The 144,179-nt window shown below is 36.5% G+C and overlaps 3 protein-coding genes and 1 long non-coding RNA gene across 6 annotated transcripts; 1 reads left to right on the top strand and 3 right to left on the bottom strand.

Moving 5' to 3' along the window:
- Positions 1-13,068: 13,068 nt before the first annotated feature.
- On the bottom strand, positions 13,069-37,437 carry YIPF7 (Yip1 domain family member 7). Of its 2 annotated transcripts, none has more exons than XR_011538206.1 (6): positions 37,296-37,437; positions 35,690-35,806; positions 27,394-27,578; positions 22,272-22,417; positions 16,617-16,798; positions 13,069-13,465 (listed from the first exon to the last, which is right to left on the bottom strand). XR_011538206.1 is itself a non-coding variant. In XM_070612921.1 (6 exons), exons 2-6 carry the CDS (start codon positions 35,803-35,805, stop codon positions 13,303-13,305), a joined length of 768 nt encoding a protein of 255 aa, XP_070469022.1. In that variant the 5' UTR covers position 35,806; positions 37,296-37,437; the 3' UTR covers positions 13,069-13,302. The 2 variants fall into 2 exon arrangements, 1 of the variants encoding a protein (XP_070469022.1); XM_070612921.1 differs by having other exon boundaries at positions 22,272-22,419; positions 27,420-27,578.
- Positions 37,438-40,633: 3,196 nt separating this feature from the next.
- Positions 40,634-60,370, bottom strand: LOC139082318 (uncharacterized). The gene is made up of 4 exons (XR_011538207.1): positions 60,183-60,370; positions 48,909-49,100; positions 46,038-46,227; positions 40,634-40,756 (listed from the first exon to the last, which is right to left on the bottom strand). It is a non-coding gene; the product is annotated as an uncharacterized lncRNA (long non-coding RNA).
- Positions 60,223-84,471, top strand: GUF1 (GTP binding elongation factor GUF1). The gene is made up of 17 exons (XM_008519510.2): positions 60,223-60,599; positions 62,854-62,965; positions 63,113-63,261; positions 63,540-63,620; positions 65,134-65,211; positions 66,244-66,327; positions 69,982-70,046; positions 70,559-70,762; positions 72,129-72,268; positions 73,421-73,544; positions 73,907-74,039; positions 74,854-74,997; positions 75,964-76,097; positions 78,993-79,094; positions 81,272-81,391; positions 82,871-82,907; positions 83,737-84,471. The coding sequence occupies exons 1-17, from the start codon at positions 60,414-60,416 to the stop codon at positions 83,872-83,874; spliced, it is 2,031 nt and encodes a 676-aa protein (XP_008517732.2). The 5' UTR covers positions 60,223-60,413; the 3' UTR covers positions 83,875-84,471.
- Positions 84,472-86,539: 2,068 nt separating this feature from the next.
- On the bottom strand, positions 86,540-115,466 carry GNPDA2 (glucosamine-6-phosphate deaminase 2). Of its 2 annotated transcripts, none has more exons than XM_008519511.2 (7): positions 115,061-115,466; positions 111,853-112,014; positions 108,266-108,367; positions 106,591-106,773; positions 100,229-100,413; positions 96,516-96,690; positions 86,540-87,528 (listed from the first exon to the last, which is right to left on the bottom strand). In XM_008519511.2, the coding sequence occupies exons 2-7, from the start codon at positions 111,974-111,976 to the stop codon at positions 87,467-87,469; spliced, it is 831 nt and encodes a 276-aa protein (XP_008517733.1). In that variant the 5' UTR covers positions 111,977-112,014; positions 115,061-115,466; the 3' UTR covers positions 86,540-87,466. The 2 variants fall into 2 exon arrangements, with proteins under 2 accessions (XP_008517733.1, XP_070469021.1); XM_070612920.1 differs by lacking the exon at positions 115,061-115,466 and adding an exon at positions 114,616-114,885.
- Between the last annotated feature and the right edge of the window lie 28,713 nt (positions 115,467-144,179).

Raw genomic sequence — 144,179 nt, 5'->3', positions numbered from 1 at the left:
AGATATTACCTCCTCTGTAAACACTTAACTACTGACTAGATTGGGTGACCTTCTTATGTTTCCCTGTAGCATCGTGTTATTACTTCTGAATTGTGATTATCTATCCATTTGTGTCTCAAGGATAAAACTCCTTGAGGGAGTAAACCAAGTCTTCGTTTTATAGTCTCAGGAATGGACACAGAGCCAGTGATAACTACACGGTACCCAACATATAATAAATATATTTAAATGACTGAGTGAATAAATGACTGAGAAAATGAATTATTAACCTTGAGCAGGAAATGTAAGATTTCTTCCTGGAAAGCAGAAGAAATACTAGGCATGTGTATCTGTAAGGGTTCTGTCAGAACAAAAGAAACAAGTCTGGTATTTGATGTAGGAAGGGATTTAACACAGGGTCTTAGAGGCCAGGGGAGCAAATATTGGGGGAGGGTGTCAGCAATCAGGTGTGATGTGGTCAATTAAGACAACAAATCACACTGAAAGTAACACTCAAGACTTTATTCACTTGCTGTGACAGTGCAAGAGAGGGACAAAAGGAGACAGTGACTTCCTGTGTTCCATTTTTCACCACGCAACAGCAACAGGCAGGGGTCAGGTGGATGTGGAGCAGATGGCAGGGACCCTATCACTACTGAGGAAGCCCAAACAAAAGGCCTCTTCCTCTTTATGGATCCATGAGCTGGAGGGATGGACTTGGGGAAGTGCTGGCAGCAGAACGGTCAAAGTCAAAGTGAGAAAAGTGCCTTAGACAAGGCGCTGGATAAGGTCTCAAAGGAGGAAGTACCTGGGGAGGGCAGAGATCCCCAAGGTCTGCTGATAAGGAGACCTCCAATATGCATATGAGCACAGCTGGCACAGAGGAGCCTGACTCCTTGACTGTCTTTCCCTCTGGAGAACTTCAATGCCCTAGCTGTGCAACAAGACTAGTGTAAGGAGGGCAGCGTCCCTCTAGGAGGCCTGCTTGGCAGAGCCTTGTAATTGCCCATGGTCCAGCCTGAAAGATCACATAGGATTTTGGTTTGGAGCTGGACTCCTCATAGGGAAGCCTCTAGCATTCAACGGTTCAATTTATATGGGAATTGTGGGAAAATGCCAATGATAATCTCAGCTGCCTATAGCATCAATTTGAGTGACAGGTAGGATACCCAGAAGGTGGGAAACCCCAGATTTGCCTTCTGCCGAAGCCCATGTTTGCCCACCATTGCTTAGGAGAAATGGTGGTTTCTGCTTCTTTTCAGCCTGCTACATCTCGCATGAAAGACTTATTGGAATCTTATGTGGAATTCTCTTGGTGGAATTTTGGTAAATTTAATTCCCAGGTTTCTAGCCCATGTGATACAAAGTAACACAAAAGGGGAAAAGTGATTCTGAGTTATCAATAAACAAACCAGCACAGTACACAAGTATGAGGTACACATACAAGTACACAGAGTATGAGGATGGAGAAGAAGGAATATTTTTTGCAGATACACTCAATATAGTCTAAAATATAGGAAGCAAAATTGTGAAGGTGTGGTTTTGGAATGTTTGACTACTGGAGATCAGTGAAAATTAAGAGTGACTGAGAGGAATGGGAGAGTGAGATGGCCAGGAATAGTCCAAATGATTACTTAAAAAATGTGAATAGGTAATTCTTAAAATAATAGATACCACTGAGAAATTTATAAAGCAAAAAGTTTAATCTTGCTGGTAACCAAAGAGATGAAATAGACACACAGGATTTTTGGTCACTTAAATTAACAAAGACGTTTAGATTATCAGTGCTGCTTTTATATACACCACTCAGTGTGCCATGTTGTTCTTACTTCCACTGTTGTTGGAATCTATTGTTCTCAATTTTCTCAAAGATGATTTGTCCCTGTGCATCCAGAACCTCAAAACTGTTATTTTCTTTAGTGCCCAGGTTCTATCTTTAGCGATTCATTCTAGAGAAAAATGTTTGAGTTGCTGGTCAGTAACAACCTAAAGATCCACCAGAAAGGGAAAGTTTAAAAAAAAATTACATGTCTAAAAGGTGAAATATTAAGAAATCATTAAAAATTAGACAATGACAATAAAATCCTTGACATGGACTAAGTGCATTTTATAATATTAAGTGGGATTTCGTAAAATAATATGCAAATTTTGTCTGTCATATACATAACAAGATTGTAAGGAGAAGTACCAAAATCTTAATGGCAGTTTTTCTGTGTTTTATATGGCGGATTTTTCTGCCAACACTTTGTTATTTTTGTTGGTTTTTATAAGTTCTATAATAAACATATTTTACTTTTATAAAAAATGAGTTGCTTTGGGAACTCATTTGATATTCTAGTTTATAAACTCGAAGTCAAACTAATGAATATAGTTGTGTGATTCTCCAGTTTTCCAGAAGTTCACATCAGACCAAGTAGGAAACCAGGAATTTGTATTAATTTAGGGTTGTGTGCAGTTTAGCAAAGCAAGTAAGTGGAAAGGCAAAGAGCTTAGGGGGGGTTGGGAGTGTGAGGCACTATGATATCTGACCTGGATGGAAATAAAAGTGAGAAGTCTTAGGATGGGAAAAAAAATACTGAAAAAAAAGAACTGAGTCACTGAGAACTCTAATGAAGTTTTATTTTGAGATGAAACAATTCCAGGAAACAGTGAAGTCCAGAGAGTCCTTATGGTAGTAGGATACTGAACAGGGGAGAAAAAAAGGCTGCTGCAGTTATCTCCATGGATACGCAGGTCCCTTGAGAAGAGAGCAGGATACAACAAGGATCTTACGTCCCCAGTGGATGCAAAGGCGTCCCCTGGAGGAGAGGGTGGCAAGAAAGAGGATGTAGGTGTGGCCTGAGAAGCATACAGGGAGTGACAGTGGGGTAAAGATGAGAATTTGAGAATTGTAGTACTGCTTCCAAGTTGGAAGTTTTCCGAATGTTTCTCTTTTTAACTAAAAAAAGAAAAAAAAAAAAAACCTTTGATTTTTAATTATCATCACTCCTTAAAAAAATTTGCTCAGATGTAACCAATTTTCCTGTGGTACCTTTTGTGATTACTTAGCTTCTGAAGGAGAAGAGGTTATAGTATCAGTTAATTTACTTCCCAGCTATCATTACAGTGATTAATGAATGGCCGTACAGAAAAGTGTGCTTTTAATTTTTTTTCCCATTAAAATTGTGCAAGGAATGTTGACAGTACCAATTGTACCTTAACAGGCATTTCAGGTTCAAGAATATTTGAGAACCATTCTGTGATGGTTGCTCCAGTGAATAGATTTCAAATCATATGAAATTGGTTTTACGTTAAAAGTGCGAAAGTTTGTCCTAAAAATACATTAATTTTATTAAATCATTTAGAGGCTTGGAGTTCCCTTTGGAGAGAACCAGCTAACTTCTTGGGTAGAGACAGAAGGCAAGGCTGCTCTTACTGCCTACTCTCTGTACTGGGCTAGCACAAAGCAGTTCTCTACGATTATGGTAATCTATCCACCCTCAAGGTGGTAAAACCGGGGCAGGGGCTTCAGTGAAGTCAAACGATCACAGAAGTAGTTGTGGCCGCAAAGGATGGGGATCAAGGGAGAGACAGTACTTCTAGTTAGAGTTCCCATCAACATATTCTCAGGATAGGAGCTATCTGTCAAGATGTCTTCCTCACTCAGTGCTCCTCCCTCTGGTGTCTTATTCTAGCAGAGGAGGCTGAACTTCTTACAAATGGTTCAAGGCTTCCAGAGCCGGGAACAAAAGCAGCCAGTCCTCTCAAAGGTTGGGCTCAGTATTGGCACAGTGCCATTTCTGACAGATTATATCGGTCACACCAGTCACAGCAGCCCAGATTCAAGAAGGGAAGTAGCACACATGTACGCAGAGGGAAGGAATTGTTGGCAGTGGCCATATTTCCTGATAGATCATACACAAGGGGGCAGAGGTGGAGGGTGCGGGGGGTGTCATAAGAGGTACAGAAAATAGTTGTTCTTAGCACATTGAGGAAGAGATTAGAAAATTACTTAGATGAACAGGTATAATAGAAATGAAGGTAAATGGAAACAAGCATTATCTTTGCAGTTAGTATATAAAAATGATTAGTCATGGAGAGTGTTATGGACTGAATTGTGCTCCCCTTCCCAAGTTATGTTGGGAAGTTCTAAACTCCCAACTGGGAGTTCTAAACTCCAGTACTTGAAAATATGACCGTATTTGTGGACCGGGCCTTTAAAGAGGTGATTAAGGTCAAACGAGGTCGTATGGATGGGCCTTAATTCTCTATAACTGGTGTCCTTGTAAGAAGGGGCGATTAGGACATAGAGAACACAGAGCAAGAAAGAACAAGTGAGGACCTGGGGAGAAGGCATCCTGCAAACCAGTGAGAGACATCTCAGAAGAAACCAAAATTGCTGACACTTGATCTTGGACTTGTAGATTCCAGAATTGTGAGAAAATAAATTTCTGTTAAGACACCCAATCTGTGATACTTTGTGATGGCAGCCCTAGCAAATGACTACAATCAGTATCACTTAACTCCACTGAAGTTGTAGACAAATAAATAAGCATTTCTATTATGCACAACAGAGGTAGACAGAGTATGCCATGGGAGCATATGAAAAGAGCATTGTAGTCTCTTAGTTTATATTTTTCATTAGATAATGTCTCATTGCTTTTTCTGATGGCAAAATGAGACATGCTTTGTAAAACACTAAAAGATAATAGATGCCCACTACGTAATAGTTCTTTAGATATTTCCCTCATGCCAGTTGTTTATATACATAATGTTTTTGCTCTTTCTACTCATGGAAGGAAAAAAAGAAAGCTAGGGTGGAAGAGTCTGAAAGAAATTCCACTGGCCTACACCTATTGGCTGCACACCCGGAGCTGGGGTGAGGCCTGGCGTTGGCAGCATTAGGTCACTTAGGAGAGAAGCCCTTCACGACCAAATGGCTGCTAGTTCTGAAGTCCTGTGAAGCTGTGCACGGGATCCAGGATGTTCTGATGATAATTTTGAAATATTATGGATTAGTTCATTCTGCTCAAGTTAAGAAGAATCTTCTCAAGTTTAGTTCAAACAATGATTGAGAGGAAAGATTAGTAAATAGAATTTCTCCTTACTTTTAAATAATAATCTACGAAAATATAATGTTTAAGCAAATACTAATGGCAATTTAAGGAGTCTATTTCATCAAAGTTTATAAATGATGAAGGTTTTATGGAAGAGTTTATGCTGAAGGGAATTTAATTTTGGAAATCTTCCTGGAAGTAGTATTTCTAATAAGATCAAGTAAGCATCAATGCATATCATTCATCAGGGAGGAGTTATTTATGTTTCTGATTTATTGTTTTAATTAAACCTTGTTTCTTAATAGCACTCATGACCCAGGGCAGATAAATAGAGATAGGTTATAGGTGTGCAAAGTATTATACCAGGCTCTATCATTCCTTTCAGAGGGACAAGCCCTGGGTAGTAATCCAAATAGAGATAAAATAAATGCTTTTGTAGTCACTGTTTACAAAAATATTGCTAAGAATAAAAATATCCTTGCATATCCTATATATTTTTTGGTCTCGCTCCAGAAATCTCTCCGAGCAAATGAAGAATATCAAACACAGAAACACTAAACAGCATTTTGGGGCCTCTGCAAACAATCGCATTCTGAAAGAGTTCAATAAATTTGAAAGGATTCTATAAAGGTTCCTCTAATACACTTTTGACACAGAACAACCTTGCTTGTACTTGAACCGGCTTCCCTCACTCCTGTCTGTTCAATAAATGACCCCTCTGAGGGAAGTTCAGAAAAGCAGTTTATCTACAAAGTCCACACTTTTTATTAAATGAGGATGAATTCCCCAGGTTCCACATTTGTAAAAGTAAGACAGATTGCAGTGCCTATTAAGGTGGTGACTTCACCGCAGCAACCGAGGTTGGGCACACTTTTCACCGGGTCAGTGGGAGGACCCCTGACTGCTCTCCCTCAGGCTGGTGTTCTTTGTCGCTCCTTCTGCCCCTGCCCTGGATTCCTCTCGGAAATATTTAACATGGTCCTCCTCACATGCTGCTTTTATTCTAGCATGGCTCGTCCCTCTATATCACACTATACACCATCAAATACAGTCTCAGAAGGTTTGCTGGTGGGACAGACAAAATCCATGGTCTTAATTCATCCCCAGATTCTGGGAATTATACTTTAGTTACCAAAATCCTCTCCCTAGATACAGCCAGTTTCGAGTGCCATTTTTTGTGTTGGTTTGTGTGATAATACCCCTACGCTGACAGTTTAGGTGCAAAGTGTTCTGCATGTGAGAGCTACCTACAGTACAATGGTTATGTCCTCTTGGACAAAGTATGCAGTACACTTATTTAAATCCTCTATAATATGATAACCTAATTTGCACACCAAAGGTCTGCTGATACCGAGATAAGGAAATGTTTACTAGTTTACTGATCCCTTGGGAGTACTTGATTGCAAAAAGCAGGCATTGACTCTGGTTAATATAAAAAGAAAATGGGATTTATAAGAAGGATATAGGATAGATCATAGAATCAACCTTAAAGCAAGAAGACCAAGATTGAGAAAGGGTATCCAAAAGAGACCATGCAGAGAATATAGCCCAGGTCTTGTCAGAAGGTCTGGTCTATCAGGTATAACCTCAACTACTTATGCAAGGCTGCTACTATTATGGGTTGAATCTGGTCTTCTGTTTCTGTGAGTATTTCTCAATGTCCGTCTGTCCTCGTATCACTTTATCAGGATTCCAGGTGCTAAACAAGAGGATCTAACTGGCTGATCCAAGTTCATATGCCACTAGCTGCTGGGGATCAGAGAGAGAGGGTAAAACTGTCTGCTTTAGGTTTTGCTTTGGGAGATGAAGAACACCTTCAATACAAGAGGGAGGTTCACATGCTTGGTAGCCAAATAACGAAACTTCAACAAAGACCCTTTTTCGAAATTCATAAAATTGTGTTAATATTTCTAGTAATACCTAAAAAAGTTAAGCTGGCCTCAACTTTATCCCTCTCACCAACTGCACTGCTGTGCCCAAACAGTTGTTTTCCACTAAATATTAGTAGCAGTTGAGGTCATCATACTTTACCCATAATTTTATTTATGATATAATGGAAAGGCAAATAGTATTTCTTATATTCTCATCCCAGAGGATCTATTACAGCTGTGGTAAGTTTCTATTTCTTGAGTAATTACTATATTCCAGGCACTAGGCTAGCTAATTTATAAGGCAGCATCGTGTTTAGTCCGCATAAGGAACTTGCAAACTCTGTATCATTCACTTCATTTTCTATGTGAAGAAAATGAGATTCAAAAAGTTACATAATGATCTCAAAGTCACCAAGCTGTTTACATGCAGAGCCAAGACTAAAATAGAGGATTTCCTTCCTTTCTTCTCTTTTCTTTCTTCTATATCAAAGTCTTTCTTATTAATATTTCCACCATTTTCCATGGCTAATCAGCAATGTAAAAGCCCATGAATCCTACCGTTATGAAAAAAAATCAATGTTTTTTCTGAAAATATATATTTGGTCACCATCATCATGCATTCTCTGTGCCAAAGCCTGGTTGGTTTTTTAAACTTAAAAAAAAAAAACTATGATATTGTGATTTATAATAAGAAATATATATATTTGGTCTTCCTCCCATTTCTGGCAAAGAGCTTCTAAAATCCTTGGAATTTTCCAAGTGATAAGAGCAATAAAAGTGTTTTTGTTATGTTAATGAGGAGTCTTTTGGAATTCATCTGAGGATGCGGGCTGGTTGCCAGGAGAAACAACTATGTGGTTAGAGGGTTGGAACTTTCAGTCCCACCCCACCATCCCTCATCTCTAGGGATGGGAGAGGAGTTGGATGTTGAATCAATTGCCAATGGCCAATGATTTAATCAATCCTGCCTATATAAAGAAGCCTCCATAAAACCCAAAAGGACTGGGTTCAGGGAGCTTCCGGATTGGTGAACACATGGAGATTTGCGGAGAGTGGTGCACCCAAAGAGAGCATGGAAGCTCTGTGCCCCTTCCCCATACCTTGTCCTACACATCTCTTCCATATGGATTCTCATCTGTATCCTTTATCATATCTGTTTATAACAAACCAGTAATCCAGGAAGTAAAATGTTTCTCTGAGGTCTGTGAGCAGCCCCTGCAAATTAATCGAACCCAAGGAGGGGGTCATGGGAACCTCTGATTTATAACCATCTGTCAGAAGTACAGGTGACAACCTGGACTTGCCACTGGCATCTGAAAGGAGTAGAGGGGCAGTCTTGTAGGACTGAACCCTTAACCTGTGCAAACTCATGCTATCTCTGGGTTGACAGTATCAGAATTGAGTTGAATTAAGTTGAATTTTTGTACCCTGCCTGTGTCCAAGAATTGTTTGTTAGTTGTGTGGGAAACGCCCCCTCCCTTCACACCCATTTAAAATCACTCCAGACTTCCACTCTGGAATGGAGTGAAAACTGACTTGAAAAGCTATATCTACAAGTGTTGTAAGAAAAAGAGGAGCAGGAGGTTGTCAGTGCGGTTTTACAGTTGGCGTTCTTCACTGGGAACCAGAGCAGACTAGAAAGCATCTGTCATCAAATGTTGCAAAGGCCACTGCCCTAGTTAAACTGTCGTGAACTGGGGCAGTTGAGTCTAAGTAATTCAGGACTTTTATTTTCAGCACATGTCCCCAATCATTCCTGTAGAAATGAAGGCCATCTCTTGACTCCAAGTGTGCCATTTACCCTTAGCACATAAACTGTAACTTTCTACTAGTAAAGACAGAAAAGTGGAAAAATGTTTCATTCTCAGATAAAAGAAGTTGAGGCATTTGAGGAAAAGGGAATGTGTAAAAATTTGCCAGGGTCTATTCAACAAAAAAGATATGACTTCTAGTTATGCACGCTAAATGGCCTTTCTTTCTCTTTATCGTTTGTTCTATAACACACCCTATTGACCATAAATAAATGTTTATTAAAAAAGGAAAATACCCATTCTGTACAAATTCATATAATACACAGTTTACTTGGAATGGGAGAAGAGGCCCATATTTTGTGAGATTTTTCTATCCAAATGCTAACTAGATCTGAATCTGCATATCTTACTTCAACTAGAGTTCAAAAATGGACCCAGAAATCATTCCGGTACCACTTTTGCCCTTTTAGATATTCTGGATTCTTCTTCTATATTATTATTGTATTATTTTTCCTTGGCAAGTAAAGCTCTTTAGCTCTGTCTAGTATTGTCAAAGGTCAAGGGGAAAGGATAAATCTGAGTCGAATAAATAAGTACACATGTTGATGGCCATGAAGATGCAATGAGGTTATTTGCTCAGTAACAGGTAGTGTTATGTTGTGGTTATGGACTCTGGAATCAAGCTTCCTGGATTCAAACGTAGGTAGGTGGCTGAATAACCTTGGGTGAGTGATCTAGCTTCTCTGTGACTCAGTAGTCTCATCTAAATTGGAGGTGATGGTAAGAGTACCTCACAGAGTTATTGTGAGGATTCAGTGAGTTAATAATGTAAAGCATCTAGGTCAACTCAGAGTAAGTCCTCAGTAAATACTGAAAATTATGAGAATTTAATACATGCATTTTCTCATATTATGGTTCTTCCAGAATATTTTCATATAGTTACCTGGCATTCAACCATAGAGATGAACAATAATTGATTTAACTCCCGGCCTATTGTAATAAATTTTTATATTGTTTCCAATTTTTCATGGTTACATATTTGCTTATTTTTTGATATTAACCTTAAAATCACTTTGCCAATGTGCAAGAAATATTTCCTGGAATTTTAATTGGAATTATATTAAACCCATAGATTTATTTTGGGGAGATTCTTTTACAAAGTCCACTGTTCTCATCGTGGGATATAGTATATCTGTCTACATTTACCAGTCTCCTTAAAAATTGCCTCTAGTATTTTGTAATTATTTTCATATAGAGTATATTTTCATATAGATTATCTCTATTTATTTTTACATTAATTCTTAGATATTTCATAATTCTGCCATTAGGAACTATTAAATAGAATTTATTCTTACTTCTTGCTGTTATGAAATATTTAGTATTTTGTTTACGTGGCTTTTTATACAGATGTTACAATTTTTCATAGTAAAAAATCAACCTTTTTTGTGTATGACTCTGTTTTTATGCATAGAAAAATGTCAACCTACATCCTGAGTTCAGAGAAATTTTTACCTATAACTGTTTTTAGTAAAAGCACTTTCTTAAATGTAAAAGTTTTAAGTTCATAATGTAAATGTACCTCTAAGAAATAGGATGATATTATAAATCACTACAATAAACAGCATTCTTGCCTCATCTCACGAAGAGTTAATAGGATCCTCTCAGTCCAAATAGAAAGAGTAAGAACTTAAGACAATTCGACGCTCCAGTAACAGGTTCATTAATGGGTGACAAAGTACAGAAGTCTAATATTTACTACTGTCCTACCTTCTTTTCCACACATTCCTACCTTAGCACTCTTCTCATACTTCTGTAATTGTCTTATTTATTGTTTACTTGTTTATTATCTATTTTTCCTCCACTCCCAAGGTAATTTCTATTAGGGCTGCTGCCTTGGTTGTCTTGTTTACTACAATGATTGATACCCAATCATAATCTCATTCATTCATTCTATAAACATGTATTGATCTCTTATTCTTTGTCAGGAGCTGTTGTATACAGACAAGGTCTCTGGTCTCAAAGTGTTTAGAGATAAAAAGCAAAGAGGAGAGATAGACAGCAAAGAAGTAAATAAATAACATAATTTCAGGTAATTCTAAGAGCTATTAGGGCGTAAGTTAATGGAATAGACTGAGCAAAGCGAGGAGGGATACTGTTTCAGAAAGAATAGCCAGTGAAGGCCTCTCTAAGGAGGTAAAATACCAACAGAGGTCTGACTAATATGAAAGATCTGGAGGAAGAATGTTGCAGGTAGACTCAATAATTATAAAGATCCTTTGGTGGATAACCTTCATGGTCCGAGAAGTAGCAATAAAACTAGTGAACAAGAGAGAGAATGGAAGGAGATGAGGTTGGAAGGCAAAACACAGGCAGATTGCGCAGGCAAAGCCTTCCTCTTTTGACTAGCAGTTTTCTGATTTTGTTGTGAATAGGAATCATCTTGTTAAAATGCAGACTCCGGTTCAGTTGCTCTGGGGCATGGGCTGAGATTCTGAATTTCTAACAAGTTTCCAGGGGTTGCCAATGCTGTTGTTCTGGGGATCGCTCTGTGAATAGCAAGCTTCTGAGCTGTGAAAAGGAGGTCGGATTTTATTGCAAATATGAAGGAAAGCCATAAAAGTGGCTTGGGCTTGGCATGACATAACTGATTTACACTTTAAAAGAATCTGAAGGCTACTGTATGTGTAGAAAATCCTATTGGGGAGAAAGTATGGAAGCAGGAAACCAGTTAGGAGACTGCTTCAGTTAGGCAACAAATGCTGGTGGCTTGGCATTGTGTTGGCAGTGAAGGACTCATGACACATGGTCAAATTTGGGACACATTTGGATTATAGAGTCAACAGGAGTTTCTGATGGATTAAATGTTGGGTGTGAAAGTAAAAGAATGATGAAGGTAGACTACTAGTAGTTAGACAGCAACTGGGCAATTTGTGGTTTCTGTTATAAAGATGAGGAAATTTGGAGGAGAAACAGTTAGGACAGGATGGAAGACAAGGATTTGGTTTCAGAAATGCTATTTTGGAGAATATCATAGGAGAAATCAAATGGCGGTATTAAGTATAAGTTGGAGATATATATATATGTGTAAAGAGCTCAGGGGAGAGTGTTAGTTGGGAGGTAGAAATTTAGGAGTCATTAGATTTTAAAATTGAGCAATTAAGTGAGCTCATCTACTAAATGAGTGTAGACAAGAGATTTGAAGATGAGAAGAGGAAGAGAGCCCAGCCAAGAAGACTGAGAAGGAGCTGTCAGTAAGGCAGGAAAAAAAAACAAGAGTGTATGATGCACCAGAAGCCCAGTGAAGAAGTGAGTATTCAGCACAGGGGCTGGAGAAAATTGGTAAGAAGGGCAACCAAATACCTCGGAGTGTTCAAATAAAATGAATGCCTGAGAAATGACCTTTGGATTTAGCAAAATGTGGAGGTTGTTGCTGATTTTACAGAGATGGTCTTGGTGAACAGGATGGTGAAGTCTTTACTGGATAGTAAGAAAGAAAATGGATGGTGATAAAGTGAAGGCAGAGACAGTAGACAACTCCTTCAATGATTTTTGTTACAAATAGGCCATAAAACTGTAGAGTAACGTTGAGTCAAAGGATTTTTATCTTAAGATAGGAGATATTGAAACAGGTTTATGTGCTGATATGAATGATAGGTCAAGAGAAAAACACTGGTTATGTAGGTGGTGGGGCTGGCTATGGAGAGAAGAGACAGTGACAAGAGGGAATGCAGAATGTGTGTGTGTGTGTGTGTGTACATACATCTACACACATATATATACAAAGATGCATGTAGGTTGGTAGATCTGGTGGTGGGAAGATGAAGCACTTTTTTCTGGATGTTTCTATTTTTCAATAAAATAAGAAGAAAAGTCATTAATAGTGAGAAATGAGGACAGACTATTGGAGATTTGAGCAGTGAAGAAATGGTGTAACAATCATCTCAGAAAGTATGAAAGCAAATTTTGTCATGTAGTAGGATTAAAAAGGCAGCACTGAGGAGCCATTTAAGATATAGTCATATAATTAAAGTGAGACAAGTGAGATTTCCTCTAGTCACATTCATCTATTTAGGGAGCAAATGGTAAGGTTCCTGAAGTATATGCAAAGGAGTGGCATCTAACCCAGTGAGAAGGAAGCATTCTTTTAAGGAAATAAAAGAAGAGTTATTAAAGTAGATGAATTGAAAGACAGGCAGATCTTTGAATCTCAGGAAAATAAAACACGATATAACCCTCCCCTGCAATTCTCCAGCGGTGCTGGACAGCGTGACTTAAACCACGTGCACACAGCTTGAGCCGTCATGGAGGTTTCCCAAAAGGCTCACTGTAGATTTCCTTTATACAGTCGGCATATGATTTTATTTACTTAGAATTTCTCAGAAATACATCTATTGAGAAAAACCAGGGGCCATCAGTACACAACTATATCCATTTTTGTTTTAAAGTATTTTAAAATGTTTTAATGCACCAAACCAAAAAAGCAACATCATTCAAGCCAACAGGCTATTAGAGCACCATCCTTAAGTGCTATTTTGTCTCTCTGCTTGTTATTCTCTCAACGGCAATAAAACAGAAATCGTATTACCAAATTTGAATGCTAATACATTTCCAGGATAATGTGAACAGCAAACAAATGGAATCTTGTAATGCTATCTCAAACACTCTTCAGAAAACTGTTAGGAGGGCAAAAAGTCCATAAAATAAGGCACAGGGGTAGGCAATGAGAAACTGTTGTCCTTCCATGTCCAAAGCTGAAATGAAGATTTTGGAAGCTGAGAGACTGCACCAGCCAATGATGACCAGTGCAGACACAATCCCAAAGGGGTCCCTATGGCAAAGACAAGAGAGACAATTATTTGACATCAGGAGAAAAAGAGATTTTTGAATCAGAGCTGCCTCTGAAATGTCCTTAGTACAATATCTATAACTACTTTCTCCATTTGTAAAATGAGAGTGAGGAACCACATGAACCCAAAGTCCTCAGCCAGTTAGAAAATTCACAATCAGAAGCTAAACATTTCATATGTTGATAAAATTCCAATTAATAGAAACAGAAGAATTCACCTGCAGTCACTCTCATGTCAACATTCAAATCCCAACTTCTGAAATTCTTTTATATAAACTATGTCTAGAGATTTTTTTATAGCTACAGAATCCCTCCCCCCCTCCCCCGCCCCCCACCCCCCACTGCTTTCCTCCTAAATTTACCCACAGAATGAGCAGAAAGATATCTGGACTTGCATTCCAGTAGGGTGCCTCATCCCCACTGTTCCCAGGTCCACTTCCCAGGTTTTTGTCTGAGATAGTAAAGGCTGACAGTTCGAGTAGGGAAGACATGGAACAAGAAGGCACATACATGTGTGGCCTGCCACTCCATCGCTGGAGATTCCTTTTATATGGGTATGTGTGGATTTTTTTTTTTTTTTAAGATTTTTTTTTAATTTTTTTCCTTTTTCTCCCCAAAGCCCCCCGGTACATAGTTGTGTATTCTTCGTTGTGGGTCCTTCTAGTTGTGGCATGTGGGACGCTGCCTCAGCGTGGTCTGATGAGCAGTGCCATGTCCACGCCCAGGACTCGAACTAACGAAACACTGGGCCGCCTGCAGCGGAGCGCGCGAACTTAACCACTCGGCCACGGGGCCAGCCCCTGTGTGGATTTTTTAGAGTACTGAAATGTATTTGTTCAAATTGGTATCTTCAAAAAGTAACCATAGAGGCAATTGATTCTTTAAGAAGAAATGGGCAAATAAGGTAGTTAAGTCTGCCACCTTGGGAATCGAAAAGGAAGAGTGGGTGGTAAAGAGTGAATTTCTTTCCCTATATGCAAAACTGGATGCATTATTTAGGAAAATAGGACATCAGACATAGGGGAGATCTCGGGATATATCTAGTCCCCACCTCTAAAGCAACGAAGTGACTTCACAAAAACAGCATAGTAAAATGGGCATTAGGTCAAAATCTCCTAACTCCTTGCACATTGTTCTTTTCACCATCAAACTTGGTCATGGTTGAATCTGAAGTTGAGAACTGTGTTTACTATTTGTGAGAATGACAGGAAGACCTACTTCTAATAATTTAACCAGAGGAAAACAAGTGGAAAACTGTACAACATAGCTTATAATGCCTTAGATAACAGGTAAATCAAAAATACTTAAAAAGTACTCAAGTAAATATTATATTCATTGGTTTAATTAATATCTATTAGGAATAATTTCTAGAGTGATTTAATTTACAGGTTTTTGTGAACAAAAATGTAAAATTATATATGATTAATTTGAATGAATTACTAATATGCCCAAAAGGACAACTTCAGTGTAATGGTCTTAGGGGTCAGGGAGTTTATTCTCCTTTAATATATTTAAAGGATTTCTAAATCATCCTTTATAATTTCAGAATAAAGAAAAAGTCCAGACTTGTGAGGATTCTCAAAATCCAAAAGTTCTAGTTTTTATTTTCTTCCCTTAATAATCTGGAGTCATTTAAGATGTCCCAAATCTCAGTTTGGCTGGAAATGTTTAAAACTTGGAATTTTTGAGTAGTGGATCATTATAGCATTCTTTGGGGAAAGCATCTGACAAAATAGAAGTTGTAGAACTGAACTCTGTATTAACTTGTCAGTGTTGGTACCAAACAATGCAGGAAACAGAATGGCTTGCTAAAGAACATAATGTACAAAAAGTGGAACTTTTCCATGGGTTCTTAATAAATATACCTATAACTCACATTGTATTTATACATTCAAGGTATCCATTTTCTGTTATAGTCCTCATTTTTAAATGTTGAGTACTCATGATAAAGAAAGGGTTTGCTCTAAATTTTTCTCAAGAATGTTACTTTAAAAATGAGACCCTATGGGGCCGGCACTGTGGCTTAATGGTTAAGTTCAGCATGCTCCACTTCAGCGGCCCAAGTTCACAGGTTTGGATCCAGGGTGCAGATCTACACCATTTGTCAGCTATGCTTTGGTGGCAGCCTACTTGCAAAATAGAGGAAGATTGGCAACAGATGTTAGCTCAGGGTGAATCTTCCTCAGCAAAAAAAAAGAAAAAAAGAAAAAAAAGAGACCATATTAAAATGAAAAAGCATTTCCAAGTAAGTCATTCTCAATACTGTTATGAAGAAAAATTATATGAGATTATTTCTAAATAAAAATATGAGAGGCTTTTCCAAAACGTCTGTCTTTGACATTTGTAAATCCATTATATAAAATTCTACCAATGTAGGGTTAATAACTTAAAATGTGGATCATCCAAGAAAAAAATGCAACTCATATCTCCTTTGGAAGTAGAAGAATGAGCACTAGTGGCAAATGTTTATTTCTAATTGGGTATAGAGTGTAGCAGGTGACAAAGGACTATGTAATCACCTGCTCTTCTTAACCAAAGTGGTCATGGTATGCATATGCCTGGGAAAGTGCCCTACAGAAACACATCTACTGGATCCTTATTAATAGTTTTGAATTGTAAATACTAACTGCCTAGGGAGTAAAAAAAAAATTATTGACTGAGCATATATGCTACAAAATTCTCTAGCATTAATATCCTCATCAGGGTTTCTGGGAATTCTGTGCTACAAGGAGCCCAGCTGAGAAAGAACAGTTGCTTCCTGCCTAGAAGGCAGAATGCCTGGGAGCTGAAGCAATTTGTCAGTGTTCACCAGGCACCTACTTTTCCAAAATCAAACAAGTGAATTTTCTGTAGTTGTTAGGTTACCCATGACAATAGTTTATATTAGAGAATGTGACAACTTAGAAAGTGCCAGTTTTAAAGATAACTTGGTTTATTTTTTAAATCATCAAAACAGGAACAGCACCTGAGCCAAAATTGACCTACTTTCCAGAATCTGTGTGTAGCTTTTAATAGCCATAGTTTGCTCAATTCCACTACCGAAATGATCAGAAAGAGGTTAACCTTTGCACTGGTGTTGCAAGCTTTGGCGATGATTGTGCATTGGGGTCAATTACTGCACAGAGACACTTACTGCAGTGAAAAGAAGACAGAGCAACTGGACAGGATGACCATGGGGAGCAGGCAGTAACCCAGTACACTGGCCACGCAGCCACAGGACACCCCTGAAGAGCTCATCAGGTTTAGTAAGGCATGAATCCCTAGGCAGCCAATGGCGCTCATGCCATACACGTAACCAAACTGAACTTTTCCTGCCTGAAACAATGGGAAGAAAACAGTTTGAACACACAACAAATGTTAGAGGAAATCAGAACGTCAATAAAGCAGAGAACATATTTGAATCAATAAGCTCAATGCTGTTCCACATCTCTGTAGTACAAGCATCAGGAGACTGGGAGTTCTGGAAAAAATACTGGCTATCAAATGAATTCAGGTCCTGAAAAAAAAACACATGCCCAACTATACTTGATATATCACAAGCATGCTACAGAAAAGATGAACTATTTCTAGGTTTAAATTTTTTTAATCATAGATTGCATATTAGGAGTACAAGGCGTAAGTAAGAATATATTTTCTCCCCATGTTCATTGAATAATTAAATGAATCAATAAATGAATGAAAAAAACTCCAATTTAGTCTAGGAGATTTACAAGGCATATTAGTAATATTAGCAAACATCTATAGGATTTACTATGTTAGGTCCTATTCTGAGCATTTTACATATATTAACTTATTTAATCCACACAAAAACCTTATGAGAGAGGTACTATTATTGCACCAGTTTAACAGATGAGGAAACTGAGGTGCAGAAAGTTTAAGTAACTTTCCCAAGGGGAAATCATGCTAAGTGGTGGAGCTCGGCTTTGAACCCAGGCAGCCTGGCTCTAAAATTTAGATCCTTAACATCTGTAGGAGTTCTCAGAAGTCCTAAAATAATGGGACTTATTTAACCTTATCTAAACCAGTATATCCCAAACTTATTTGGTGACAGAATTTTTTTGTTATTTCTTAAGGCCTATTACCAGTTTAACAAAATACACCTGATTAAAAGCTGATTTATATAAACCACCTAGTAATGAATCATGAAAGAGGTACTATTAAAGGAAGTCAGTAGTGCTCAGGATAGACCATGACTCAGAAAACAGCCATCGCCCACAAAGCACTCGGGACTAGGAGCTCAGGTAACCCCATTAAACTCATCCAGAGAAAGTCACAATCTACTATTGATGCAACTGGATTTTTTAATGTTTGCTACCCGAGGATGCCAAAGCTCCAGGAAAGAATGCATTTGGTTTTTATATTTACATTAAGCTGATTAGAAATTCTAGATAAAATTTGAATAGGCTGACTCTGATTTTTCATGGGAATTATACAAAAACAATAAAGGACCTGGTAAATTGATTCAGAGAGAACTTTTGAGCTGTCGTTTTTTCTTTTCTATGGCTGTTATCCATGAGGTCCTTATGTCTTATAGAATAAAGAAATATTTATTTTGCTATTAATTAAGGGTAACGAAGAATGTTATGACCATTTTGATGTTCAAAATTGTCCAACTATTTTGAATTCTTCTTCTTCTGAAGTTTGGGAGGTTGGTCACCACTAAGTCCTTTCACAAAATGTCCCCGGGCTATGCTGGCAGAATTCTATCCTGCATCAGCCATAATAAGTTCTCAGTGAGTATCTTTTGTATTCTTATGGCTATTTTGTGAAATAATGCTAATAATGCTAATGGATATGCTAAAAGAAACACATCAGTTATGCACGGTTCTATTGGGTGAGTTTGCTCCACTTAAAAATAATGACAATTTCAAATCACTTTCATGTATTAGAGAAACATTCTACTTAATATTTCAATTGGATGGGATAATTCTGAGGTAGGGATAGTTGAAATGGTGAGAGGCAACTTCCTACACCCAAAGGACACATATCTGGACCTTCCTGAGCCCAAGCAGTTTTGTGAATTAGGTGGGTTAAATAGAGGATGGATGAAACTAACACGGTAGTAAAATTGTCCCTTCCCATATTAGTTACTGACCTCTCTCTTCATTTCTTTCTCTTGTCAGTTTATTCAATTTAAGAAGTAATTTCATTTGGGAGGGGCCAGTGCCACTTTTTAAATTTGTTTCACATTCTAACAAAGGCTTGTAAATGAAATGGAAAAATAAATGTTTCTTTTTTTTTAAATTGAAGTATAATTGACATACAATATCCTATTAGTTTCACGTGTATATTATAGTGACTTGATGTTTATATACATTGCAAAATGATCACCATAATAAATATAGTTATCATGTCACCATACAAAGTTATTACAATATTATCAACTAGATTCCCTATGCTGTACATTACATCCTCATGACTTATTAATTTTATAACTGGAAGTTTTTACCTCTTAATCCCCTTCACCTGTTTCATCTGCCCCCCAACTCCTCCCCCATCTGTTAACCACCCCCATTTTTTTCCTTTACCTACCAGTCTGTTTCTCTTTTGTTTTGTTTGTTTGTTTTTTAGATTCCACATATAAGTGAAATCATATGGTATTTGTCTTTCTTTGTCTGCCTTATTTAACTTAGCATAATACCCTGTAGGTCCCTCCATGGTGTCACAAATGGCAAGAGTTCATTCTTTTTCATAGCTGAGTGATGTTCCATTGTATATATATACCAGGTCTTCTTTATTCATGCATCTATCAGTAGACACTTAGGTTGCTTCTGTATTTAGGCTATTGTAAATAATCCTGCAATGAACATAGGAGTGCATATATCTCCTCAAATTAGTGTTTTCATTGTTTTTGAATAAATACCCAGAAGTGGAATTGCTAGATCGTATGGTAGTTCTATTTTTAAGTTTGGAGGAGCCTCCATATTATTTTCCATAGGGGCTGCACCAATTTACATTCCCACCAACAGTGCATAAGGGTCCCCTTTTTTCCACATCCTCACCAATACTTGTTATTTTTGTCTTTTGATAATAACCATTCTGGCATGTGCAAGGTGACATCTCATTGTATTTTGATTTGCATTTCCCTGATAATTAGTGATGCAGTTCCATTTCTTTTTAAACTTAGAGTTTTTCAGGACCCTGTCTGTATCCCCCTCAGCACTACATCTTGATTCGAAGTAGGTATTATTCTTCTGATTATATCTTCATATTGACCATGCATGTTCCTTTTCAGATCACTCTCTAAGCCCTACCAGAAAAATTAAATAGAGCTGTTGCTTTAAACCACTTGTCTTCATTGTTTGGAGGTGAAAATAATTTTGAGAGAAAGAATTTAAAAACTAACTTTGTGTTAAATGTTTCAAGCTGTTCTTTTTGGTTTGCCACTTTCAACAGGAAGAAAGACCACTAAAAGGTGTTGTGCCCCATGTGACATGAACCATAAAAATAAGTACGTGACTATGAATCTTATATCTCTGGATATAGCAGATTTTGATATCGCTCCTGGATTTAGTTTTGTTTTCTCTAGTACAATGCATATACCAGCCCATGAAATCATCCTTTATATTTTAATTATAGATATTCACTGGAGGGTTAACTTAGCTTCAAATGATTCTGAGTGAATCTGACTTTATTGATATCCAGTTATGCTTTTTTCCTATCTTTATTGCTCTATATTTATCAGAATCAATTCTGAAGTAACCACAGCTCATGATAAAATGGAAGTGATAATTTTTGCTTAAAACTTTCAGAAAATATACATTTTCACATATTCCCCAAAATTTCAGAACTGAAAATAACCTTAAGGATCTCCTAACTAAACCCTTTCTTTCTTCAAAATGAGGCAATGGAGGCCTAGAAGTAGAAAGCAGAAGGTTCAGGCTCACAGCTGCAGGCGAGGCCAGGAGCAGATCCAAATTTCTCACTTCCAGTTGACTTCATTGCCTATATCGCTTTGTACTTAAAAGAGAGGATATTTAAATAACTCCAACCAACATTATACACCCCCAAAATATCTTAATGGGATTAATGCTTTCCTTTAAGGTATGGCAATAGTAATATTTTCTACAAAAAGCAAACAGCCATTATATTACAAATTACTTGAAAAAGAATGATGAGTTAATATATTAAATTGATTGTTTCTGACTTTTTGATTAATAGACCTAGTCTTATTTAGCAGCTTAATCTAAGATTATCAAATTACCATGACAAAGACAGAAAGGAGGTTAGAGACTAAATTAAAACTCTAGTTGATATCATGTTTAATTTACAGAGTATTTGCATTTGCTGTAGTTCAAAGGAAGAAATAAGATTCTGCCACTAAATACTACTGTGTTGGACAAATGTGATGTGCTCATTGACCACATTACTATGCAGACACTAGATTGGTATCAGTATTTTGATTGGTATTAAGCAACTAATAAATAAAAAGTGAAAAGTTTATTTAGTTGCAAATACATTTTATAGCTACTTTTGAAAATGGTAGCTACATTGGGGAATAAACGATTATGGGACACGGATAGCTGTAAAGGAAGGAAGTGGACTGAATAGTTATTTTAAGAGCTTTTTCCCAAATCTTTAATTTCCTGTATTATTTCTCCTGCCAAGTTTATCTCTTCACACCTTAATGAAACTATATATTTCAGACTGGCTTGACGATCTTTTTCACCCTCTGGGTTTTTTTTGGTTTTTTTTTTGAGGAAGATTAGCCCTGAGCTAACATCTGCTGCCAATCCTCCTCTTTTTGCTGAGGAAGACTGGCCCTGAACTAACATCCATGCCCATCTTCCTCTACTTTATACATGGGACGCCTACCACAGCATGGCTTGACAAGCGGTGCCACATCTGCACCTTGGATCCAAACCGGTGAGCCCCAGGCCACCAAAGTGGAACGTGCACACTTAACTGCTACGCCACCAGGCCAGCCCCTCAAACTCTGTTTTTAATGTATTGTCATTACCTCCTTGATATAAAATCATAGACCTTTTCTCATTTTTTCTTTTTCTTCCACTTTTTTTAATGAAACATGTTTCTAAACTCTGAGCTAGAATGCCTTCTAAACTTAACTTAGGTGGAAATATGCTTTTCTTTACTTTTTTTGATGACTCAATATAATTACTCTCAGATTTAAAGAATGAAATAGGTCCATCCACAAGACAAATGGCGAAGTCAGGGCAAAAATTGCCTTTATAAAAAGCAGAAAACTAAAATAGTAAGGGAAATTTATAGGCTGAATAAACAAATCATTATTTATCATTGCAAATTAATTTATCCATAGGAGCCTAACCAGAAACAGGGAGACCCATCTCACACCTCACAGAATATTTGAAATACTCTAGAGATACACCCCAGCAAAGAAAATGATGAGCAAAGAGAAGGGATTTGTCTCATGTCACAATAGAAATCTCACAGAAAGCAAGAAATAAAATTTAGGCCTAATTTTTCTTAAATCCATGTGTTCCTTTGTCTTTTTCAGATTGACAGTTTTTTTCTTAATAACAAGAACGACATAAATGATCTCCTGTTTCATTGAAAATTTGACTTAGTGATTTGATTTTTGACATTCTATTTAAATTTGTATTTTTTGTCTGCTGTAACACATGATGGAAATTTCTCTGTCACTATCGTTAGATTAAATATGTCTCCCCCACCAAAAAAAAAAATTTAGTTATGAATTAAACAATTTTCACTGTATAAAGTGACATACTTCCTTCTCTATTTACAGAGACCTCTTCAAAAATGATGTTGGAAAGGACATTAAAATCTTGTGTTTGCTGCGGTCTCTTACCAGAAGCAGGGTGGCTCCCAGAGCCACACAAAACAGGATGGGCCCGGTGAGGTCCATTTCATTCATAATGCTGCCATCTGCTGGCTTCAGAGGGTTTAACACCGTCAAGGTTTTTTGCCATATGTGATCAAAATTAATTCCAAGTTCTGCAAAAAGAAAAAAAAAAGAGATAATATAAATATAGAAAAATAAACATGAGTAATATTCTTTAATTAAAGTTATATCTGATTAATTTATTTAGCACTTTTAATCTGATTGTTATACCTTCATAATCTAAGGGTCTATGTAATATACAGTAAACTTAAAAAAACAAACAGAAAAAGAGTTTTTATTTCCAAAGAATGAGACAAAAGAAATAATTTACAGAAATAATTCAAGCTTGAAATCTAGTTGAATATTGGGTAATGGGCATTCTACGGTAAAAACAATAAAATAAAATGATAGCTAACAGACCAAAAGTCCCATTGTATTGCCCATTTAGGTATTTCCTTTTCTCGCATTTTCCATTGCTAACACTTTTGAAATCTTGTCATATCAAATATGGCACAATTTTTCAGTTGGCAGTATTATCTAAGCAAAGATATTTAGCCCAGGTCTGGGATTTTACTTCCACTCTGCCTATGCTAACTGCCTGAAACCACAGAAAAGAAAAGGGGATGGTTCTTTCAGCGAGTAAAAGTAATCATGATGTACACTCATAATTTAAAAAGGGCAATGCTCCACGTGTTGAGTCTGTGTATTTAAGGTTAAGTTCTTCGGACAGGTTTCTCTTTCCCTTTATGAGTTGTGGTGGAATAAAGTATCCAAAATCGGTGGGGCTCAGTGTCCATGAGTTCAAACTCATTTAGAAATTTCTGATTTTTTTTCTGCACTGCCTTGTTTTCCAAAGAATTTTGATTGCCTCCTCACAGATCCCTCTGCTAGATTCTTCTCCTCTTATATCTAAAATTAAAAAAAAAAAAACGTCGAACTCAAAGAAACAGAGTACAAAAGTTGTTTCCAGAGACTGGGGGTGGGGAAAATAGGAAGAGGTTGGTAAAAGGGTACATAACAACAACAACAAAAACCATGCTTTTAATCTTACAACTGTGGTGGAGACAATGTGCAGCTAATCTCATAATCACTTGTATTTTTTAATTGAGCCCAATTCTCCCATGCGAAGGATTGTCTCCCTAAATCATCTGTACAGGGCACTCAACCTCTCAGAATTTAGTGACCCTCTTTGGTCAGATACAGAGTAGAATTCAACTCCTTTTATAGTGGCACATACCACCTAAACATCTTGCAAAGCTGACATTCTATGCACGTTATACCAGACGGACCTTTAACAGTCACAATAACATAGAGGGGCCTTGCTTTAACAAGGACCTAGACATTTTCAAAAGGTCAGACAGACATTGGTCTGAATTAGAACTGAAATCGCATTCTTTCACGCATTTCACATTCAGGGTGACAATTACTATTCCAAGCTTGAAAAGAAAAAAATTGACTGGTTAAATTAATAGTGAGCAAATCTTTTGCATTTCAACTTCCATGTTACATCCCTTCTGTTTTCACAGTGTATTTATACGCTTCTTAATGAATATGCGCTTCGGAGAATATGAGCACTTCATCAAGCTTAAAATGTGCTGAGAAACTTGAACGCAATTTCTAAAATAGGAAGAGATTTTAAAAATTGAGAAATGCTGTAGTTAAAATTAATTTCACCTGAGGCTTATGTTGTTTTCAAATTTTATTTTCAATGTAGACATTTATGCTAACAATATATTTTCAGTATTTACCACAATAAAGTGGCCTTTAATTCAAAATACGTTTTTCCTTAAAAAGCATAATAATTATCCCTAAATAACCTCAGATGAAAAATGCTTTATGAGACATTTTACTGATTTCAACCATTTATTTGGCATAATCAACATCTGCACATGCTTCAACAATGAGTCACGAAACAGTGAATGAACATAAGACCTACTAAAGATTTTCATAAGAAAAAAGATTTTATACATTTTCTAGCAAAATACATCCGCATACTATTTTGTTTTCTAATTTATTACAAGGTATGGAAATGAGATTATAGGTATTTTCTAATTGTAGATACCCTAATCTAACACCATATTATACAAGATAAAAGAAGTTGAATCTGCTGTGAAATTTGAGGCAAAATTTATCGTTTTGCTGTCATCTAGTGGTAGTAGAGTATACAATATATATGCTATAAAAGTGAATTAATATCTTTGTTTTCTATGCAAATTGTGGCATTGGCCTTTCAAATATAAACTTCAAGCTATGCTACAAATATAAATACTAAATATCACAGTAATTTTTCTGGTCTGACAGACTTGAATTGACTATTAGTCATCAAGATGCATTTGTTAACTATTGATTGTACATTATCAAATAGCAAAAGTTATCTTCTTACATAAAACCAAACAAGTCTTTTAGACAACAAAGTATTTAAGGAATAAACAAGCACATTTTTAAATAACATGGTTTTGTTCAAGGGATGTTAGTTATTAACAGCTTTGTAATTTTATAGGCTGCTTTGGCATACATTCAATAAAAACCAGCAAATGTAATTTATCACCTTATCCCAGAAATCCTCCCTCCAGCATTTGCACATGTTTTAGGCAGACAAGGCTTGACGCTTTCACAAAGATACCCAGCCTAAAGAACATATTGGATCAGAGTCTAGAAATCTCATAGATTCAAAATGCAAAATTATATTAGGCGCTCTCTCTTCTAATATACTATATATTTGGTGGGGATAATCAGAAAGAAAAAAAAAAAAATCTAGGAATTGTCTCTGACCTGTATCAAGTGGAAAGGGAAATCTAGGATATTTCCTATTCAAATTTAAGGAGACACTGGGATTTCAGACAAGTAGAAAAGATAAAGATATTTTCAGTAAATGTTGCAAGAAAAATTGGTTAATCATTAAAGAAAAAATAAATTTAAATCCTACTTCACATACTAACCTAAAGCAATTTTCAATGAATCAAAAATGTAAGTGCAAAACAAAAAGATAATTTAAAAATTTAAGAATCTACAAGAGGATATAAGCAGTATCCAGAGCTGGAGAAATATATTCTAAACAGAAGAGCAACTGGAAAGAAAAGTTACCAGGAAAAATATTGTGGAGTGGAAAACATAAGTATTAAAATTTCTATCCACCCTAATGTCCCATAAACATTAGGTGGCAAACATAATCTAGGGAAAAAAATGTTTTAAAATACATATTTTAGGCAGTGATATCTTTACCATATAAATATCTCTACAAATAAACAAGAAAAGGAAAAATCTTAAGATTCCAATGGGAAATCTGACAAAGAACATGAAAAACAGGAATAAGTAAAAGCAGTCAATAAACATACGAAAAAATGTCTACCTTTTCTAGTAACCAAGAAATACAAAGTATTACTTTTTGCCTATCAAATTATCAAAGACATCTCGAACTCTACTATGAAGGTGTAGTGGATCATGCTTTTTCTAGATCAGTTTGGCAGTGTAGGTACCTTTTGACCCAGTAATCCCACTGTTATAGATCCATCCTAAGGACAGATGCTGTACAGGTCAAGGTTGTTTACTATGATGTTCACCAAAGCATTACTTCTTATAAGAAACAACCTTTAAGGTGAGTTGAAATTATGATACTTTTATATGATAAAATATTATGAAGCCATTATATATCATCTTTTCAAATAATATTTAAGACTTTAAAGAATGCATGTGTAGAAATGCTTATGATATAAAGTAACTTTAAAAAATACAAAACTTTATATCCATAGCATGATCAAACTTTCATTTTTAAGTATTCATAAACATATACATATTCAAAAATATAATATTTCATTTTTAAGTACATATATATACATATTCATAGAAAAAGAGAATAAAGGCTGGAAGAAAATACATCAAATCGTTAATGGTAGTCATATCTCATAGATAAAATTTTAGGTGATTTTCATATTTTTATTCATATGTTACTCTATTTTCCAAATTTCTACATTGAAGATAGATTATTTTTATAATTAGACAACTGACAGTTTTTTAAAGTAGAGATGTTGGTGGAGTCAAGGAAAATGTTTGATGAGAATAGATTTCAAGTGTTGTCTATTAATTGCAGACAAAATAGAATGAATTAATTAAACATAACTGCCCCCAAAACTTAACTGGCTTCTAAGGAGCCAACAAATCTATCATACAAATTTCTGTGCTTTCCTAAATGATTCAAATCTTTTACCTTTTTTAATTTTGAAAGCAAAGAAAGAAGAATGTTTTAATGCCAGGCGAGTGGCTGTGTTCATATGAGGAAACAATGATCTTTGACGTAAAATATTGGGAATTTTAATCTATTCCTTTTCACTTGACGACACATAAAGGAGTTAGAGTAGCTAACCTGTGACTACTTCTCCTTGGCTTTCAAATTTAAATCTACTTGAGTTTTATTTTACTAGCTCCTATGCTTCTAGCACCATGTTGACATTCTTTAAGAGAAAAAGCAGTAGATGTGGAGTGGCTGGATTAAAATAAAACATCAATGGATGGAACGTTCCTGAAATCCCTGGGGGACCTCCAACTGCAAGTGTTCCCAGGTTTCCTTGCCACCAGCAGCGCTATTTACTGGAATCATATTCCTCCCCCCTTAGCCATACCTGGCTGAGATGAGGAGGCTCACATGAGCCAACGAAGAACAAAAACTGACTGGTCTCCACAACAACAAAAAAACAATATGGAGAAACTACCCCCTTTGCTCCCAGCCAAACACAGCAGAACATAAAATATGCTGTTATGGAGTAGCTTCAATATTGGGAGTGGGAAGGGTGGTTACTTTGATACAACCACTCTGCCAAAAGATGTCTTCACTTTTGTCTAGACATGGCCAGAGAATCCACATTCTTGAAACAGTAAAGAAACATTTAATAACTGCAGGAATAGCACAGCAATAACACATCTCTTCTTCCAATTTTACCCACACACATGAGATAAACTTCCAATGGTTTAAGTATCTTGGTTTGGCAGACTCTTGTTTACATGTGGAACAATCACACATAAAACACTAGACACAGCATGCTGACAGCACACATTAAACGCTGATTATTGCCATTATTCTTCGAGCTGTACACACATTAATATCACCGCCTTAACTTATCTTCTAGCAAAGGAGGCTCTTCATCAAAGCTGTCAATGTAAGGAGATTGTGAATAAGAATCCGGGTTGAACGCTGGCTGAAAAAATTGTCCCTCGTAACCTGATGACGTGAGCATCTCCAGTGGGACAAAGTCAGGCTGAGGCTGCTCCCTGGCTTGTAGTCTAGAAAAAGGAAAATACTGCTGTTTATACACCTAAGAAAGAGATATCCTGACAAATCAAGGAAGGAAACTACAATTTTCCTTTTATCAATTATCTTTTTATGAGTATTTACCCATGAAAGAAATAACCTGCTTAAAGTTTACCTTAATAAAAAATAAAATGAAGTAGCTGGTCATGAGAAGGCTCTTAGGAAAAGGATCCATACCAATTAGAACGTAATGATTATGCACCATGTGCTGGGTACTTTCCCTCATGTAATTCAAACTCTGTAAGGTAAAAACTGTAGTTTTAAACCCATTCTACAGAAAAATGGAGACCGAGTGACTTGTCCGTTATCACACACTATTTTAGGTGCTGCCTCTGGACCGCAGTTGTCCGAGCTGCTCTCTTTTTCATTGATTTTCAGGGGCAATCACCAAACAGGGCATTCCCTACAAATCTGTAGAAGCAGCAAGTGAAAATCACAATTTTAATATGATAGTCAATTCATAGGAAAAACTAGATGCATAAATAAACCAGTGTCCATAAAGAAATAGACTTTCTAGCTCTAGCCATTCCCAGACAATTACTGCCAGTCAAATTATCCTTGAGTACCTAACTGAAAGTATTCTATGGCTGGCTTTAGTGTCCCTCTTTTGAAATATGTAATTTAGTTTTGTCAAAACATGTTTCAATTCTTCCTTGATCACACGCCTATTTGTTTTTTACTTCACCATTTGTATGAGAAAGTTGGAAAACAACAATCTTAGTAAACAATTTCTTGCTATAGCTAGAGAAAGGAAGGAGGGAAAAAGGAAGAGTAGGTAATGTTATTTGGTCATTTCACATTGTTTTTACCAGAAGGAAGGGGACGAAACATAAAGAGTTGTTCTTATTAACATGTATAAGTTTCTTTCATCCAAGCCCCTTAGGCTAAGCTAAAAATACAGTCCAGGATGCTGAACTTTGTAGCTCCATAAGATCTCCGTATTAAAATATTTACAAAATGGCTCTTCATACTTTCTTTCCGACACTAATCTTAATATGAAATCTAAGAATAACATATTCAACCTCCCTTGTATGAATAACCCTGACAGAGAAAATAACCTCTTCTGGAAAATAAAGCTGCCGAGATGGAAAGAGATATGTACATTTAATCATTCGCTAACTCAGCCATAAGCTCCTTCAGGGCAGGGACCTGGTGTAACACTTCTTGAATCCCCCACGGCATATTGTTCATTTAGCCACATGGCATCTTCCTAATCTTTGTTTTTTTCCTCAGCAAAGTAGGCTCACTACCAAAAGTATGGGTAGAAATGAATTATAAATAAGTAAGAATAAGAATGGCTTATAAATAAGAATCTGAGGGGCCGGCCCCATGGCCAAGCGGTTAAGTTTGTGTGCTCTGCTTCTGGGGCCCAGGGTTTCGCCCATTCAGATCCTGAGCGTGGACACGGCACCGCTCATCAAGCCATGCTGAGGCGGCATCCCACATAGCACAACCAGAGGCACTCACAACTAGAATCTACAAGAACGTACTGGGGGGCTTTGGGGAGAAGAAGAAGAAAAAAAAAGTTGGCGACAGATGTTAGCTCAGGTGCCGATCTTTAAAAAAATAAAAAGAATCTGAATGGCTTATTGGTTGATAAAAGTCTCCCTAGATATGTATCTTTTTTAATGTAAGCATTTCTAGAAGAATAGAATGGGTCAATAGAGATGACTCAACAGGCCAGTGTCTAAACATGACTATTTCATTGACATACTGTCCTAGCCTCCCCACTCTATGCCCTGGAGCTACTAACCAGGCTTGAGGAAACGTAATTCTTACAATTACTCCCTGCAAAGCAATCTCTGCGAATGAGGGAATTTAACATGGATAGTTATTTTGACCCAACCCCCCAAAGAGAAAAACAAATTTTACTGAAAAAAAAAATTGCCATTACCAACAAAATCCTACCACTTTCTCTTTCCTCCATCCCTCTCTGCTCCTTCTTTCATCAAAATTTCATCAGGAGCTTGGCCTTTCTTCTTCTTGTTATAATCAAGGCTTAATATTAAAATTCCCCCACTACTTATTTAAGAAAGGAAAATTTCAAAATTTGTCCTATAAAGGAAACCTCAAAATCATTTATGTATAAAAATTACCACGGTCACCTTCTATCACTGTCTAAATTAAAACTCTCTCTTTTTATCTTATAACTTTGACTTTGTATATGTTGACTGTAACATTTAACAGTGCATCTTAATGAACAAAGCCTAAGCAATACCAAAATGATCACGAGTACTCCACAGTCCCACCCAGCAAACTCTGTAAATAACCCAATTCTCATGTTTTAGGCCTTTTCTGAAAATTGGTATAAATAACTATAATTTTAACTATGTATCTTAAATCTACACTTAATCTCATGTCTTCTGGTGTTATCCTTTTTTACTAGATGACGCCAAATCTGAACGGCTATGCCAATGGAGTTCTCGTATTTTTAGTGACATCTTTCAAGCCTACAGTATCTTTTCATTAAAACAATTCAGGGGGAATGGGACTGGACACTTTACTACTTGCTTTGTTAAGCCTATAGCCATGAATTACTAATCTATTAAGGCAATTGCATAAGTCAGATTAGTATTCTCCATACTTATGAAGGTAAGTTATATCATATCTATGCCCCACACAGCAATGGGAGTTTTGCAGAGTATACCAACAAAATATTCCTCTCCTCCTTGATTACACTGCATCTTATTAGCTCTATGAGAAGGCAAATACTGAAACTTTGAAGATTTCTATCTCAGCACGTTATTCCAGATGAAACAAATGTCAACTGAATTAGACCCAAAGAAACACAGGACTCTGGCTGGTAGGATTTAAACATTAGCTTTGTTAGCAGGCAACTCCTCTTCCTGTAAAAATCACTTCAAACAACTGTGAGGTGAAAGCAAAAGGCTCTTTAGAACAAGTGGCAACATTCTTGGTCATATTTCCCTTCTTTTGCTTCCTGACCTCGTGGTGTTACATTTCTGCTTTTAATGATTGTCCAACGGTAGTCTTTATCCTGAACCAAGTAGAGTGGTTACAAGCACAGCCCCTGGAGTCAGACTGCCTGGGTTCAAATCCAAGTGTCATAGTCTGAGGCAACTTATATCCCATTCTGCGCCTCAGTTTCCTCATCTGTAAAATGAGGATAATAATAGAACTCATAAGGTTGTTGTGAATTAAATCAGCTAAAATAATTACAGCACTTAGAATAGTCTTGGGCACACAGAAAGTTATCAATAAGCATTAGCTAAATATTTGTATACTCTTTTCTTCCTGAGACTTGCACTAAAGCATTCCAGACACCTTCCACACACCCTAGAACAGCATCTTCTGTATTTGTAATAATTGCCTCTCAGTCACTTCCTCAGAGAAAACAATAGTAATAGGAGGCCAAAGTTTGTATCCCTTCTGTGCTGATCATCTTTAGCTTTTCCTGTTTTGGTTTTCCTGGAACCCCCAAACTGACTTCGATCATATCCCACCAGTCTTGTGTTTTCCTACCAAGAGAAGCTCCACCACATCCATGCCAGGGTTTCTGTCCCTGAGCCATAACGCGATGGCCACACACCTCAACCTTATAAAACCCTCTGTGTGTTCACCAATTCACCATTACTCCCCTTTTCATCACCCACACCTGGGATTATAAAGTTCCAATGAGCCTCCAGAGGCTTGCCTTCACACATGATATTGTAAGTAAAGATGTTAAGATAAGGCATAGTCTCCAGCTGGGGAAAAATTTTGACCTGCTTGTGAGCCAACAGGACTTAACATTCACCTTCTAATGCACATATAGAAGATCATTGTTAGAAGACTTAGTCATAATTTTTGTGATTGCAGATACGTGTGTAGCACAAAGTCAGTTTTCTGTGCCCTATCACATAATCACTAGCTACATAGTTTATTAGAGGCTTTGTTTTTCCAAAACTATCGGTTTGGATTTCCATCATGATGGCCAACTATGCTGCTTTCCTTTGTCAGTCTGACCCTGGGGGAATGCAGGTGGTGAGCTCACTCCCAGCGTCATAGGGAGAGGCAGACTCTATTTCAGATATTAAGAAATGTACCCTCGAAGAAGTACAATTCATTGTAACTCTATCTCCACATTTGGACCCATATTCAAGCACATTTGTATTTCACACCATCAGGTGACATTGCAGCCATCCAGGAACCTGAGACTACAAAGGGTTTCAGGATTCACAACACGGCCACCTGAAGCAGGATAAGACAATACGACAGATGTACAACACAAATACTCTGTTGGTTAAAAAGTTTAGTCTGGACTCCCAGAAAGATTTTATCTATGTAGGTCTCCAGTTGAGCCAGTAAAGCCAGGCATCCTCAGTGTCCTTGGTAAGAACAAATTGCACAGCATCAGTTCGACAGTACGTGGTTTAGGGAACAGTAGCTGGGGGAGTTGGCTTATGTACCATTCCCAGATCCTGGCTGGCCACTGAGTGCCCAGTGACTGTGTGCCATTGAAAGTGCCATTAGCTATGTTTAAAACACTAGGGGAATATCAAGTCTGGGGATTCCAAAAGGATGATGATTCAGTATTGGTCTAAGTTCTACTACAATGTACTCCCCACCGTCAAGGGAGTTTTCCAGTTGTCCTCTTTCTGAAGAAGTGTCTATTACTTTCTCTAAATAATTTGAATAGATTCCCTATTTCAAAAATCAGAAAAAATATAGTGGGAAAATATAGCCTAGATAACTGGCTACACATGAGTGGAAATAACGTCTATCTGAATGACTGGGTAGTCAAGATTTTTAAAATGAGAAAACTCTTAGTTCATTCTAAAATAAGAAAGCTTGTTTTAAAAATATAAATATCTTTATTGACGTTCTAAGCACAGTCAACCGGCTTTCAGATCACTATGCCATTGAGCCGAACAAGTTTTTGAAAACAAGCTCCTATATATTGGGGTGGAGGAGGGGGAAGAGAGACAAAGACAGAAACTAATTGATTATAACTATTCTTTGGATTCCTGTGTTTTGCCAGGATAATTAGCATCTTATTCTGATTTGATGTATATTTTCATTGACCTGTTCACTGTATGAATAAAAGATCAAATCTCTGGAGTTCACTTGATGTACACTAGTAAATCACTGACCTGACTCCATGTTTTATGTACCTCATAAAACCACCACAGCTAATATGCCCTTTTCTAATGCCTGAGACTTGCAGTGTGGGTTGTAATTTAAATGTTACTGCATCCAAATTAGGACTTGGATTTAAATGCTAAGCATCTGAAGCAGGCTAGGCCATCAACCTGATACAATATAATCATGAGTTTTCCTCCTTTGGTTATATTAATTTCCATCTCTTTGGCTTCTTTACGTCTAGGCAACATTGATATGTGGAATCAAATGGAGAAAGAAAATTGGGCAGGTGGGATGGCGGAGAAGGCTGTGGTTCACGAGTCCCTGCTTAAGGAGAAAGCTTTGTCTTTCTCTTATTGGACTTTCTAGTCTAGCTTAGTCTGAAAATCTAGATTGCAGATGCCACCCAGGTGCTTATCCTTTCTGGAGAAGATTAGGGAGAAAAGAAACAGAAGTTCAAGGCAACAGGTTCCTTTCAATATAACAGGAGAAGAGAGCTAAAAACCTTTTAGATAGCTCTCATTGTGGATTACATATATATATATATAATTATTATTATTATTATTTTTTGCTGAGGAAGATTGGCTGTGAGCTAACGTCCATGCCAATCTTCGCCTATTTTTTAGTCTGTGGGGCCTGCCAGCACAGCATGGCCACCATCAGAATGGTGTAGGTCTACACCTAGGAGCGGAACCTGGGCTGCCAAAGTGGAGTGTGCTGAACTTAACCACTAGGCCACCGGGGCTGGTCCTGGATTATACATTTTGAGTTACCATCCTGTAATACTTTAATGCTCAAACTACTCCCTCTGCCTCAACCACCTCTGTTTTTTCCTTGACTTTCCAAAGTATAAATCATAAATGAGATAAAATCAAGCTATTTTTCTGTTGTTGGATTCGGCAATGATTGAGCCAATTCTATACAGTCTTATCCTTTTCCCCCATTTTTCTTGTAAATATTTTTAAAAACATTTTAATTTACCTAGTGATAACCTTAAGATAGATAGATAGAGGTATAGATCGTTTTTCACTTTAAGAAATTCTTATGTCAGCCTGACTGATGCTGGACAACATAGGACAGTGGCATGAATGAGATAAAATTCCAGATATTTAACTTTTACAGTTTTAAAAACATTACATGCCAGTACCTTTTCCTATTGTCTTAGAGCAGAGGTTCAGCAGGAGTAGCCAGGAAGCAGCCTATGAAAGCAGCACCTATCTGCCTGTGTCTGTAGGAATGAGCCACCCATGAAAACAATGTCAAATCATCCTGGGCGTAGTTTGAACAGAAGACTCCCACTACCTGTTGTATTGATTCTGTCTTTTCCCCTTTGCATCTGGAATGTTTGAGGTACTAATCTATATTTAGAAAAATAAACTTCAAGAATTAACAAATTTGATGGGGGCAGCCTGGTGGCATAGTGGCTAAGTTCACACGCTCCCTTTCAGTGGCCCGGGGTTCACAGGTTCGGATCCCAGGTGTGGACCTAGCACCGCTTGTCAAGCCACGCTGTGGCAGCGTCCCAAATAAAATAGAGGAAAACTGGCACAGATGTTAGCTCAGGGCCAATCTTCCTCACAATACATAAATAAATAAATAGGTAAATAAACAATAAGTTGGAAACATTTGTTATGTGGTTGTTTGGGCTAAACATTTTAGAATGGCACAGTGACCACACATCTCAGTTTGCCTAAAATGGTCCAGTTTATTCCTATTGTATCAAGTTTATTACTCCTAGCACTCATTTTACTCTCAAAAACATCTTGATTTTACAATAAATTATATGCCCAGCCTTGTTATGGACCTAATCAAACAAGGTTAGGCTAAAATCATAAACTCATTTCCTACAAGCTGTGTAACCTTGGAAAAGTTCCTTAACTTCTCTGTCTCTGCTTTCTCATATGTACAATGGGGATAATAGTAGCACTTATCTCTGGGTTGTTTGAGCATCCAGTGAGTTAATTTATATAAAGCTCAGAACAGTTCCTAAAACATAGTTAGAGCTCCATAGATCTTAGTGATTATGAAATGGTCTAACATTTTTCAGAGTTCTAGACTCACAAGAGAACATCCAAAAAAGCAACTATATAACCGAATACAATAAGTTTAAGTTACTTTAGGCAACAAAGTGGCAATTGCTTTTGCAAACTATAATTATGTGAATAAATAACATTTATATAGTGGTTTCACTTTAATATACACTTCCCTACACATTGTCACAATTGTTCCTCATGACAATTCCATGAAGTGGGGATCATTAACGTCCTTATTACTCAGTTTCAGACAGTCAAGGAAGTTAAGTCTCTTCCAAAGTCACAAAGAAGAAAAGCTAGAGCCAGACTTGAGCTACGTGCTTCTCATTCTAAGTGCCCTGTTTGGGGCACTAGTCAAGAGTAAATATTAAACTGTTAACCAATTTAGATTTATTGTGAACTCAACTTGAATTGTGAACTCAAAAGATGCACATTCTGAAATATGTTTATCTTGATTCCATTTGGGAATTTTCACCCTGTATTATAAACGCATATTTAATTGCCTACCTGTCTAACATAAATTCCTAAGTTCTGTGAGGGAAAATATTACGGATTTCTTCTTTGGGTTTGTAGCACCCTTCTTAATTCCTGACACACAAGCAGTCACTCAATAAAGGTTTCTTAAATTAAATAAAATCTGTTTCTCAAGCAGTGTCCTGGAAAATATCAGGTAAAAGGAAAATGCCTTCTGTTGGTCCAGTGCCTGTATTCAGGCTCCCTGTTAAGTGATATTTTGAAAAGAGGAGACAAGCCACTCACCTATAAATGGGCCTGAGGTGATCAAGGGCATGCGCGGAGAACTGCATTCGTTTCTCTGCCCTTTCCTGACATTTCTTCTTGGGCGCTTTATGAGATACGCTTGGGACAGCTTTTGCTTCCCCCAAGGAAACCTCCCTACCTGGAACCCTTTGCCGTAATATAATGACTTGTTAAAATGAAAGCATATTTTCTCAGTGTAAAGTACTTACTTTCCAGATCCGTAAAGATTTCCATAGGCATTAGAATCATTAAGACTCTGCTCCTGATTATCAATGGGATAATTAGATTGGTAAAAATCAGAGTCAAATTCTCCAAAGTTTGACATCCTGAAAAATAAGAGTTTTTTTTTTACTGAGACGTTTATGAGTCAATAAAACTTCTTTTGAGATAGTTGCAATGATTAACTGGAGATGTGATTATGGTTGGATTTCCATCAGAGAGCGAGGTATTCTTTGGATGGAGTATATTAAGAATTGAAGGAAGGGTGTGGAAATATATGCTAGAAAGTCATTTACAAAACGTGTATATTCAATTAACTTTGCTGAAGTTTTCACTCACTAGGACTGTGACTTTGACTAAATTGACTTTGATTGGAAAGAACTAAGATTTTTCCCCAAATACCTTATTCTCAGCACTTTTAGAGAAAAAGTTTAAAATTTGGCACACATCTAGAAGGTTTTGCCATAAATAACGTTAGTTCCTTACTTTAAGCACATTTATATATATGTGTGTATATATGTATGTATATACTCACTGCAAAATCAGAAAGCAAATGGCTGATAATAAAAATACTATCTGAGCTTGATTTTTCCTAGAGCTTTAAAATGTGCTATCAGCCTCCCTGCTCCCTAACACAAAGACAAAAGTCTACAAACCAATTTCCTAGTTTTACTTTCCAATTCCTAAAAGTGTTTGGAACATTTTCCTTTCTCCTGCCCTGCCTGCCGCACCTGGGCTTCTGGCTGAGTCAGGGGGATAAAGGCTCAATTCTGCTAAGCAAACAGTCTTTCTTTCTGTACACTCTTCACACCGTTTCCACTCACTTCTGAGAAGGAAGACGATGGCACGATGTTGATTCAGACCTAAGGGCTAGGAATACCAGAGGGAAGAAGAAAGATCTGAGATGAGGAAAAGGTAGGGAAGAAGGTAACAGCCAGGTAATAGTGGTTCTTTGATGAAAATTAGAGAATGGAGTAGAGAATTTTTTCAATTGGACAGATATGATTATTCAACTCAACATTTTAATCTTTATTTTGCTTTGAAAAACTTTTAACTTCAAAAAGTAAGTTTAAAAACACTAGAAGTAATCTATATAACTATAGTAATCTATGGAATACTACTTATAATAAATTTCAAATGAAATTGCATAAACAGCCTTAGCTCTAAGAACCTCATTAATCAAAAATATTCAAGTAACAATTGTTAAATATATCAATTTTTTCAGTTCAGTAAAAATACAGAAAGGTTTTCTAAAATTAGATACAGCAATTCATACATCTGATTTAATAAATCAAGATTTTTCATTAGTAATGTGTATAAAAGTAGCTATGAATTATGCAAACTAAAATCAGGACTAGGAGAGTGCTAAATCTTTTATCAATTTATAATTTAAAGAATTTAAAATTTAATAGCATAACTTTCTCAGCCTATAAAAATGTTATTATAAAGCATAGAGAGTAATTTCACTTGAGAATGCACTAAGTTTTCATCACATGCAAAGCTTTATATAATATAACTATTGGTATTACGGTCCTAACATAACTCAGCTTTGTATTTTGTTTAAATGAAAGTTTTTTAGAAGGATCAGAAACATACCTCTATATTATTTTATGTCGAAAGATCCTCTAACAAATGAAGCTTTACTTGAGAAGTTTGTAACAAATCAGCTGGTGAAAAAATGACCTGCTGGCTATATAAATAACTTTCTAAATCTGTACTGTGACACTCTGAACAGATGCTACAGCCAAAAAAAAAAAAAAAAAACAGCCTATCAAAGCCAAATACAGTATCTTATTATAACACTTGTTAAAGTTTACAAACACTGTGAACAGTGCACAGACATACAATTTGATAAAATGGAATGATACATTGTTTCCTTATACCCATTCCCATTAAACTCTGACTTAAGAACATGTATTTGAGACAAGCAACGAAAAGTAAGAGGCCTTAATACCCCTTCTGCTTCATAGTCTATAAAAATATATTGAACCTAGACAAGATTTCCTAATAATATGCAGTAAAAATCAATATATGGCGCACGATCTTAACATAACGATTTTAACAATAATCTGAAAATTAGGTGTTGTCAATTTTGTCCAAATCTGAACTGTTTAGTTTATATAAAAAACATTTAGGAAGCCTACCTATGATCTGCCTCTGATTACTTTCCCTGCTTCTTACTTCTCCAGCAGAGCTCAAGATGGACATACTAATGTGATCCAGCGCTTCTCACAAGCAGGGCAAGTTCAGTCCCATTTTCGAGCCAATCCTGACACTTGGATGGCATCAGACACATTCCTACCTCAAACTACTTGATTTGGCTCTACATCCGTGGGCCAATTCCAGGAGCCTTCTCCCTAGTCCAAGCCAGGATCCAGGTAACCTCGCTAATACTCCCGATTCCTATCTGGATCTGGTGGGTTTGTCCCTAATATAAACTTCATGGCTGGAGGTCAAGGTCCCTGTGATCTGCTTCATGTTGATTCTCCTTTCTAGGCCTTGAGACTTCCCACGTATCCAGATCTCAGTAACTGAAATCTGCTGTTCAAGGGTAGATTATTTGGCATTTAGAAATTTTCAACTAGAGCCAAAGGCAGAATGGTGAAGCAATTTTTTCTACATTGTTTAAAAAACATTTGGAATTTGAATTTCTTTAATCAGAGCTATACTTTACCAGGTCACCAGTCAGCTAACAGTGGGTCATGCATTTTTTGAGGGTCTACTTTGGAGGACCAGGTTGTGTTCTAGATGTTGTAGTTACAGAAGTGGACAAACTAAACAGATTTGCATTTCAAGAGATATATTTAAGTTTTGAGTGTACTATATCTACAGAGAATAATAATGACAAGTCAGGCATTGTTCCAGAAACTCTAGGTTTAAGTCATTTAACTTTTGCAACTACATTATGAAATATTATTATCTCATTTTACAGAAAAAGAAATAGAGACTAAATAACTTGCCCAGGTTATCAGCTATTAAGTAGAAGAGTTAGCGTTTGTAACCTGGTAGACTGAGTTCAGAGCCCACATTAATATCCGAGATAATTTCAGGAATCAGCTGAAATCTATCAAGAAGTTTGCATATGTTATAAAGATGGAGAGCTCAAAGGGGAGAGAATTTGGGTATTCACTGAAGGCCTCTTAAGAAGGTCATTTGGATTGAGACCTGATTGATGAGAAGGAAGAAGCCACTTAAAAGACTATGCAAAGAGTATTTAAAGCCAATGCTCTGAGATGGCAAGGAGTTGGTTGATTTGTGGTTTAGAAAGAAAGCTACGTGGCTAGTGATTTTGAATCAGGGAAGAGTTGAAGGAGATGAGGTCAGAGGCCTAGGCAGAGGCCAGATCGTAAGGTAAGGAGTTTAGATTTTACTATAATTGAAATGAGATGCTACTGCAAGGTTTTAAGGAATGGGATGATGAGATCAGTCTTATGCAGAAACAGGAGAGAGAGACCGGTTAGGAGGATGTTGTGGCAGTAACACAGGCCTGAGATACAGTGGGCTTGGACGAGGTGAACAGTGGAAGTGGAAGAACTGGTAGAAGAGTCATGGCAGCTGTGGGAAGAATGAATTGAAGGAAGCACGACTGGAACAGGCATATAAGTAAGAAGAGAGTTCATTCCAGGGAAATGATGGTAAGCTGTCTGAACTGGACAAGGCCCAACAGAGACAGAGCGGACTGAACAGGTACAAAAGATATGTGGAAAGAAGATTTTTAGAGTTCAACTTCTACTGGACAGGAGGGAGAAGAGAGAGATAATTACTGAGGATGATTTCTAGAATTTCCCCATGCAACAGCAGGGACTCAGGGTGCATTCTTTTTTTTTAACATATAAATTTACTGAAAAGTTTACCAAAGATAATATTTTAAATCTTAGTCTATTTAGCTAAATTTTAAACTTATTTTGTGATTTTGCACTTTTCAACTTAGTTTTATTGATGAAAAACCAGCTTGCTTAAATGAATTGCAAAAATACGTAGATCAAAAATGGCGTATAAAAATGAAATTAATCCAAGCGTCAAGTGAACTATAAGCCATGAAACATTGAAAACCAAATGACTTCATACTCCTGACAAGTGCATTACTGGACCCTTAATACATGATGCCAGAATACTTTGAACTACTCTAATACAAGTGACACTCTATCTGTGTAAAAGATGCATTTAAATGTTTTTTTCAGTTAATGAAACATCCAATTGTTATGGTGTATGTTGAAAGACAGAGTTTAAAGCAATATTATAAAGAGTCATAGTTTCATTAATTGACTATTTTAGTTCATCGACTCAAATAATTATTTCTGGGTTCTGGATGACCAAAAAGACTGGGTAATATGAATAAGGATTCTCACCTGATGTAAAGAGCACCATGTTCTACTTAAAGCCACTTTCTTTTCCTCTTCTTTTTTCTTTTCCTTTTCTCCCTTCCTCCATCCTTCTATCCCTTACCTCTGTTCTCTCTATAAACTCTCTCCTAAGGTGACCTCATTCATTCTCCTGGCTTTATATACCATTGATATAGAGACAGTTCCTGAAGACACATAGGCAGCCCTCATTTTTCTTCACAGCTCTCAGACTGTCTGTTTGATATCTGATAGGCATTTCCAACATCCTATAATCCAAACTGATTTTTTCAAATCTCTACTCTCTCCAACCAACTTTCTCTTCTCCATTCCAGGAAATGGCATCACAAGCCACTCATTCACTTGTCAGAGATCGTCTAATCCTTCAATGAATTCTATCGATTCAGCCTCTAAAATAAATCTCCCACTAAGCAATCCTCTCCATCTCCACTGCTGTCACCCTGGGTTAAGCCTCCTTGTTCTCTCACTTAGACTTGTGTTGGTAATTACGCAATAAAGTGAAACACTCCTTTTAAAGTAGCAGATTCATAGGCAGTAATACATTTTACATAATAAAGACTGTAAAAATTCTACCTTTAATGGCACAGAGACTTGCCAAAATCAGGAAAAAATTTTTCTGTGGTTGCTGAGAGCAATTAGCAGTGGAAATAAGGAGGAGAATCTCCATCCATAATTTCTTAGTCTCTCTCTGGTGATCTGTAGAAGTGTTGAAGAGATTGTGAGCTGACCAGAAGCTACAACTGAAACAACTTGCCCTGTACCTGATAATTATGCATATATATGTGTTACACTAAAGGATGAATGGTTAGATGGATGGATGAGTGATTACCACAATTAGTTTTGTATACTCAGAACCCAGTATTTCAATTGGTGTATATCAATCTAAGATTCATACAAAATTATGACATCCCTCACAGCAATCCTTTGATGTAAAAATGGAGGCTCAGAGAGGCTAGGTGACATGTGCAAAGTTGCACACCTAGTATCTGACAGAATTTAGTGTGGAGCATCAGTTCTCTCACTCAGCCCAGTTTCCTTTCATTACTCAGACTGTTTCTCCCTAAAGACTATCTATGGCTGTCCAAAATGCTGGTATTTTGAATGTACCTGTTTGGACACACTAAACAATATTTATCTACAACCTCGAAAAAATATTTTTCAGCTGGACAGAGCTACTATGAACCAAGAGAAAAATATGTCCTCACTTTCTATGTCTGCCGACAGAGAAATGGGTTGTTTGTTATCGGTGTTTATCAAGTAATTATTTTGGCAGTCTGTATTGCATTCCAATGTACATTGATTTCATTCTACCTATAAATTGTTATTCTCATTAAGATAGAGAAGAAAACAATACATTCTGTTTTCCATTACTTTTTTTAATACGTTTTGGTCAGTATTCTCTACATGCTTCTTTTGTTAATACCACATAAGATTTGTTCCTGATCAGCTGCCCTTTAAAGACCATGCTGCTTCTATTTTATAAGCCTGAAACTGCAGCCCTGAATATCACATATCACATTAAACTGGGCATAAAATTCTGTCCAGATGCATGAATTTTAAAGAGCTCAATGTGTCCTATGGCAAGAAAAGAAAAGAAAATTGCAGGGCTTTCCTTCATTAATACTATAGTAATTGACTTTTAATTTGGCTATTTCTTGTTAGCTTTCACTTTTATCTTAGTAGAAAAAATTGGAATCTAGCAAAATTATTACTGAACATTTATAAAGCTTTTAGTTTGGTAATAACTAAATGTTAGCAAATACATAATTTGCACCTGAAATTATGAAAGTAGACATGAGAAGTAGTTGAGTTGTACATTCTTAGTAACTATATTCTTATAATAATCATTTTAAAATGTAATAACAAATCAAATTTATATACAGTTAGCAGACTGATATAATTAATTTTTATAGGAAATCTTTCCTAGGAATTACAGAAATTCCTCCACAAGTTATCTAATTAAATGGATCCACAGTTCCCACATCCATAAAAGAATAAATTTTATACCTACCTCTTAGCAACTATTTTTGTATCTTTATCCCATCAACTTAATTTTATTTTTCCATGTTTCATAATATACATAAATTATTACTGAATACATATATATAACATATGTGTGTATAAATAAATTTGTGTATAAAATATGAAGATTAGGCAGGATTTTGCAACAGGAGCAATTAACACAGTGGGAGGCAAGTAGCAAATGCTCATTAAATGTTATCTGTTATGATTATGCTTCTAGGTGAAATGAAGTTGATCAATAGAAGGTGTTTGTTTTTACTCGTGTCCATTATTTACAGTCACTAAACAGATATTTTCTAGTGAATTCTACTCTCATATCATATAAATCTATATGAAAAACCCATTTTACCAAAAGAAGGTGGGGGGGGGGAGTATCTGCAAATGCTGTGTCATGTAGACAGATTGTGATGAGACATAAGACAGTCCTTCAGCATTTATCTCTTATTTTTAAATAAATAAATAAAGTTTCTAATAATAGAAAAGCTAAGACTTTATTTCCAAGATACCACCTATTATTTTGGCTGAACTGGCTTAGGTAGTAATCAGTAAAGATGCAAGCATATATTGGCTATATTTCTTTCAGCTATGACAGGCAAAATCCCTCCCATACTCTGCCACAATTACACTTTCGTAACTGTACCAATATTAATATTTTTTCAAGATATTACAAGTTTAATTGGAATATTTTATCATGATCATTGGGTAAAAGTAGTTACAGCAGTTTGAAAAAATTGATGAGATACGATATATATTTAAATGTAATTCAATATACAAATTCTATTTCATAAAACAATATTTCAACCATCTTTTGGCACTAGGACCTCACTAACTACTTACAGCTTAGAATTTTAACTTAATTTGGGACATTAGCTCAAACATTGCCTTGATATAGAGGATCTCTTTTAACGATAAGAGGATAATATTGCCTTGATAAGAGGATCTCTTTCTACCTTGCAGTATTTATATTTTCATTCACAAACATCAGCCAGGAAAAGTCGTAATCAGAGTAACAAAATAATATTTGGAATATAATTTCAATTTCTTTGAAAAAAATTTGGCATCTCTAGTTTAAACTGGCACTAGACTAGACAATTGCCTCACAATTCCAAGAAAAATGCCAGCGGGATTTTAGAAAAAGATAAATATTCCACACTCTGGAAAACTAATGTTTGGAGTCAACTTGATGCCAGAATCTGGGTGAAATTTCTGTGATAAAGCTGATGAGTCTGTGGTGATAAAAATGATTTTTGACCATCACCTTCTTTCCGTCACACACAAAAACAGCCCACTCATATGAAAAGAAGTAGGAAGTTCCTGAGACCCTTGGAGCCCTAGGTTTTATACTAAATGGAAGAAAGAGCAGCCATCTGCCTCCTATAAGGATGCTGCTTCTGTAAGTGCCGGCAGAATAATTCTGCCCCCTGCTCCTGTGTTCTGAAGCATAATTAAGAAAGCTACTCCCAGTGGAAAGGAGGACCAGTGTCAGGAGATATGGGAAGAGTGGTGCAGCTTAGTGGGTTTGAGGTGGAGGTTCTTGCTAATTATGGTTCTACACATCCTGGGAACTATTGTCCACCCTTATCCTGCTGTTGTAAGGTCAGAGACAAGAGGCATCTGGGACAATGTACACTGGGGGAATAGAGCTTTTAATGTACCACACTACATTCCCTGAATGATCTGACGTGAAAGATGTGTACCAGGATCCAGTGGAGTGATAGAAACCAATAGAAGAACTACTTTTTGTATTTATTCTTTTTTTTAAATTAATTAATTTATTTTTAATTGCAGTATTTATTCTTATCAAACAAGAAGGAAAATATCAAGCTTTACCAGTATTTAGTATACAGATTTATGCTGTATTCTTCCTGTTTGTCAGGGTTTATCTATAGCCTTGGTGAGGTCCTGAGGGAAGAGTAGGAGTCCATAACTTGGAGAGGTTGACAGTGGTACCCATTTTCATCCCTTTCTTTTGGTAGGACTTTGAGGTATTTTGGGTTCTGAGTGCCAGTTAAATGGAGTTGTGCACTGGATTTTTTAACTTAAACTTTTCCTCACAATTTGCACTCATGGCTTCAAAGTCAAAGTCAGAGAAGAGACAAAATGAGAAGACAATTGATTAGAACAAAACATAAGAGTAGGAAACCGACATTAAAAAGGAGTAAAAGGAGTTGTTGGGCCGGCAGCCCAGTGGCATAGCGGTTAAGTTTGTGTGCTCTGCTTTGGTGACCCAAGGTTCATAAGTTCGGATCCTGGGTGCAGACCTATGCACCACTTATCAAGCCATGCTGTGGCAGGTGTCCCACTTACAAAGTAGAGGAAGATGGGCATGGATGTTGGCTCAGGGCCAATCTTCCTCAGCAAAAAGAGGAGGATTGGTGGCAGATGTTAGCGCAAGGCTAATCTTACTAAAAAAAAAAAAGGAGTTGTGGAGGGCGGCCCATGGCCTAGTGGTTAAGTTCGGTGTGCTCCACTGCAGCAGCCCAAGTTCTGTTCCTGGGCCTGGACCTACACCGCTTGTAGGTGGCCACACTGTGGCATTGACCCACATACAAAATAGAGGAAGATTGGCACAGATGTTAGCTCAGGGTAAAGCTTCCTCAGCAAAAAAAAAAAAAAAATGACTTGTGCATTCTAAAAGATATCTACACCCCCATGTTCACTGCAGCATTGTTTACAATAACCAAGACATGGAAACAACCTAAGAATCCATTGATGAATGAATGGATTAAGAAAATGTGATATACACAATGGAATATTGTTCAGCCACTAAAAAGAAGGAAATCTTGCCATTTGTGACAACATGAATGGACCTTAAGGGCATTATGCTAGGTAAAATAAGCCAGAAAGAGAAAGACAAATACCTTACAGTCTCACTTATATGTGAAATATAAAAACAAAAACAAAAAAACTGAACTCATAGATATGGAGAATAGATTGACGGTTGCCACAGGCCAGGGTTGGGAGGGGGTGGGCAAAATGAGTGAAGGGTGGACAAAGGTACAAACTACCAGTTATAAAATAAATAAGTCATGATGATTTAATGTACATGGTGACTATAGTTAATAAATACTGTATTGTGTATTTGAAAGTAGCTAAGAGAGTAGATTTTAAAAGTTCTCATCACAAGCAAGAAATTTGTAACTATGTGTCGTAATGGATGTTAACTAGACTTATTGTGGTGGTCATTTTGCAATATATACATATATCAAATTATTACGTCATACACCCGAAACTAATATAATGTTATATATCAATTATACTTTGATTAAAAGAAGGGAGTTATGCTAGTTTAGGAAACATGTAAGAAAACCATTAGTAAAATAGAATTTAAATCGTCAATGGAAATGGTAGAGAATATAAATGGTAGTGCAGAGAATTTAATACTTAATTTTAGAGAGAATATATTTAAGACATTTTCTAGTTCAGTATAAAAGGATAAATAAATTGAAATGAGAGAGAAAAGAAGAGCAAAGAAATGAGCAATTCATAATAGGGAAAATTGTGAAAAATATTTAAACTCACTATTAATAACTTTAAACTACAATAAGATATAATTTTGACCTATCAAGTTAACACAGATAAAATTAAATGAAAACACTGAGTTTTAGTAAGAATGAAAACAACCAGAATTCTCGTATAGAGCTCATTTTAGTATTGTTTTTAAAAATCCTTAGTCATTGAAAAAGGAGTATAAAACCTGTAATTCTCCTGTCTTATCAAATCCAATTGAAGGGATTTGTACTAAGGGTGTATTCAGGGACACACTTTAAAGTAAAATCTTATGCTGATCTAAATGTCTAATATTAGGGTACTAGTTAAATAAATCATGATACATCTCTGCAACTGAACACTTGGCAATTTGAAGCACATTAAAGATATCTGCAAATCCTTTGACACTCCTCTTTTTAAGAAGTGAGATCTAATTCCGTTCACTTTGAATGTGCGCTGGCCTTACCTAGTAACTTGCTTGACCAATAAAATGCAGTGGAAGTGGTGTTTTCAAGGTTGGATAATGAGAAGCCATTAGCTTTTCCGTGGGTCTCTTGGAATACTTGTTCTTGGAGCCCAACTGCCACATAACAAGACCAAGTCTCCTGGGGTTGTCATGCTGGAGAGGCCATGTGGAGAGACCAAATGGGGAGGCCCTGAGACCAAAAGAAGAAAGAGAAAGAGATGCTGGGTTTTTCAAGTCCCCAGTTTTTTCAGTCATCCCAGTTGAGGCCACAGACATCAGGGAATGGTACCCAGTCATCCCTGCCAAGTCTTGCCCAAATTACAAATTAATGAGCAAAAGGAATGGTTCTTCTTTTAAGCCACTGAATTTTGGACTGGTTTGTAAGATAGCAATAAATAAAGAACACAATTTGTTATGTGAAATTGCGCTTTTCTAAAGTTAAAAAATGCTTTTTGACTGGGCAGTAGGAAAAAGCTGCAAGTGCCTCAAGTCGACTGTTGGTGGAACCTTGAAGGGCCCCAAGGTGAGGGATTGAAGGACCGTGAAAAAATTGTTTTTGGAGGATGGAAAAAATTGGGACTGATTTTATGCAGTATCAGAAAGTTTGGCAACACTGTTGCCCAAGCCATTGTGAAAAATAGAGAGAGAACTTTCCAGGAAGAATACAGAAAATGCCAACCAGCTTCTTGAAGCAAACCTATGAGAAAATATGAGGAGAAAAAGATGAATTAAAGTAGAAACAGTTATGGTTCTGAATGGAATTTAGAGAAAAATTTAAAAAGCGAAGATTTTTTTTTTATTGAGTTATTGATAGGTTACAATCTTGTGAAATTTCAATTGTACATTAATGTTTGTCAGTCATGTTGTAGGTGCACCACTTCACCCTTTGTGCCCACCCTCCACCCCACCTTTCCCCTGGTATCCACTAAACTGTTCTTGGTCCATAGTTTTAAATTCCTCATATGAGTGGAGTCATACACAGATTATCTTTCTCTCGCTAAAAAGCCAAGATTTTCTTGATTTGAAAATAAAACTGTTTGCCAACCCCATTCTCTCTGAGCAAAAGTTTCTTAAAGTGAGAAATGGCATCAGAACAAAGATAAAACCCTGAATGCCACCATTAAAATATGGAATCAGGTGATTAAACTCAAGGATGTGACTGTGAAACCATTGGAGACCTCAAATAGATTAAAGGGTATACTTAGTAGGCCTTCTAAGTATCTTAAAAGCATACATTATTGTGTGCCAGTCTCAGCCTATCGATAACCAATGTTGTGGCTGGACCAGCCATTGCAGTTCTTATCATGACTAAAAGACACCCTCAGCAATAGCCATCAGGAAACTTTGAAAGAGACAAGGTTTATTACTTAAAACCTGGCCACACAGGGAGGTCATGGGGTGAGATGAGGGGGCGGAGGGAGGGAGAGAGAGAGAGAAAGAGAGAGAGGGCACAAGCCTTGGGTTCTGCTTTCATTGGGGCTGAGGGTGGGGGATTAGGGTTTCCTGGGTCACTCTTTATTAGTGAATTTAAAACATATGAGCAGGATTTTAAAGCATGGGAAGAGAAAAAACTAGCAGCGTAAATGGTCACTTATCAAAAACAGCTAAGATCTCTAAAACAAAGTGGGGATGAGGGGCACATGTGGCCTGGTTTTTTACCTAGTCGTGTAACTGGCAATGTGTTTATTTGGGCTAGCCATCTTTGCAGTGGATGTCTCTTTGAAATGGACGCCTTGGCAACCAAAGCTTAAGCTTGTATTAAAGCTTGTATTACAAAAAGAAAAGCCAACTATCAGGACTTAGGCTACAATTAAAGACTCTCTCAATTAAATGATAAGAGTTTTAGCATATTAATGCTCCACAACAGTGGCATGAGTGGCCCAAGATAGAAAAGGGACAGTCTTGGAAGGAAATACTGGCTGTGAAGTTGATTGTGACTTGATCCAAAAGAAACTCAAAAAGGGAGGCAGCAGATTCACTGAGCAGATACATCTCTGTTCTTTCAATGGACGCTGGTACAACTTTTGGTTAGTAAGAATTCTTACACAAACTTTGTATAGGGGAGCAGAATTTGCTACCCCGAAATGTGTCTCTTTGGCTTGATTATTTTTAAGAACAAAAGACTCAGGAAGAAACTTTGACCTTCCCCCTAACTGCCTAAAAGAATTTAAGATAGAAGGCTTGTTTCAGAAAGGAGCTATCACGATAAGTAATTATAGTATAATATAAACTAGATGTGGTAGACCCAGAGGAACCTAGCAAGGCCACTTTGATCAAAGTCCTCTCCATGTCTCATTGTCTTTGCAAGGCATGACAAATAGTTGTTTACTAAACATTTGCTTTCCCATCTCCATGTGAATTGCCTTCCTCCTCTTTGAAATCCCAAGCCACTATCCCCAACATCCTTCTTTATCTTTAGCTGAAAATGATATTTAAGGTGGTGCCTTCAGCCATTTTGATGAGTTACTCAGTTTTCCTGGGCTTCTTCCATGTAAATATGTTATTAAATTTGTTTAATTTTCTCCTGTTATTCTGTCTCATGTCAGTTTAATTCTTAGACCAACCAAAAGAACCTAGAATGGTAGAGCAATATTTCTTCTTCCTCTACATTTGCAAATATTACACATTCCATTTGTTGCAATATATATATATTTGTAATCGTTTGTAAAACATGGCTATGTGTCTTGATGGCTCCTTCTGAAAAACAATATGAATCAGTATAATATGTAAACCCTATATCTTTCCCACCAGGGGGGAGACATTATTCTTTGAGAAGTGAGAATTATTGGGCTTCAAACCTTCAAGCTTCAAACCTGAAAAGAATGTTGCAAAGAAATCTGTATGGAAGACGGAAGATAATTGGAAAATTACCTCATGAGGTTGAATCAGAGCATGGGAACTTGGTTTGCAATTCCCGTGCCTCCATCTCTAGCCAGTAGATAAAGTTCTTGGCTCAAGGAACTCCCAGCTCTAAACCCTGTAAGGGCACGATCAACCTTTGCCTTCTCAAACTCTCTTTCTTCTTTGTTTCTACTTTATCTTCTTTCTGAGGGACACATCAACCTACAAAAACAGAAACTAGTTTAAAGGGCAAAGCGTTTATTTGGGATCAAAGAATTGTTATTTAGGGAGCACAGATTCCGGTAGAAATCCAAATAGTGTCCCAATTACAGAGTGAAAGAGGATAGATTTTGTTTTTTCGTTTTTGGGGTTTTTTTTGAGGAAGATTACCCCTGAGCTAACTGCTGTCAATCCTCCTCTTTTTGCTGAGGAAGACTGGCCCTGAGCTAACATTCGTGCCCATCTTCTCTACTTTATATGTGGGATGCCTACCACAGCACGGCTTGCCAAGCGGTGCCATGTCTGCACCCGGGATCCGAACCCATGAACCCCAGGCCGCCGAAGCAGAACGTGCGAACTTAACTGCTGTGCTACCGGCCCAGCCCTGAGGATAGCTTTTTATGGGGAAAGGAAAAGAGTAATTATACGAAAAGAAGAGAAAGAGAAAAAGAAGAGAAAGAAAAAAATTATAAGTGCTAATAAGCTAGGTTATTCTTTAGCTAAACATGAATGGTTACCAGTTGTATCTTCAGAAAGAGTCCATAATCATTAGTCTTTGCAGTCAGGATGCCTGCTTTCCTCTTACCTGTATAAACAGTTTGAAAGACAATGTTGGTTTGGCCCAGCCCAAAGGTCTGGCCCAGTTCAAACAGTCCAAAACATCTAGGAGTAAGACATGCAGGCTATTTCTCTGAAATGTCTGCTCCAGCTCTCTTTTAAAATGGCTCCACTTATGTCAACTTTTCAGAGACATGCATTTTTCTTCAGGTTTACTGGAACCATTTATTAAGTTATACCAACTGTTATTCTGGTCTGTACACCATTCTTTCTCCTTGAAGTGGTTTTGGATATTCTTGATCTCATTTCTGACAGAAGGATTTTTAGGCTTGAAGAGATGAATGTTTTGGTTCTGATTTCCAAAACTTGGAGGATGACTAATAAAGGAAAGAGCAGGACCACTATTGTGATCATCAAAGTGAGCACAGAGTTTATTGACTGGCCAGGCAAGAGAACATACACCAGTGAAAAAATTCAAAGAGTAGTTTTCTAAAGGGAATACTTTAGGGAATATGATGAGCTAGGAAAGTGGTGGGAGTTCATGGTGGTTATGTTAATTAAGGTGTCGACGAAAATAATCCATAACCAATCTATAAATGAAAATTTGGGTGAGTTTATTCTAAGCCAAAATGCGAGGAACATGGCCTGGGGCCTTCCCTCCCAAAGGAAGGAAGGGCACCAAAGAAGTGGGGTGTACAGAGTGGTTATATACCCTCAAAGAGGATGTTTCACATATGATTGAAATATCCCTTTTACAATAGTCATGAGACTGCTCTGTTGGCACAGTGATTTATGGACACAGCATGTAGTAGGTCTGCTGTCTCGGTGGACACAGCAGAGTGGCAGTTGTGTTATCTCGAGTTGGGTGGTCACAGGTAAGCACAGCAATCAGTTCCCTGTCTAAGGGAAGATGCTTATCCTTAAGGAAATGTCAATGTGGGGGGAAGTTGCACCTTTATCTTAAGGCCATTTGTTCTTGTCTTTGGGAAATAGCAAATGCTTAAGCAGATATACAATGCATGCTCAGTGGCCATGTCAGGCCCTTTTGGAAAAACAAAGTCAGGCGGAATTAGGTTTATACCAAATGGCTTTCTCATATGCTTCAATATATCCTATTGCTTGTCATTTCTACTTGTCAAAGGATAGATTTTTACTGTCTGGATAGGCCACAAAGGTATATAAGTCTCTACAAGATGAGTTAAAACAAGCCCCATTGTCCATTGGTCAGCAGAGTCTTTCTATTTTGTCTAGTGATGGTTACTCAAAGTTCCCATTCATTTATCAGCTAAGGCTGGTGAACACTCAGTGTTCATGATGGCTTAATAGCTTCAGTTGTTTAGAACCATTTGTGGAGAAACAGCATTTAGTCTAAATATATCATAGGCAATTACTGCTGTAAGTTGAAAAATTTTTCTTTTAAGTACCTCATTGTGGCCATAATTTACCAATTACTATAATTATGTCTAATATGTCTTATATTCTGTCCTGGTAAGACACTTGAGAGCTCATTTGCATTTGTATTTCATTCACAGCATATAGCACAGTGCCTGGATGTAGCAGATGCTCAATGAAAGTTTACTGGATTACTGAATACTCAAATGAGGCAACTAAATGTTTCTACCACATATTTTTTATTTTATCAAGATTAATGGATATGTATCATGACTAAAAACTCTGTGTAATAGGCTTTCTTAACATTTTATTAGAGTAAGATACCCTAAAGTATCACATAACACAGTAAAATCTCCATCAATAATAACTTTTCTCTGAAAAGGAGTCATTTCCAATTAGAAGTTTGTTAAAAATAAGATCCACTTATACTTTCATTTCTCTGTGCTTTCAATTAACTGGTAAATTAAATAAATGATAAATGGAATATCCACTATTCTGTTCACAGCATTTAATAAATAAGACTAATAAGAAATACACTCCCAAATTCATTTGGCAGAATTGTTTTTCAGGACTGACTGTTTTAAATACATTTCTCAAATCATATAATGGTCTTTATAACTTACATGACTTGTTTTAGTTAAATGCATATATATATATACACACACACACATATACATATATAGCACCGAGTTAAAAACAGTAACAATTCATAGTAATTAGCAAAACTGATAAATTAATTGCTTAGCAAATATTAAAGACAAACATTTCTACTAAAAAATAGATATATCACACTCCTTTGTATTTAACCAAAGGAGCTGAAACCTTATGTCTACACAAAACCCTGCACATGGATGTTCATAGCAGCTTTATTCATCATTGCCAAAACGTGGAAGCACCCAAGATGGCCTTCAGTAAGAGAATGGGTAAATAAACTGTGATACCTGCAGACAATGAAATACTATCCAGTGCTAAAAAGAAATGAGTTATCAAGCCATGAAAAGACATGGAGGAAATTTAAATGCATATTACTAAGTGAAAGAAGCCAGTCTGAAAAGGCTACATACTGTGTGATCCCAACTATATGACACTTTGGAAAATACAAATTTATGGAGACAATAAAAAGATCAGGGTTGGGGAGAAGAGGGATGAATATGCGAAACACAGAAGATACGGGAAATTTCTGAATCTTCCTCTCAATTTTGCCATGACCTTAAAACCACTCTTAAAAAATAAAGTCTTAAAAAACAGATGCAATTCAAATCTCATTAATAAATATGTTTGGCTACCCTTTTGGTTGGAGAAATAAGAAATTACATGTTATAAACAATTTCTGGCTTTTTTTTTTTTTGCCAAAATAAGTATATTATGTACTTTAAATACAATAAAATTATCTCCAAAATCTTCCTTTTAGTTTTTATTGCATCAGCGTTTCTATATGGAAATCTCCTGCTAAGCAGGTTTTTAGGCTGTGGATATCATACTATGGTTCTCATAGAATAATTGTTATACTGACAGGCCTTACAGGAAAGGTTGCTTTCTGATTGTTATAGGCAGCATCTTACATGGTTCCCGTTGATCCAGGCATCGTGGTATTCCTGCAATGTACAATACCTTCTCCTGAGTGTAGCTTGGACAAGTAACTTGGTTCTAAACAGTGAAATATGTTAAATGTGATGGTGTATTAAGGCCGTGATTAAGTTATAAACGATTGTGCCTTCTATCTTGCTAGGACGCTCTATCTATTCCTTCATGGCTTGCACATTTTGGGAGAGGGCCAGGCGGAGTGGAACTGGGGGGTCTCCAGTAAACATACAGGTAGGAAATGAGGTCCTCAGTCCAAGAGACAGGATCTGAATGCTGCCAGCAATCACTGAGTGAGTGTGGTAAAGGATCCTTCCCAGCTGGGCCTTCAGATGAGACTCTAGTCCAGATGAGATCCTAGCTCAACACCTCAACCACAGCCTTCAGGGAGGCTGCGAAGCAGAGGACCCAGGTCAGCCATGCCAGGTTTCTGACCCACAGAAACTATGAGATAAGGGATGTGTGTTGTTCTGTAGCAATAGACAACTAATACATTAACCTTGTCAGTAAAACTGCCTTTACATAAGTTCTGGGGTTTTTTTACTGCTTAAATGAATAAACACTCATCTTCACAAAAATCATGCCAATTTACGCAACTCTCATTTTCTAAGAAAATCAGATAATCCATCTGGCAAGCAAACCAACAGCCATTATAATGTATCCTCTTCTGTCAGATATTCACACTATTTCTTCCTAAATTATTTATCATGACAAAGAATGGAGATGGGAGACATTAGATTCATCCAACAAAACTTACATGATACCAGTGGACCTACAACTCATCTTTTTCTAGAGGGAAGAACAGCATCAAGTTTCTCCACTTAGCCACCGAGCTTTGTCTCAGAGATTTCCCTCGTCCTCATTTCCTGCAAACTTGTAGGCTTACATCCAATAAGCTGACTGCTTCCTCCTGTTTGATCTCAGGCAATTTACTTAGCTTCTCTGCATCTCACTTTTCTCATCAATAAAATGAAGTTTTTGGACTATATCATGTATAAAAACACCTCCTTTAACTACTGAAACATTGCAAGTAAGTGCACCTAAAAAAATGCTACACTCAATGTGGCCACAGCAGTAGCTCTGATGGGACACTATTACCTGGGATGCAAAGCTGCTGATGCACAGCCTGAACGTGCCAACAATTTCTGCTCATGCATTCTATTACAAACTTAACTCTACTGCCATCTGCAGAGTCCTTTTGAGTAGAGCCTCTAGGCCTTTTTTCCCCTCTTTTGACAGTTGTTTCCTTTTTTCACGTTCCTAGTGCAACTTTGAAAGTGTTTATTCCTCATATTCTTTACTCTAGATGTGACACTTTCTTTCCATAGGAATAAGAAAGAAAAAGATAAGTTCACAACTGCCAAAGAGAAATAAGCACAAAAGGAAATGATGATCTCTAAGGTAACTCTCTTTCAAATAAATGAAGACTTATGTGAGGTGTTTAATGAATCTAAAACTAATGATAAAAATCAAAGCAATTAGAATATAACAAATTAAGCAGCACTCTACAAGTAATAGTTCACTTAAAAAGAACAAAAAATGTCAGAGGAGCAAAAAATAAGGCAGGTAAGAAGTGGATGCTAAAGTTATTTTCTAAAAGACAAATGAAGTCACTGAGAAATTAATTCCCTTAGGGAGTAAAAACCTATTTTCCTAGGCATTTGTGCACTTAGAAATGCACGCCTGGATTGTTTGAGTCCTTTAATGCCTGTAATGGACATTTACTGCTCCCCAGTATCCACCTCTCTTTTGGTTTCCTGTCGGCACCTGCCTTTTCCTTTGGAGAACACTCTCCTGATGTGCTGTGAGAGTTACATGGTTCCGATCAGAAGGACAGTACACCTTCTGGTGGACACATTGTAATAACCAAGGTGTCTTTTATTGCTTCCCCTTATTTAGCAACTGCTGTACATGTTGAGTTGGAATACTTTTTCAGCTTAAACACTTCTAATCTTATGCTTCCTCGTATTTTCTGAGGATAAAAATTACACATTAATATCCATATTAAATTATTTATAAGTAATTTAACTTTTTATAGCAAAATCTGTCAAACTCTTAATGAAGTTCTCTTCTTAAATGAAATACAGATGCTGACTGACACAGCATTTGGAAGAAGATAGAGCTTTCACAGTGTTACTAGTGAAGATGTGAGCTCCCAAACATATGACAGTCCAAGGAGCACAGCCATTGTTGGGCATTCCCTTGGGGTACGGAAGTTACTAGACTGATGAACTAAGCAGCCAGGCTGTTGGTGCGTGAGCAGCACATCATCTCAGCAGGTCAATGACTTTAAGCATCAAACAGGTCCTGTAACCCCAAACAGTAAAAATAAGATGCCAAAGACAAGTCATTTCAGTTATTTCTAGATCCCTGAATCAGTAAGTTTCACTGAGGAATCTGTGAACCATAGCTTTACTTTTGAGTTTTTTTTTTTTTTAATCATTAAGACCAATATCCCATGAAGTTAGAAAGTAGTTGAACTGGTCTTCATCTGACAAGACCGCCCCAGGAGTCTCAACAGTGCTAAACAAAACTAAATGTTGCCTCTTACCTTGTCTTCTTACTTTTTTAAACCAATAGACAATATCTGTGATGAATGGAAATCAGAGACGAGTTGATACATTTCAAGTGTGAAATAGGAAAATCTTTTTTTACCTTGGGTTAGTAAGAGGCAATCACCTCTTTCACATTCTATACCCTTTTTGAGGCAGACTAATTTTACTTTCTAGTCAAATTTCTTTCTTCTCCTTCCACATTACCACTACCCTCAAAAGCTGTCATCATTTATCTCTTAAATCTAACTTATTCCCTGCCTTCAAGCTGCTGTCAGAATGACCTACATGAAACACTCAGTTGCCATTTGACTCTCCCTGCCTAAAACCTTTCTAACCTTGCCATGGCTACAATCACCTGAAGCATGAAGTCCATGCTCCTCCTTCTATGGTCTGGCTCCTAATTTCCTTCCCAGTTTCATCTCTTTCTGAACTCTATATTCCCAAAACCTAGAAGTGCTGGAAGTTTCCTGCATGTATCATGACTTTGCTCATGTAGGACCTTCTTTCTGGACCTTCTGCCACCCTCCACTTTCACTTCTCAGCCTATTAAACTTGATTCACCCTTTAACACCCAAGTTAAGGGGCATAACTTTGTGGTCAATGGAATGCCAGTGGTTTTGAAATCTATCAGAGTGGTGTTTGAATGTCCCTTTGCTACATACTATCTGTGTGAATTCAGACAAATTATTTAACCTGCCTAAGCCTCATTTTCTCCATCTGTAAAACAGGAACAACAATACCAATCATAGGATTGTTTGAAGATTAATTGAGGTAATATTTATAAAGTACTTAGAAGAGTATGTGGCACATATTAAGTCCTTCTAAGTGTGTATAAACATTATTGTCACCTGCTTTGTGAACACTTTTCTGATACCTCCAGCCCTGATTGTAGAAGTTGCCTTGACTCTGTTCTCCTATAATAACACATCCATATTTCTATCATAGCAATTACAACATTGTCATACAGTTATCTCTTATATAATGACTTTCTCCTCCTGATGCTGAATCCTTTCAGTACCATAACCATATCTATTTCATTTTTGCATCGCCATGACTTAGTACTGTGCTCTACTTACTACTCTGGGGAATTTCTGAAAAATGTAAACACACACCATACATGCTATTCAGTGACTGTGAGAACTGTTTCTCTCGTTTCACAAAAGGGCACCCCAAAGCATGTCGAATTCTGTCCTCGACTATTTTATTTCCTACTCTCTGACTTCAAAAACTCACCCAATACCACAATTTTTATTATGTTTTTATATATGGTTTCCAAAACGCTAGCCTGAACTTTTTCCCAAGCTCCATTTATAACTACCTGTTAGATATTGAATATCTGAGTTTCACATTCTGGCAAACATCAATTACATTCTCCAGTCTACTAAAGTTGGAAAATTTGGAGTTATCTTGGACCGCTCCTCCTCTCTCTCCATCAAATAAACCCTGTTAATTCTGTCTCCAAAAATCCTACCAATCACTCCCTTATCCTTTTTCTCTGCCAGTGACTCATTCAGGCCCTTACTGTGTCTCACCTAGATTATTAAAATAGGAGACTTTCCTCTCTCTGTCTGTTTCTCCTTCATCCCTTTATTTGCTTTTGCTTTTGTTTTCAATCCTTTTACACACCACTGTCAGAGTAAGCTTCCTAAAGCAAAAACCTGATGTGTTATTTCCTTGCTTACAATGGCTGCTGCACAGGATAATGGTGAAATGCTAACCAGCAAGACTCTATTCAAAGTCTTTCACAAACTTGGCTGAAATTGTTCTTTCCATAGATACCTTCTGCCACTTTTCTCCTCCTTTCCCCAAGCACTTTCGATTTTGTGTTCCAAAAGTATTTATAAAGCCCTAATATATGTCTAAAATTTGAAAATATATGAAATTCTAAAAAAATAAATCACAAAAGACTTAAACTGACTTAAAAAACTAATTCTAAGCTGTATTTTCCACTGTAGACACACGGTGGCACCATTTTATCTGCCTAAAAGCAGTACCGGAGATCCTTTGTCAATATCGCATGGATAAGCCATAAATTTGTGCATGTGCTTGTGATCACTATTGTGAAGTTTGTTAATGGTATGCTACTGTTAAAAATACTCCAAATATCAATAACTTTGAAACATAATTTAGAGGTGATAAAGTTATTATTCATTTTTACATTTTTATTTATTATTTCCTTTGTTATGGGCTGAACTGTGTCTCCCTCCAAATTAATGTTTTGAAATCTTACCCCTGATGCACCTCAGAATGTGACTGTATTTGAAAATAAAGTCTTTAAAGAGGTAATTAAGTTAGAATGATGTCATGAAGGTGGGCCCAAATCCAATATGACTAGTGTCCTTAGAAGAAGAGGAGATTAGAACACCGATTGGTACAGAGGGAAGACCACGTGAAGACACAGTGAGAAGATGGCCATTTACAAGCCAAGGAGAGAGGCCTTAGAAGATACCAACCCTTCCAACACCTTGATCTCAGACTTCTAGGCTCCAGAATTGTGAGAAAAAAAATTTCTGTTGTTTAATTCACCCAGTCTGTGGTACTTCGTTACGGCAGCCCTAGCAAACTAATAAACCCTTCAAATATGTTTAAAAACATAAATTTAACAGTTGTGGATTAATGTGCTATGTAAGAAGGTAATCTATTACACATTTATTCCTAGGGGAAAATGATTCTGACTTATGAGAGTTTTTATTTATGTAAGCTCTTCAGATATCCTTGTCTCAAGTAAAATGCCACTACCCCAAATTATGCCCATTTTCCTCTACTGACCATTAACTCAATGTATCATATGTTTTACTCATTTACTCTTGCTCAGCAGCATATAATGGAATGGTTAAGGATGGACTCTGGAGCCAGACTGCTTGGGCTCACAGCTCACTCCATCACTAACTGTGTGACTCTGAGCAGTTACTTAAAAAACCTGAGCCACATTTTTCTCAGTTATCTGTACCACAGGAACAATCACAAGAATACCTGCCTGAGAGGGCTCCGTAAGGATTAAATTAGTTGATATGTACCAAGTGTGTGTAGACTAGAACTGGGAACACAGTTACAGTAAGTGCGCTTATGCTGGTGATGATCCCTCTACTTCATTAGGCTCCTTGAGAAAGACTTTTGTCCTTCAAGGCTCAGAAGAAAATAGACCTTCACTTTGAAACTTTAGACTCAAACTCCCCTTTCTTCCCAGGTTGAACACTAAATAAAGTCATGCTGTCAAAGATCCTGCAGAGGGATGAGCTTGTTTTCTAGCAACCTGAAGTCAAATACAGATTTTGCCATTTACCTATTATGTGATTTCAGACAATTTGCTTAATTTTTCTGAGTTTCAGCATCTAGTACATTGCCCGACACAGGATGCTTAGTGAGTATTTTTCTAATGAATACATATTTTAACTGTTGGCTTGGGCATATAACATCAACCACATAAGATACTGCAGTATTCTCAAAGTGGGGGACTAATGGAGGTATCAAGATGACTTTAAGTGAGAAATAGACATGGCATTAAGGCTATTGAATCATACAAAGAAAATTCTCCTTTCAATACTGCTGATTAGGTCAAGGAGAAAAGTCTCAGTTTGGTGCTGTTTTTAAATTCTTCTCTAGCTCCTGCTAATCTCCGGGTTTTTTTTTTTTTTTGGGGGGGGCGGTCAGGATGATTGGCCCTGAGCCAAAATCTGTTGCCAATCTTCCTCTTTTTGCTTGAGGAAGACTGTCCCTGAGCTAACATCTGTGCCAATCTTCCTCTATTTTTTATATGTGGGATACTGCCACAGCATGGCTTGATGAGTGGTGTGTAGGTCCGCACCTGAGATCCAGGCCCAGGAACCCTGGGCCACTGAAGTAGAGTGCATGAACTTAATCACCATGCCAACCTGCAGCCGCTAATCTCCGTTGTTAATCAAGACAGGTTCGGAGCTTTTAACAGGTGACATCTTAGCTAGAACTGAATCACATTTTTCATTCATTAGTTTTTACTTAGGACAGGTCATAGTGCTTTTTCCACTTCTAGTAATGATACAAATTTTTCCTTTAAAAAAGTATAGAAGGGACATTGATTTAAAGAAAAATATTAAATATATAATAGCCGTATGAGGATATGTTGAAAATGCAAATTATTGCAGTTTGGGGCAACACTGATTTATATAAACTATTATGAATTATTGTGTTCATTGCATTTCAAGGTAACTGTCAAGTTTGGTCTCTAACAGTAACAGGAGCAATTAATGGTGTATTAAGTACTGTTTTAATTTATAGCAGTCCCAAGAACAAACTAGAAACAATACAATGGTGAATTCAACACAGCTGCTATATCCTTCCTCTGCACCAAACTCTGGATATTCCAGAAAGACCGAAGGAAGAGTAGGAGACAGATACTGGATACGGTCTCATTCCGTATTTCCCACCTTAGTCAGAGTTCTGCCCTCTGCAAGGTGAACATTTGTTGAAGTCGTAGCTTGAAGATGATGGAGACATTAGGGCGTTCAGTGTGTAAATTTTTTTCACCTTCACTTCTGGCCGAAACTTTCCTAGGATACATTATTACAGTCAAGTTTATGGTCTATTTCCTTTCAGATGCGCTATACACCGACAGCGTAAGGAATACATTTCGACTTCCAGAGTTTTTTTTTTTTCAATTGGCACTTGAGCTAACATCTGTTGCCAATCTTTTTTTCTTCTTTTTCTTTTTCTCCCCAAAGCCCCCCAGTACATAGTTGCATCTTCTAGCTGTGAGTGCTTCTAATTGGCCATGTGGGACACCGCCTCCACATGGCCTGATGCGCGGTGCCATGTCCGCGCCCAGGATCGGAACCAGAAAACCCTGGGCCACCAAAGCAGAGCACCCGACCTTAACCACGTGGCCACGGGACTGGATCCTCAACTTCCAGATCTAACAAGTTGCAACAGTATTTTGCCACTTGCCAGGAGGCTAAACCCCGACGTTATGTTAAAAGCACAGCTAACACGCACGAGAGTGCTTCCCCTCACTTGACTTCCTTACCCCGCACGAGGCGCCATGACGTCACGACATCTGCGACGGGCGGTCGACGAGGCGGGGCGCTGCGTCCCCGGCGTCCCACGGGCGGCGCTAGTTGGGCGGTACTGTGCGCCGCACGATTTTCTCTCTGCTCTTGACAGGCTGGTTGACTCCTGCCCGGTGGCGCCCGGTGGGGCGTTCCTGAGAAAGCCGAGCCGCGGGCATGGCGCCGTTGCGTCCCGGGACCATCGCGTGATGCCTCCGTCGCCCGGGGGGATGTGGACTCTTTCGGGCCGGGGCTGGTGGCGCGGCCGCGCGCTCGCGGCGTGGGCCCCTGGGGCCGCTCATCGGGGCCTTCCTGGGCCTCCCCGACCGACGACCCGCCAGGCTGCACCCGGGTCCAGGGCTCCGAACAGGCTCTCCAGCTCAGCAGCGCGCCAGGTGACCGGCTCTTAGTCTCCGATTAGGCACGTTGTGAAAGGCGGGAGCGACCGCCTTGCGAACTTGGGAACGTGCGGGACTGCGGCGAACGCGGGATGCGGTTCTGTGCAGGGACGGAGCTGAGCGCGGGTTTTGCTCGGGTTTCTGAATCCTTCACCGCTCCCCAGTGTGACCTCCGCAGGTCACTTCCTGGGTTTCCTAATTTGTAATGTCAGTAACTGATCCATTGATTGCTTATGTGAAGCACTGCCCTAAGCACTTTGCATGCATTACGGTAATTCTCCTAGAAGCCTACTAAAGAAGCTGTTAACACTCCATTTTCCTGCGACTTGTTTGTCTTGTGCCCTGGGCTAGTTATTTGACCTTTCTGTAACTATTTCTTCTGGTAAATTGAGATAGCAATAGAACACCGAATGGCTTATTTATGAGGATTGCCCGATGTAGGGCGTGGAACTTTTTAGTCTAGTACCTAGAATATAAGAAGTGTTGACTATGCCTTAGCTTATGTTTGTTTCCTTTTACCTCAACCAAAGCGCACTGGTGTAATTCTGCCTCTAGTAGTTGGGGAAGGTGGGGGTTTCAGCAGCTCTGCAAACGACACTATCTGATAACTATGAGGAGAGAGAGTTTAGGCAGAAAAGTGAAGTGCTTGAATGCAAGTTAGGAGTAACTGGGAAAAAGTAAGACTGTATATTAATCAGTTTTGCCCATTTTTAAAATGCCTGTGGAATTTTAAATGGATTCTGTGGCAATTCAAAGTTGTTAAAAGTGGGGCAGTCCTGTGTATCTTTTGAATTGAATGGCGGAAAAAAATTCTACAGGGCAAACAACTCAGGTTTAGTGTTTTTGCAGAATTTCTTTCAAATATAGTTGCATCCTTATTGTCAGTCTTGTTTTGGAGCACTTATAAAAAGGAAACTTAGGGTCCGGCGCCGTGGCCGAGTGGTTAAGTTTGCCTGCTTGGCTTCGGCGGCCCAGGCCCAGGGTTTTGCTGGTTCCGATCCCCAGCATGGACATGGCACGAGTCGTCAGGCCACGGTGAGGCGCAGTCCCACATGCCACAACTAGTAGGACCCACAACTAAAAAATATACAACTATGTACTGGGGGGGCGGGGGGGGCGGATTTGGGGGAGAAAAAGTAGGAAAAAAAAAAGGATTGGCAACAGTTGTTAGCTCAGGTGCCAAGCTTTAAAAAAATAAATAAATAAAAAGGAAACTTAAAGCTCATGAGAATTTTGTATTTTATTGTAATTTCTTTTCTTTTTTTTTGGTGAGGAAAATTGTCACTGAGCTAATATCTATTGCCCATCTTCCTCTTTTTGCTTGATGAAGATTGTCATTGAGCTAATGTCTATGCCAGTCCTCCTCTATTTATATGTGGGACACTGCCACAGCGTGACTTGAAGAGCAGTGCTAGGTCTACACCTGGGATCTGAAGCTGAACCCCCGGGCTGCCAAAGTGGAGCCCGCAAGCTTAACCACTATGCCACCCGCTGGCCCTATCTTTTTTTTTTTTTTTGCTGACTATGAAATACAGATTTGATTGGGAAAATAAAATACAAGAAACTGACATATTTTACTTCAAGACCAATTTTTAGCTGTTTGTGATGAGTCTCAGTAAAACATTGAAGAAGTTGTATACAGTAAAAATCAGGAGTTTCGTTTTAAAATATTTTTGAGTTTTAAGTGATAAATAGCCTTTTTCTGGTGATGTGATGTTTTTCTCTCTCTCCAGAGAAGTGCCAAGTAACAAAATTGTATTTAGATTAAATTTGTAGACTCTATTAGGAGCACAGAGTTTTAAATAGATCTGACTCTGGTGATTAAATATATGATAAGGGCAGAGAGTTTCCTTTTTTTCTTTCAGCCTGAAGAGGTTGTGTTAGACCAGCTCCTCTAAGGCTGTTCAGGAATTTTAGGTATCTTGTGTTCTCTGTTCATGAAAATAAACTCAGTTCCACATTGGTCCTCTAAGTGGTGGAAATATTATAAGGAACTTTTACTTAGCTGTATCCTCCCCTTTGACAATGAAACTAATGTATTTGGTGAGTCCTCTTGTAATCCATTGCTTGTAATATGAGATTAGCCATACATCTCTTTATTGTTAGAGGAATAATGGAATAATATAAACAATGTAAATTCTATAAATGAAATTGTCTAGAGAAGGCTAAAAGAATATTCTTTGAATTAGTATACTTGTTTCATATTGTACAAAATGTATACTCAAATGTAATATTTCTCCTCCCTTTCTAGGAAAAAATTGACATGTCTAGATTCCCTGTTGAAAATATTAGAAATTTCAGTATCATTGCACATGTGGATCATGGCAAAAGTACTTTAGCTGACAGGCTCCTGGAACTAACAGGTATTTTCGTTTTATATTATATATTTAATGGCAATGAGTAACTGGTAATTACTTTTACCATGCTTGTTAAAATTTTGATTTTAATTTTATGTGCAGTATTGTCTCTTTCTAAAAGCGCATAGAAATATCACGTGTTTCCATTTATAGGGACAATTGATAAAACAAAGAATAATAAGCAAGTTCTTGATAAATTGCAAGTGGAACGAGAAAGAGGAATCACTGTTAAAGCACAGACAGCGTCTCTCTTCTATAATCATGAAGGAAAGCAGTACCTTTTAAATCTCATTGATACACCGGTAAGTTTAATATTAATTTTGTGTCTGTTGTTAAAGTCAGCCTTGTACTAATAGTACAGACAAATTCTTATTTAGTTTTTGAACTGAACATTAAACACTTAACTTTGCTTTTTGTTTTCTCAGTTCCCTTATGTTAGTGTAAGTTGATTCACAAGCGCAGGCTAAAAAAAGAAAGCTACTGATTTTTTATCAGGTGGAATCAGTAGATTTGCCATAATGCCCCTCCCTAGAAAATTTGTTGCTGACATTTAGAGGTATCAATATTTTTTGTTTTTCAGGGCCATGTTGATTTCAGTTATGAAGTATCCAGGTCACTCTCTGCTTGCCAGGGTGTTTTACTTGTGGTTGATGCAAATGAGGTAGGTACTTTTCATTTTATATGATTGACTCTTCTGTTGTTTCAAGATGTTTTCTTTAAAATGTGTTTTAGAAGCAGAATTTTTCTGTTTGGAAAAAATAGGATTTATGTATTACTTAACCAAAATCATATACTTTTTTCAAATAAAATTTGAAGTTTTATTACACTAAAGCATTCTGTGAAATTGACTAGTTCATCTTTTAAAATTTTTAAGCTGATCAGAGGACTTGTTCAAGAGATTGTTGTAGTTTTTACTGAAGTACAATGTCATTCATACATCCTACCAGAAAACTCAATTTTTAGCAGTTCTTAATCAGCAGTTCTCATATCAATTTTCAGCAGAACTTGAAAATAAATCTTTAGTGTGTGTTTTTTTTTTAAAAAGATTTTATTTTTCCTTTTTCTCCCCAAAGCCCCCCGGTACATAGTTGCATATTTTAGTTGTGGGTCCTTCTAGTTGTGGCATGTGGGATGCTGCCTCACCATGGCTTGTTGAGCGGTGCCATGTCCGTGCCCAGGTTCTGAACCAGTGAAACCCTGGGCCCCCGAACTGGAGTGCGCGAACTTAACCCACGGGGCCGGCCCCAGATCTTTAGTTTTCAGGTCATTTGGGGTGATTTTAAGGTAATAGTTTGGGAAGTGTTAGGTTTAAAGAACTATGTAGATAATAGTATGAGGTTCTTTTGTGGCATAAACATAATCATAAAAACATATTCAGCAGATGACCATATAAGAGCTATGATACAGTATTTAAAGTAAACTTTTCATTTATTTCAGTTTCTCACAAACTCTTCATTCAAAACCCAAAGGTGTTTTTTTTTATTGTGTTAAACTTTCCCTGATCCTATCAGGGAAGGTCAGTCTCTACCTTATATACATGGTAGTGGGCTTTATAAACTGCATCATGTGACTCTGTCCTCTAGTAGGCTTTGATGATCTTAAGAGTTCATGTTTCACTTTTGTGTCTTCAAAGCCTAACATAGTCCTCTTCAAATTAATGCTTCCTCAACTGAAAGAAATTTTCACAGGAAATGATCCAGATGCATGGAAGTATAGACACCGTAGTTTGCTTTATACCTCTGCTTTTGTTGAAGATGTGTGGAATGTTTTTGAGTTACATTTGGGGTTACGCTTCCAAGAATTCAACCAACCTTGGATTGAAAGGCCTATGATGGTTGTGCATGTACTGAACATCTACAGACTTTCTTTTCTAGTCATTATTCCCTAAACGATACAGTATAACAACTATTTTCATGGTGTTTACATTGTGTTAGGTGTTATAAGTGATTTAGAGATGATTTAAAGCATATGGGAGGATGTGCATAGGTTATATACAAATTCCTTTGGCAGATACCAAAGGACTTGGGCATTCTCAGATTTTAGTATCCCTGGGGGGCAGGTGGGGGGGGTGGGGGTGGTCCAGGAACCAATCAGCAGATACTGAGGGACGACTGTACAAGTTTTGTGATAGACTGGAATGATTATCTCAGTATCTTGTGTCTTGATATTTCCAGGGTATTCAAGCCCAAACTGTAGCAAACTTCTTTCTTGCCTTTGAAGCACAGCTGTCAGTAATTCCAGTTATAAACAAGGTAATTACAATGAGAAAGCAATGCTGTAATTTTATTTTCTAAAAGTATATTTAGTGTTTGGATATCAAGCGTACTTTTTTCGGGGGCAGGGGGTGAAGAAGATTGGCCCTGAGCTGACGTCTGTGCCAATCTTCCTCTATTTTTGTGTGTGGGCTGCTGCCACAGCACGGCTTGATGAGCTATATGTAGGTCTACACCCAGAATCAGAACTGGTGAACCCCGGGCCACTGAAGCGGAGCACGTGAATTTAACCACTACGCCGCCAGGCCAGCCCCATCAAGGGTACTATTTTTTATATGAGGGATCTTCAACTATTTATTAAATATATTGGTAGAATTTATTTCTTTGAGTTGCCTGTGATAGAATTGCAACTCAAACTCCTGTTCCCTTTCATGTCGTTGAGAAGATCGTCTCCTTGAATTACATGGAGTGATGGAGGACTCTTTCTCTAGGAAAAGGATGTATGGTGGCCAAAATGTCTGTTATGCTAAACTGTATAACTATGTCTATGAAAAGAAAAGGAGCATATGATCTAAGAGGAAACAATAAAACAACAGTTAAATGCTAAACTGAGCACTGTTTGATAAATTTCAACTTTTATATATTAAAATTAATGAATTAAGAATCTTAATTTAAAAGTCTGTGTTGCATTCAATGATACTTTTGATATTGGAGTTTAAGTTTAAAAGAAGCCAGGTTGCCCTTAGGTAAGTCAGTTTGTTGTTATAAGTTATATCTAATTTATAAAATCAGTTTACTTGGTGTTAATTGATAAACTGTTACTGAGCTCTTCTACTGCGTTGAGTAGCTAACTGTCTAAATTTTTTGCGTGCTCTGCTTTCTACCCTCTATTTTTCAGTGGCCATGCTTACTAAAATTGTATTGCCCATATGCAGATTATTTTAATACTTTGGGAAAAAAATCATAAGGGGTCACGTTAAAAGCTGGTATGCTTTCAACTATCTCTATATACTATTAATACGTACTACAGTCTATATTTTATATTAAGACATAATGAAATTTTTTTTTAAGATAGATCTGAAGAATGCTGATCCTGAAAGGGTTGGAAAACAAATTGAAAAGGTGTTTGATATTCCAAGTGATGAATGTATTAAGGTAAATAACTTTATTTTGAAGACTCAGTTATACTTTTAAAAATCTGTTAGTCTGTCTATTTGCAATTTCATACTATTTGATAGCTTATTATTATATATTATTTTTATAGTTTTAAAAATTCTTTTTACTAATATTTCATTTGCTCCTCACCAAAAATCCTTTTTATATAGTTAGAACAGATGGGAATTTTTCTTCTGATACAGTTGAGACAAGGAATGCTCAAAGATGTTATCATGTTCTTATGATTACAGATGTAGTTAGCTAATGTGCCAGGACTCAAACATAGGCTTTCTGAAACTAATTGCAGTATTATTTCTTTTATTCTATTTTGCTTCTATGAAAATATTCTTGAAGAGCAGGTTGAAACTGATTTTAAGGCATTTGTATGCATCATTCTTGGAATTGACAAAGAGCTTTTATGTTATGTTTTTTTTTTTTGTTTTTTTCCTGGTGAGGAAGATTCGCCCTGAGGTAACATCCATCGCCAATCTTCCTCTTTTTCTGCTTGAGGACAATTAGCTTTGAGCTAACATCTGGGCCAGTCTTCCTCTACTTTCCGTATTGAGTGGAGTAGGTCCGTGCCTGGGATTGGAACCTGTGAACCCTGGGCTGCCACAGCAGAGGGTGTGGAACTTTAACCACTCAGCCACGGGGCCAGCCCCGACAAAGCTTTTTAATAAAAGAGCCAGCTATAGTAATAATCTTAGAAAACAATAGCTTTCTTTTTTTTAATATCAGAGTCGATTCTATTTTAAATTTGAGTTTTTTATTTACCTTTTAAAGATAGTTTAGGTGTTAAGTAGTCACAGCCAGACTGTGCTGCGTGCTTGTATCGTATGTCACCACAACTATGTAAAGTTTAGTTTCTGCTTTCAATCTCGGTTGATTTTTGAAAAAGCAAGTTTCAGGTGAAGAACTGCTTTTCGTCTGTTTGCCCTCAGCACCGTGGACGATTGCATGCAATTTGGTAATAACTGAAAAAGCGATAGTTTTCTTTCTTGGATATATACATAGAATTTAATGGTTATTATTATGAAGAGGGACATCATTTCATAAGGCATTTCTGAAATTACTGTTTCATAACTTAGATTGTGTTGTGTTGAAGTATAATTATTCTGATTTTAATAAGTCTTTAGAAAATTTTTCAGATACTTACGTGATATGTGCCAGCTAGGGGCACAGCAGTGAACAGGACGGGCAAGACCCCTTCTCATTGTGTTTATATTCTACTTGGAGAGGTGGTCATTAAATAAGCAAAGAAAAAAGTCAGCATAGTAATTATTGAATGAGACAGATATTGTCAAGGAAATTCATTCAATAAATTGTATTGTTCTAGGTGGAATACCATACTTAACAAAGAAAAACTCTTTTTTCTCAGAGAGATGCTGTGATGTAGAGTAACTTAGGGAAGTCCTCTTTGATGAACTGAGACCTGAGAGAATGAAGAGTTGGGAGAAACGCATTCCAGGAAGAGGAAAGAGCAAATGTAAAGGCTTGGCATGTTTGGCATGTTCAAGAAACAGAGAGGCAAATTAGATGAGGTGGCTTTGTGGGGTAGGCAGGAATGAAGGCATGCTGGGACTCTTGCTGTGCTAAAGAGTTTGAAAATTATTCTAAAATAACGAAAGAGTTTTAAATGAAGAGAGGAACATAAACTGATCATTCAGGTTCTGTTATAGAGAATGAATTAGAAAAGGATAAGAAGGGATACAGGGAAACCAGCTTGCAGTGATAGCCCAGGTACAAAATGGTGGTGGCCGAGAATGTCATGGTGAGGTTGGAGAAGTGGGCAAATTTGCTGTATATTTTGTAGATAACAATACATTTCCTTGTTGGTTACATGTAAGAAAGTGAAATAAAGGGAAGAATCAAGGAGGCTTTGGGTTTGAGCAACTGGTTGATAATATGGAGAGGACTTGGGGAGCAACAGATATGGGAGGAAAATAAAAAGCTCTGTTTTGGACATAGTGGGTTTGCAGTGTCTATTAGACATCCAAAGTCTGGATATTGGATAAATCTACAATTCAGACATTCATGGAGAGGGCTGAGTCAGAGATAGCTATTTAGGAGTCTCTATATGTGGTATTGAGGCCAGGGAAGTGGAAGGGGTTTCCTAGGGAGAAAGTGTAGGTAAAAAAGAGGTCCTAGAAGTCACACTATATTGTTGTCAGTTTTTTGGATGTTACGAGTAAGAACTTGAGAAGGATTAGAGGGAATACGATTCGGGATAGAAGCATGGAAGGATTGAATTTTCAAAGTGGGAATAATTCTCGGATGGTAACAAGAGAGAAGGCAAAGAGGTTGTGGGTATAAGTGCAGATATATCTGATATTTGGTTAAGGCAGTGGTTGATGTCTTCTGTTTCCTTCAGAGGCAAAGTCATCAACTGAGAGTGAATTGGCCAGAGGGGAAAATGTGGGAATTGAAAAAGAAAGTGATGTGAAATATCTTACCGAGTGGTAATGTGAATTTACTAGGGGATGTGTTCTGGGACTGCCAGGAAGTGTTAATTGTCCATTGAGATCTGTGGTCATGAATTCACAAGAAACTAAGCAGACGAGTAACTTGACTTTTCTCCTGTAATGTTAAGCTGCTCTGATTACAGGCATAGAAAAAGGACATAGTTGGATGCAGTCACACTTGAAGTTGTACCAGTTGCTTATGATAGGGAGAGAACAGAAAGTAATTGAACAGAGGAATGCCGTATAGTGGACCTTGGAGTCTCATCTATGAGAGGATGAAAAGGAGGAGGCAGGAGTCTAATTGATAGTGACAAAAAGTAGTACGTTCAGTGGATTAGAGGTAGTGATCTTAAAGGATTGTTGCAAAGAAGTCTAGAATCTAGAGCATTGGTTCTCATTAGGGGGTAGTTTTGCCTCACAGGAAACATTTGGCAATGTCTGGAGACATTTTTTGTTGTCACAAATTGGGGTTGGGTGCTACTGGCGTCTTGTGGGTAGATGAGATTCCATGGATGCTGTTACACATCCTACAATGCACACAGCAGCCCCTCACACAAAGAATTCTCCAGCCCAAAATGTCATTAGTGCTGAGCTGAGAAACTGATCCAGAAGGAGTTTGAAGGGTAAGAGCCAGTATTCAGGGAATGGGTTTTGAAATCAGGATTTCAGAGACAGTCCGATTATTGGTGATGACAAAGGTCAGTCATGCACATGTGTTTTCAATCCTTTGGCTTGCTTTTTCACTGAGAACAATAGTCATAACATGCCTTATAGTTACCTGTATGCCATCCATTATATTGTTTATTTTCTCCACACAGCAACCTTAAGATTTAGGCACGGTATGAATAATCACTTCATTTATAAGATGAGGAACTTGAAGCTCAAAAAAATATTTATTGGTCAAAGTCATACACTCCATGCAGAGTCACGATTGTTACCCAGATATTTAGAGCTGTGTACTTTCAATACCATAAGCAGAATGCTTTTCCAATTTAATCCAAGAACAATAAAATCACCTAACTGGACATCCATCAGTATACTGTATGCTTTGTGCTTCCCTTTAGTATGTTCTTCAAACAAATTGATAACTGTTAGAATTCTTTCTTTTTTGTGATCATAAAGCTCAGTCACCAGGACAGAAAAGTAGAGTCTTAACTTGAAATGTTTATTTTTTTCACATATATATTTTTAGATTTCTGCTAAACTTGGAACAAATGTTGAAAGTGTTCTTCAGGCGGTCATCGAAAGAATACCCCCGTAAGTATTTTGCTATTTTTATACTATTTGTTTATCTTTAATAGTAGAAAGACCATAAATTTGATTGTTATTTTAGTTCAGTAGCTATGGCAAATATACACTTGTGGTCAGTGAGAATAAATTTTTTATTTATTTTTAGTAATGAAGGTGAATAAAGTAGAGAAAAACAAAAGACAAAGATGGTAGGGGATTTCTTCTTAAAAATCATCGTAAGAAAGAGACTTGACTGCATTGGCAATTATTGTTCTTTGCTTTAATACTGAACAAATATATTTCATGTTTCATCAGTAATTTTATAGTGGTCATTTATTTAAAACTCAAGGTTGAATTTGAACTGATATACAAATAGGCATCATACCTTATTTTATAGAAAGGTCCTCTTTTGGCTGTCAGTTACCAAGCTTTCTCAAGTGCTAGGGTAAGTTAAGTATAATATTTGAGTTAAAAAATAGGCATTTTATTAATTTTTTAATTTGTTCTGAGTGTATATATTTTTTACTTATTTTTAATAGTCCTAAAGTGCATCGAAAAAATCCCTTGAGAGCTTTGGTATTTGACTCCACCTTTGACCAGTATAGGGGTGTGATAGCCAATGTAGCGCTGTTTGATGGAGTGGTTTCCAAAGGAGATAAAGTTGTATCTGCACATACTCAAAAGACATATGATGTTAATGAAGTGGGAATCCTGAATCCTAATGAGCAGCAAACTCATAAACTGTAAGTAATCTGCATTAGTAGTTAAAATACACTTGTATGGGTTTCTCTGCCTTTCTCAAGTCAGTATGCTTAGAATGATGCCAATTTAGCAACTTCGAAAAAAACCCATAACCTGGTTATTTAATGCCTCTATAGTGAATGCTCTTTCAGAAGGAATCTCATGTATAGAGGACAGTAGAAATTTGATATTTTTTTTTATTCCTTTTGACTAGTCCTAACTAATTTTATGATCTGATGCAGATTGGGTCCTATACTTAATGTATTTGATGAGACAATAAAAGAGACAGTTCCTTCACTCATATCCATATCCCTACTGGATATCAATGTTGACCTTTAATTCTTCTATAATTAGAGTTTTCAACATAAAAGTAGTGAAGAAAATTTGATAATTCTTTAGTGTGGAATTCACACTAAAGGTGGTAAAACTGTAACTAAAATTCATGGCATGCGGGGTAGGCAAGGTAGTATGCATTCCAAAAGCTGAGTTCTGAGTTCACTTATAAAACAAGTATTTATTGTGTGCCTAATCCATCAATACTCCAGGTACTGATGAGATAAATCGCCTGTAGGTACATAGCTGGAGCTTATTAAGGTTTTTGTTTTCTTATCTGTAGAAATTGAGATATTGAACCAGGTGACTATATAAGTCACACTTGATAGTTTAATGTTGTTTTTATGTTTTAAACTTGCTCTGTTTTGCTCATTACATTTTTTATTTAATTGTGAGTCAGTCTGTTTTATTTTAATTTTACTCAAATATTTGTAAAGTCTGTCTATTCTGCCACATATATCATATATTGACCATTACTGCATCTTCAGTTAAGATTCTTGTACCTTATCCTAAATGTAAATTATTTGTTATAATGTAGGAAATTTGCTTTAAAAAAATTAAAACTCTGAAATCTTGGGATTTGCTCTTTTCCTATAAGAGGAACATCAAAATAGATGTCAGATTTGTTGAGAGTTCATTTTTCTACTTGGTTAAAAATTTATCTTTTTTAAAGCACATTTGTAACAATTCACTAATAAAATAGTCATTACAAGAAGTATTTTGTGTTTCTGTACTTATCAGTTTCTCTGTGTTTACATTATATTTTAGAAGCTATTGTGTAAAATGCAAAGGGGGGCAGAGCCATGAAGAAGGCCTTGGGCTTGTGTTGTAGAGGCCCTTGATAAAAAGGATTGTAAAGCATGGTATGTTCTGCTGACAGTCCTTAGAGTTGAGCATTGATATGTAGCACTTACTTTCAGTCTGGTGAGGTTTTATTTGGAAAGGGTGATCATTTCCTGGAAAGGTCGAACTGATTGTGAGTGTGCACTTGAAACGTTAAAGCAGTAAATATTTCCATATGATAATTTTATTTAGATATGCAGGACAGGTGGGCTATCTGATTGCTGGGATGAAAGATGTCACTGAAGCACAAATAGGAGACACATTATATTTACATAAACAACCAGTGGAGCCCTTGCCTGGGTTTAAATCAGCGAAACCAATGGTATTTGCAGGTGAGGAGCTCACAAATTCAGAGGATGAGGGCCAATTGATTGTGTAAATTAAAATATAAATTACTGGAAATAGTTATTTTAAATAAGAGCTAATTCCAGAATACTGTTTGTTTTTTTGTGTGCTATTTAATATCAGTATGCTGAAATTTTATGTGGGAGATCATTTCCTACATTTTTTTAAGACATTTAAGTAATAAGCTATTAAGAAACAAGCTCCTTGATACATAGAAGAGCATAGTAATATGCACTTCCTTCGTGTTTCCCTAGAGAGTAGGTCATTATATTTGAAATAGTTTTCTAAATAAGATGGTTTTATTACCAGTTATCAGTGGACATTTACTGAGTGCCTTCCTCTTTGCTGGTCTTTCTTTAATATTGTACTAGTGTAGACATGGCAGAGAATAGTGTCACCTCACGTGTGTGTAACTTCACAGCCTTTTTCTTCTGTGTGGTATTACAGACATTTGAAAGAGGAACACCTAATTGAAGGTCATCCAGTTTTTCTGTGCTGAGTATCCAGCCAGTCCTCATTTTTCTCCCTTTAGTATCTCTCATTGGGAATTATGAACTTGGTTTACCCTCCAGTTTAGGCAAAGTCATTCATTTGGATTTTGGAAGACTTGAGAAGAAAGAGAATCTGATGAGTCAGTAACTTCTTAGTTTTTGTCAGTGAATTGAAAAAAGCAGAATTTATATTTGATTTTAATGGATAATCTGCTCTAGAGAATTAAGAATTCAGTGTAGTTTTCATTTCTACTGTTGTTTATCTACTGATAGAGTTTCATTTGTGGATGTGGAATGTCTTGCACTTTTGTTTCTTGAACTAAACACAATGTATTTTTCCTAATAGACCTAATTCCCATGCCTCTTTTTGTTTTCTCTGTATTTTTGCAAAAGCATAAAAATGTCACTTGGGGTCTGAAGCTAGATTCACACTTAAATTTATTAAGGCTATGAAACTTGCAAGATACTTTGAAGCCAGTGTAACTTAATATTCATAGCCTTTTAAGCAAGCCAGTATTTTGGTCAGTGAAATATAGGAAAGTAATTTAAAAGCTAGATGATTAATTTTGAACTGGGCATCATTATATATTAACTTAGTTCTGTAGGCAACTTTTCACATGTGATAATTGGAAATCATTGTGTCCCCAGGAATGTACCCTGTAGATCAATCTGAGTATAATAATCTGAAGAGTGCTGTAGACAAACTGACTTTAAATGATTCCAGTGTGACAGTTCGTCGGGATAGTAGCCTTGCCCTAGGTGCTGGCTGGAGGTAAGATTCAGTTGCGTAGTAGGGTCCCATTTTTATTGAAAAATAAAGTTTAAATGATTTATTGCTCTTGAACATTTCTGAAGATAAATTCATATTAGTATAACGTGAACTAAAACAATTAATGTCTGTCTGTTTCACACTATAGATTCATATTTTATGGGTAAGTTTTATAGTGATTTTAAATAGAATCCAAATGGAAGAATTGTATCTTTCTCAGTGAAATTATGCTAGCATTTAATTATGATGTGAATGCTCAAAGACTTTCAATTCCACCTCTCCCCTACAAAGTAACAATATATTTATCAAAGAAAATAGAGCCCATGGGACATAAATATTTTGGAGTTTGGCTTTTTCTCCCCCAGGTTGGGATTTCTTGGACTTCTGCATATGGAAGTTTTCAACCAGCGACTAGAGCAGGAATATAATGCTTCTGTTATCTTGACAACCCCTACTGTTCCATATAAAGCTGTTCTTTCATCAGCAAAATTGATAAAGGTACTGTTGTGAACCAGCATACAAGGGAAAAATAAATGTGTGTGTACATGTATGCAAAATGCAAGAGAAACTTTTTAGTATACAAGTAGCTGACTGGCTACTAAAACTAAATATGTCTTGATTAGTCATAGTAAAAGTTGAATTACCTTATGAATAATGATGGAGAAGCTACTTGAGAACTAATTTATGCAATATTTTTCTGAACCAGGTAAAATCTCCACATTATCAATACTTGTCTGTTACTGAGGGTAAAAAATAGAGTTAGTACTGAAAATACTGTTCTACATCCAGCAGAGAGATGAAGAATATAGTTTTGGTTATAAATAATTTATCTTATGAAAAGTAAAGCTTTCATTCCTACATGGCTGTAGGAGATTTCAGATTTCAAGTTAATGATAGAGACCATATTCCCTCTAAGTGGCAGTCTATTCATTTTAAACAAGTATTAACTTTGGGACTGTAAATATTTTCCAACAAAATTAATTTAGGAAACTAATTATAATCCCTTATAAGGGGCAGATTAAAATGTATTCTTAGGTCATACTATTTTTAAATGGTACATGAAATGGGTTTAGTAAACGTCAATAACCAGAATACATTACTTATTAATAAATGTTAAATGATTATAATTGGAGAGTTTTCTTAATCAAAAGCATGTTAAGATAGTATTCTAACCTTTCAGAATTCTTTTGTTTTTATTCCAACAAATTTAGTAACAATAAATTCTAGCATGTACTATAAATTAAAGGAAATTTAAAAACATGGTAATAATTAAGACTTCTTTTTAACTATTGGTGTCTTTTCATATTTTTAGGAATATAGAGAAAAGGAAATTACAATCATCAATCCTGCACAATTCCCTGATAAGTCAAAAGTAACAGAATATTTGGAGCCAGTTGTTTTGGGCACCATTATCACACCAGATGAATATACTGGAAAAATAATGATGCTTTGCCAGGTATAAATATAATACAATTTAATACAAAAGTAAGTTTTAGTTCTCTCAAACAGTGCTTCCCAGCTCAGGTTTTGAAAGATTTCTCTCTGCAGAGCACATTGAATTTAATAAGAAATTTTCATAAAGATCTATACATATGGAGAGAGAAAGAGATCTATATCTATACCTGTAGATGTAGACACACATACTTTTAAAAATTATTTTGATTTTAAATAAGAAAAATAGAGCCAGAATTTTTGATCATCTGTGTTAGTTTACTGCATTGATATTTTAGCCCAAAGGAAAGAAATTGGATGCTTATTTATCCTGAATAGCTAAAGTGTAATTTGTTTTAGCCTTTTTGAGTAGCTGAAGTTCAATATAGTTTGAAAGGTAATTATAATACTTCAGAGACCTTTGATTGAAGGATATTCCCCGTTGTGCTTTAGGTTTTGCCACACTGTAATAATGATTTAATCCACAAATCAGATATAATCATATTCCTCAAAAAACACCTATTTGAAATACTCTGACACACACTGGAAAGAACCCTCAAATGATGACTAATAGACTTGAATTTTAATTCTGTTACCACAAGCTAGATTATTACTTTGCTCAATCATTTAGTTTCCCTGGACCTAATTTCTTTATTTGTAAAACAAGAAATTACAACTTTGACTTTATCTGTAGTTAAATTTAATTTATTGTTAAATGAAAAACTGTATAATTAAAAAAGATAACATTATTAGATAAAGACAAAAGATTAAAAGCTTTGGTAGCAAGTATTCTGTAATTGAACTACGAAATGGTTCTCTCTGTATTAGGAATTGCTCGCAAGTTTTTACTAGACCATTAAAGAAATATTCCTTCGTTTTGCCCAGTCTTTATTAGAATTTGTAAGGAAATTTTAAAGTTTAATATCTGTATTCATTTTTAAATCATTATTTGACTAGATTATCATTAAACATATTTTTCTTTCCTTTTTAGGCTCGAAGGGCAGTTGAGAAGGATATGATGTTTATTGATCAAAATAGAGTTATGCTTAAATATCTCTTCCCTTTGAATGAAATTGTGGTGGATTTTTATGATTCACTGAAATCCCTGTCTTCTGGATATGCTAGGTAAAAATTTAATGGGAAACTCGGATACCTGGACAATATTTTTGAAATATTGACCATCAAGAGTGCACTAATAACTTCACTTATTTAACAATCTCAGCTCTCTTGAAGATAGTTGAGAATCACACTCTAAGGCTAGGAGGCTTGGAGCAACATTACAAGTTTTACAGAGTGCTTGCAATTTGCTTATGGGAGAATGAGTTCCTTTGATTCATCAAACTCTTACCCTCTTAATGAAAAAATTTTAGTGCCCTCTTCACAAAAAGAGTTGTATTCCTCCTGTCTGTTGATTAAGAATTAGACATAATTTCAAAAAGCTACTCTGACCTCAGTGGCACTTTTAAAATGTATTCATATGTTATGTAATCCTGGGAGCATCTGTATACCTTTGAAAAATAGAAGTACATACTTTGTATGTAAAAAATGCTTAGTTGTGCCCCTTATGTTTGAACACTTTAATAACTCGGTCTTGCCAGGAATAAGTGGTCCACATCATGAAAACTATTGTCTTATCCCATAGGAGTACATGGAGGAACAGCCTAATAAAAGTGAAGGAAGAGTTAATATTAAATAACAAATAAGGAACTTGGTGCATAGATTTGGGGATTATTTTTTCTTGGTGTAAATGACTTGATACCCTTAGTATCCTAAAGTCTATTACTGGATGGCATATAATAGAGTATAAAGGAAATATAAAACATACTGAGGAAGTAAAGGGAAGAATGAACATTCATGTCTGTAGAACGCACACATACATGCACACATGTATGTGCACAGGTGTTTAAACTGAACATTCAAAGAAAAATTCCAATGTTTAAAGAATATGCTACAGTATCTGGAAGATTATTAGCTTTATGAAATTAACTTTTCAGTGAAGAGGGCATAAATCTTTTTCTTTTCTTTTTTTTCTTTTAAAAGATTGGCACCTGAGCTAACATCTGTTGTCAATCTTTTTTTCCTTCTTCTTCTCCTGAAAGTCCCCCAGTACCTAGTTGTATCTTCTAGTTCTGCTCTGTGGGATGCCACCTCAGCGTGGCCTGATGAGCAGCGCTAGGTCCGCACCCAGGATCCGAACCAGCGAACCCCGGGCTACCGAAGCAGAACACACGAACTCAACCACTCAGCCATGGGGCCTGCCTCTGTAACTCTTGATACCAAGGAATTTTACATTTGTTTCTTTTGAGAATTTATTTTTTCTGCTTTGTCACTCATTTTTTCCTTCTGTGTCTTCTTTCAGAAAAAGTGGCAATGGAATTTAAAGTAAAATGAATTGAGGCAGCTTGTTGTTAAACAGTTACTATAGACAAAAGAATGATTACTAAGCTGAATGTTTATGAACATTTTTAACAAAAGTCTGTCGATTGTAGTTTGCTTTTGGGTACCACTTTCTCTGTTAAGTGGTCCTGAAGTCTTTTCGCTTGGAAACTTTGATATATTTCAAATTAAATGAGAGAACATGGTTTACTTTGAACTATGTAAAAATAAAATAATTCCAGCTTCCAAAATTAAGGTTCTTTTGTTCTTACGTTCAAGATGGATGTTTTTCATATGCAGTCAATTCCTAACAAAACTTCATCGTAGTCCATGGCCTTCTAACCTAGGCCGTAGATCTTTCATGGATTGAGATCAGGAACAATTTCCCTGATCCTAAATGGCAAGAATCTCCTGCAGCTGGGTCGGAAGGGGGATTCCTGTGTTATATAAAGACTGTAGTGAGGCTGCTTCTGTTACTTAACCAATAGAGCTGTTTGCCCTCAATCCCCCAGTAGCCTTTTGGAGTTCTGAAGGTCTTCCCTGCATTTGAAGTACCCTTGAATGCTCGTGTTTTGAATAGAGGTTAGGTTTCCGTTGGGCTGGCTTGGAAACACAAAATTTTGGAGCGGAAAACATACTAAAGCTGTAAACAAGGTGAAAGTCTAGGGACTATGTTTTAGCTCTCTTTGTATTCTGCATAATACTTAATACGATGTCTTTCAGATAGTAAGTGCTTAATGATGTTTGTTGAAGAAAGAATGGATTTTAGCAACTTTAGGCAGTAATCTGGTTTTAGAGAGCATTGGTATCACTTCGTGACCTTCCTGCTGAAAACCTTTAGAAACCAAACGTATCTGCAACTCTAGGCACCAGTTTGTTTTAAAATTAAGACAATAGGAATACACATGTTCTTGTCCATAATCGAGAAGACATGTAAGCATAACTGAAATTTCCTTTCTCATTAGACTTTAGGTTTGTAAATTAAACTCTCGTTAAACATGTCTGTTTTAATTTCATTGTAAGCTTTGATCATATTGTTACTAGTAATAGCTGACACTAGGTGTTTGTATGTGCTAGACTAGGATCTCTATTTACTAGGCACAGGTCAAGTGCTTTACATGCATGAACTCATTTTATCCTCAAAAAAGCACTGTGAAGGTTCAAACTGAAGAGCTATATATGAAATCCAAAAATCTCACTTATTAATGGCTGTTTATCAATGCCATAGCATTTATTTAGCTGGTAATAAAAAACTGAATAGAAACCCAACTCATGAATCTGAGAATGAGTAGTTAGTATATACTACTTTATGCGGTCAGCCAGCTGCTGGGAGGGGACAGTAGGAAGGTGACATTTGCCTTCAGTGATCCGTTTTTGTAGACGGTGTACTAGTTTCTTTTCCTTCCTTCTATAGAGCATGTTCCAGTTGCTTTTGCCTCTCATTTCATAAATATAAAAAGATGAGGAAGTTGCTTTCTTACTGTGGTCACTTAGATCCATTCACCTGAAATGTACATGGACTGTTTTGATGGAAATAAAATAGGGGGGTATAGAACCGGGTAGCAAAGATTTGCAAAGAAAGAAAAATGTAATCTCTTGGGAAGTATAATGTTTATCTAACACTTGGACATTTTTCCTGTTCAGTTTTGATTACGAAGATGCTGGCTACCAGACTGCAGACCTTGTAAAAATGGATATTCTACTGAACGGAAATCTTGTAGAGGAGCTAGTAACTGTCGTACACAAGTAAGTTGAATAGAAACTAATCATGGAGTATGAAAGGAATGACTTTTGACATGTTTTTATTTAACTATTGGTTGCTCATTTTTATTTGACAGCTACATTTTGAAAACTTTTAAAGGTAATTGATTAAATTTCCCTTTACTAGTTTTTCCTTCCATTCTTTTTCCATGCTTCTGTTTCCAAACTATAAAAATATGAAAGGAGAATAGAATTATGATAGCCAGAAAGAATAATGTCATGGAAAGGAATGTTGCCCTTAAAATGTTGCCCTTGCTTATACAGGTAAGACAAAAGAAAATGGGTTTTAAACTTTATGTGAGATCTAGAATTGAGAAAATGTTTTTTATCTTCATAAAAAAATTTATAATAATGAAAAATGAAATACCCTACATGTTCAAGAAATAGCAGATTGGTTAAAATAAATTATGGAGCACCTGGATAATAATCTATTATTTTAAACCATTAAAACTGTACTGTAGAGTAATATTTGGTGACTTAAAAAATGTTTGTTAACACCATGTCGTCCCAGACAAGGGAAACAATAGAAAGAATAAACAAATGGGACTTCATCGGACTAAAGAGCTTCTTCAAGGCAAGGGAAAACAGGATTGAAACAAAAAAACAACCCACTAACTGGGAAAAAATATTTACAAGTCATATATCTGACAAAGGGTTAATCTCCATAATATGTAAAGGACTCACACAACTCAACAACAAAAAATCAAACAGCCTGATCAAAGAATGGGCAGGGGACATGAACAGTCATTTCTTCAAAGAAGGTATATGGATGGCCACTAGGCACATGAAGAGATCCTTATCATCAGTGATCATCAGAGAAATGCAGATCAAAACTACACTAAGATATCACCTTACACCCATTAGAATGGCAAAAATAACACAAACAAAAAGTAACAAATGTTGGCGAGGTTGTGGAGAAAAAGGAACCCTCATACACTGCTGGTGGGAATGCAAGCTGGTGCAGCCACTATGGAAAACAGTATGGAGATTTCCCAAAAAATTAAAAATAGAAATACCGTATGACCCAGCCATCCAACTACTGGGTATCTATCCAAAGAACTTGAAATCAGCAATTCCAAAAGTCCCGTGCACCCCTATGTTCATTGCAGCATTATTTACAATAGCCAAGACATGGAAGCAACATAAGTGCCCATCAACTGATGATTGGATAAAGAAGATATAGTATATATATACAATGGAATACTAAGCCAGAAAAAAGGATAAAATCACCCCTTCACAACAACATGGGTGGATCTTGAGGGAATTATGTTAAGTGAAATAAGCCAGATAGAGGAAGACAATCTATGTATGACTCCACTCATATGTGGAAGTTAAACATGTAGACGAAGAAAACAGATTAGTGGTTACCAGGGGAAAGGGGGGTAGGGGGTGGGCACAAAGGGTGAAGTGGTGTACCCACAACACGACTGACAAACAATAATGTACAACTGAAATTTCACAAGGTTGTAAACTATGATAATCTTAATAAAAAGTAAAAAAAAAATCTATTAAATAAAAAGGTAGAATATATCATATACACTATGATCCAAACTGTAAAAAACATATAAATATGTATGCAGGAAAATAACTAGAAGGATATATGTTTAACATAAACATTCTAAAATGTTTAATAGTTGGTTTTATATGGCTGAGGGGAAGGGCATCAAGAATGGGTTTTCTGGGACTGGCCTGGTGGCACAGCAATTAAGTTCACGTTCTGCTTCTCGGTGGCCCAGGGTTCACCAGTTCGGATCCCAGGTGTGGACATGGCACTGCATGGCACGCCATGCTGTGGTAGGTGTCCCATATAAAAAGTAGAGGAAGATGGGCATGTATGTTAGCTCAGGGCCAGCCTTCCTCAGAGAAAAGAGGATTGGCAGTAGTTAGCTCAGGGCTAATCTTCCTCAAAAAAAAAAAAATAAATAAAGGAATGGTTTTTCTTTTCTAATGTTTTTTTGTTCTAGATTTTCTATAATAGACCATGTTATTTTTGCAATCAGAAAAGTCATACATGATTCAGAGTAAGTGATATTGATGATAAATGTGTTCCATTTGAACCTCCTTAAGAAATCACCTTTATATTGATTATGCATATGGACTAGAAAGCTACTTTAAACATTCTTATTTATGATATGTAAATACTTGGATTTTGTCTGTCTCAGAGATAAAGCACACTCTGTTGGCAAAGCCATATGTGAACGTCTGAAGGATTCTCTTCCTAGGCAGCTATTTGAGATAGCAGTTCAAGCTGCTGTCGGAAGTAAAATCATTGCAAGAGAAACGTGAGTTGAAATTCATTCTTGTTCCTGGGTTGGTTTTAGAAATGATATACCTATAAAATGAAAGAATACTGAAAAATATAACTTAACATTGGCCTAAGCTTTATTCCTACTTGTAGAAACACTAATCTGACTCTTAATTCCATTAATTTAATTGATTGTTACTTTGAATTATGTAACACTTTTGGGTGATATTATTTATGGTTATTAATATAATGTATATGGTTTTGAGGAATTGCTTTTTTTCCACCCATTTATTGAATGGCTGTACTGAATTTCCTGGGTAAGGAATTTCTGTAAAGTTTTTATGGTTTTATACCTTCAAGTAGATTATAAGCTAATAGGAACTGAAACAAAAGGTTTTGGAGATATTCTTCCAAAAGACAAAATTAAACTGATTTTTACTTAAAGCATTTAATATCACTTTCTCAGGGCTAGTGAGGTTGTAAATCAGAAAGGTGAGAGAGTAATGCTATTATCATGTTAGGCTTTGCATTCTAGATTAGGGACCTCACGTGATATAGCAGACTTGGAACATAGGCTAATTTGTGTAGGAAATGGGTCCTTTTCCTAAAATGTATAAATCAGAACATCGAATAAGCTGCTCTGTAACTAATAATATGTGTAGGAAGTATCCTGCAGCATTTCCCATTTCCTTTCCTTGATGAGCTTAAAACTTCTGGGAAATCAGAAGTATCTCCTCAGTTGGAAATTGCTGTTCAATTCTAGGTTAACCCAAACCTAATGTATCTGTAGCAGTGAAATACAACAATCATTTTCATAAAGTCTTGAGATAAAGTTTATGCCTAGATTTGCAATGAATTTCATTTCTTAATACTGTCTTGCTTTAGTTAGTAATTTTGTGTTTCATGAATACGTCTTCTTAAGGACTACATAATAATGGAGCTATTTTTGAATTTCTGATCGTCCACATTTCTCTGAAACATGAATGAAATAGATTAGTTTATACCTGTTTGGATGGATATATTAAAATTATTTACCCTGAATTCAGTTTACCCTGAAATGGGTTTTATAAAAGTAGTATATTCTTTATATTCCTAGATACTCTTGACCCACACTCGGAGGAGTTAGTAATAAGATAACAACCATCTTTAATTTTTTTGGAAGTAGTAGTGGTAGTATTTTTAGGTTGAGCCAGAAATGACCTTATATAATTGAACAGCAATCAAGGTCACACCATGCTTGAGTTTGGCCTAATCAAGACTACCCACAAGACTTAAGCCTTGACCTTTTTTTTATTCTTAATAAAATTTATGTTGATATTCCTGTTGAATCGATTTTCTATTTTATCTCAAATACTTTCAAATACAAGAGCATTTGAGCTAGTTATTTGCTTATGGCGGTTTTACACAGGTATGACACGATCATTTAAATCTTTAGTAAAGGGGAGATTGTGAAAATAAAGTACTTTTGAATAGTATATTGAACTTATGTACTGATATGAAATTTCCTCTTTTACAGTGTGAAAGCTTATAGGAAAAATGTTTTGGCAAAATGTGTACGTATCTACCTATATTCTACTTTTTAATGATATATCTATTTTATGAGTTTAAAATCAAAAGGGGGTATAAGTATCTTGGTTTCTATTGTTGGTGTTTATAATGTCCTTTCATATCCAAATTTTCTTTTTAAATAGGTAAATTTTAGCTTGACTATGATAGCGTATTCATTTTGATCCCAGTCTTAAATATTTTTCCATCTTATAAAAATTCCTTTATATGTAAGTAATACCTAAGAAAGTATTTTATATAAGTTATGGCCAGGATAACATGTTTTGTTGATCGAATTTATAAGGAAAGATTTTGAAGACCATGGCTTTGTCTTACAGTGGGAAAAGGGTGGGAATTGAAATCCACCTCTCCTGTGTTGCTTTGCCAAGTTTGCTGGTGTCATCTATTAACAAACGTAATATTCTTAACTGTTATTATATTAAGTGATAAGTGGTGTCTCTCAGTCCTTAGCATAGGGACTGGAACATTTATGCCCATGTGAGTTTCAGTATAGACTACAGCTATATAATCCAAAATTTCAAGCCTTGAATCAATAAGGAGATTGATAATTCTTCCTTGACATGCACAATGTAGTACTAGGTTTCCTTGGAGATGTTCATTTCCATACGAAAAAATAAGTAAAGCCTTTATCATTCTTTCAGAAGGTAGAAAAACTAGGATCTGCTAGGAAGGGGATTAGAGAGGTAACTTTGGAGATGTCTACCTCCATGGATAATAAGTGTAAAGTGGTTGTAGTTGTGTTGATGTATTATGTAATTGTATGATTATGTTTCTGTGGAGTGATTTGGTCTTCCAATTTTTAAAAATATGTTTCAGTATGGCGGTGATATTACCCGAAAGATGAAACTTTTGAGGAGACAAGCAGAAGGAAAGAAAAAACTCAGAAAAGTTGGCAACGTTGAAGTTCCAAAAGATGCTTTTATAAAAGTTCTGAAAAAACAATCTGATAAATAATTGGTGGGCAAATATAAGGAATTTTCATAAATTAAAAACTGTGTATCCTTTTTCTTAGTAGTTTGTTTTTTAGTATAATATATAATTTATAATATTATTTATAACATGAATGAAAATTATAAAATTTGCTTGTTACTTTCAGGGTTTTCAGGTTTACATAACCTATTGGCTTTTCTTTGAAAGGAAGTAGTGGATGGATGAGAGCTTGGTTCTGAGGCCCTATTTCCTGTTTCAAATTTCTGTTCCACTACTTACTAGCAAGGTGAGCTTGGCCAAATTACTTACACTCTCTATTTACTATTTAGTAAAATCAGGATTATACTATTACTTATCTCCACAGGTTGTTGTGAAATTAAATGAGATATGTTTAAAATATTCAGAAGAGTGCATGACACATAATAAGTGCTCACTGAATTTTAACTATTTTGTTTTCATGCATATTTTTCTTACCAACACAGGCCCCATACTTAAGATTCTGCCTAGTTCAAGCCCAAAATAAAAGTATTTTCAAAATCACCTTAAGTATCAATCTGTTAGCTGAATTTAGATGATATATATGAATGTTATTTAATAAAAGTCAGATAACATACTCTATAATGTGCTCTAGTTTTTAATAAAATTTTTACAAATGTTAGTTTGAAACCAGACAGTTTATATCTACATCTAAATTAAAATCATGGTGGGGGCTGTCCTATTTCTGATAATTAAAATGCATTTGTGCAAAGTGATAGGTATTTGGTATTAGCAGAAGCTGTTATTAATGACAGTTCAGTAATTATTGTCTAGATTTCATAATTAAGGAGACTGTACTTTAGAGTAGTTAAGTAACTTTCCTGAGGTCACAAAGCCAGTAAAATGGCTGTCTTACTCCAAAGCATGTTTACTCAGTGAACAAACCAGAGGGCAGACTGTTTTACAGTAAGCTTTATATTTTATAATTTAGCCATTGATTTTTGTCCGCTATCTTGAATGAACCGAATGAAGTAAATGTCTTTTAGGGATAAGACTATCAATGATGAATTTTATACTAAGGTTATTATGAGATGATTTTAATTATAAATTAAGATAGTGGGAACTGACTTAAAATTGTTTATAGAGGTTAAATAACCTTAGTCCTAGTTTTATAAATTAATCTTAAGTAACCTGTTAGTCCTAGTTATATAAATTAATCAGTTCAGATATCTTCCCTACCTCTTCTAGCTCTAATAGAACAGATGAAATGTGAGACTCCACACAATAGTATTTTGGAAAATGGCAGTATATTTGAAACTAGAAAAACATTTTAATATAATTTCTAAAACAAAATATTCTGTTCTACCATTATTGCCAGGGGAAAGTTACAAGTTGGTACCTGGCACACAGTATGCACTATATGTCTACACTATGTGTCTACTATTTAATATTTGTGCTTAATTAGTATGCTTGCAGTATGGACCCAATTAAATTTCTTCCTTTAACCTCTGACTTTTCAGGAAACAGTTTCTTTAGTAATCTAACAGTACAGAAAAGTATTTTTCCAATATTTAAGCGTAAGCATAAGTTCTCTCCCTGGCCACTCTCCCCAACAGGTGATTTTCATGATTTAGAGTTGTATATCTCCTAATATATCCCCTAGAGGACCTTTCATTACTAAAATTTTTGCGAACTTTTAAAATAATGTCAACTGTAAGATTAGCATAGTCACTGTTGAGTTTAATATGTGACAGCCAGTGTGCTGAGTGCAAGTCATTCCCTCATTCAAGCTACACAACAACTGAGGTATAGGTGCTGTTACCATCCCATTCTATAGGGGAAGCAGCTCAGACTTATGTATTGCCCAGTGTCAGTTACTGACAGAGCTGGGATACATGCTGGCTTCTCTCTCCAAACCCCAATTCCTAGCTACCACGCTTTATTGCCTCTTGTGGAAATGCCTTCAATAGGCTTCTTAGTTCTTTCCCTAACAGCAGTTTAGCTCCTGACTTAGGGAGCTAAAGTGGCCAGAAATCAGTTTGCTGAGGAGCTTGAGTACATGGACCTAAACTAGCCTCTCAACATGAAGGGCAGTTATGGAAAGATCTTTAGACACTGTTTCAGCTAGCACATTTAAAGCACAGAAATAACTGGTGAACCATGCACTGCAACAGGTATCTTTAGTTTTTTCACTATGATACTATATGACCCTTCTAAGGTAGTAAAGTTAGTTTGCAGTAACTAATACTTTATTACCAGGAGTGTGACTGGAAAATGATACTGATTCATTCACTAGTCATTTAAAAACCATTTATAACGCTTAAGGCTATTAAAACTTCATTAACTGGAATTAAAGCAGCATATTTTATCTAATGGTTTTATTTATTTTTATTTATTTGCTATTTAAATATTTTAAGGAACTTAACCATAAATACATTTCAATCACATAGGCAGTTAAGCAGGTATATAAGTAATGCTTCTACCAGGTGGGCTTGTAAGATGCAAAACATGCGGACTAAAGAGAACATTTTTTATTCCCCAAGGAGCAAGACTAAGAAATTATAGACAGAGATACTGTCTTTTGACTTAAATCTCCTAATTGTATGATGGCAACAGACAAACAGTAAATGCAGGCTCACAGCTACTATTAATTGTTGGACTCTCTCAGATGCATGTATTCAGTTTCACTTCTAGAAATAAAATTTAGATAACATTTGTTATTATAAACTTTATTTGAATTAAAGATAGAAAACAATATACTTTTATTTGCAGTTTAATGATGCAAGTTATGACAATCTAAAATAGTTTATAGTAATTCCTTTTGTATGTACACTTCATCATATTATCCTTTTAGACATATATGTAAGAAATAAAGCTAATTTATGAAGTTTAACAATAATCAGAAAATTTTCTTCAAAAGAATTTCCTTAAGAGTGTTGCTAGGTATAAAGCTCATAACTGCCAAAATATTTATATGAAAAGCATGAACCCAAGTCATTAAATAAGAGCACATTTGTAAAAAAGTGCTATAGAAGAAGGTGCACAAAAATCATGCACTTAGACATACCTTCCAAAAGGACATAAACTGTACTTTTAGGCACTGTCATCTCTAGATTTTGTTTACCAACAATACATAGCAGGACTTTTGATGTCCAGATGCTATTGCAGGAAGATGACTAAGGCAACCACGTGCAGAAAGCTTGTGTATAATGCCCCCAAAATACAAAGGTAGCGTTCCAAAAGTAAAGGTTTGCCGTGATAGTTGTTTGATACCTGAAAGGCTTGGAGTGTGATTAAAAAATAAAAATGTACTTGATGTACAGAATCTCCACCTTTAAAATTACTTTTAAAATGTTTAAACAGGCAGACATTTCATTTCTGTGCTGTTTTATAGAATGTCTAGGTGGTTTATATACTTAATAAACAGCCAGTTAATTGTGAGAGCTAACTACTTCTCCTAAACCCTAGTATAAAATGGACATATCCTAAATATGGAATGTTTAACATATAGATATTGGACTTGAAAAATGATGCTCTTCAAAAACTCCCCATGTTTTATATCATATTGCATAGCTGAAAGTTCATATACTACTTATAAAAGTGTTCTGTTCAGTCAAGCAGAATTTTGCTCCAATCTCCTTCATTTTCCTTCTTTCATACTGTATAGTGGATCCACAAGTTTATTGTGCACATGCATTAAACCTTAAAGGAAAAAAGCACAGTTCTAATTGTATTTTTAGTTTTGAACTATTTCTCATTTACTTTAGAAAACACAAGATTTTATGAGATACAGTAAGTACATTTGTTCCCATCTGATACAAAATAGGTTTATTGAAAAAATGCAAAATGTTTCAGAATGTTTAGTTTTAACTACCTAGCAAATACCAATTTACAATTATTTATGACTCTGTAGATGGAGAATGTGGACAGGTTCTTTGGGAGTAACTGGAAGGAGCAGTTTTTGTCTTCAGAGCTTCAGAATGACAAGATGACAGATGTGAATGCTGGCTTAGTTACGACATTTGAATTGTATCCAAAAGCCTGCTGAGTCTGATCCTCTGGCACTTCCTCCACCAGACTCCAGCAAGGGGCTCAGAAGTGTTACACTAGCATAGCTTTAATGCTCCAATATGTTACCCTAGCCATTCACCTGGCAAATTATTTTCCATTGTGACTTGTGTATTTACAATAGGGGTTGATGACAATCCACACTGAGGGAGGTTTATGACAACAATACAGAAGATAACCTATATTAGTAATTTCTAAGTAGACAAATTTCATCTCATAATTGGTATACTAGTAAATTGTTCTTACTTATTAAAGCTTCTTGGAAAATATCTTCCAGTTACTCATATGTCTTAAGGCATACGTACTATGTTTCCTTGAGGGAAAAAAAGATTGTCCCAATTAATAAATTAAAGATTTTTTATTCTGGAGGTTAAAGAAATGAGTTAAATTTTTCAGGTTGTTAAGAACGTGGAGGCTGGGCTGGGGAAAGGGACTCAAACTGTTTCTCTCTGGAAATGTGCTTACTGGATTGGGGGCACAGGGTACTTGTTAATAAGCAGATGTTCCTTGTCTGGAAGGCTGCAAAAGCACTCTAGAATCCAAACTGTGAGGAGGACCATTTTTAAGAGATAAGCAAAGAAGGAGACATGCAAAGAGCACTGAAGAGTTGATGTAGTAGGAGAAAAACCGAAGTGTAAGAGCCTTAAAAGGAGAGGAGAGAGTAACATAGACTAGTGCCAACTGAAAGAGAAAATGCTCAAGTGCCTACTTCAGCGTCTAATCAGCACCTCAGACTTAACAAGGTCCAGACCCATTGTTTCCCTTCCAAAGCATTTCTTTGACAATCTTGGTATATGGTGTTTATCCTTCAATAAACTGCTAAAGCCAGACAACTAAAATTCACTGATTTTTTTTCTTTCCTTTAATTCAGCAGCAAGACCAGTTGGCAGGACTTTCAAAATATATCCCAAACTAGCCACAGTTCTTTATCTCCATGGTACCACCCCAGGTGAAGCCACTGTCATCTCTAATCTGACTACTTCCAACTCAACACTCCACCACTCACTCATTTCCCCATCCCATAATACAATTCCTGCATAGCAGGCAACATAGTATTTTTAAAAACAGAAACTGGATTATACCATTTCCCCACTGAAAATTCCCGAATTGCTCTGGTCACTTAGAACATAATGTAGATTTTATTCTGTCGTCTTTGTTTACCCTTCAGACCTCATGTTCTCTCTCTTCCCTATTATGCTGTACTCAACTCTGGGTCTGTTGCTGTTACTTCAGAAAGGCTACGCTTGGCTCCAGGGCAGGGTCTTCATGCTTCCTCTCTCATTCAGCCTGGAATGCTCCTCTCCCTGAGCAAAGCAAGACTGCCTCTTTTGTTTATTAGGCCTCAGCCCAAAAGTTGCCTTAAAATGAATTGTAATTTCACTTTCTTTAGGGCAATTTTCACTCTTAGAAAATGTTTTTGTACCATGTCTCCAACTATAAACTATGGGCCAGGACCTTATATTCACTGTTCTAAGTTCTGCTCTATAAAGGTCATGGCACATGGTGGAAGCACAATAAATAGTTTAAAAAGTGTGAAGGTTCAGTGAGACAATGGTATCTAGAAACTTTTTTTTTCCTTTGAGGAAGGTTAGCCCCTGAGCTAACATCTGCCGCTGATCCTCCTCTTTTTTGCTGAGGAAGACTGGCCCTGAGCTAACATCTGTGCCCATCTTCCTTTACTTTATACGTGGGACGCCTGCTACAGCATGGCTTGACAAGCAGTGCGTAGCTCCACACCCAGGATCTGAACTGGCAAACCCCAGGCTGCCAAAGCAGAACGTGCAAATTGAACCTGCTGAAGCAGAACGTGCGAATTTAACTACTGCGCCACCAGGCCAGCCCCCTAGAAGCTTCTTTTAATTTATAAATTCACAAAGTATATTGATAATAAAGAGGTAGTAGAAAAGGAGAGGATGGAGACAGAGAAGATTCTGTAGTTCAAGGTCCTTAAGTTAGGACAGAAAAGGATCAAGGGCATTGGCAGAATGGCTAGACCTGAAAGGAAAGGATGCTTGAAGATTAGGATAAATTTGGAAATCTTAGACGTAGGTTATGCAGGGACATAAATTACGCCTTCCATGCAGCTGGAGGGAAAGAACGATCAAAAGGTCAAAATGAGTAATGGGAAAAGTGTGAAAACAGCAAAACTTGGAACAAGAACTAACCAAGGATATAAAAGGATTTATTTTCTTTCTTTCTTTTGTGAGGAAGATTGGCCCTGAGCTAACATCTGTTGTCAATCTTCCTCTTTTTGTTTGATGAAGACTGTCATTGAGCTAACATCTGTGGCAATCTTCCTGTTTTTTTGTATGTGGGACACTGCCAAAGCATGGCCTGACGAGTGGTGTGTAGGTCCGTGCCCAGGCTCTGAACTTGTGAACCCTGGGCCGCCAAAGCAAAGCATGCAAATTTAACCACTACGCCACTGGGAGGGCCCCTAAAAGGATTTTTGTATAAAAAGTACTAAAGTAAGTATAAAGGCACTTGATTAGTTCCTCCTCCACCTCAGGTATATGGCAGCCACTTAGCTATCCAGCTTTATAAAATGGAGTAATCTCAGCTCAAAAATCCAAAACAGCAGTGTACTCAACATATTGCATAACAGTCTTATAATGATGTTTGGGTTAGATATGTCTTAGATAATGTAATCTCTAATACTTCAATGTTTCTACAGTGATAGTTCCTATAAAGTTGTACAACCCCCACCCCGTGCTTCCCAGCACTTTGAAGACAAAAAAGCATATAATAAAAATCCATAAATGTGAGTACAAACCAGTGGAGTATTTCATTCATTAGACTGTTATATAAAGCTGTCCCTGAAGCTGGCTTTGAAATATACTGACTTACTGGCATTTGTTCTTTGCTCAAAAAAATGTTAATATGTAAGAATATTTTTCTCAGAGTAATGCCCTCCCTCCCAAACGCCATACCCTTTGGTGCTATAAAGGCTGCTGCAGTTAATTTTACACCCTCATAGGAAAGAGATGTGCTCTTGGATGTTCAAATACAAGAGTTCTGAGGGAAGGCAGAGCAGAACTAATCCACAAGCATTCTGTCAATGAACATTCTGTGTTCTTCATGGGGGCTGGTATTAAACCACACTAGCCCTGTGGCCTTGGCTTACATTCTAATATTGGGATTTTCAAGGTTAAAAAAAAATCCAAGGTACCATTGTTATTAAAAAAGTTAAACACACCATATTTAAACATAACAAAAGAGTTAAACTTGGAATGCAGGGGAAAACAGAGCGATGAATACTGAACCATTTCTGACTTCCAGACTGACGACAATTAGAAGCTGTCCACCTGATAGAAATCAAGTAAAGCATCAACTCTTAACCTGGAGTCCTAGGATATAACAGAGTTAGAGAAGGTTCAGAGAGTCCTTGAATCCTGAACTAATATACAGACTTACGTGTACGCACACGTGTGTGTGCGTGTGCACACATTCTCAAAGTGGTCCATGACCCAAAAAAGGTGAAGAGCCACTGACACATGAGCCCTGGTTTGCTTTTTGGCTCTTAAACTATACATTCCCTTTGTTTTTAAAGTACACTCTAGCCCCATTTTATTCATACATTTTGTTCTGTATTCTATTAACAGGAACTTTTTCTGCTACTATGTTAGCTCATCCTTACATCTGTGCTGTTGCTTGAGCCATTTCCTTTCAATTTAAATGCCACCTGTCTTGCAGAGCCCACCATCCCATCAGATTAAAGTTTTCTTCAACTATTTATAAATCTCCCCCTTATTTAATATCTATTCGACTTAAGAGTGTGATTTACATAATTTAGCACTTAAACGGAAATGTTTTCAGTCGTGTTCATCCATCCTTCTACCTGCCCAACAACCCTCACAACTGATCCAAGTGCCTCCAATGTACCAGGCACACTTTTAGACTGAAATAATTTAGTGAACAAAACTAAAGTCTCTACCTCCGTGGAACTCTTATTTTAATACAATATATTACATCTTATTGTATCAAATCACTTAATGAGTCAGCTTTTTATGAAGAATGCCAACTACTTTCAGGCAGGGATACTTACTGTGACTAACATCATATGAGACAATGTAGCTGAAGGTACTTTAACTCATGTTCTTGGCTGATGACACTAACTGGAAAATATGCATTTACCAAAAATATCCATTAAAGACTAATTTTTTGGGGCTGGTCCTGTGGCTGAGTAGTTAAGTTTGTGTGCTCAGCTTCGATGGCCCAGGGTTTCGCCGGTTCAGAGCCTGGGCACGGACCTAGCACCGCTCATCAAGACATGCCGAGGCGGCGTCCCACATAGCAGAAGTGGAAGGACCTACAACTAGAATACACAACTATGTACTGGGGGGCTTTGGGGAGAAGAAAAAAAAAAAAAGACTGGCAAGAGATGTTAGCTCAGAGTCAATCTTTTAAAAAAAAAAAAAATTTATAGTACAAAAGAAATATTTGCTAAGGGAAAAGATTTACCAGATGATATCTCCAAACAGAACCAATCCTATCTAAACAGGATCTAAGTGAAAAGTTTAATCCATTTTCAACAACCAGTACCTAAAGAGCTGTAAACTGGAGACTGGAGAGACCCAAGGGTGGGGGGGGCAACAAAGATAATGGCCATTCCAGCCAGGTGGTTTACAATATGTTATCGTCTTCTAGAGGACCTCTTTTAGAGGATCATTCTACTTGACAGAATTCATCTGTCATTTGCTTATAGCTTTGATCGTGGAAAGAATATATGAGAGCTTTAAAATACAACTTAGAAGATTGGGATAAAAATTCAACTCATTTATAAAGTTTTTTTAACTGTACATTGACTATACCTTTAATACATAAGATAAGGCTGCTTCCAAACTATAAATTTTGAAAATTTTATTACTTGCTTTTTGGATAATCAAGAATTTACTATGACTTAAGATAAAAATTGACAACTTTCTACACAACAATTTGATAAAAATAAGTAACTTCTACTTAAATCATAAACAGAAATAAGTAAGTTATTCTAATAAGTATTGATAAAAATGCAGACTTATGGACATACTACCAAAAGAAGAAAAGTTAAATATAGACCATTAATGTCCTTTTTATGGTTTTGGCTCAATCTGAACTCATTTAACCTCTGTCAGGCTATCGGAGTACAGTCTAAAAAGGATGAAACAGAAAAAAAAATGTTCATGATGATGGTATCTTGAAAATATATATCTCAAGGACATAAAACAAGTTTTACTTTAAAAAAGCGAAAACAAAAAACTAGAACTAATAATATTAAACTGTGTTTCCCAGTGATTTACTTTTATCTTTCAAAAGGTATATACTGAAATAAACTTCCATTTACTAATAATTCTTACTGTTTTAGATGTAGTTAACCTAGATTTTCTTCAGGAGCTCATTAATTAGAATCCTTTAAGATTCCTGTTGGCACTTTTTAGTGATGGCAGAAGAAAAGGTAGTGATGTGAATGGAATTTGAAGAATTACAGATGATAACTACAGGATTCATATCCTCCAGTACATCTTGAAGTGATATAATAACTCAATGAGGATGTGGCAAATGTATAAAATTACATTTATAATATGTTTAAATTTCTGAATACTCAATTATTCTACCCTATAACAAAAATACCTTACTATAAAATGAGGTCCATATATGGCCCAGAACAAAATCTCAGTTCCATTTTTCTCCATATTGAAGGAGGCATCCTGACAGGCTGATATCCTGAACCTCTTCAGAAATACATACTCTCCAAAGTGGAAAATATAGTGTCCTCAAAAAGGCAATGCAGCGAGTCTTTTATGAATAGTCTGCACTTCAAAATGTTTCAGAAGAGCTTAGAGAACTAAATACATATAATCATCTACTTCCTTTCTATTTTATATTTTCTTTAACATATGTCCTAACCTTTTTGGAAGCAATTATTATGGTATGAAGAAAACAGAAATATGGTTCAGATCATAAATCACAGCCAGTGTTTACTCTTCTTCTATAAGGCAGTAAAACAGTGGACAGAAGCCCAGACTCCAGACAAGCCTAGTTTGACTTAGCAGCTCTGCTCACATATAAGCTGTGTGGCGTTGGTTGGGTAAGGGAGTTAACATCTCTATGAAAGCCTGTTAACTCATCTATAAATGGGATTATAAGAGTAGCTACTTTAAAGAACTGTGAAAATTAAGTAAATCAGTAAGTATAATGTATTTAGAATAGCGCCTGGTCATAAAAGTATTGGTTATTATTAAATATCTTATTAAAATCAACTCCACTACAATGTAAAAATTTTCTGTTAGAAACCAAATTGACAAAATCAGACAAGTAGAGAGGTTTATCTGGGGATCGCTGGTACTAGAAAATGGCAATGTTAAATGAATCTCTCGTAAAACTGCCATTAAAATATGTGGATATGAGGATTCCTTCTGTTAACTTTTTTAAGGAAACTAATATTTTTTATGAAATCTGAAGGACTCTATGGAAATATATGTGTAGAACACCATCAAAGAGCTCTGTCTTATTCACAACTCATCACTAAGATAGTCTCTGCTTCTATCTGTCAAATTACTAAGAGGCTAACAATTTTTCAGTTTAATTTGATATATTTTGGCTTGGTAGAAAACTGGTAATTTAACTGATAAAAACATAAACGACTGGAAATAATCTAAGTATTTAACAATTAGCAAATGTTTGAGTAAATTATGATATGTCTACTTGACTATTATATAGCCATTAAAAATGCTTTTGAAGAATAGTAAGAAAGGAAAATGCTTACAACATATAAGTGAAAATACAAAACTATATACACATGATCAAAATTTTGTATTAAAAATTAGACTATTTTTGCTGTTTGCCAAACTTCAATCATTTGTGTATCACCTTCAAGATTTCTACCATAATCACACATTTACATGAACTATAACTTACTGGTTTCCTTTAAACTAATTTTTTTTTTTTTTTAGGAAGGTTAGCCCTGAGCTAACATCTGCCGCCAATCCTCCTCTTTTTTGCTGAGGAAGACTGGCCCTAAACTAACATCTGTGCCCATCTTCCTCTACTTTATATGTGGGACACCTGCCACAGCATGGCTCAACAAACGGTGCGTAGGTCTGCACCTGGGATCTGAACGGTGAACCCCAGGCCACCAAAGCGGAACATGTGAACTTAACCACTCTGCCACTGGGCTGGCCCCGACTGATAATTTTTAAGTTTATATACTACAGTTCATGAATATGAGATGCTGAACACTGTATCACACACCATTATTTTATGTACCACAAGAAAAAATGCTACCAGGGCTGGCCCAGTGGTGTAGTGGTTAAGTTCGCATGTTCTGCTTCTGCGACCCGGGGTTTGCAGGTTTGGATCCCAGGCGCAGACATAGCACCACTTGTCAAGCCACACTGTGGTGGCATCTCACATAAAAAAAAATAGAGGAAGACTAGAATAGATGTTAGTTCAGTGACAATTTTCCTAAAGCAAAAAGAGGAAGATTGGCAACAGATGTTAGCTCAGGGCCAATCTTCGTCACACAGACACACACACACAAAAATGCTACCAGATAAGCTATGACACCAATTTTAAACAAGTCCCAATTTCAGATAAATGTGAATAAAGATATGTCTTAGAAGCAATAAAATATGGTAACATCTTTAAACTTGTCAAAGCATTAATATCCATGAAATACAGGTTTGACTGGTTCAGTATGTTTTTTCTAATACATGTTAAACTCCTAGTTACTAGACCAAAAAGATTAAAATATATATTGATTCATGTAATATCAGTAGTACACATACTGCATACTTTGTGAATTAATGACCTACATATTTGACTACATAATGTTTTCATATCTGCTGTATGAACACAGGTGTTTTATAAAGAGTACCCCATTGGACAGCTTGTTTATGTGTGTGTATTTATATGTGGAGTTGACTCTTAAGCAGGGAATGGGTTCTAAACTGAGTGTAGTCACACTTTCCTTGAAAGTGTCTTAAATCACCCATTACATCAAGCAGAAGTGGTTTTATATATATAACCTGGTACGGTAAGGTTTAAGAATTATTGAACTAGGTTGCAGGAAGAAGCAAAAGGAAATACATATGCAGAAGTCTGGGCAATCAAACTCTTGATTACTTACAGAGTTTATTCTACACTGTTTTTGACATTTAGGCATTATAACTTTAAATATGGGAATAATTTGTTTGAAATTGTTAAGATTAAATGAGATAGTGAGTGACCCATCTTATCCTCTGATTAGGTTCTAAACATAGCTTGGAGATGGGGGTGAGACAGGTAAACAATGAAAAGAAAATCATAAGACATATTCATTTCGTTTTGGGTTATTTAATCTTGTATATTCAATATGAAAGTAAAATATTTTATTAAATTTTGGATTTCAAGAAAAATCTTGTTCACTGAAAATATGGATTGAAGAGATTCTCTTCAAGAAAAAAAACAGGAAACTACTCTGAAAACTACTATTATCTGAGATGAGACATTTCTATTCCCTTGAAAGAACTGGCAACTGTCTCAGCACATGCCAGTTTTCAATAGGCCACAGGGCAGCATAACTCCACAGTTATATTAAGTTTTAAAATTGTCATCTACAATAGAACATTCTCACAGTCTGCTTTTGAAATTTCAGTGCTCACCTTTAAAGTATTTCACAGTTTTAACTCTTAATTCTAAAGTAGCATCTTCATCACACACAAAAATAGTTCGAGGATGCTGCTGGAAAGCTGAAACAGTCCACATGTGGTTGACTCCTTCTTCTATTGCTTTGTAGAGAGCAAATGCCTTGTGTGCACCTGTTATGAGGATCATTACCTGAAAAGTTATGAACATTACTTGTTAATTCTTAAAACATGGTCCAAATGGCTAAGAAGCTCTCTTTTTTTTCTTTTTTAAAAACAAGGTCTCTGGCACCAGTATTCTCCTGGAGGTCAAATAAAAATTAACAGCTCCATATTTCTTCACAGTTCAAGGTATTTATTTCTACTCTTTAAGGTAACAGGCAAGCACCAAGTTTCTCTCTTCTGGTTTAACAAAGTAAAATAGTATCTTGTTATGGAGTATTACTGAATATAGAATAGTGCCTATGATTATTAACATATTAAATAATGATGTACCGAAGAGACCTGGGAGAATGAAGAAAAAGAAACAGAAGGGCTGTTTTTCAAAATCAGAATTACATGTCAACAAAGAATTTTATACAACCAGGAATGATACACCAAATTGCTCTAGTCCAGATAAGCAATAGATATTACTTTGGAAAAGCAAAAGACTGTAAAATAATGCATATTTAAAGAGTAATCTACAAAAAGAAACTTTAAGACTGTTTCACTGAATATGTGCTAATCTACAGTTGTCCTGGAACAAAAACTAGATTTTAAAGAAGGAGTCAGGGTCTACTTAAATGCCATTAAGCACACGTGACTCAGGATATCCTTATGAACTATAGAAAATCCAAGTTCTTGGTCCAAAATCCCTAACAGCCTATGAGATAATTCAAAGAACATGTGCAAATGTGAGTAAGTATATATGTGTCAGAATGAGTCTTTATCATTTTTAGCAGTAAATCTATCCTATTTTACAAGTTAATCTAAACAGTTTATGTACTAAATATTTAAACATGATTTTTTTCTCATTACAATTGTTACAATTGTTAACTAAAAAATGAATGTTAAGGTGGTTGTAATTCTAAAATATTTATAACAATATAAAAATTCTGAATTGCATATTTTATAACCAGACTTTCTTAAAGAGGGAGGAAATTAAAGATTAATGAACCAGATATTACTGTATATCTTTTATTAAGATTCACTACTTGTTTTCCATTTTGACATCTTGATTCATATCAAAGCCCATGGATGCATTAGAATATATATGAATTTCTACGCATGTTTTTATTGATACTTCTTGTTCTAAAGTATGAGGATCTATCAGTGAAGAATTTAATATGCCATCACATATAACTAAAAGCATCTGATGTTTAAAACAAAAATTAATCATGTTTGATATAGTAAGGTAAGCACAACACTGATTAATGGATTTGGTAATTAGTTTCCCTTGCTGGACATTATAGCAATTTTATTTTTAAGACTGATCCATGTGTTACAGAGGAGTTTTTAAAAAAAACAAAAAACATTCAGGTTGTTTGCTTTATCCTGTCTTCTAATCCAGAATCTTTGGAGTTAGAACCCAGGAATCAGGTCCCTTGAGTGATTATTATGCAATCTGGCAGAAGTTCTTGGACAAGCACTTGTAAAGTCTCTATAAAACTACTTTAACACACACTGAATCAAATGAAAATATGTGGTGATTGCTGCATGATGGATATGTTCTGAAGTTTAATTTATTTAAGGAGTTTTAACATACGATTTGGTGGTTTCAAAGTTAAACACTGAACTTAGTTAGCACTTTCCTTAAATTATCTCATTTAACTCTTTAAAACAACACTATGAGATAAATACTATTCTTATTCACATTTTACAGATAAGAAAACCGAGATACTCTGTAACTTGCCCAAGGTCTTGGTAAGGCTATGCTACAAACAAGAGACCTGATTCCAGGGTCCACATCCTTCACTATATTATATTGTCTCTTGAGAGACAGAAACTGTTAAAAGGTCCACCAATTAGACAGTATGAGCTAAGTCTTTCATTACTGAAGCAAATATTATAAAAGGTAATGGGAGAGGTGGCAACAAATTTTAACATCAAACATATACTAAGAAAAAAAAATGACAAGACAATCAAACACTTATTGTTGAGAAACAGAAATACATGGTGAGGCTAGCATTAGCATTATGAAGGGAGTGGAAGGAAAGGAGGCTAGTAGAAGTTGGGGGTGGGATGAAGAATTAGTGTGTGTGCATGCCTAAGACATGTACAACCTCTGAGAATTAAGAAGAAATATCTGGAAAAGCAGAAATTGAAAAAAAATTGCTCTCAGAATATGTGGTTACTTCTAATCTACCTGTTCCACCATTCTCAAGGAGAGTATTTCTCATATGGAAAAGTTTTAGAGTAGCTCCTATGTGAAACCAAGTCTTAAGGATAAGCAAAAAAGCTCCACATGGGGGCATTTCAGACAGTTATGGAGTGGTCAATAAAAAGCTAGAAATTTGGTAAGGCTGGAGTATAGGGAATTAAAAAGAAATAGCTGTAAACTGGTTGAAATCTGAAATGCAGAGCCTTTTTATGACAAACAGAGGCTAGGCCTCATCTTGTGATGGAATAATAGGGAATCAGACTCTTAATTAGATAGATGAATAATAACTGAACTGTTTTTGAAAAAAAAAATTCAGGCTATAACATAGAGAATAGATAGGTAAAGAATGGAGATAGCCATGATTTAGATGGATTTGCAATAATCTTTGAAAAAACTGATAGAGACTTTAAGGCAGTTGTGATGCAGAGCTGGATCCTTATTTATCTCTAAGTTATCCGTGAAATGGTCAGGATTTGGTGACTGATTAGACATGGAGAAGCAGCAGCTAAGAATGGCACACGTCAGTTTAGAAATAAGATTGCTCTGAAATATTTTTTTCAACTTACTATGAAATTTCAGTCCTTGAAAGGTCTTTTTTAATATACCAATGACTTTTAGAAGAAAAACTACATTTTGAATGACAGTTCTATTTGTATGTTCAAGTTAGAGGTATTTATGTTAAAATCAATTACTTATTCCTCATACCTTGTCTGTACTCCTTCCTCTGAACCTCTCCCATCCTGATGCCAAAAAGGAATGGAGTTTTGGGTTTCCATATAATTTAACCACTTATAATCATAAGCTGACTATAATTTGTTCTGTTATTCTCAGGAAAGGAAATCACAGCCCAATTAAAAATTTAAAAATGAGGCAGGGTCTACTGTTCAGAGGTCTTGCCTTCTTAAATATATCAGTTACACTAGATCCAGCCCTAGTTGGCTTCTTTTTCTGCTGGAAACCAACTGGGCTATCCTCCTACAGTCAAGAAGCATATTAGATTATCCTGAGTCTCCAAAAGCAGTTTAGTGTTAGCTAGCACTGCATCTTTGTCCCAATAGTCCTTTCATAAGACTGTTACACTTAAAAACAGACCATATGATCAGTATGATTTTAGGACCTCAAATTGTGAAGCAGGAACAGGCAAGAGAAGTAGTACCCTAAAAGGGGTGGTGGCTAATTCTTCCTTTACAGCTCCAAAAGACTTAATTTAGTTGAGTTCTAAACATGGCAGTGAGACTGACAGAACTTACTGAAAGCTAGACAATTTATATTGAAAACAGGATGCAACCAAAATATCACTTATTTGGTGCCATAATTCCTCCAAAATCTATAGACATCAAAGGGAAAACATCAAAGAACATTTAATTCTTACTTCTCTAGCATCCATCACTGTTCCCACACCAACTGTTAGAGCCATAGTTGGCACCTTTGATAAATCTCCATCAAAATATTTAGCATTTGCCAAAATGGTGTCCATTGCTAGTGTCTTTAATCTTGTCCTTGATACTAAACTGGATCCTGGCTCATTGAAAGCGATATGACCATCTGGACCGATTCCTTTCAAAAGAAATATACATACACACACATATACACATGAAATAAATAAGGTTGCTCACATAAGTAAGGTTTCTCAAAGTTCAACATGTTTTTAAGTGCAAAGAAATAGTCATAAACACACTTACCTTGTTTTATTTGATAGCTGAGTTTCTAATGCTGCATTAAAATATTTGTTCCTGTATTTGATTCAACAAGTATTTCAATTTTTTCCATAAGCTTAGCAATGAACTTGCATGATTCTAATAGCAGTAGAATTAAGTATCACCTTATATTAGAATAACACTTTACAGTTTATAAAGCATTTTCACATACATCATCTCAACAACAGATCTATTTAACAATCTTGTGAGATAGTCAGATTAGGCATATCTATTTCTTTCATCTCCCCCACCTGTTTTTAAGCTCAAAAGAAAACTCTGATGCTCAGGGATAACATGTGATTTGTTTTGTCACATATTGTTTGAGGTAACAGTTTAGTAAACATGGAGACAAGACTCAAATCTAAATCTTCTGATTCCTAACTCAGTGGTCTTTATATTAACACTTTAACTTCCTTGGTTCTAGTTTAGATGGCTCATTTAACTACTGGACCTCCCTATAGTATAGTATCCTTACTTATAAAAATGTTTAGATTGGGGCCAGCCCCGTGGCCAAGTGGTTAAGTTTGCACGCTCCACTTCAGTGGTCCAGGGCTTTGCCGGTTTGGATCCTGGGCACTCATCAAGCCATGCTGAGGCGGCGTCCCACAAAGCAGAACCAGAAGAACCTACAACTAGAATACACAACTCTGTACTGGGGGGCCTTGGGGAGGAGAAGAAAAAAAAAGATTGGCAACAGATGTTAGCTCAGGTGCCAATCTAAAAAACAAAAATGCTTAATGGAAGAATTTAAAAAAAAATTCTTCCATTTAAAAAAAAATGTCTAGGGGCTGGCCCCGTGGCTGAGTTGTTGAGTTCGCGCGCTCCGCTGCAGGCGGCCCAGTGTTTCGTTGGTTCGAGTCCTGGGCGCGGACATGGCACTGCTCGTCAGACCACGCTGAGGCAGCGTCCCACATGCCACAACTAGAAGAACCCACAACGAAGAATACACAACTATGTACCGGGGGGCTTTGGGGAGAAAAAGGAAAAAATAAAATCTTTAAAAAAAAATGTCTAGATTGGACAAGAATAGTATCTAAGGCAGTAGTTTTCTTCAAACCTTTTTGACTGTAACCTACTGTAAGAAATACATTTGAGACTGCAATCTAGTACACACATACACACAAATATAATAAAAACAAGAATTGCATGACACAATACTTACCCTTACTAGTAGCCATACAAACTACTTTTGATTACATTCCATTTCATTAACAAAACAAACAGAAGGGAACTGCTAGAGGTGACTGACTATACTGATTTTATGACCTAATAATGGGTGACAACCACAATTTGAAAACACTGTTTTAAGGAGCCCTCCTGCCAGCTCTAATATTCTAGGATTGCCTTTAAAATATAGATCAGAATATGACATTCCATACTTGAAGGAAATTGGAGGTAAATCTTCATAAAATCAAGAATCTTTCCATGGCATAAATAAATCAAGTTTTATATACATATACCTTACCAGCTAGTCAGATTTCTGGCAACTTCAATCAAAAAATAAACCCACAAGTTCGCTGAGGCAAGATATCTGTTACATTTATATCCTGCACATTTACTTTAATGATAGATAAGTGTATTTTACTGACTCAACATACAATCCTAACAAATTGTTCCCAGGCTACAACAAAGTAAAATGTAACAGAGTAACCTGATTTTGAAGGAAGAAAGAAATGAAAACCTTCAGCAGCAGATATAAACTACCAAAGCACAACAATCTAGGAATTTTTAATGCAGAGACATAAAGCCAGACCTACATGTGGTTAATATGTATGGATTGTTTCCACTATTAAGTATGTTTCTGCTTGGAACTATAAGTTTTAAATTATAGATATGCATTTCTTTCTATATTTGTAAAACTGTTATGTTTCTCTGAAGTACACATCTGACCAAATATTTATATTTCTCTATGTATGTATAAAGAGGAAAGGATGGAACCAGGAAAATAAAAGTTCCAGAAAAAATAGTAAGTCCGCAAACATCAACACTAGTGGCTCTTTTGATTTGGGTCGTCTAAAAGTGTACAGCAAAGCCAAAATTATCAGCAATTGTTCATGATGGAGAGGGATCAATACATTCTCCTACTGACCATGAATATCTATCAAATATTGAGCTTCCTCATATAAAATTTATTTTAAAAAATGTTCAGCATGTTTTACAAAGCTTTATAAAACTTTCTTAAAAATAATTATGAAATCTAAAAATCATGGCTAATTCTTATTCAATCTTTAAGTCTAAACTAAGATATCAGCATCTTTATGAAACATCTCTAAAACCTCAGAGTCTGGATTATATATCTTTCCTGTGTTCCTATAGTTCTGTGGGGTAGAATGCAAACTTCATGAGAGTAAGAACTTTGTCTTCTTCACTACCACATCCTTACCATTTAGAATAACACGATATATAGGAGGCCCTCAATAAATAACGGCTGAATAAAGGCATGGATAACTGCTAATCTTAGGTATGCTCAGTATAGTTTCTTCTTCCTTCCCCTACCCTACTCTGCTCCCCCACAACAGGCACTAGAACAATCATAACACCTTATCTCTCTTTTAGGGAGAATAATTGTGGTCTAGGGATAAGTACTTGTCCCAAGCTGAAACAATCAGAATTTCTCTCCAGAAATTCTCAAACTTGACCAGGGATACAGAAAGAAAGAAGGCATCTAGAGCAGAGACATTTGATGGTTAGCATGCAGGAGAGGGTCGATGAGTTCTTGCTTTGGAGATCTGAGGCTCCCCGATTCTTTTTCTTCTGAAGACTTGGTTGTTTCAACTCTTCTATCAATTCTGTGAGTTACCCCAGAATCACTGCAAGTAATTCACTTTTGGTCCCATTAGTAGATTACTGTTACTTGCAAACCAAAGAATCTAGTCATGTAACCAAAAGAGTGGGTTAAAGTTTTCCCCATTGCCTTACTTTTACTTTTGAAAAACAAATTATCTTAAGATAATTGTAAAGTTAATAACGCCTTTGGAGTCTACTTACAAAACTCCATGCTTGTGTAACTGGGGTGAGTCACGAATTGCATGATACACCTTACTCCTTCTCTCAACACTTTTACCATCAGAGGAAGACTGAGAATGTTTAAGAGTATATATATATCCTCCTTTCTCTTTTCTACCGAGGGAAGGGAACTCCTGCTCCATTTCCCAGGAGTGAGCAATCGTGGATTAATATTCTTGAGCTCTTCTTGTCCTACTATTTCCAATTCAGAGGGGAGAAATAGGAAACCCCATTCTGGCCTCAAGCCCAACCTGCAATCTCTAATCCAACTTTACCTTTAATAAAGCTGATATTTTGATCCCATTTGGCTCAGTTCTTAGTGTTTTTATTAACCAAACCCTGGAACAAAAGAAGGGTAAGTGGTAAGACCCAGATACCAAGCCTCATCTTGAAAATCCAATGATAACAAACCGAGATCAACAAAGGCAAAGAATCAGTGAGATTCTTTCATGAGTACACATCCAATAACAGGATATCCCCACAAGGAAACAGTTCAAGGAAAAGGCAATAAGCTAACCTTTCTCTCCCTATACACAGAGGAATTATGTCCTTTGGATAACATAAAATGTCAGACCCTGGATCATCACATGACTACAGTGAAGATGTTAATGGAAGAGGCAAGGAAAGTCTCTTAAATTTTTTGTGGACGGAGAACTACAGAAAGCTCAAGACAAAAATTTGTAAAACACCAAGTTCTTTTTAGTAGTGAGAGTCAGTGATAAACATAAATAATTATAATTTATGCTCCATCTATTTCAAAGGGAGAACTAAGGTGGCTTATAGTGAGGAAATGTACCAAAAAACTTCAGGTAAAAAGTAATGAGAAGTGACTTAACGCTATGGCGAAAGAAGAAAGTTCTACTAGAAATCTTTGATAAGGGAGATTCAGCCTTAAACACTACATTAAGCTATAAATGCTTTCTGGAAAGCAGGAAAAACGACAAAATGGAGTTAAAGAGTTCTTATCAGTACCCCCCGCCCCCCCAACTGAATTCTACTTGCTGGCATGGAGTCCCCAAGGGATTTGTCACATGGCTCCTTATGTTAGGTCAATAAATTAACCGGAAAAAAAAGTCCTCAAATGAAGAGGTAAAAAAGGCATTTTTCATGCAGCCATTTTTAATAACAAACCTCTAATAACTACCATGCCTTTCTGTATACCAGTAAATGAATGAAAATATTTCTTGATATAACTAAGATAAATAGTTTAGGTATATTATATTATAGTACAGTCATGTGCCACATAATGACGTTTCAGTTGACAACAGACCATATATATGACAGTGTCCATAAGATTGGTACCATATAGCCTAGGTGTGTAGTAGGCTACACCATGTAGGTTTATATAAGCACACTCTATGATGTTCTCATAATGACAAAATGGTCTAACAATACATTTCTCAGAACATGTCCCTGTCGTTAAGTGATACATGACTGTAATTCTACTTGATTTTGGTATAAAGTTTAGAAAGTTTAAAGAATGCATGGGTAGTACACTCTTTAAATGTTCTCAAATATCTATTGCCCTTTGCCTTGATTTTGGCAGGCGCAAATGGTAATTATCTCAGAATTGAGTGATATGGACAAAAATGGAGTGCAAATGTTTTCCAGGAATACTGAAGTAATATTAGCAAATTTTATTTAAAACATAGATAACTTTCTATCTTAAAAAGCAAAATAGCCTAACTTGTATTCTTGTTCAGATAAAAACCATCCCATCTACACAACAAAGTAATTGATACTGATTCTGCCAGGGAGAGATAGAAATTTCCTCAAAGAGAAAATTTCAGTCTCACTGGATACCCTTAGAGGTAATTCAGTTAAAAAAGCAGAAATTTCAAGGATCTAAGGAACAATTATTTCAGCATCTACAGTTCAGAAATAAGGAGAAGACTGAAGTAACACTTAATGGAGTACGAACTACATACCACCCACTGTACAAGGCATTTTATACAGGTTGTAATGCAATTAATTTTCACAAATTTTGGAATGATTAATATTAAACCTATTTTATAAATTATACTGAACTTGAATGAATTTCCCAGGGTCATATAGATAGTAAGTGGCCAAAACAGGATGCAAATTTATCTCTGACTCTAAAACCCAATTTTTCCCAGGGGCAACCAACTACCTCAACCATACCTGGCCACCTCTACCATAAATTAACCTCAGTACAGCAATACTGAAGATTGAAATTCATGTAATTTTGAGCAGTCTTCTAAGAAATTAATTATAAGATATATCCAGAAAACTTAATTTAGAGCTTTAGTATGTTTAGTTGAATACTAAAGAATCTGGCAAATACAAATTTTGGCTTCAGTTTAGTTGATATTATACTATTCTGATGGTAATTAATTAGCTGTTTTGGATGCTTCATACTGATGTCAGAAAACCATGTTGTCATTATAAAGGAAGAAACTCTTCCTCCTATTTTAAATGGTAGATTATGTACACACATATATATGTATATATATTATAAATTTCACGTGTAATTTAGTCAAATACTTATACACTTTGGAGCTTATTAAGACAATTATACAACTTAATTCATATTAACTAAAGGCTGATGATAAATAAAGTCTTATACAATTAAGCAATTTAACTGTTCAGTACGGAAATGCTAAAATCCACCTGTTCCACATGCAAACTCTGAGAGAGTTAACCCTGTAATTGGGTAAGAAGGCTGGGTTAGAGTTTTAAAGAAACAGTAAAAGGATAAGAATATCATTTAGGAAAAGAAATACATCACTCTTTTTCTAAGATATGCTAAACTGTCAATTCTAAAGAGGCAATTAGAAGAGTTTAGCAGGGATTTGGACCTGTTTCTCAAAACATAATTTAAACAATTCCAACTTGCAACCTTAAGATTATATTTTGATGAAAATATAGTAAAGTATAAATCAGTAGCTCAATAAATTGGTATTACAGATAGTCATGGGTGTTCTTTACATACTGATAAGATTTGTTTTTTTTATTTAAAGCATTTAATTCAAATATTAACAAATGATTAATGACAAAATGTTTTACATACCTCCAACAAAAAGATCAATTCCTCCAGCTTCCTTTATTTTCTTTTCAAATGCATCACATTCTGCTTGTAAATCTGCAGCATTCCCATCAAGGATATGAGCATTATTAGGATCTATATCAATATGCTTAAAAAAGTTATTCCACATATATGAATGGTAGCTTTCAGGATGATTTCTAGGAAGTCCTAAATATAAAGTTAATAAATAAAAATGTAAGTATTTTCAGAAATAAACCTGAAGTTTACTTTTCTAAGACTTAAATGTTATTTAAAATATATAACCTTTCTATACCACATTCAAATTAAAAGCATTTTTATGTGGAATATATGCTTATTATATGCCAGGCATTACTTTAACCACTGTATATGCATGTATTAACTCAATTAATTTGTACAACCTCTATGGAAATACTAGTATCATCCTATTTTATAGGTGAACAAAAGCACAGAAAAGTTAAGTAACTTTCCCAAGGTCACAGAGCTCACAGAGGGGCTGAAATTCAAATACAGAAGCCTGGTTCATGTGCAATTTAATCACTATACTCCACTTCTCACACAAATTTTAACCAATGGAATTGATTTATATGTTAAGCTCAACATAAATTAATTAGCCACACGACTGAAATGTTAGCCCATGTTCCTCCTCTATTCTTCATACACGCATGCAAAGAATATTGAATCATAACAGTTTTTTGGCTATAACTTAGACTACAAATAAAAATGTATTCCTATATTTAAATTTTAACACAGAGTTTAGACGCATCACAGATCTTTCCAGTTAAGTAAGTTAACAATAAATTATAAAAGCTTAATGGCTAGAAATACAGTAATGAGCCACGTAGTGACATTTTGGTCAACGATGGACAGTATATACAATGGCGGGCCTATAAGATTAGTACCATATGGCCCAGATGTGTAGTAGGCTATACCTTCTAGGTTTAAGTACACTCTATGATGTTTGCACAATGACAAATCACCTGAGAACAACAAATTTCTCAGAATGTATCCCTGTTGTGAAGCAAAGCATGACTGTATAAATAGCCTTATATTTGAAAAGTCTTTATTTTACTAATTACTTTTACATACATTTTACTTAATTTATCTCCACAACAACACTGGTTTTAACTTCGCCTTTAAGGAAAAAAAGAGAGGCCAGCCCAGTGGCGCAGGGGTTAAATTCACATGTTCTGCTTTAGCAGCCCGGGGTTTGCTGGTTCAGATCCCGGATGCGGACCTACGCACCGCTTATCAAGCCATGCTGTGGCAGGCGTCCCACATATAAAATGGAGAAAGATGGGCACGGATATTAGCTCAGGGCCAGTCTTCCCCAGCAAAAAGAGGAGGATTGGTGGCAGATGTTAGCTCAGGGCTAATCTTCCTCAAAAAAGAAAAAAAAAAGAGAATGAGAAATGTAAATGGACTGGCTCAAAGTTACATGACTGGTAAGTGGCAGTGCCCAAGATGAATGCAGGTATTCTGATTTCTGATTTCCAGTTCCATATTCCTTCCACTATAGATTCTTTTTTATATAAACTCTCAACCTCATCACAAGGCAGTATACTACAGAAATATATTCATATTATATTTGAAACATAAATTCAAATAATATTAATTTTCTCAACATATATTCATTTTATTTAAAATATAAAATATAACATATCCAAATAATATAGCTTACCTACATATTCATCCATGTTAAAGGTCTTCACGTATTTAAAAGAAAGGTCTCCATTCTTGTGATATTCTATTAGTTTTTTATAACATCCTAAAGGTGTACTCCCTAAAACAGATAAAGATTCAATTTTCTAACATAACTTGAAAATCTATTCTTAAAAAAGTTTATATTATCTTTATCTCTTCTTACATAATGATATTCTACGTTTCTAATGTATTAGGCAAACAATTCTTAATTCAAATACATATTCAATTAACAAATCTAATTTGAATTAGTCTCTTTACAAGGTACCCTGAAATTTTAGTAAACTAGAATTGTTGAATAAAACTGGAAATCAGTCATTAGAAATTAGTTTTTCTTGAGTTGTTGAGTATTTGGAATTAATGTTGAATATTCCAAGATTGCAAACTTCTAGAGAGCACATCTGAATTAAAAGAAAAATAAACATCCCAACTTTTGAGAAAAATCTTTATTATTTAGAGAAGGATTTGTAAAATAAATGATACATAAATAGGTCAAGTGTTGACTATTTAATGAAATCAAAAGGGAAACTAGAGCTAGATTTAAATATTGCCCCTACTTTCAAAATAGACTCTGAAACTGTCAAGGATTAAGTGAGGAACCTTAGCCTTTAAGTTTTTAACTAGAGCTCCTGTTTCTCACTTTGTGTTAGCTTCAGCATGTATCAGCTAAAATGTATAAAGTAAAATGACTTTAGGAAATGGGATGTTGGCTTTGCATACTTCATCTGAGTTCTTGATTTTATTGTTTTATAAATGTGATTCGCATACATGTTTTATAAAATTAAGATCTGTTTGAGAGCACTTCATGATATGGCACAATAAAGACAAACGAATTTAGCCACTTGAAGATGGCCTCCTTTTGTTTTCTAAACTTGCTATATTTTTTTTATTTTAACTACAAACTGGAAGGCTAGATTGACTGTATTCTTACAAAAAGTGACCAGGTCCTCCCAATCCTAATTGAAGTAGTGATTCCTAATCTACCCACCATTACAAAATGACACAAAACACCTGCGCAAAAAATTTCCACTTAAGCACCAGTCAGAAGTATGACAGAACTCAGTCTCTGGCAAAAAAAAAATACAAAGGAAATTCTAGAGTAGTAAAAGATGACTCTCAATTGAAATGACAGAATTATAGAAGTTGCTAAAAATAATAAATATCACATAGGTTCAGAAAACAGAAGTCTAAGAGATTTTCTCAAAGTTAAGCACACATATTGTTTTAAATTGCAATTAATAATTCAAAATTTATATGGTCAAATTTTACAATTCCTTCTCAAAAAACTACAGCCTACTAACATGAAACCAGGCTAAAAGATGGATAAATATGCTTTTCCTTCTTTCTGCCCAGAAGCATAAACAAATCTTCTGTGTCTATTAGTGTCCAGAGAATAGTTATAGGACTCCCTCCTAATTTAAGGATATATGCATAAAAACAGTGAGAAGTTGTCACAATGGTGATAACAAAAAACACATTCATTTTCTACATTTTAATCAAGGTGGCTGAAGAAAAGAAAACAATGAAAGATACAGTACAGGGTGACACGGTTAAAGTAACTTCATTTTAATATTTGCTTTGCAATACTCATTTACTAATATTTACCAAGTGCTTACTATGATTCAGATAAAACAAAGATTAAGACGTTTCTATCCCAGAAGAACTCACAAGATAGGAACAGGCAAGTACAAAATAACCACAATACAAGGAAAAATATTATAAATGACTTATAAGAAGTCTGGAGAACAGCAGTGAATCAAAGAAGAAAAGATTGTAGTCTTCCTTGTCTGAGGAAGGACCAAAGATGTCATTTCAATTGAGTCTTGAAGAAGGGGTGGAATTCCAACAGTCAAAGATGGGGTAAGTTGTAGTTGAGAATAGAAAAAAGACAGGGGAGGAGGTTCAGAGATGACATTTGTATGCCTATGTTCTAGATGCTATGCTGGTGTTTTTATACATTAGATCATGTAAATCTCACGACCTTGGAAAATTGGTATTATCTTTCCCATTTTGAAGATGGAAGAACTGGGTCAAAAAGATTAAGGAATTTGCCACATATCACATGGCAGTGAAGCCAGATTTTTGAGAGATTTTTGAGAGATTCTGTCCAGAGCTCATAGTTTTCATATACACTAGCAACACGAGTAAGAGTGAAGCCAGCCAGTTCAGGCCTATTCTTTGAACCAGCAGCAGTGTAATCTGCCTATCATGATTCAGTGTCTATCATAGTGAGAATAAGTAAGGGAGGCAGGTCAGGCCCTCAGTGTGCAGGCCTGTAAAAGTCAAGCTTGTTAAGATCACTTTAATAAATATATACTGATATACATTCCCCAGAAACTGTACTCGGTGGAGGGATAATTACAATACAGCATATTGAGTGCAATTACAGAAATGTATGTTCAAATTTCAAAAGCTTGGGAGGGCGAGGCATGATTAACACTGTCAGTAGTCAATGAGGGAGAAAAGTGGAAAACATCAACAAAGGTTTTTTGGAGATACACCCTTGGCAGGTGTATTACTAGGCAGTTATACTATCCAAAATAAAACAAAAGTTGAGGATCTAAATACACAAAAACATATTTAGCACTGCTGACATTTATGACTCTAATGCCTTTCTGCCCTCACACTCAAATTACTGTTTATTTCTACAGCATAATTAAGACAGAGTGATTAAGGCAGCTAGTCTGAGTGTAGCCACATAGGAGAACCTTAACTTTATATAGTATGTACAGTATACAAGGGACTTGTACAAAGGCTATCTTATTTGAACCTCAAAACAGCACTGTAAACTATTATTATCCTTAACTTTCTTAAAGGTAAGGAAACCACAGATTAGAAATACAGAATAAATGCCTTGAAGTCACCAAGAAAGGAGCAGCTCTGATTCCAGGCCCAATAGTCCTTCCTGCAGAAGTCAACCTTATCTAATAAAGTGCCATGAGATCAATGACACTATTTGGTTATTTTTGAAGAAAAACCTTAACAGAGAACTACATTCAATAAAATACGTAATTAATACTTATGTTTGTTCTGTCATGAAGACATACATGTCTTCAATTCTTACTTACAATACTTCTAAGATAGAAAATAAACCTAGTAAAGGGCTAATAAGATAGAATATGAGGCAGGTGAGGTGAAACTAAGTGGCAACAGTACACACTTTAGGTACCTCTTACTGATTAATAAGAAGGCTAATCTACCAAGAAATTATATGAATAGTGAAAGCAACATCTCTAAAAACAAACAAAAGACTAGTAGAAAAAGGTACAAAAGATACTATGACCACTTAAGTTGGGATATTTCCTTTTGCACTTTGGAGTGGTATGTAAGATAGAATTTTAACATAGTAACAAAATGTAGGATACTGGATATATCAAGAAAACAGTAACAGAATGTAGATACTTAGAAGCATATGTGTATATATACACATATATATACATTTCTGGCTTTATATACTACTATTTCGATCAGCAATATGGCAAGAAATAAATACGAAATATTTTACTAAGGGAAACACTTCACTGCTACAACATTCCGTATCTAAAATGGAAAAATATGGTGTATTACCTGTTGGTAAACCCAGTGTAAAATATCTGTCCTGTCCAGGTTTGAACTGAATGATGCGATTACAGATGTATTTGGCTGCCCATTCACTAGCCAAGTCATAGTTATCAAGAATTACAAGCCTCATTATGGGGATGTGCAGCTTCCAGGACCAGAAGTTCAAACCTGAGAAAATTTCATTGTAGAGCACTTTAAGCAATTTACAGACAAACAGGTATAACGCACTGATGATTTTAAAACGACTTTACTTAAGAAAGATACGCACGTATACAAATACAATCTGTACTTTTAAAATAGTAGTAATAGCTGTTCTCCTTTGAACAGACCTTGGGTTCTAGGCAGTGGGCTAGATTATTTAAGCACATATATTAATCCTTACAATAATCTTCTCAAGTAAATATAGTGCCCAGTTTTAGATCAGGAGGGGACTCACAGTGTGACTGAGGTCACAAAGTTAATTAATGACAAAGCCAGAATTCATATCAAGGTAAACTTACTAAAGACACCATACTGCACTCTCTCCAGGGATACTGTATAAAACAACATAAAACAAAACTAAAGGCAAACAAAATAGTACTCATTTCCTGACTGGGAGTTAATGGTAGCAACGATTACTCAGCAACTTTTGGGTTACTTACTAAAATACAGAACTCTCCCTATAAATAATGTAATAACCCAACCTCCCTTTCAAACAATGTTAAATAATGTTTTTATAAAAATGATACCCACTTTTAAAAAGTTTCAATCAATACAGAAAGGTACAAAGAAGTTTAAAGAAAAATCGTCCCAAATCCTATCACTCAGAAATAATTCCCATTATTCTTAGGTATAGATCATTCCAGTTATCTATCTAATGCATACATATAAGCAGGATGTATAGAAATAATTTTGAACAATGGGATCATATTAAACATGCTATTTTAAATAAAAAGCATAACATTTAATTCTTCCTGCATTCAACAGAAGAAAAAGTGAACTAGAAAAACCGCTGATCTCTGGGGAAAAAAACTTTCTTCACAAAAAGCAATTTTAGTTCCTAAAAGAGTACTCTAAGGTTAAGAAAAACATTCTACAGACATTTAAAAATCAGAGTCATTTAAAAACATTATATGATTCCATTTTAGAAAATGCAGTTTGAACTAGTACCATGAAAGATGTGAAAATTTCATTCCTACACTTCCTCACACCCTGATTTCTGTAATATTCATTATTTTTATATTGTCAAGATTTATAACATTTACATTATTTAATAACCATAATTCCTAGATTTTAATTCTTAGTTTATACTTAAATGAATCCATCACCCACACCAATTCTTTTACAATGGTTTCAGCAGTCCCAAATTCTGGACCCACATGCTTTACATACAGTAATACGTCAAATTTGTTAAATTAATGGGAGTAGTAGGTCTTATTACAGTGAATATATGGGCTCTAAATGAATATAATCTAAATGAATGGAAATCCAGATGGAATCTAAATTCTTAAGAATACAGTGATTTAGAATTCTGGCATAAGATAACAACATAAAATTATGATCACCATGATTTGGAATTCTGGCACAGTAACAAGAAATAAATAGCATTTACAGACAATAATTTACACAGTGAGTCATAAATTCAGTCCAACAAATGGACTTGGCCTCCATTTAAATTCATTAATAATCCAATGCCAGAAACAATTTCAAAGTTACACCAAAGAATCAGAACATTTCCTGGCTGTTATGACCATCAAGAGATATTCTTCTAAGAAGAAGATTCAGCAAGCTGATTACTGATAAAAATTTTTTAAAAAAACCCAACTGTAATTAGGCAAGGAGGAGAAAGGGCATTAGAGCTTTCCAAGCGTCTTCTGTGTTGTGGGCATGCTCTCTCTTTTCTCAGTTTAACACACTTCTGAAGACCTATTAAATGTCAAGCACCTAAGGTGGGTTCTGCAGACAGAAAATGATTAAGATTAAGGACCCTACTTAAAGGGCTTAGAATCACTTAACGGTCTCTGCAGTAGAAATTACCAGCCTCATTTTTCAGACAAGGAAAATGACAACTCAGAAGTTTCTTGTTGAAGTTACAAAACTATCATGTGGTGGAGGGTCTATTTGACTGAAAGATACATGCTCCAAATACGTCTTGTAAGAACCACTTAGGATGCTTGCTAAAGATAGAGATTTCCGGGCCCCTCTCCCTGAACATAGTGTTTCAAAAGATCTGAAATGGGGTCCAGGGAATCTGCACTTTTACAAATATCACAGGTGATTATTACAATCAGGATAAATTGGGAAAAGAGTACCATACATGGTGACTTTATTGCAAAGAGCAAGTATGTCCCTCAGACCAGTTACCAATAAGTTCTGCTTGTTTTTTTAAACTCTCTGGAGAGCTCCGAGTTCACTTCCAAAAGTCCCAAATGTAAGGTTAAAGCAGAATGTTTTTACCACATGTATTCAGATTTAAAAAGTGTGTTCCTGTCAATCCCCGGAGATCCAACCTGCCGTGGCCCAGGGCAATGCTCTGGCATCACGACCAGAAAGCCCTCAAAAGATGACACAGCAGCACCCCTTCCCTGATCCTCCTCTGGTGCTGATTCATTTTGGATGCGCCTAACTTGGAGAAAAGGCTGCCGAATACAGGTCTCAGAACTCTGAGAGCTGAATGGGAACTTCTACACGGCTGAGGTTCCAGTTAGGCTAGAATCTATACTAGAATCGAGAATCTAGATTTCCCGAATCCCCGCTCCGAGCTGTCCCCTCCGCCTCGCTACACCTGACCTCAGAAGCGCTCTGAAGCTCCGACCCGGCGGGGGCGCGCAGGGCCGGGAGGCCGCATCCTCGGCAGTGCGAGCAGCAGAGACGCCTGTGGTCCCTGCCCGGGAGGCGAGGGCTGCAAACCCACCGCACCGCGGCTGCTGGGCCCAGGCACTTGGCAAACTAGAACGAACGCAAATGAGTACGACTGTTCCAAATTCTTAACGACTGTCGGGAGAAAGCCACCGCAGAACAGGGAAAGGGGAAGTCCCCTCCCGGAGGCCTAATTCCGAAGAGGACGACCAGCCAAGTTTGAGAGGGGCCCCGCGCAACCGCGCCTCGGGGCTCCCAAGACCTCGGTCCGTCCCGGGCCCCGCGTCCCCAAACAGGCAATAAGCCCACCCGAGGGGGCAATGACTAGCCGGGTCCCCGCCCCACTCCCCTTCTTGGTCCCCACCCCCGGACTCACGGGCGGAAGACCGGCTCCCCCGGCGCTGGAACAGCTGGCACAATCCACACCAGTAACCCCAGACCGACCCGGCCGGGGAGCGAAGCGCACAGCCCAAAGACCCGGATGCAAACCGCGGCGCCGGAGGCACGGCAGCGCGGCCTGCAGGTGCTGCGCATGCGCGTCCGTCGGACTCCCTAGGGATGAGCCGCGTAGAGGTCGGTCCGAGTTGCGTGCGGCAGGACCGATCTCCGACGTGGGAATATCCAGTTTCCAGGCCGTCATCTTGCTGCAACTCTTTTTCTTCGTCACTTAGAGGTTGAGTTGTCCATTGTTTGGGTTTATGAAATTTAGCATGAAGGACTGCAATGCTCACACATAAGCATTACTTTAGTTGTACTGGCGATGTGCATTCATCTCTCTCTCTGTCTCTACCCCTGCCGGTTTGCAAGCACAATGACATCAATAAGCTCATCAAAGTTAAGTTTTTTACTTGCTGCAGAAAGGCAAAGTGTATACTATGGGAAACCTTGGAGCGGCTCAGTAAGAGTAAACCAAAAGAAGATTTTAATGCGAGATGGACTTGTGCTGAATGATTCTAAGAAAGGGGTAGAGGAAGCAGAATCACAGATCTTTGCTCAGGACGGAGAAGGAAGGAAACAGGGCTGGGAAAGTTATTGTTTAAGAAAGCAGCAATGACTCAAAAGAAGGGTTGAATGGCCTCACTGTGTCCGGTTAGAACACTGTTTAGAGTTCCCTTAGGAACAGTACAATCTGAATGCCACTATGGGCTGACGGGCAGACTCAAGGCCCTGTTTCCTTGGACACTAGAAAATTAATACAAATGTAACATGTAGTTTCCCCAAACACCTTATCTGAAGTTCTCCACCTGAGTTGTAAATCCAGCCTGCTTCTCTGGGTCAAGTGGTCCCCCTTGCTTGCATTCTTTGGGCAACAGTAGGAGGTTCTATTCTCAATGATATGACTTCAAACAGCAAAGTTTCTCATAAACCGATCTTAGAGGACAAGGTTTCTTGGCACTTTAGCCTTGAGTTAGTTTACAAAGGCAGTTTTTAACACCTTCCCAGTATTGCAATTTATCATCTAACGAAAACCTATCGTTCATCTACTGTGGTCACAAAGACCTGCAAGTAAGAAAAAGAGCTTTTCAGAGAATATTATTGGAGCGTAGAGGGATATTTGTGAAACATGTTCTTTCTCAATGGTTTTACTACTTCTTCGTGAGTTTCTGACACTAGAAAAATAAGTTCTGCCCCTGCTGTAAGTGCTGACTGTGGTTAACTCCGCTTTGATTACACTATATCCTGTTCTGTCATCTTTCTCTCTCTCAAGTTGGTATTTCTCACCTCCTGCAATCCATATGCCGTGCTTTTTCTACCAAGATTAAAGCAAGAAGTTACTGCTATCAAAAGGAAGATATTTAATACTAAACAGAAAAATTGTTTTTGACAAGGGCAGGGACATGTAAGCCAAGTCATTCATTTGTCCATTCAGTAAATATTTAAGAGAGCCTGTTATGTGCCAGACACAAACCTGAGTAAAGCAGACAGGGGTCCCTGCCCTCAGTTAACTAAGAGTCTTGTGAGGATGCAGACATCACCCAGTAAATCCTGATAAGGCAAAGTTGTCTCAGTCATGAGACTCTAATTGAAATATTCCTTTATGTTTGGGCATGACTTGAGCATAGAAAGGACCAGTGTCTTGTCCTCCAAATAAAGCCCTAAGGAATGGCAATATTCACAGAAAGTTCCCCTGCGCCAAGGTTTTGGATGACGAGTTGGTAGGCAAGTTTTAACAGGCTGTCACCCAGGGAAGGTGACAGATTTACAGAGGCATAGGAGCAGTGCAGTAGAGGTGGCTATGTAGGTGACAGAAAAATATGCCTGATGACAGCCCTGATCTACTACAGGTTACTGAGAGAAGCATCAGACAGCAGTCATACCCTGTGATCCTGAGTAGCTGACATAGAGCTGAAGTTAGCTGACAGAGAGCCTGAGGTAGTGTTTCAGTCAACATGTATCAAACTGTAGGGGAGGAAGACATTTCCTCTTCCCAAATGTGGGTTCGTCTGGCCGGAGAACGAATTAAATTCACATGAAACAGAATAGCAAGAGAAAATTAAACAAAGCTTTATGAGGAACCATGGCCTGGGGACTTTCTTCCCGAAGGAAGAAAGGGCACTGAAGAAGTGGGGTACACGGAGTGGTTATATACCCCCAAACAGGGTGTTTCACGTATGATTGAAATGTCCCTTTTACAACAGTCAGGAGGCTGCTCTGTCAGCACAGCGCTTAATGGAGGCAGATAGGTCTGCTGTCTCAGTGAACGCTGCGGGGTGGCAGGTGTGTTGCCTCGGGCTGGGGGGGGTCACAGATGAGCGCTGCAATCAGTTCCCAGCCCAAAGAAAGATGCCCAATCCTCAAGGAGATGCCAATGTTGGGAGGGGGAGGGAAGTCAGCTACAGGAGGCCACCAGACAAGCACAATAAAATGCAGATTTAAGTCCTTGCCTTTGGTATTGATTAAGAGTTTCTAGAGAGAAGGTCACCTCCCCTCCTCTTCCTGGTACAGAGAGGGAGGCACCACTTACAGATAGAGATTTACCTTACAAATGTAAATGTGTCCTAACAAAGGGCAAGTCCCATTCCTCAGAGCCTCCTTCTCTGTCCCAGTCTATCAAAAGCAATCAGCCTCAAACAATCCCGATTCCAAAGAGACATATCCTGGGGTAGCCAATTCCAGGTCCCCACAATACAAACAGAGGCCAACAGACAAAAGATGTTTCAGCAGATGCCAATGGGGATATATCCTGAAGACCAAAAACACAGGAAGAGATAGCTCTTCACTGCAGTGGGTGTCAGAGATGAGAAAATGACCCTAGCACAGATGCCTCTGCTGAGATGGAGACTACAGTAGCCTCCCTGCCTTAGATGCCATTGTAGGGGATCAGAATTGGCCACCTCAAGATGTATCTCTTTGCCTCGATTATTTTTGAGAACAAAAGACACTGAAAGAAACTTTGACCTCCCCCTCAACTGCCTAAAAGAATTTAAGATAAAAGGTCTGTCCCCAGAATAGGCTGTCACCATCACCCTAGCTCTGGGTATCAGTAGATTGTGAGGGTCCTTGCTAAGCCCACTCTTATCAAAGTTCTGTTTATCAAACATTTGCTTTTCCATCTCCATGTGAATTGCCTTCCTCCCCTTTGAAGTCCCAAACCATACCCCCAACACCCTCCTTTGTCTTTAGCTCGGGATAGTATTTAAGGGGACAGCCTCCACCATTTTGGTGAGTTATTCAGCTTTCCTGGGTTTCTTCCATGTATACATGTTATAAAGCTTTATTTGATTTTCTCCTGTTAATTCTGTCTCATGTCAATTTAATTTGTAGTCAGCCAGAAGGACCTAGAGTGATAGAGGAAATCTTCTTCCTTTCCTGCACCATCCTGAGTTGAAGGTGAGGAAGACGGATATTCAGAAATGACAGAATTTACACTTGGAATGTGTAAAAATACACTAAAACAATTAAGTGAACCTGAAAATAACTGATTTAAGTTTCCTGCTCTCATGAGAATGGAGCTTGAGGGAAAGATTTAAGTAAAAATTATATTAAAGATGAATATTATATAGGTTTATTACAGAAAAATAAGAAATAGCACATTGGAATCATGGCCTCTGAAATTTCTATATACTACACAATGTTTTAGAGTGATATACCGTGATCAGATTAGTATGTAACACAAAAATTGCCCTGTATGCCTGTAAAGAACAGATTGAATTTGGGTCAGGAGTAGATCAGGGTAAGCTGGATTTTACCAGAAAGGGAATACAGAAGAGGACCCTCTAAGCCCAGGAAATAGCTTGCACAAAGGTATGCAGGCAGGAAAGTAAAAGGTGTACCTATTGAATTCTGAATGACTCATGGCTAAGAGTGGGATATGTTTCAAAAACTAGCAGAAATTGTCTGGAAAGACAGATCCAGGTGAAATGAAGTAACTTGTAGGCTATGCATAGAAATTAGACTTTATCTTGTAGGCTACAGAGAGCCACTTAAGCTTTATGAATGCAATAAGAGACTAACAGATGATATTTTAGGAAGAAGGAGGTAGAATGGGTGAGGATTGTATTATAGGAGCAAAAATCCCGACACAGAAAGACTCTAGGCTCATTTTGTATTTTCCCTGCTCCAGCCCTAGTATCAGGCATTTCATTTTTGGCTGATTTTTTTTTTTTTTTTTACCAAGAATGGATGTTAGGTTTTACCTAACACTTGCCCTGCATCTAATTAAATGATGGTATGGTGCTCCATGTTAGTCTGTTGGTGAATTACAGGGGTTCATTTTCAAATGTTAAATACACCTTGCATTGCTGAGGTAAACCTGACTCAGGCATGGTTTTTCTTGATCATGGTCATGGTCTTTCAGCCAGCAGCAAGTAATCATTTTTTGACAAGTGCCCTAGGCAAGAGTTCTGAGTTGGACAAAATAAAGACAAGCCTTTTAATGGTTTCTTTGAGGGTTCTTTTATCTTAAATAGAGAGGCTAAATAATGGTTGTTCTTCAGGATTGAGGGTTTGAAAGTGCCCCAGCCTGGTTTTGCTCCCTACAGTACTGGGAATGTAAGCTTTTCTTTGGTCTGATGGGTTTTTTCCAAGACTACCATTGATCTGGGAGCAGGAGATAGAACTAGGGGTAAGTGAAAACACCACAAAACTCACTGTTCTTAATGTTATTCAGCCAATTATCATGAATCACCCCTCCCCAGGTTGTTGAAAGCCTTTCATTAATCTCTAGAGTTCTTAAAAAGTTGATTTTGATCATTTGCCAGTTTTCTCCTTGCTTTTACGGAGGGGCAGATTTTTTGGATGTCCTTATCGTATGATTTTTGCTGATGTCCTCAATTAATTACTTTTTGAGAGCTTTGGTAGTTTGTCTTTCAAGGAATTTATAAATTTCTGTTGCAGAAATTATTGGCATAATGTTGTTTATAATTACTCTTGTTATCTGTGCAATCCATAGTGATTTCACCTCTAATTTCTGATATTGGTAATTTGTATCTTCATTTTTTTTCTCCTTAATCACTGGTTAGATGTTTATCAATTTAACTGATCTTCTCAAAGAAACAAATTTGGGATTAATTGAGTTTTGCATTGCTTTCTGTTTTTTATTTCTTTGATTTCTATTGGGATCTTTATTTCCCTAGGTCTGCTTACTTTGGGTTGAATTTTCACTTCTTTTTTCTAGTTTCTTAGAGTGGAAACTGGGCCTATAGTTATTTTCTCTTATAGACTCATAGTGCTGTATTTGTCCCTCTTAGAACTGCTTTGGTGGCATCCTACAAATTTTGATATCTTGTCTTTTTATTTTCATTCAGCAGAAGATTCTAATTTCTTTTTTGATCAATGGGTTATTTAGAAGTGTGTTCTTACTTTTGAAATATTTGAGTATTTTCCAGATATCTTTCTGTTTGTGATTTCTATTTTGCTTCCTTTGTGGTCAGAAAACATCCTTTATTTGACTTGATTCTTTTTAAATATATTAAGACTTGTTCGTGGTCCAGATTTGGGATATATTCATGTGTACTTAAAAAAAAAAAAGCGTGAATTCTGCTGTTTTTGGGTGGATTATTCTGTGACTATCAATTAGGTAAAGTTGGTTGATAGTGTTCAAGTCTCCTATATCCTTACTGATTTTAGTCTACTTATTCTATCAATTAATGAGACTAGTATTAAAATCACAGACAATTATTGTAGATTTATCTATGTTTTGTTGCCATTTTATCAGTGTTTCATTCATGTCTCCTGATGCTGTGTTATTAGGTACATAAACATTTAGGTTTGTTATGTACTCTTGATGAATTGACCACTTTATCATTATGAAAGGATCTTCTTTATCCATAGTAATATTCTTTGCTCTGAAATCTTAATATCACCATTCCAACTTTCTTTTGATTAGTGTTCACATGGTACATATTTTCCGTTCTTTTACTTTTAACCTATCCTTGTCTTTATGTTTAAAGTTGCTTTCTTTTTTTAAAACAAATTTATTGAGATATAATTAATATACAAAACTGCACATATTTAATGTATGCAATTTGATGAGTTTGGGCATGTGCATACACCATCATCGCAATCAAGGAAAAAACATCACCATCAACTCGAAAGGTTTCCTTCTGTCTCTCCCTTTTTTTGTGTGGTAAGGAGAGTTAACATGAGATCTACCCTCCTAACTTTTTTAAGTGCACGGTACAGTATTGCTAACATAATAGGCACTATGTTATACAGGACAGGAGATCTCTAGGACCTATTTATCTTGCATAACTGAAATTTTATATACACTGAACAACAAATTCTCATTTTCCCCTGTCCCCAGCCCCTGGCAACCAACAGTCTATTCTCTGCTTATATGAGTTTGGCTATTTTAGATACCTCCCATAAATGGAATCATGCAGGATTTCTCTTTCTGTGACTGGCTTATCTCACTTAGCATAAAGACCTCCAGGCTCATCCATCTTGTTGCAAATGGCAGAATTCCTTGCTTTTTTTGTATGTATGTGAAGAAGATTGGCCCTGAGTTAACATCTGTTGCCAATCTTCCTCCTTTTGCTTGGGGAAGATGGTCCTTGAGCCAACATCTGTGCCAATCTTCCTCTATTTTCTGTATGGGACGCCATCATAGCATGGCTTGATGAGCAGTGTGTGGGTCCACCCCTGGGATCCAAACCTGCAAACCCTGGGCTGCCGAAGAAGAATGTGTGAACTTAACCACTACAACACCAGGCCGGCTCCTGAGAATTCCCTTCATTATACAGCTCAATGATAGTCTGTCTATGTATATCACATTTTTTTATTCCATTCATCTGTTGTTGGACGTTTAGGTTGTTTCCATATTTTGGGTATTGTGAATAGAGCTGCAAAGAACTTGGGAGTGCAGATATTTCTTCAGGATCCTAACTTCAGTTCTTTTGCATATATACCCAGAAGGGAGATTGCTGGATCATATAGTAGTTCTATTTTAATATTTTCAGGAATCTCCATACTGTTTTCCATAGTGGCTGCATCATTTTACATTCACACCAGTAGTGTCCAAAGGTTCCAATTTCTCTACATCCTCACTAACATTTGTTTTTTGTTTTTTATTCTTTGGGGTAATAACCATCCTACCTGGTGTGAGGTGATATCTCGTCATGATTTTAACTTGTATTTCCTTCATGATTAGTAACGTTGAGCACGTTTTCGTGTTGGCCACTTCAATGTCTTCTCTGGAAAAATGTCTACTCAAGTCTTTTGCCTATTATTTAATTGAGTTATTTGTTATTTTGCTATTGAATTGTAGGAGTTTCTTATATATTTTAGATATTAGGCCTTTATCAGATATATGGTTCGCAAATATTTTCCACCATTCTGTAGATTGCCTTTTCATTATGTTGATTATTTCCTTTCCTGTGTGGAAGTTTTTGGTTTGATGTAGTCCCACTTGTTTATTTTTTGCTTTTGCTGCCTGTGCTTTTGGTCTTATATGCAAGAAATCATTGCCAAACCAATGTCAAGAAGCTTCTCTCCTATGTTTTCTTCTAGGAGTTTTACAATTTCAAGTCTGTGTTTAAGTCTTCAATCTATTTGAAGGTGATTTTTTGTGTCCTCTTTCATTATTTTGCATATAGATATCCAGTTTTCCCAACGCCATTTGTTGAAGAGACTATCCTTTCCCCATTTGTATTCTTAGCTCCCTTGTCAAAGAGCAGTTGACCATGTACACGTGGGTTTATTTCTGGGCTTTCTATTCTGTTCTATAGGCCTATTTGCCTATTTTTATGCCAATTCCATGCTGTTTTAATTGCTATAGTTTTGTATTATATTTTGAAATTGGGAAATGTGATACCTCCACCTTTGTTGCTCTTTCTCAAGATTGCTTTGGCTAGATGGGGTCTTTTGTGGTTTCACATGAATTTTAGGGATTTATTTTCTATTTCTGTAAAAAATCCTATTGGGATTTTGATGAGGATAACATTGAATCTGTAGATTTTAACAATATTAAGTCTTCCAGTCCATTAACATAGGCTGTCTTTCCATTTATTTGTGTCTTAATTTTTTCCTTGAGTGTTTTGTAGTTTTTGATTATATGTCTTCCACTTGCTTGGGTAAGTTTATTCCTTAGTATTTTATTCTTTTTGATACTATTGTGAATGGGATCGTTTTCTTTATTTCCTATTTGGATAGTTCTTTGTTAGTGCAGAGAAATGCAACTGATTTTTATATGTTCATTTTATATCCTGCAACTTTACTGAATTCATTTATTGGTGCTACAAGTTTGTGACATCTTTAGGATTTTCTGCATTTAAGATCAGGTTATCTGCAAACAGATAATTCTATTCTTCTTTTACAATTTGGATGTCTTTTATTTCTTTTTCTTGCCTAATTGCTCCTGCTAGAACTTTTAGTATTATGTTGAATAGAAGTGGTGAAAGTAGACATCTTTGCCTTGATTCTGATCTTAAAAAAAAGAGCTTTCAGTTTTTCGTTGTTGAATATGACATTAGCTTTGGGCTTATCATATATGGTCTTTATTATATTGAGATAAATTCTTTCTATACCTGGTTTGTTGAGAGGTTTTAGCATGAAATGGTGTTGAATTTTGTCAAATTCTTTTTCTTATCTATTGTGATGATCATATGATTTTTATCCTTTATTCTGTTAATTTGGTATATTACGCTATTTTTGTTTTTTATTTTGGGGGAAGATTAGCCCTGAGCTAACGTCTGCAACCAATCCTCCTTTTGCTGAGGATGCTTGGCCCTGAGCTAACATCCATGCCCATCTTCCTCTACTTTATATGTGGGATGCCTGCCACACTATGTATTGATAAGCAGTATGTAGGTCAGTGCCTGGGATCCAAACTGGTGAACCCCGGGCTGCTGAAGTGGAGCATACAAACTTAACTCCTGTGCCTCTGGTTTATTACGTCATTGATTGGCATATTTGGCACCATCCTTGAATCACAGGGATAAATTCCACTTGGTTATGGTGTATGATCTTTTGAATGTGCTGTTGAATTTGGTTTACTAGTATTTTTTCTAGTATTTTTGCATCTGTCCTCATTAGGGATATTGGCCTGTAGTTTTCTATTCTCTATTTTGTTTATTTCTGCTTTAATCTTTATTATTTCCTTCCTTCTGCTATGTTTGGACTTGGTTTATTCTTCTTTTTCTAGTTTCTTGAGGTTTAAAGTTAGGTTCTTTGGTTGAGATCTTTCTTCTTTTCTAATATAGGCATTTATTGTTATAAAGTTCCTTCCAGGAATGATTTTATTTCATCTCATAAGTTTTGATAGGTTATGTTTTCATTTTCATTTGTCTCAAGATAATTTTTGATTTCTTTTTATTTCTTCTTTGACATTTTCGTTGTTCAGGAGCGTATTGTTTAATTTTCACGTATTTGTGAATTTTTCAATTTTCCTTCTGCTGTGATTTCTAGTTTCATTCCATTGTGGTTGGAAAGATACTTGATAGGATTTCAATCTTAGATTTTTTAAGGCATGTTTTGTGACCTAACAATACAGGATATTTTACACCTCAGATATTTTAGTTTTCATCTCTAAAAATTTAATTGGAGGATTTTTATACTGTTTATGCTTCTACTTAACATCTTCAATCTTTCCATTTTCCTGTGCCTGTTGGCCATCTGTATATCTTCTTTGGAAAAATATCTGTTTAGATCTTTTGCCAATTTTTTAATTGACTTGTTACATTTTTTGTTGTTGAGATCTATGAATTCTTTATATATTTTGGATATTAACCCCATATCAGATACATGGTTTGCAAATAAATTCTCCGAGTTGTTAGGTTGTCTTTTTATTTTGCTGATTGTTTCCTTTGCTATGCAGAAGCTTGTTAGTTTGATGTAGTCCCATTTTTTTACTTTTTCTATTGTTTCCCTTTCCCAGTCAGACATGGTACTTGAAAATATGTTGCTAACACCGATGTCAAAGAGCATACTGCCTATGTTTTCTTCTAGAAATTTAATGGGTCCAGGTCTTAAATTCAAATCTTTTAATCCATTTTGAGTTAATGTTTGCGTATGGGGTAAGATGGTGGTCTAGTTTCATTCTTTTGTATATGGCTGTCCGGTTTTCCCGACAATATTTACTGAAGAGACTTTCCCTTCTCCATTGTATGTTTCGGCTTCCTTGTTGAAAACTAGCTATTCATGGATATGTGGGTGTTTTTCTGGGCTCTCAATTCTGTTCCATTGATCTGTGCGTCTGTTTTTGTGCTAGTAACATGCTGTTTTGGTTTCCAAAGCTTTGTAGTATATTTTGAAATCAGGGAGTGTGATAGCTCCAGCTTTGTTCTTTCTTTTCAGGATTCCTTTGTCTATTTGGGGTCTTTTGTTGTTCCATATAAATTTTAGGATTCTTGGTTCTGTTTCTGTGAAAAATGTTGGAACTTTGGTAGGGATTGTGTTGAATCTGTACTTTGCTTTAGGAAGTATGGACATTTTAATTATGTTAATTCTTCCAATCCTCCAATTTTTTTCAACAATGTTTTATAGTTTTCAGTGTGCAGATCTTACACCTCTTTGGTTAAGTTTATTCCTAGATATTTTATTCTTTTTGTTGCAATTGTAAATTGTATTCTTAATTTCTCTTTCTGCTACTTCGTTGATAGTGTTTAGAAACACAATTGATTTTTGTATGTTGATTTTGTATCGTGCAACTTGGCCATATTCATTTACTATTTCTAAAAGTTTTTTAGTGTATTCTCTCAAGTTTTCTGTATATAAAATCATGTCATCTGTAAATAGTGACGGTTTCACTTCTTCCTTTCCAATTTGGATCCCTTTTATTTCTTTTTCTTTCCTGATTGCTCTAGCTAAGACTTCCAATAACATGTTAAATAAGAGAGGTGAAAGTGGGCATCCTTGTCTGGTTCCTGTTCTTAGAGGGATAGCTTCAATTTTTCTCCATCAAGAATACTATTACCTGTGGGTTTGTCATATATGGCCTTTATTATGTTCAGGTACTTTCCTTCCATACCTATTTTATTCAGAGTTTTTATCATAAATGCGTGCTGTATCTTGTCAAATGCTTTCTCTCCATCTATTAAGATGATCATGTGATTTTTATTCTTCATTTTGTTAATGTGATGTATCACATTGATTCATTTGTGAATGTTGAACCATCCCTGCATCCCTGGAATAAATCCCACTTGATCATGGTGTATGATCTTTTTAATGTATTGTTGTATTCTATTTGCTAGTATTTTGTTAAGGATTTTTGCATCAATGTTCATCAGTGATATTGGCCTGTAATTTTCTTTTTTTGTGTTGTCCTTGTCTGGTTGTTGTATCAGGGTAAGGTTGGCTTCATAGAATGAATTATGAAGCCTCTCCTCCTCTTCAGGTTTTTGGAAGAGTTTGAGAAGGATAGGTATTATGTCTTCTTTGAATGTTTGGTAGAATTCACCAGGGAAGCCGTCTGGTCCTGGACTTTTATTTTTTGGGAGGTTTTTGATTACTGTGTCAATCTTCTTACTGGTAATTGGTTTATTCAAATTCTGTATTTCATCTTGATTCAGTTTTGAAAGGTTGTATCATTTGGAAGAATTTATCCATTTCTTCTAGATTATCCAATTTATTAGAGTAGAGCCTTTCATAGTATTCTCATAATCTTTTGTATTTCTGAGATGTCAGTTGTAATTTCTCCTCTTTCATTTCTGATTTTATTTATTTGAGCTTTCTCTCTTTTTTTCTTGGTGGGTTTAGCTAGAGGTTTGTCAATTTTGTTTATCTTTTCAAAGAAACAGCTCTCAGTTTCATTGATTTTTTCTATTGTTTTTTAGTCTCTATTTCATTTATTTGTGCTCTGATTTTTATTATTTCCTTCCTTCATACTGATTTGGGGCTTTGTTTGTTCTTTTTCCAGTTCCTTTAGGTGGCTGTTAGATTGTTTATTTGGGATTTTTCTTGTTTGTTGAGGTAGGCCTGTATTGCTATAAACTTCTCTCTTAGAACCTTTTTTGCTGTATCCCATAGATTTTGGCATGTCATATTTTCATTTTTTCCATCTCCAGGTATTTTTTGATTTCTCCTCTGATTTCTTAATTGACCCAATAATTGTTCAGTAGCATTTTGTTTAATCTCCACATATCTGTGGCTTTTCTGATTTTCTTCTTGTAGTTGATTTTTAGTTTCATATCTTTGTGGTCAGAAAAGATGCTTGGTATTATTTCGATATTCTTAAATTCAGTAAGACTTGTTTTGTGGCCTAATATGTGATCAATCATGGAGAATGTTCCATGTGCATTTGAAAAGAACGTGTATTCTGTGGTTTTTGGATGGACTGTTCAATATATATCTACTAAATCCATGTGGTCTAATGTGTCGTTTAAGGCCAATGTTTCCTTATTGATCTTCTGTTTTATTGATCTATCCATCGATGTAAGTGGAGTGTTAAAGTCCCCTACTATTATTGTGTTACTATCTATTTCTCCATAGATATTCTCCATTTATGTCTGTTAATAATTGCTTTATATATTTAGGTGCTTCTATATTGGGTGTATAGATATTTACAAGTGTTATAGCCTCTTGTTGGATTGTTCCCTTTATCATTATGTAGTGCCCTTCTTTGTCTCTTGTTACAGTTTTTGTTTTAAAGTCTATTTTGTCTGATATAAGTATTGCTACCCAGCTTTCTTTTCTTTACCATTTGTGTGTGGTTTCTTTTCCCATCCCTGCTCTTTCGCTTTGTAAGTGTTTTAGGTCTGAAGTGTGTTTCTTGTATGCAGCATATATATGAGTCTTTTTTTTTTTTTAATCCAATTGGCCACCCTATGTCCTTTGATTAGAGCATTTAGTTCATTGATATTTGAAGTAGCTATTGATAAATATGCACTTCTTGCCATTTTGTTACTTTTTTTCTGGGTGTTTTAGTAGTTCTTCATTGTTCCTTTCTTCTTCTCTTCCTCTCTTCCCTTGTGGTCTGATGGCTTTCTTTAATATTATGTTTGGGTTCCTTTCTCTTAATTATTTGTGTATTTATTATAGATTTCTGGCTTGTGATTACCATGAAATTCATATATAATAATCTAATTATATTCCAATCTATATTGAGTTGATTGTCTCTTTAGTTTGACCTGTTTTTAAAAGCTCTACTCTTTTACTCCTCTCCTCCCACATTTTATGTTTTTTGATATCATATCTAATCTCTTATTATGTATGTGTGTCTCCATTACCCTCTTATCTTTGAAACAAGTAATTTTAGTACTTTTGTCTTTTGACCTTCATATTATCTTCATAGGTGCTTGATCTGCTACCTTTGCTGTATTTATGCCTTTACCAGTGATTTTATTGACTTTGTGGGGAATAATTTTATTATTCTTCTTTGTGTTCTTCTCTTTCCAACTAAAATAAATCCCATTAGCAATTCTCGTAAAACTGGTTTCTTGGTGATAAACTCGTTAGTTTTTGCTTTTCTGGGAAACTCTTTATCTCTCCTTCCATTCTGAATGATAACCTTTCCAGGTAGAGTATTCTTGCCTGTAGGTTTTTTCCTTTCAGTGCTTTAAATATATCATGCCACTCCCTTCTAGCCTGTCAGGTTTCTGCTAATAAGTCAGCTGATAACCCTATGGGGTTTCCTTTGTATGTAACTTGTAGCTTTTAGGATTCTCTCATTATCTTTAATTTTGGACAATTTTAATAATAATGTTTTTTGGTGTGGGCCTCTTTGGGTTCATCTTGTTTGGTGCTCTCTGTGCTTCCTGTACTTGGATGTCTGTTTCCTTCCTTAGGTTGGGAAAGTTTTTAACTATTATTTCTTCAAATAGATTCTCTGCCCTTTTGTCTCTCTCTTCACCTTCTGAGACACCTATAATGTGAATGTTAGCATGCTTGATGTTGTCCCATAGTTCCCTTAGACTATTCTTATTCTTCTTAATTCTTTTTTCTTTTATCTGTTCAGCTTGGTTGATTTCCTCTAGGCTTTTTTCTAGCTTGCTGATCTGTTCTTCTATATCATCTACTCTGCTATTGAGTCCCTTTAGTGAATTTTTCATTTCCAGTATTGTATTCTTCATTTCGAATAGGTTCTTTTTTATATTTTCCAAGTCTTTGTTGATGTTCCCACTGTGTTCATCCATTCTTCTCCCAAGATCAATGAGCATCCTTATGACTTTTTGCTTGAACTCTTTGTTAGGTAGTTTGTTTATTTCTGTTTCATTTAGTTCTTTTTGGGGGGTTTTGTCCTGTTTCCTTGCTTGGAATGTATTCCTGTGCCTCCTTAGTTTGCCTCTTTCTCTGTGCTTATATCTATGTATTAAATAAGTCAGCTATATCTCCTGATCCTGGAGAAGTGGCCTTAGGTAGGAGACATAAGGGCCTTTTGAGGCTCAGCAGTGTGCTTACCTCTCATCACCAGTTCCAAGTGTTCCAGGAGTGACCCCTGTGTGGGCTAAATGTGCCCTTTTGTTGCAAGTTTGCTCTTGCTGAAGGTGCCCAGGGAGTCTAGACTGTCCCCCTGACCAGCTGATTGTAGTGCTCAGCTGCCTCTGGCTGTGATGGACCCTTCAGTCAGTTTATCATGTTTAGGGAGTTGCAGCACAGTTAGCTGAAAGGTGTAATAGCACATTTCTGTTGCAATTTTTCTGTTAAGTGAGTAGGCCCCCAGTTTGTCTGGTTGCGAGGTTCAGGGGCTTACAATTGCTCTAGGCCTCTGGCCTGCAAGGCTGTTGTCAGCTCTCTCAGGATTGCAACAAGTGGGGCTGACCCCAGGCATGGGAGCACCCAGTTTTTTCAGGCTTTGGAAGGCAGGACTGATCCACTTGTGCTTGTTTGAGAAGGACAGGTCTTCTGCCACTGATAAGCCCCACAGCCTACAGGTCCACACCCACCATCAGCACAGTCTGGACCCATGCACACTTACTGACCCCCTGGAGCATACCCAGTTGCCCCACTGCAGAGGCCGCACACACTCCACCAACACACCACACTCTGCACCCATTCCTGATGCATGACCTGCCCCAGAGACAGACCCACTTGCCTGCCTGCAGAGGTTCCAGGCACCCAGTCTATGCAGGTCCAAAAGTTTCCCAAGGGCTTGCTGTTGGGTGGGGCCAGTCCCTAGGGTGGGCTGCCTGCCTTGGCTGAGCTGGTTTAAATGGTTTAAATCTGCACTCTAGTGGACAGGCAGGCCCTGGGATAACAGGCCAGGGGAAGAACTCCAAAGGCATCTTCCAATGTCTCTGTCAGTACGCCCGTACTAGGTCACAATAATGGCTGCTGCCAATGTCTCAGTCACTGGAGAGTTCTCACTTCCTGGAGAGGTCTCACTTCTCACCACGATGCACCCAGACCCTATCTGGTGAGTCTCTTCTCACCAAAGGACTGTGTACTTTTCTTTCTGGTGATTTTAGGTTGTTTGCCAAAATGGGTGAATTTGTGCATGGGCCCTTTAAGAGCTGGCTTTTTTCCAGTTATGTCCAATAGCTTGTCTAGGGGTTAACAGCCAGCGAAGCCAGATATTCTGCAACTCGTCTCAGTTGTTCTGAATCTAAAGGATGCTTATAGTGGCAACGCTCTCCACTCCTCCAGGAAAGTCTGTGTACCTTAGGATTGCTCCTGGCCAGTCAGCTGTGAAACTCCATGGCTTGCAAAACTGGCCTTTTTCTCTCCAGACAGGAATTTCTGTCTCTTCTGCCTCAGTCAGGAATGCATCTTGTTGCAGGGCTTCTTTTTATCCAGTTTTCAGTTCTCTATCAGGGGTAATTTTTCCAAAAATAGTTGTAATTTGGTTGTGTTCATCAGAGGAGGTGAGTTCAGAATCCACCTATGCCACCATCATTGACACCCTATACTTTCAAGCTTTTTAAAGTAAGAGTAGAGCAGGGATTTTTCTAGAGTTAATTCTTCTTACTACTAAAGCAAGAACTTTCTTAGTATTATAGCCTTACCTCATGAATTGTGATATTTTCTATTCTAGTTGTGGGAACAGTAACTGTGTCCATCCCTATGTATGCCTCAGACACTGTTCCCTCTAATCCTTTGAGGTGGTTCTCTCCTCATCCTCAGGTAGTTTCCTCACATGCTTGTACAGATCAGTACTCAACTGAATAATCCATGGGAACACTGTTCAGATCTTTAGAGTTCTCTATTTGTAGATTTTCTTTCTCTGTGGTACTCTGCCTTGCAAACTCTAGCTACCTTGGCTTCACTGGGCTTCCAACTCTGTCCCCTGAACACAGAGAGACCATGGGTCTCCACCTGAGTTCCCTTTCCCTATGCTGTAGTCTAGAAATTTTCTCTAGGTATTGAGCTGGGACAATTTCAGGGCTCACTTTTTTGTTTCCTATTGCTAAGGGATCACTGTCCTTCATTGCCTAATGTTCAGCGTCTTGAGAGCTTTTCTTTCATATATTTTGTCCAGTTTTTTAGTTAAGTCAGGAGGATGAATCAGATCCTTCTGACTCCCTCTCGACTGGATTTAAAGAAGGGTGGATCTTTGACATACAATTTAATGAAATCTTATTACCCAAATTCTGTCTAATGCTGAGAAGTGAGTTGCTGTGGCTACTGAAAAAGCAATACATTTTCTCCTCCCAGTTGTTTTAACCTATTTGCTTCCATAAAGTGACTATTAAACTTTCAGAGACTTTGTCATTAAAAAGCCACTATCAGGAATTACTTATAGCCATGTCAAACAGAAGACCTCATAGAAAAAAATGTTACGTTCATGGAATCAAATTCAAATTTCTCAGAAAATAAAAATAAAAAGATTTTATTTGAAAGTTTTATACAAATTAAAATTTAATATATTTTTAATACTTTCCATATTATTTTTATTATCTGAATTATGTAAATGAAGAAATTAATATATTTTCCACTAATCTGACCTAGATACCTTCAAAACTACTCTAGTTTACTTGAAGGTGCTGTATATATATGATCTTTTCCTGTGTGTCCCATTACATGAAAATGTTTGTAAGCCCTCACATGAAAAATGAGTCTGAATCTTGAAGGACCCATTGCTATAAGTAGCAACTCTAGAGATGGGATTGGCATGAGAGGGCTCATGAGTGTTGGTAGTGGATACCCAGAAAGTTTGTGTGTGCATATATGTGTGTTTTAGTTTTCTTTGTTCAGAGTGTATAGTAAAAGAAAAAATAAGGTCATATTTGATTCAGAAAGGAGATAATTACATAGCATTTATTAGTGGAAATCTTATGGCATACTGATTGCAAAAAATGGCTTGTATTCTTTATCTCTCCTTATATCCATCCCCTTTCTAATGTGACTGGGCTTGGTGGTAGCTTATTTCACATCATTGTTGTAGCAATTGCTAACTAATACATTTATGTTGTAATGCATTGGAGAAAGGAGGTAATCATGTGTGGATCCCTCCAGTCTCAAATATGATGATAAAATTCTCACAGATGTTGGATATATCTGCTGAGATGGGTTTCATGACTCCCAAGCAAAGGTGTTGCCTCACCTTTTGCATTATGTGGGGGTAAATGGTTTGTCACATCAGGTTCCTTGGCTCATGACTTAAGCCTCCATATACAAGGTAAACAATTCAAGATGCCTTCAAATTTGATAAGCTTTCATTCATGATTTTAGTGAAATATTTGAATATACAATAAGATGAGTTGAAAGCATTCCTAGGGGAAAATGGAAAAGGCTCATATCATCCATTTCTTAAGGAAAATATAGTACACAGTCTGAGAGGGCAAATGGGAGCGTTTATATTTTTAATGTAAATGGGGTTTTGAATCGGTCATTTGATTGTAAAGAGGGACTGGCGAACTTGATTTGAAGCTACATTTGCCTAGCAGATTTATTATTTTAAATTAGATTTTAGGTTTATGTGGGGTTTCATCACTTGGGGGAGGGGTTAAAGTCACCACTCATAGGACTAGCCTTAACCAGATATTCCCCTGCCCCCAAACACTGAAGTAGAATGAGAAAACACTCTTACAGTAAGGATAAGAAAAATGGGCTATTGATTAAATAGCAAATGCACAGGGGTCTTCATACTTAGGAATGAAGGGGTAGTCTCCTGATACAGAAATATGATGATTCCTCTGTTGTGGGTGAAACAATGGTCTTTGTGTAATCAAAAGCTAGAATAGATGATTATTGATTTAAATGTTTCATTAAAATCAAATTCCCCCAAATATGCCTACCGTGGTTTACATCTTATCATATTTGCATTCATTACAGGAAGGTGCATTCTGGGCCATATAATATGTCATCTATATGCAGCCATTGCAATTGAGTTGCTGTCCCTTTAAATTAAAACAAGAACTTCTGTTTTTGAAAGCCACAAAACCAGGCAGTAAAATTTGAGAAATTTATATCAGCACTGAGATTTTCAGATTTCTTTAGATAAGAATCATAAAAGTGCAGATGGTAAGAAGTATAAGATTTAGGGAATTTCCATTTTAATAACATAGACTAAAGCACTGTCTCTTGTCTGTAATTTAATAAAGAAAGTTTTTCTGGGATCATAAACTATGAAATTATAGCCTCAGAGGCTTCTCATTGACAACACTAAGATTAAATAAGAGCTTTAGAATTAAACTTCACAGTGTATTGTATTCAAGATTGTATCTTTGTAAAAATAGCTATAAAACTAAATCAATGTATTATGAAATTTTTACCACTAGAAGTTAAGGAAAAAGTTTAGGGGGAAAGTGAATCAATAATTTAAGATTGTAGACTGAAGAAATTAGTGACAATATTTCTTTTTTAACTGATAGAACTATTTATACCATATAATGAAATGCTTTATCTTCATCCAGAGATTTTCCAATGGAATTTAAACTTCTATAACAATTAAATTAAGTCCTAAATAATCTCCATGAAGGTAGGTATCTTGTAGGTCTTGTCCACAGCTGTATCCTCAGCACCTAGCATAGAACCTGGCACATAGTGGGTGCTCAGTGTTCTTTGTATTTCAATTTAAAATGGGAGCTGCTATCCTATGCTTATACACAAGAGGGCGTTATTGACCCTGATGTGGGACTGGCTGTGTTGATAGTACTGCATTTTTTTATAAGCTGTGGGTTTTGTTTTTTCCAATCGTTCTTTATGGATAGCAGGTCACTCTGGCTGACCTACTACAGTTTAGCAGTAACAGACAATAAAGACTATTAAAAAGCCTTTAAACTAAAATTTACTACAGTATAAAACTTAGTATCCACTTTCATTTAGAATATTTAAAAGGTTTACCTGAGAATTGAAAAAGCAAAATGCCAATTCCAGTGACGTAAAACTTTAGGATCTTTTTCTTTAATAGCAGCTCTTCCTCATGAACTGGGACTCTGTCTCAGATCACTGACACAGGAATTGTGCTTTTATTTGGATAGCATATTCCTTAATTTTCATTTTCCCCCATTTTTGTGAGTAGTGAATTGAAGCAAATTAGTGTAAGAAAATTAACTTCAATAAAGAAAATGTATTCTTCTGAATATAAAATAGTCATAATAAGCAAGGGGTAGAATTTTAGAAGTGGTCCCCAATATTTTATATTTGAGGCTCTACTGACCACTCTAGACACTTGGTAGGTGGCTGTGCTGGTTCCACAAAGAACCAAGGCACAGACACTTCTGACAATTGTATATTATAATTGTATGGCTGTTACAGATCACTCTTACTCCCTGTCTTCTATCTCTCTCCCCATGAGCTCACATTGCCTTCATTAAAAAATAAACAGCATAACAAATATACCAAAAAAATCATTTCTGTATTACCATTATTATTCCCTATATATATTTTTTTCCTTACCAATGGCCTCTATGACGTATTTGTTGCTAAAATTGATAGCCACTCTTCTTCCTAATCTTCTTAATCATCTTCTTAATTGATTTCTTGGAAGCATTTAGTACCGTTGACCTCTCTTCCATCTTAAAATATTTCTCTCTCCTGCTTTCCATATTACTTCCATGGACTTTCCTTTTCAGTCTCTTAAATGGGCTTCTCTTTCCAAGATTCTCTTTAACTCTTCTCTAATAACTTTACATGCTATCTTGGAACAAACACTTACTTTGTGACTTCAGTTATAGTGTCCCAAACGTGTAACTTTAGCTTAGATCTCAATCTTGAGCTCTAGACCCCTGTGAAACTGAGCTCTGAGCTTTCTGGCTAGAAATTCAGATATGTTTAAAGAGATCTCATCGCTTCCTACTCCAAACCTGTTCCTGTTTCATTTCTTAGTTCAGTGAATGGCAATACTATCTGGACAATGGCACAAACCAGGTGTGTAAGCACTTATTTTGACTTCTTCTTTCTCAGCCTCCACATCTAATCGAATACTCTGGCAGATGCTACTGGTTGTCTCTCCAACAGCCAACCCCGACTTTCTCTTCACTGCTATTAGAAACTACCTCCCATTATGGAAGCTGAAAGGACCAGATTTCTCAACTTTCCTTGCATTTAAGGCATGGGAATTTGGCCAATCCTGGTTAATGGGACATGGGGGGAAACTGTTTATAGGCTTCTGGGAAAGATCTTTCTCTCTGATTAGAAAACAAAGAGAAACCTGTGGGATGGCTTCTCCCTTTCCTTCCTGTTATGAACATTGCTGTTTGAGGATGTGACGCTCAAGGCTGCTGCTTGAGACCATGAAAGAGAGAACAAATGTGGGGAGAAGTCAACACAGAGTTCTGATAGTTGTAGGAACTGTGCCTATCTCCATTCTTCCTATATAAGAAAATGACTCCAAATTATTCTTTTTACAGTTGGAATTATTCTAACTTGAAGCTGTGATACAACTTCAAGGCCAATTGATTTTAGCTCCTGATTATCTCTTGAATCTGCCTCCTTCTTTCAATCCCCTTTGTTAATGCCTTATTTTGGTCCTTATCATTTCTTGCATGGATGACTGCATGCCTGACCTCTTCCACTCTACTTCTTTTCTAGTCCAACTTTCTCTCTGGTATCAGACAGATTTTAATTTCAAACATCAAATCAGGTCATGCCTCTGCCCTTGTTACGGAATTTTCAATGGTTCCTCTTAAACAATTGTTACTGCTAAGTGGTCAAATAGTCCCTAATCAACAACTATTTTAGCTGCTAGGTAGGCTTCCAATATTTCCATAAATGTGGTTGGAAAGGAAACAATGAGCTTAAGTAGATTAGACAGTTTACAACTCTTGAGTCATCAGACAGCATGAGCTTCATGATTGTATTTGTTCCCCTTGCTCTCCCCTCATCGCATGGAGGTGACACAGAGTGGGTCCTTGTGGACATTGCACATATTGGGTTGATATCACAGCTGAGGAATGTGGAGCTTAGGAAATCCAATCTTATAAGGGGGTTGCAAGCTGCAAGCCAGTCTGTCTAATCTTTGCTTCCAAGGGAGACATTATCTTTGTTATCTTGATCAAGAAATAAATCTGCCTTTCAACCTAGAGGGAGACACAGTCTCTAATTTCTAAGAATGTTTGCTGTGTAAATATCATTTAAAGTATAATCTGAGTCATGTAGAAATGCAATGGAGAATTGCTCCCAACAGTTAGGAGCTAGGTAGTTTTGGGAATCAAACAGATCTGGAATTAAATTTATATGTTAATGGCTTCCAAATCTATTTCTCCAGCCCAGATTCTTTCCCCTAAACTCCAGTCTGATATATCCAATTTTCTATTTGACAAGTAAACTTGAAGTCTAATAACATATCAAATTTACCATGTCTAAATCTAAGCTCCTGATATTTCCCATCAAATCTCTTCCTCTCAAATATTAATGGCAATTTATCTTTCTGGTTGCTCAGGCTTCAAATCTTGCTATCATTTTTGACTCCTCTCTTTCTCTTACACCCCCATCCAACCCATCTGTGTCCTGTTGGTTCTGCTTTCAAATATATTGAGAATCCAACAACTTGCCACTCCCCTACTGTTATCACCCTGTACAAGGCTCTATCTTCTCTTGTCTGGATTAGTGAAGACATGTTCTAAGCACTCTCCCTGCCTCCTCTCTTCAGATTGTTCTCAGCATAGCAACCAAAGTAATCCTGTTACAATATGTCCTCTTAGGACCAAAACCCCATTTTCCTATCAGGAAAAGCCAAAGACCTGACCATGAACTACAAGGTCCTGCATGATCTTCCCCCGTTCACCATTACCATCCAGAGTCATCTTCCTTTCTCCAACTTAGCTTCAGCCACACCAACTTTCCATCAGAACCTTTCTACTTCCTATGTATTCTCCCTTAAATGCTTTCCCCTTAGATGTCTGCATGTCCAACTCCCTCACTACCTTTAAGCAATTACTCAAGTGTTGCCTTCTCTTATATATTCACTGCCAACTTGACAAATACACTTGGATGTCTAACAAGCATGTCAAACTTAACAAGTTCCACGTGAGGACTTCCTTGACCGTCTTATTTAAAGTCTCAATCTCCAACCCCCTTCTATTTCCTTCCATGTTTTGATTATTTTTGTGGGCATTTATCACTATCTACCATAATATATAAATACTTGTTATCTTGTTTGTCTTCTGTTTCTATGTCTAGAAGGTAAGTTTCTTGAAGGTAGCTATTTTTGTCTGTTGTCTTTATTACTGTAACCCCAGCACCTGGAACAATGCCTCACACAAGGTAGTCGCTCAATAATTATGTGTTAAATGAATAAAGAAATGGATGAGCCTTGCTTTATCCTTTATTTTTCTCAGGCCTTAGAAGTTAGTTAACCTTCCAAGCCTTGTCTTTCTCATCAGTAAAAAATGAAAAACAATAGCACTACCACATCAGGCTATTGTGAGGGTTAAATTATATAACGTGCATAAAACACCTGGTATACATGTGCCTGGCATGCACTAGGCACTCTGATTCCCTAGGGATGGAGATAACTCACCATCCTCCTTCGAGTTTGTGCTAGCCATCGATTCTCATAGCATTCTGTGTCTTATATTGTATATTAATTGTTGAGCTATTGTCTAATTCTTGTTTGTGTGCCTAGCTTGATGTTTGGCCTATAGTGAGAACTGAGGGAAAAAAAGGGGGTTGGCCGGTTACAAGTTGCTTTAAATACGTTATCTCATTTGATTCTCAGCACTAACTCATGTGGGGAATGGGCTGGGTAAAATCAGCTCTCTTTTACATGTGAAAAAATTGAGATTTAGAGGGATTCACAGTATATTGCCAAATCTTATGTGGTGATGAGTTTTTTTGTTGTTTACATAAAAAAGTGTCTTGCATTTTCTAAAAGGTATTGAAATAAAAGCATTTTTGGAAAGGAGCAATCTATAAACCCATGAACGTTAATTTTTCTCCAGGTTCCAATTGTATTTGACCTTTGCAGGCATTTAAACACATTTTTAATATCTTGGAGAAACTGTGTTAGAAGTGAGATATCACCTTTATTCTCCTCATTCTCTTATGCTTCATTTAGATACCTGTTATTGGAAGGTCAAACAAAGAATGCCAAATTTTCTTAAATAGTCCGTTCTTAGAGAAGAGATCAAGTCACAACACAAACAGCAAGTTTGTCTTCTCAAAAATAGAAAAAAACTCATAAAAATTATTATGTGTTGAGGATTTAAAAATATATTTTGCTTCTAAATTGGTGTCTGAAATGACACTAATTAAAATAGCTGTAGAATCATGACTGAAATATTCCTGAAGTTTTTGGTAATATCTTCCCTAGTGATTGTTTTGACAAGGCAATTTATAGAAAATATCACTATCTTATCGAATTCTATTTATCATCTTACAAATAAAGATAGATTGGGAGTAATGACAGGTGATTAAAATAGAAAAGATATTTGATAAGGAGGGAGCAGTTTCTGGGCAACTGGGGAAGGTTTGAACAATTTTTGTGGATGTATTAGTTTCTTATTGCTGCGTAAAACATTGCCACCAATTTAATGGCTTAAAATAGCACAAATTTATTATCTTATGTTATCTGGGAGTCAGAAGCCTGAGATGGGTCTCATTGGGCTAAAATCAAGGTGTCAACAGGGCTGTATTCCTTCCTGAAGTTTCCAAGGGAGAATCCATTTTCTTGGCTTTTCTAGCTTCTAGAGTTCTCCTGGATTCCTTGGTTCATGGACCCCTTCAATCTTCAAAGCCAGCAAAGTCTTTCTCATGATACAGTCTCTCTGGTTCTGATTCTACTGCTTCCCTCTTCCACATTTGAGGGGCCCTTGTGATTACATTGAGTCCTCCTGGATAGTCCAGGATAATTTCCATATTTTAACTTCAGTTGATTGGCAACCTTAATGCCATATGCAACTGTAACTCCCCTTTGCCATGTAATGTAAATAATCACAAGTCCTGGGGATTAGGATGTGGACATCTTTGGGGCACGTTATTTTGCCTACCACAGTGGGTAAAGCAAAGATAGAGGCCTAAGATGATACAAAATGGTATAGTTATGTTTGTTTGTTTAGGTCAGGAGTGCAGGGGTGAATATATACTACACTTCAATACATGCTCACATCTCAGTTTGCTACTTATTTTAAGAAGTTCCACAATCATGCTTTTCTATAGCTGTTTGATCCATGTCAAACCCATCACTGGCAATTACCTCCCGTAACAGTACTTATTTTTTTGCTGGCTTGCCACTTCTATTTTTTAGCAAATGATTTTGCAGTTATCAATAATATATGCCAATTGATTGAATATGAACTTTTTCATATTTGGTATCTCTTTATTGCTACCTTCTGGCAGGTGGAGGACAATTTTATTCATCATACTAATTTGAGCTCATATATATTGTCCCCACCATCAGGGGAAAGGGATTATGTTTGGAACAGCAAGGGATGCAAAAATAAGCAAATGGTAGTTTTCAAACAATTTTTTAATCTACAGAACTTTTTCTTCAAATGACACATTCCATGGAAGTCTGCAGACCATTAGATGAAGCAGATAAAAATGGAACTGTTTTGTTGGCAGAAGGAGCACTCTAACCTCATTCTTCGCTTCCCACTCTTGGCAACTCCATCTCAAAAAACAGTGAATTCATGTGTCCTTAGGAAATGTGCAAGGAAGTAGAGGATATAACAAGTAAAAACTTTCACTTTTTATTTATATATTTTTTCCATCTTTATGGAGGTATAATTGCCATATAACATTGAGTAAGTTTAAGGTGTACAGTGTAATGATTTGATATATGTATATATTGCAAAACGTTTACCACAATAAGGTTAATTAACACATTCATCACCTCACGTAGTAGAATTTTTTCTTTTATAGTGAGGATATTTAAGATCTACTCTCTGAGAAACTTTCAAATGTACAACACAGTATATATATATATATGCTATATATATATATATATATACATATAGACACAATACCGTTAACTCTAGTCACCATGCTGTATGTTATATCCCCAGAACTTATCCATGTTATAACTGGAAGTTTGTACACTTTAACCACCTACACCTAATTCCCCCACCCCCATCCCCCACGCTAGCAACAGATACAAACTTTAGTAGAAGGTATAATGGAATAAATGATGAGTGAGGTATAATGTCGAATGGAAGTTCAGAAAACAGAAAAATCATAATAATCGGCTGGAATCGGTTGGTATTGGAGTCATGACTTGAAGGACAAGCAGATTTTGGAAGAATCGAGATAATGAGCAAGCAGTACAGGCAAAGAGCACAGAGGTGAGCTAGAGCAAAGAAACAAAGGAGGACAGGGTATGTTTGTGGACAGCACATAGATCACTTGGACACCAACACTGGCTAAATTTAAGAGAAGCCTGAGAAATAGGGGTCAAGACATGAATTGGGGGAGGCTGTGGAAAGCCTTGAATATTAGGGTGAAACAACTGAGTTTATTTTATTTGCTTATGGAAATTTGCACTTAACATGAGAGTCAGGAATTAGAAGCAGGTTGGATTAAAAAAGTGAACCTCGGGGCTGGCCCCGTGGCCGAGTGGTTACGTTTGTGCGCTCTGCTGCCGCAGCCCAGGGTTTCACAGTTCGGATCTTGGGCATGGACATGGCATGGCTCGTCAGGCCACGTTGAGGCGGCATCCCACATGTCACAACTGGAAGGACATGCAACTAAGATATACAACTATGTACCGGGGGGTATTTGGGGAGATAAAGCAGAAAGAAAAAAAAGTGAACTTCATTTATAAAACCAGTTGATAGTCTGATAATCTCCTCTGACCTAAGCAAACAATACTCTTTAATCAACTGTGACAACTACTTTGACTTCCTTTCTGTCATACAGTAGCATGTCCTAGTTCGTGACAATGAAGGCCCTCAGTCATATCCCCTGACCCCAAAGACTTTGTCTCTCACACCGCTAATCAGCCCTGCTTTTTTCTGTAGTATAGCATGCATGAGATGTTCTTATTCCTGGAAGGGCCTTTAACTTGATTTAAACATAGCCGAGCTCAGCGAATATAAAGCCTATTTTTATAGCATCCCTGACAATGGTTTGATTTCAGTGAATTCCCACAAGAAGTTTCATTTGGCAGATGCGAGTGGACTTTACATGGCTTCAGACCTCAAAGGAAATCCTGGCTTATTTTCACACATTCTGTCAGAGTTTGCTATAAAAGTTCAGCAGTTTTTGCTGTTACATCATGCAACATATAGTTTTCAATAATAAATGTTTAAAAAATTGAGTTTTATGGTGGCTATTTTACATAGTTCTTGAAGTTGTTATTGCCATGTTATTTGTGTAAATTTATCTTTTGGACCACTAGAAATATGCATGGAAACCTTTATTCACTTTCTGAGGAAAACCAGTGAGGGGCCATAGTGACCCCATTTCTGTAAATGGTGTCATCTTCCACTCAGTTCCTTTGGTAAGAAACCAAGGAGTCATTATTGAAGTCATCTTTTCCTCCTTCCCATCAATTAGATTTCAAAAAATGGTGACAATTATCTACTCCTTTCTGTCCCCACACCATTTACAATGTGACTTTTCAGCTCCTTCCATCAAGAGATGGATCTGTTTCCCTTCTCCTTGAATCTGAGTGGGTCTTGTGACATTATATATATAATATCGATAACATATATATTTTTGTTCAAATATTTACGCATTAAACTTAAAAAGTTTTTTTTTCTAGTATCAAATATAATAACCATATTTGTAAATTTGTAATTCCAAGGTCATCCCAGTTTCTTTTTATCATTAGCCCAATAAATCTTTTTTTAGCCTAACAACTTTATTGGGATATAATTCACATACTATAAAATTCAACCATTCAAAATGTACAATTCAGTAATTTTTAGGATATTCACAGAGTTGTGCAGCTATCATTACAATAAATTTTATAACATTTTCATCACCCCTAAAAGAAACCCTGTACCCATTAGCAGTCATTGCCCATAGCTGTCCAACCCCTTGACCCTAGGTAATCACTAATCTATCTTTTGTCTTTATAGATTGTCTTGTTCTGGACATTTCATATAAATGAAATCAAACAACATGTGGTCTTTTGTGTCTGGCTTCTTTCACTTGCCATACTGTTTTCAAGGTTTATCTATTTGTAGCATTTCATTATTTTTTATTGCCAAATAATATTCCATTCTATATTTATCTGTTTATCAGATGATAGACATTTGAGTGTTTCCACTTTTTGACTATTATCAATAATGCTGCTATGAACATTCACCTGCAGGTTTTTGCATGGACATATACATTTATTTCTCTTTGGTTTATACCTAGAAGTAGAATTACTGGGACATAAGCTAACTCTATGTTTAACTATTTGAGGAGCTGCCAAGTTGTTTTCTAAAGTGGCTGCATCATTTTTCATTCCCACTAGCAGTGAATGAGGATTCCACACTCTCCACATCCTCACCAACGCATGTTATTATCTGTCTTTTTGATTATGGCCATCCTAGTGTGTATGATGTGGTATTTCATTATGGCTTTGATTTGCATTTGGCTTAAGGCTAATGATTTTGGCATCTTTTCATGTTCTTATTGGCCATCTTTATATCATTTTTGGAGAAATGCCTTGTAACTTATTTTGATCAATAGGTGATGGTGCTATTTCCAAGCCTAGGCATCAAGCAACCTCGTGCACTTCTACTGTTCTTGTCTAGACTTCCGTTCTGCTGCCGTGAGAACAGCCCTGAGGTAGTCTACTGAGGGACAAAAGACCACACAGAGCAGAGCTGAATCAATTGATTCATCTCAGACATGTGAGAGAGCCCAGCCAAGATCAGCAGAACTATCTTACAGTTGACCCATCTGTTCACTTGGACACGTGAGCAAGGCCCTTCTAAACCTTCCTGGTCCCAGCTAATATATAAATTTATGATTGAAAAAAATACGTGTTATTTTAAGTCACTAAATTTTGGAGTGGTTAATTATGCATAGAAAGCTAACTGATACACTCTCCTTCATTTAATCATTCTTTGAGTATTATAGCTTCTACTTCCTTAATGTAATTTCTCTACATTTTATTTTCTCCTTCTTTACTGTCTTCTATGTCAATTTTAATCCTGTCTCATCTCTGCTACTAGAATACTTATATTATTCTTCTACTTAAAGTCCTTCAACAGCTCATCATTTTCAGTGTAATAAAGCACCCACTGCTGAAGAGAGTCAGCCTGATGGCTAAGAACCCAATTTGTTCTATCACACTTCCTGGCTCCTCCACTTTCTGGCTGTGTGACCTTGGTAAATTACTAAACCACTCTGCTTCAGTTTCCTTATGCTGAAAATGGAATAAAAATACTACCAAACTGATAGCTTTTTGTGAGACTCAAATGAGTTTATGCAAATAGAGTCCAGAATAGAACTTGGCACATCATAATTACTCAAATATATGTACTCCAAATTGTACTTCTTAGTGTAAAATGTAACCTTCCTGAACTGGGGCTCTTTTATTCTCTTCCTAAAGTCATATCTCACTATGACTTTTTTTTTTTTTTTTTTTGATAAAGAAGATTGTTGCTGAGCTAACATCTGTTGCCAATCTTCCTCTTTTTTGCTTGAGGAAGATTGTTGCTGAGCTAACATCTGTGCCAATCTTCCTCTACTATGTTTGTGGGATGCTGCCATGGCATGGCTTGACAAGCAGTGTGTAGGTTCACACCTGGCATCTGAACCTGCAAATCCAGGGCTGCCAAAGTAGAGTGTGTGAACCTAACTACTGTGCCACCAGGCCAGCCCCTCACTATGACTTCTTCACAACCCAAGCCAAGGCC

This window comes from Equus przewalskii, chromosome 3 (assembly GCF_037783145.1).
Source record: "Equus przewalskii isolate Varuska chromosome 3, EquPr2, whole genome shotgun sequence".
Classification (NCBI taxonomy): Eukaryota; Metazoa; Chordata; class Mammalia; order Perissodactyla; family Equidae; genus Equus; species Equus przewalskii.
This window is presented reverse-complemented; position numbering and strand designations above follow the sequence as displayed.

What these genes read in the sequence shown, in the direction of transcription:
- YIPF7 (XM_070612921.1), bottom strand. Translation starts at nt 35,805, where the DNA reads ATGTCAAACTTTGGAGAATTTGACTCTGATTTTTACCAATCTAATTAT. An exon ending in AATCTTTACGGATCTGGAAA is followed by an intron (nt 27,579 to 35,689) that starts GTAAGTACTTTA and finishes TCCTTTTTCTAG; the next exon opens with ACTACAAGCCAGGGAGCAGC. An exon ending in TCTGTCTTCTTTTCACTGCA is followed by an intron (nt 13,466 to 16,616) that starts GTAAGTGTCTCT and finishes TCTTTGCCATAG; the next exon opens with GGACCCCTTTGGGATTGTGT.
- GUF1 (XM_008519510.2), top strand. Translation starts at nt 60,414, where the DNA reads ATGCCTCCGTCGCCCGGGGGGATGTGGACTCTTTCGGGCCGGGGCTGG. An exon ending in CCAGCTCAGCAGCGCGCCAG is followed by an intron (nt 60,600 to 62,853) that starts GTGACCGGCTCT and finishes CTCCCTTTCTAG; the next exon opens with GAAAAAATTGACATGTCTAG. An exon ending in CAAGTGATGAATGTATTAAG is followed by an intron (nt 66,328 to 69,981) that starts GTAAATAACTTT and finishes ATATATTTTTAG; the next exon opens with ATTTCTGCTAAACTTGGAAC.
- GNPDA2 (XM_008519511.2), bottom strand. Translation starts at nt 111,976, where the DNA reads ATGAGGCTTGTAATTCTTGATAACTATGACTTGGCTAGTGAATGGGCA. An exon ending in TACACTGGGTTTACCAACAG is followed by an intron (nt 108,368 to 111,852) that starts GTAATACACCAT and finishes TATCTGTTTTAG; the next exon opens with GGAGTACACCTTTAGGATGT. An exon ending in TAACATGGATGAATATGTAG is followed by an intron (nt 106,774 to 108,265) that starts GTAAGCTATATT and finishes CTTTATATTTAG; the next exon opens with GACTTCCTAGAAATCATCCT.